At 41.9% G+C, this 142,381-nt stretch overlaps 4 protein-coding genes across 7 annotated transcripts; 3 read left to right on the top strand and 1 right to left on the bottom strand.

The window, feature by feature from the left end:
* The first annotated feature begins 6,666 nt into the window (after positions 1 to 6,666).
* Positions 6,667 to 23,263, top strand: BAG3 (BAG cochaperone 3). Its single transcript, XM_053984315.1, has 4 exons — positions 6,667 to 6,856; positions 17,959 to 18,297; positions 19,990 to 20,370; positions 21,954 to 23,263. The coding sequence occupies exons 1-4, from the start codon at positions 6,686 to 6,688 to the stop codon at positions 22,725 to 22,727; spliced, it is 1,665 nt and encodes a 554-aa protein (XP_053840290.1). The 5' UTR covers positions 6,667 to 6,685; the 3' UTR covers positions 22,728 to 23,263.
* Positions 23,264 to 43,036: 19,773 nt separating this feature from the next.
* Positions 43,037 to 83,955, top strand: INPP5F (inositol polyphosphate-5-phosphatase F). 2 transcript variants are annotated; one of them, XM_053983211.1, is made up of 20 exons: positions 43,037 to 43,221; positions 55,798 to 55,878; positions 62,412 to 62,548; positions 63,229 to 63,357; positions 63,942 to 64,109; positions 64,412 to 64,468; positions 65,725 to 65,923; positions 68,361 to 68,540; positions 68,912 to 68,979; positions 69,422 to 69,546; positions 70,895 to 70,972; positions 71,705 to 71,825; positions 73,751 to 73,879; positions 76,239 to 76,356; positions 76,878 to 77,076; positions 77,945 to 78,016; positions 78,121 to 78,194; positions 79,408 to 79,536; positions 80,272 to 80,359; positions 80,805 to 83,955. In XM_053983211.1, exons 1-20 carry the CDS (start codon positions 43,125 to 43,127, stop codon positions 81,907 to 81,909), a joined length of 3,354 nt encoding a protein of 1,117 aa, XP_053839186.1. In that variant the 5' UTR covers positions 43,037 to 43,124; the 3' UTR covers positions 81,910 to 83,955. The 2 variants fall into 2 exon arrangements, with proteins under 2 accessions (XP_053839186.1, XP_053839187.1); XM_053983212.1 differs by lacking the exons at positions 43,037 to 43,221; positions 55,798 to 55,878; positions 62,412 to 62,548; positions 63,229 to 63,357; positions 63,942 to 64,109 and adding an exon at positions 64,209 to 64,313 and having other exon boundaries at positions 80,805 to 83,954.
* Positions 83,956 to 84,851: 896 nt separating this feature from the next.
* Positions 84,852 to 99,306, bottom strand: MCMBP (minichromosome maintenance complex binding protein). Of its 3 annotated transcripts, none has more exons than XM_053983215.1 (16): positions 99,232 to 99,306; positions 98,241 to 98,326; positions 96,545 to 96,685; positions 96,197 to 96,238; positions 95,633 to 95,734; positions 95,041 to 95,170; positions 94,290 to 94,441; positions 93,457 to 93,557; positions 91,499 to 91,668; positions 90,557 to 90,680; positions 89,334 to 89,451; positions 88,568 to 88,733; positions 86,640 to 86,773; positions 85,960 to 86,124; positions 85,474 to 85,562; positions 84,852 to 85,229 (listed from the first exon to the last, which is right to left on the bottom strand). In XM_053983215.1, the coding sequence occupies exons 3-16, from the start codon at positions 96,617 to 96,619 to the stop codon at positions 85,103 to 85,105; spliced, it is 1,695 nt and encodes a 564-aa protein (XP_053839190.1). In that variant the 5' UTR covers positions 96,620 to 96,685; positions 98,241 to 98,326; positions 99,232 to 99,306; the 3' UTR covers positions 84,852 to 85,102. The 3 variants fall into 3 exon arrangements, with proteins under 3 accessions (XP_053839190.1, XP_053839189.1, XP_053839192.1); XM_053983214.1 differs by lacking the exon at positions 99,232 to 99,306 and adding an exon at positions 98,892 to 99,044; XM_053983217.1 differs by lacking the exon at positions 99,232 to 99,306 and adding an exon at positions 98,755 to 98,834.
* SEC23IP (SEC23 interacting protein) lies at positions 99,161 to 121,208 on the top strand. The gene is made up of 19 exons (XM_053983213.1): positions 99,161 to 99,334; positions 102,843 to 103,366; positions 104,774 to 104,969; positions 105,857 to 106,050; positions 106,809 to 106,898; positions 108,036 to 108,156; positions 108,498 to 108,587; positions 109,216 to 109,357; positions 110,563 to 110,771; positions 111,384 to 111,502; positions 112,059 to 112,229; positions 112,611 to 112,706; positions 112,885 to 113,091; positions 113,246 to 113,401; positions 113,971 to 114,073; positions 114,995 to 115,180; positions 115,622 to 115,784; positions 117,756 to 117,856; positions 120,028 to 121,208. Exons 1-18 carry the CDS (start codon positions 99,193 to 99,195, stop codon positions 117,835 to 117,837), a joined length of 2,991 nt encoding a protein of 996 aa, XP_053839188.1. The 5' UTR covers positions 99,161 to 99,192; the 3' UTR covers positions 117,838 to 117,856; positions 120,028 to 121,208.
* Positions 121,209 to 142,381: the final 21,173 nt, after the last annotated feature.

Genomic DNA, 142,381 nt, shown 5'->3' with positions numbered 1-142,381 from the left:
ATGAAGTGATCTTGTGGTATAGAGCTGAACTAGGCTGCAAGAAATAAAGGTTAAAGGCTTTGATCTGGGTAAGAGCCACAAGACTTGAACCACAATCCAGTGCCTGCCCTAAGCATGGGATTATTCTGGGATGATATTTAAATTTTTCTACACAATGGCAAAAAAAGTAAAGCTTTTTCCTTCTCAGTGAAGATCACTGACAATTAAGAAATCTCCAAAGATTTTTGGATGGAAGAAGAAACCAGGGCAGCACTCTGCTGCTTCTCAAACTGCTCTGGCTCTCTCACCTTGCCAAGGCAGACTATTTTGGCAACTCAGGATGTGCTGAAGAGTGGAAGTGATCTGCTCCATTTAGCTGCCAGGCCACATTCCCAGGGAGCACAAGGAGGGCTGTGCTGTCCCAAAGCTTAGCAAGGATCTTTCCATGCCAGTATAAACCTCTAGAAATCAGATCCACTGTTTTTGTGTTTTGCACCATCTGTATTTTTTTTTTCCTAATAGAGTTGATATTTAAATCACAGCATAGATGATGTTCAGCCAAAAAAAAAAAAAAAGAAGAAAAGAAAAGAAAAAACCACCAAACCAACAAAATATGACACTTTAGAAAGATATGAGAAAATTTGCAATATGCCCTTAGAAACAAAAATCTAGTTTTCCAGTGTCCTGGACTATTTAGAAATATAAAAAGTGGGAAAGGAAAACAGCTTTGTTCTGGGTAAAATCAGCCACAGATTGAAAAATCCTTTTAGGTACTACAGACCAAAATTGCAGTTCTGTAAATGCAGATAAGCATCACCTAATCTTCTGTTTCAGAAAATTGATTCAATTTGGAAATATTTCCCTGCAGCTGCTCTGAACTCCAGGTTTTATGCATTATCCAGGTTTGTCTTGCTCTGAATCTGTGGAGATGCAGTCATGACTCAGCCCCTGGAGCAGCCCCTGGAGCAGAAGTGGAGTCCCCAATTTCCTGCCCCTCTGCTCTATCAGGTGACCCTCGAGCAAGGATGGCAGAAAATAAAATGTGATCAGGAGCTGCAGATTGCAGTTTTCAGTTCTAATTTAAGAAGGGAATTAGTGGCAGTCCAGTTTGACCTGCAGGTTTTCCCTCTGTGGCCCTGCTGCAGGAACCCCTGAGCCATCCAATCCAAAATAAACCATGCCCTGAACACCAGACAGAGCCATTGCTAGAAACGGGATTTTTACTCAACTCTGTTAGCAAGGAAGTTAGAGGAAAATTATTATAATAAGTAGTCTTTTATAAATGCCTCCTCTGGCTGTTGTTTTCTTTTTATCAGGAGTATGCAGAGTAGGATTTTCCACTTGGATTTCTTTGCTGCTGAAGACTGTATTAAAATTCACCATGGCAAAACTCACTTTTGCATGAGGATACCTGCAAGGATGGTTTTGTTTATAACTCCATCTCCTGAAGGTTATTGTGCCAGTGAAGATTTGTGCTGACTTCTTGGCTGGTTCAAATTTCAGCAGAGGCACAGTGATATTCCCCTTAAAGGAATGTGTGGGTTCTGTGCCACCAAAGGGTTTAAATTTTCAGGTTTTAGTTTTAGTTTTTGGTTTTTCTGACTGGTTTGCAGCATTGAGTGGGTGGGTAAATGCCTCCATGGATAAGACAACTGATGCTCTGAAGAGTAACACTGTCCAGAAACCCTCCTCTCCCCTCTGCCCATCCTGCTGATCCAGCTGTCCTGTGTGGTGGAATTCCTAGGTAGGCAAACAGTAATTATGGCACTGCAGCTGTGGGATATCTTTGGAGGGGGCCTGGGGTGAGAGCTCAGCAGGAAAGAGCTCCGGGCGAAAGGAGGGGAGGCACTAATGCTCCTTCCAACCCTTGTCACTGCTCTTATCAGCGAGCCAGCCTTGAGCAGCCAACCACACTCCGAAGAAGTGGAGGGGTTGCATTCCTGGCACGGACCCGAAGAGCTCTTTGTATGGCGAGGAAATGCTAGCACTTCCAAAGCTGAATTCCCAGGCAGACACTGCTCCAAGGAGAGCCAGAAGGAGCAGAGACTAAAGGACATGCATTTGTTTCTTTCTTTTCAGTCTGTTGCCTCCTTTGAGACTCCACTGTGCCAGGGAGAGAGCCAGAGATGCTATCAGCTCTGCATCTGCTTCTTCGATTCAAGGGAATAAAAATATTTGGAAGGGATGGTTAGGGACAGAGCACCAATATAATTAAATCAGCTGCAGTACCCACAGAAACTGGAGAAATACTTTTACATGTGCAACATTCTGCTCATAAAAGGATCGATTTGCTCATGAAAGAGGGTTTTTAAACTCCCTTTTCAGTTGTTTTTTCCAAACTCTGTACTGTGTCTGCTATTGGGCACCCTCAGGTCTGGAAATGATTCTGTTTTGGACCAAGATTTGCCAGTAAACTTTGGAAAAATGACTCAGATGTTCCCAAGCACATTTGGACCGTGGCAGCCCGGAGTACAGCAGGGCAGATTATCCACTAGGTGGGAGCCTCTCAATTCTAATGGGTGCTGGCCACTGTGGCAATTAAAGCACCGGCTCAAGACCGGCTCTCCTTCATCCTCCTGATGTCTAAGGAAGACAAAGTTCTGTTCCCTGGTTAGACACTCCTAAACCAGAGAGCTGCCTCCTTAGGCTTCTGTCTGACTGACAAGGGAATGAGCAGCCAATAATGCCTATTTTGGAAATATTAATTCACCTTACATGTGCCATATCATGACATATTAAGAGAGTTGGTAGCTCTAAACATTCAAGTTGTCTTCTGCTGCCTATACTTGGAATTGAATTTTGCTTTTGCTGCATACAGGTCACAGAAATTAAAGCTGGTTTTGCAGCATTCACAGCCAGATTTGCTCCCTGGTTTATGACAAATTTAATTCCAGGTGGAAATAAAGAGGGAAGAGAAAGTAAAAAAATTGTGCTGGAACTAGCTCCTGCAATCTTTTTCAACAAATCTGAAATTTTGAAATCTGAGTACGTGCTTTGTGAATGCCCAGCTTTAGTGTAGTTGCAGTGTGGTTGCAACACGTACATTTAAAAAGCTTTTCTCCATTTAAACACTACAATTACCACTCTAATTTCTTAATAATACTTTGAATTTTCTATTAAAGTTCATGGGAAATATATTTATCTATCAAATGACTTGCCAGTTACTGTGACTCCAACAAGCAGATGGCATGATCAAGCTCTAAGAGCCAAGCAATGTCTGCACCATGCAGCAGTCAGAGTGAGATCAGACCATTTGTGGATGGCTTCATCCATCTACTTCTGCTCTCCACTTCACCACCAGTTACACTAAATTGTGTACCAAACACTGGAAATCAAGTCTGAAGTGGTCTGTAGCAGAAGTGGCAGATTAGTACAAGATTAACAATCACTTTGCACCTTTAATTTTCTTAAAGGCAGGCACCAATTGTATCAGTGGCCCAACAAACAGCTCCATGAACAAACCATGAAGCCAAACATCTGTACAGCTCTGGTTACAGTAATTCATAGGTGGGACCTTTCTGCTTTTAGCTGAAATCGTTCATACACCGGGAGCAGGATATTCAAAATACAATCAGTGAAGACCTGGGCTACTCAGGGATACTCTGCATGAAACATCAAGTGCTGGAAATCATGCAGGTCAAATTCATCATGTCTCTTGAATCTGGGGATTGAGAAAGTCTGTGTTTGTTGCATTTATTAGGAGTGTTTATATGACTCAAATGCATCCAGCAGAGGACTTGGACTGGAGCCTGCTTCACAACACAGCACTCGACACGTGCCAGGCACGTCACTCACCCAGGCTCATCAATGACAGCTCTCTGCAATACTCATCCAGAACAAACACCTGAACTCCCAGTCCTGGTTAACAGAGCCTTTCCTGCTCAGGGGACCTGTGAAAGTGCTGCAGGTATTCAGGAGGTAGAAAGCTGATTTAGATCTCAGTGCAAGACGTGTTGTTTCCTGACACACCAGCGATATCTGCTTGATCAATGCAGTGAATAACAATTCTATTACAACAGTGCTGCACTGTACAACCTGAGCAAGAGCTGCTGTGCAGCTGGGAGGGAGCTCTCTGCAGCCCATGTTCAAGTCAAATAAACATGGAAGACCCTGTAGAGTAAATAAACTCTGGGTAACTACAATTAAATTGTAGTGGAACACCCTGGAGCAAATGTTTATTTAGTTTGTTACTCCTGGGTGTGTGAAGCACTGTGCAGATAGGAACCTGGACAAGTCAGGAGTGCTGTGCTTGCACTTACATGAAGAACACAAAAAGTAGAAAATGCTTCTTGAGTGTTTTCCCTTCTGAAATAGAGCACATAGACCTTGAGCCTGGAGTCTCATCTGAGATTAGCCAGACACTACAGAGACTCACTTATCTTAATAACAGATTTTCCTGAAGCCAAGATTTCTGCTTGGCAGTATTCCCTACATGGACATTTTCGTAAATCATTCTGATCTGAAGGATGGCTAATGACAATATGAACTAGAAGCCACATCGCCTCGGGGTCACAGCTATGGCCCAGTGACACCCCAGCACCAGAGAGCAAACAGTGAGTCCCTGTGCAGATATCCCGTGTAGCCTGCCTCACTGGCAGTGCTTTCACCTGCACAGGAAACCAGGCTAAATCCTACCTGTCAGGAAAGACAATTTCATTAACAGAAAAAGCATGATGTCTTGCCAACTAAATCCAATCACTAAAAGGCTTTTCCCTGTCAGCCCAGAATGTTCTCTTTCCAGCTGGATGCCTGTTGACCCTGCAGCAGCTCAAATGAATCTTGAATCACTCACTAGCCCATGATAATTTCTGTGAAATGCAGCCCCCTCTGTTTCTTAGCAGGGTATGCCCTCACAAAAGTGTCTAACTTAAGTTAGATATCACTTTGAAATTTCCTTTCATTAATTTTTCACCTACTTGCTAACCTTATTCGTTAGCTCTGCTGAGTATATGGTTGGCTTCCAGCTGCAGCAAAATAAAAGAACCCCCCCCCCCATTCTTCATGCCTTTGTTTACATTCCCTCAGCTACAAACCCCATCTGTATCACTTCCTCAACTTACAAAAGTAATTTTCCTGCAGGACCTTTTAAACATCTGTGTCCCCTGTGTCTGAATCAGCTGCTTTTGTTGATTTGGAAGAGACTCTGGCATATGCTACAGGGAACATATGGTCTAAGTGTGCCTTTCTGTTGCAAAACGGGAGTGAAATTCCTCTGCACATTGGAAGCAGAATAAATCACTGATATTACGCTTTTTGAGGCTACTGCTGATATTGGTGAGGCTGAGCAGAGGTTTTATACCAGAGAGCATGAGAGGCAGCAGAGGTAGGAAACATGGCCAGGGACAGACACCACAGTTCAGGACTTTGAGATCAGCAGAGTCTGGGATTTGTTGCTTAGAAAATAGGTGAGTCAGGAAAGGCGATGGCAATACAGACATTTGCAAGTAAATGCTCTGGGAAAAAATGATCCATTTACAATACTTAGGAATCAAAGGCACACAACAGTGGGGACAGTAAAAATGGGTCTGTGATGGAGCAGTGTGGTTCTGACAGCAAGGGACACGCAGGATGGAAGAGCTGCAGGAGTGAAGGAGCAAGTGTCAGCAATTATTTGGTTTGTCAGTGTGATAAACAAAACCTCCTGTCAAAAGATGAATGACCATCAGTGGCAAGCAGTATCAGGAGATCTTTGATCCTGCCTCGAGCAGGAGGAGATCCAGATCCTATGCTGTGTGAAGAGGCAGGGGTCTTTTTGAAATAAGAGATACTTCAGTAATAAGCATCTACCTCCGAGGGATTCACACTTTGATTTCCTATAAGCAAATAGCTTTGCAGAAGGTAATTTCTGTGTTTGAGGGACACCGTGCATTTACTCTTCTACTTAGAGTAACTATCAACAGGCATCTGTGGCTGCTCCTGTGACTGTCAGATGACTGCGAGTGGTGTAGTTGCGAAGCACACTTACCTCCAACCAAACCCGCTGAGTGCATGACATGCTGATAGAGCACCCATGAGAGAGCCACTGTTTTAAACCTCACAGACACACTCTTTGCCTTCAGGTGTATTTCTAAGTGAAACTGAGAACTGAGACACGCATTTGCAAAGTGCTGAGAAAGTTCAAGCCAGTTGAATCCGAAGAGCAACGCCTTCCCACACCCTCACTTAAGAAGCATTATTTTTGTTGTTTATCTGCCATAACCTCGAATTATCAGTCACGGGGCAGGGCGTTCTGGGGAGGAGCTTTGATCTTTCGCTCAGGGCACGGGGCAGTGGGAGCTGCCTTGCGAGAGTGCCGGAGGGCTGCGGGCTGCCCAAGGACGGGCTCGGGGCGCGGCAGGGACCGGCCGGAGCAGGGGGGCAGCTCGGCTGGTGCATTCACCCCGCGGTGCCGGTGGCGAGCAGCCCTGCCCTCGCTGCACACAGAGCCGGCCACGCCGTCCCGGGGACGCCTGCGGCTCCCGGGGCGTTCCCAGCGAGCCCTTCCCGGTACCCCGGGGGTCTGCCGAGCCGCGCTGGACACAGCCAGAAGTTTCCAGCCGGCGGCTCCTCGGCCGTCCCCCGCCCTCCTCCTCCGCGTCCCGCCTCTCGTCCCTCCCCCGCCGCCGCCTCCCGCGCCGCCGTTTCCAGACAGTTCCAGCCCCGCGCCCCCGCCCCCCGGCCCGCGGCGGATAAAGCGGCCGGCGCGGCCCCCGGGCACTGCCCCGCCATGAGCGCCGCCGCGCAGAGCCCGCCGCCGCCGCAGATGGAGGGCAGCGCCGAGCCGCTGCCCCCCGGCTGGGAGATCAAGATCGACCCGCAGACCGGCTGGCCCTTCTTCGTGGATCACAACAGCCGCACCACGACCTGGAGCGACCCGCGCCTGCGGGCAGCGCCGCAGGTAGGGCGGGGGTGCCCGGGCCGGGTGTCCCGGCGGGGCGAGGGGGGTCGGGGGCCGCGCTCCCCCCGCGCGTGGCGATGCGGTGAGGGCAGGAGCTGCCTTTTGTCTCTGACGCACTGCAGTCCCTTTTTTGTGCATTCAATCATTTGATACCTCGGTCCTGTAATGTTTATTTAAAGTTGGTTAAGTCCGCCCGGCCTGCCAGGGGAGAGGCGGACCTGATTTATTTTTCAGCTGTGAACTGCCCGAATGCTGGATCCTTTAAAAAAGGAGAGATCCGGCTCGGGCTCCAACTTTTTTTCTTTCCCCGTTTTCTTTTCCCTGGTCCTAAACTCTGCCGGCAGCTGCCGCTCCGGTTTTGTTCCGAAGCACGCTCGGGGAAAAGCCGCATCTCAGTCCAAATATGTCCATGGAAGGAGAGGCGCGGAGGGGAGAGCGGCCGGGGCCCTGCGGAATGACCCTTTCGGGTCGGGTTCTCCGGCCTTTGGGGAACACAGCCCGTTCCTTGGGGGAATACAGCGCTCTGACCCGACAGCGCGGCGGCTGTGGGCAGAAAGTGCTGGAAACTTGAGCCAAGCAGGATTTGCCCGGTGGGGAAAGCGATTCCCCGGGGTCTGGGCGCGCTTCTCTGCGCGGAGCATCGCGTAACCCCGGGCGCGCCGCGCTGCCCGGCTCCGCCGCGCTCCGGGGGCGTCCCTCCCGGCCGGGGGCTCGGGCATGTCCCGGGCACGGAGCCCAGCGGGGCTGGACCGGAGCCCGGGACCGGCGGCCGCCGGGGAGGGGCCGCGCCGGGAGCAGCGGCTGCTGCGGGGCGACTCCGGTGTAGCGGGGGGACAGCGGGGTCGGGGCTGCGGGAGCCCCGGTGAGGCGGGGGGACAGCGGGGTCGGGGCTGCGGGAGCCCCGGTGAAGCGGGGGGACAGCGGGGGTCGGGGCTGCGGGAGCCCCGGTGAAGCGGGGGGACAGCGGGGTCGGGGCTGCGGGAGCCCCGGTGAGGCGGGGGGGACAGCGGGGGTCGGGGCTCTGGGTCCCTGCAGCAGCGGGGAAGCGGCCGCGGGATGCGGCTGCACCTCTGTTGAAAGTTTTTCTCCCCTTGCCTCCCGTACAACGTGAGGAGCGACGCGCTCAAGAAGTGTTAATTATTTTATGAATTTACCGTTTCTTAAAATAGTAATTGCCCTGTTTGCGAGCGCAGACCGTGACTGAAAGCTCGGTGTGAGAGCAGCTGGCCTCGGAAAGGAAGGGATGTATTTCTCTATCACAAATTAACCCCCTTTGTAGCTCTCTAAGTGCTAGTTCGTTTGGTCTATAAATAAATTCTAGTAATAATACAGAGAGGTCTTAGAAAAATGCAATTTGAAAATAAGAATATTGAGACTAGCATAGGAAAAAGTGTTTTCTCTCCTTTTTGGAGGCACCTGCTAACACTTGCTGTTATGGTAGTAAAAATAAAAATAGTGTGTTTTTTATAACCACAGAATGTACTTGAAAAGAAAAGTGTGCTGTTTACTGAAAGGGTTTTGTTCCAGGAATACCACTTGAGACTAACCCATTTAACAGAATAGTCAGATTCAAGCTGCTTTCAATAATTGTGTGACGAGAGTTGGAAGCTGTCTGGTGGATCAGCCCTCTGCTTGAGTGGGTGCCTGAAACAAAACAAATTTTCACCCCTATCTCGTGTGAAATCTCTGGTGATGAGAAGTGCCTCTTCTGCCAATTGCAAGGGCTGTCACAGGTACAAAAAGCTGTATTTGCTTTTGAACAGCTTTTGTGGGACACACTCTTTTCCAAACAGGAAAATCTGTTATTCCTCACTGTAAGCAGGAACGTGTGCTTTGGGTTTGTTCACTGGGAGACAGAGAAATGCCTCTAGAGATGAGCTGTTGTTTTTTGGGAGTTTCTAGCTAAAAAAAGTCTTCCAGTTTACGGTGGTAGAAGTTCTGTGTAACTGCTCTCACACAGCCATTTATCAGAGCCTCGAGTTAAATGTGTCTGCTGGAATTCATGGACAGCTGCTGAAATCATCAGTTTGTTGAGTACCAGTGTATTCACAAGGACAGATACTAGTTAGCAAAAGAATCTTAGAATCAGGCCCAAGGGAAATATGTCTTTTTCTAAATGTTCTCTTAGCTGGGCAATGCCAAGGAAGGCAAATTACCCATTGACATTGACTTTCAAATCCAACAAGGATTTTTGAAGACGCCAGACTTTTGTTAATACCTAAACAGGTAGGAAGGACATAACCACAGATGAAAGCAAAAAAACAGATTTGATGGGGAGATCTTTCTGATTTCCTTCATTATTCTCAGCCTAGCTCAAACGAGAACTTGGGGCTTTTAAAAGTGATCTGAGAATCACAAAAGCTGACTGCATGTGTCAGACTTCATGCACCTTTTCAAGAATGATTATACAAAGCTCAAACTTGTGCTGACTCCATCACTGCATTGCTTTCACTGAAATAGGACAGCAAAATTAGAAATTTTTTAACCACCTTTGAGATGGTCTTGCACTAAATCCACCAATATTCTGTCTGCGAATGTTTGTTCCCTTTCTGAAAAGATTAGGCAATGAAATGAGGTTTTGCACTCTAAGTGGACAATGACTGGAGCACAGATCTAGGGCTAACTGAGCTTTTCTAGCTAGGTAAGAATATAGCTGAGACAGTGTCATTACAAAGTCCTGTTGTTCCCAAGTGCTTGATCTTGGCCTTCTCACTTACCCTAGGCTTAACATCAGTGTAGCCATGCTGGCTGCAGGAATCTGTGCCAGATACATAATCGGGTAAAAGTTGAAGTGGCCCTTTTGAAATTGTAACCCATATCAAAGCCATTTGAAAGCAATGAAACCAGATCTTGTTTTTGCATTTAACTCTGTATTTTAGGTGCATTTGTGAATTCAGATGGCTCTTGGTTATTTCCCTATTCAGTCTGACTTTTTTTTTTTTTAACTGGCCTGAAGGATGAGTATTCTTCTGCATGTTTGTTTCTGTTATGTGTAAGAAATCACTGCAGCATAAGGTTGGACTGGGGAGCCCTTCATGAGATAAAGGGAAAAATCTCATGTTGTTTCAGTGAGAAATAAGGGATGACTTTGCAAATGACAGAAAAATATTTGTTAATGAAGCTTCTTGGTAGACTAATGATTTTCTTTCAAGGATCTGATTAATTAACTGTAAGACATTTAAGGAGTAAGGCACAATCAATACTGTGAAGAGGTATATACATCTAGTAAAAAATGTGTTTATTAGCAGTGTCACTCGTCCTTTTTTTTGATAGAATTACTCATTTCCTATGCTTATTTGATGTAGTTATTTTCTGTGCTAACTGAGGGTATCACAGCTCTGCATACTTCCTGCAGGATTGTCTTATGGCATTAAATTGTTAACTTGGTGTTCCCCGAAGTGTCAATAAAAATAGATTGCATTTAAAGAAGAAAACGAAGAAGGTTTGTATAGGTATTTATCAATGCCCCTTCTATGTGTTGTTTCCACATGCAGTAAACCCCCCTGGGAAATAATGCAGCTAAAAATAAACCCAAGGAATTGACTGTGCTGAGCTTCACTGATGGATATTGGAGTGATCAATAGCTCACTGGTGCCTTGGGTTGGAGATAAAAGCTGCAGCAGCCAGGCACGAGTCAGGGAGCAGCCATAAAAGTGATCTACGATAAGTATTGGCTGCAGCAATGACTGCACAGGCTAAACAAAGGAAGAAGAAGCCATCTCACCCTGCTGCTGATGCTTCACTGGGGAACAACTGACTACACCTAAGTTTCCATCCTCCCCCTTCATGGCTGTTGCATCTCTTTTCTCTCTGCTTCCCCAAATAAGTCTGAAGTCACTCAATTCACATCTCTTTAGCAGAGGGCTTATTTTTGAGCACTGACTTCTTGTGGTCAAGTTGACTGAAAAATCCTTGGTAGACCAAATTAGAAATTGCATTGAGAGGTCAGAACAGCCTCTCTGAAGCTGCACCTCTCACAGTGGTTCTCCTCAGGGGGAAGGGAGTGTGAGGTCAGCTTAGTAACATTTAAGGTTTCTTCCACCTGCAGTGTTTTTACATTCCTAATGCTGATGTGCATTCTGTCAGGCTAATAAGTTAGTTACTGGATTAAAAAGGTACTGTACAGAAAAGACTTAATAGGTAGGAGTGGTAAAATTATCAGTAGGGGATTTTTTGGAGGGTTGTGTCCTGGCTTTGCCCAGATTCCCTGCAGCTGCTTGGTGCAGTTATTTAAACTGTCACCTGTCAGAACGTGGTGAGCAGGGAGTTAACTTATGGACATATCAATTAACCTGAAAACAAGGGGTGGGGCTAATCGGAAATAGGAGACAGGAGCACGAGGAAATGATACTGGAGATAATGCAAGAGGAAAAGCAGAGAAGCTGCTGCAGGGTTCTGTGTAACTCCTACACAGAGGCACCGTGTGCCCCTTATCTAAAGGACAAAGAAAGAATACTTGTGCCAGGTGGCAGCATTCTTACCTAGGAACTGTATTTTTAACACTTGTATGCACAGGCAGAACTTTTCCATGACTGCGTGGCAGAAATAGAATTGTTCCCACTTGAACCATGATAGGGCCAGGTAACAATCCATTATACCTCGGGGTGTGCAGACAGTATCACTCTATAGGTGAGCTGTGGTCTCTCTTCATGCCAAGGTAAATGTAAATGAGAAGAAATGGCTTGTTCACAAAGATCACATTACTTAATTACAGGCAAAAAGAAATGCTGTATCTTAAATAAGTTGCAGAAGCTGTTGGTTTGATTATTTTTATTTTTCCTTCTTGGTTTTACCGACAGGAAAATCAGGCATGGGGTGGGGAAGAGACTTGTCTGACATTACCCAGTAGGCTGAGTAGCACAAAAGTGTGTTTTTTATGGCTGATGGCAAAGCCTTATAATTAATAAAAGAGGTGCAATGTACAAGTGCTCTTATAATGTCAGAAAATTGCTCTTTAAGGAAGTGAAGTAAGAAAACTGCTGTGTACAAAATTAAATTTTAGATGAAAATGTGAAGCCTGACTATAAACTGAAATTCACAGTCCACTCTTCAACCATTAACTGCTTATTCTCTTTTTTTTTTTTTTTTATGAGGCATTGTTTTGCTAATTTTTGAGGCTTGTGCTTTCTGATGTATTTCAGATTCCTGGGTCATAACTAAGAGGAAAGCAACAGTTTGGCCACCTGTTTCTTAGGTAATGAGGCAGTGAACAGAAATAACTGAATAAAGTGTCATTCTCATCCCCCTTGGCAAGGATATTTCTTAGCACTCTGAAGGGCTTTTCTCTAACTCCATCCCCTAAAGCTGGCGGGGTGGGTGGTGATCCCAGCTCTCCAAGAGCACTCATTGTTTCTTTCTCAGACATGTTCAGTTTGGCCCATCAGGTGCTTTCAGTGCCAACTTCCACTCATGGGCACACAGGGCAGGTGTTGTCATGTCTGCACCAAAGCATTTCAGCTCAAGAAAGAATTTTCCTAGTGATTAAAAGAGGACAGGTTTTGTTCCTGGAACAAGATTGAGCTGCAAGATAGCCAACATATTTGCTCCATTAAGGCTCTCTGTCCTGAAGAGTTTAGGATTAGTTTTCTCCTTCAGTTTTTAATGGTGCTTATTTATTTCTAATGGCATCGGTTAGAGCAAATGTTAATGTAATGCTTGTATAATACAATTTGATAATTACAAGAGAGAACAAAAGGCCTGTTTGCCTACACATGTGTATGTTGGGAAATAAAACTCAGCATTCAGCAAGTAGAACATCAAAAGCAGCTTGGCCTGTAATTGGGTTACATGATGCGACTGACACAGAGTCCTACTGAGACAGCTCATGCAACTAAGCTTATTCATGGTTCCCTTCAGTCATTAGCTAATGATATCTTGCTCAAATGCCTATGTGCTCAGTCTATATATTTAAGCACAAATTGTGAGTAAAAGGGTGAGAATGCAAATGTCTGCAGCAGCTGAGGCAGGGCTGTAAGAAGTTTGGAGTCAGCACTGTGAGTAAATCACTGGGTACCCTGCAACTCATGTAGTTCTCTGGGCAGTGTTAGTAAAAACCAGCTCATGCTGATGTTGTGCTATCAATGTGTTCAAACACACAGCAGCCATGAGGAGCTTCTGAGAAATACTTGGGATATGTTGATTTCTATTGGTAGCAAAGGTTGTGTAGTACTTCTGTAGTTCATGCAACAAAGAAGGAAAGAAGGTCTGGCCAGAAGTAAAGTACAAGTGGATGTGGAATCTAATTCCAATGGTTAAAGTTTTGCCTTTCTATGACAAAAGCTGTATTTTCTTTAATAAATAGAATAGCTACTTCATTCTTAATTTGAATAATGCGTACCACTGGCTTTTTTTGTTATTCATGGCAGTTTCTGGTAAAATATAGGTTTGAGCAAGTGTGTGAGTGAAACTTGGTTGCTATATCACTCATTTTGGTTATATTGCTGTATTTGATGGTGAAAGAACAGAATAATGCTATTCCCTTCTTCCTAAATAGATGGGATTTGGCCTTAAAGTTATGAAAGGTGTGTTCTCAAGTAAGATTTTGTGAAGTACTGGTAATTTCTCAGTCATTTGAGCAACCAGAATAATTGTTTGTGTGGTACTCTATAGCAGCAGCTTACAAGTTCAGAATGACACTGGAGTCAGTGGACCATCTGCATACAGAGAAGTTGTTTAATCTCTTGGCAGTGTTGGTAAATTTTGTTTTCCCCTTGCTAGATAATATTTACAAAACCAGTGCAATTTAAATACTTGCACTGCTGCTCTGCAAGAGCTGCAGGGGTGCTACAGGTGTGACTAGCATGTGCTTTAGAGACTGATTTGACTGTACTGCAAATAATATCAGTACAGGTTAAGAAAAATGCAGGAGTGCAATGGCAACAAAGGAGGTTTTTAGACTTTATTCTGTAGCCTAGTTCAGTATTGGAGGAATGACAAATGTATTATGTAAGGTGTCTCAAAAGGGAGATTCTGAATTTGATACAACTATTCAAGTCATTGAACGTGAATACAGAATATTTTGACAAATTTAATTTGAACAGTAGAGCTGTCTTGGAAAACTCCAGTGGCAATTTGCTGGCATCAGCAGTGACTGAATTTGCAGGTTTCTGTGTTTGGGTCTGGAATAACACTTGAGCAGACTTGGGGCACACTAGGAGTTAGCCATTATCCACTCTAGATAGTACAGCTCTGCTGGGAACCCTGGTGCAAGGTTGTGCTTTTGCTCTTGCTGTCACTTTTCTTATTCCAGTGGCTCATGGCTTCAAGCCATTTATAAATGGGAGCAAGTTGGAGGATTTTAGTGTCAGTCCTGACAGTGCCCTTCCCACGGGAAGCCAGCAGTAGGATGTGGGGGGATGAAGTGTTTTTTCCAGTTGCACAACTCGTGCTGGCTGCACCTTTATTTATCCTGGCGATGGCCTCACAACAGAAACACTCGTCCCGAGAGCTGTGAGCACTGTCCCTGCTCCTGAGCAGATCTTCAGGCACAGCTCCACTGTCCCTCCTGCAGCTGGGCCAAACCTCTCATTTGCCTGGATGTGATGGCTTACCTCAGCATCTCCTGAAGTGCTGGATCAGGTTTGAGTTCCTGCGTGTATTTGAGACTACCTGAAATGTCAATTGGAACTGTCGTGAAAATTTCCGAGCTGCTCAAGGCAGTTTTTGCTTTTTTGTGCTCCCTCCTTTTGAGGGATTCTCTCTCTTCAAGGTAAATTGAGTGTGTGATCACAGCTGGGATTGCTGATAGTCAGTCCTGGTACTTAGTGAAAATTAGTTGATGCTCTGCTGCTAGTAGCTATTCTCAGTTTTAAGGAACATCTTATTTCCTTAGATGAGGGCAGGAGAAATTTGCTTCAATTTGTTTTAATGGAGAAACCTGAGTTTGGTTCCTGTTTTTGTATACTTAAACCAGGAAGGATGATGGACTAAGACTTGTCATTTGTTGGTCATTCTCTTTGTGCATATTTGAATTAAATGTGAGCTCTGGACTTCTTTCAGGTAACAGGTTTGTTAATGTAATGAGCAAGAACTGTATCTGACAGAAGGCAAATAAAACAAAAAAATGGTTACTTTTTATTGTGCTGGCTGTTCTGTGGAATTAAAGCATTAGGAAGAAATCAGTGAATTTCTTTAATGTAGTGTGAAGGTGACTTTTCCAGAGCTTGATTCCATTCCTCCCTATTGGCACAGTGTTCCCGGGCACACCTGAGCTTTTCCTGAACTCTTCCAGAACCTGTTTGTCCAGGCTGGAAACACAGGCTCTCCTGCACAGAACAGAATGCTTTGGCCAGAAGTTTGGAGACAGGGACATTGGGATCTGCACTCACTCGCTGCTGTGTCAGATTCTCACTAAATACAGACCCAAACCACTGGCAGCATCTCCCCAAACCCAGGGCCTCCTCAGTGGTGTCATTCCCCTGTGATGGGACTTTCAGAATACCTGGATTGTCCCTGTTTGTGATTGTACCACGGTGGGAAGAAAGAATGTTAAAGATGTGGTGATACAAGCAGGCTAATGTAGGCAACTGTTTGCAGAGTTAAGTATTAATTAAGTGTTGAAGGGGACAGTGTAGATGAGGAAGTGCAGTTGTGATGAGAGCACCTTTCCTAAACCTGATCTGTGCCTCGGAGCCACTGATGGTGGGAAAAACAAGGATGCTGCATTTGCTCTTTTAGCAAGAGCTGTTCCAGTATGACTGCACAGTTGAGGCCTCTGTGGTTAGACCTGACTACAGGGGAAAAAAGCCTGCAACAAAGGACCTGTTTGAAATACTAACTTTCCACAGGAGCAGCACAGGTTGTCTGAAGCTGTAAGAATACGTGAGAAATCATGGAAGGACAGTCTATTACAAGAAACACAAAACAACAAAACAAAAACCCCTTAGGTATTGACAGAAGCTTAACTTATAAACTGGATGCTTTGAAAAAGCAGTCCAACCTGATTTATGCCTTGGTTTTGGGCTGCCTCTTTTGTATTTCCTAGCAGGGCTTAAGTTGCAGTGGCAGATTTCTCAGATTGCTGAGAAGGTTCAAAACAAGGGCAGCCCCACGGGTCTGAACATGAAGGCAAGGGAGGGGAAGCCCATGGCTGGACTCTTTGGGGGGTTCATGGAGGGTGGGGGGAGTGGGACACTGTCCATGTTGAATGATTTATCATAGTGGGGCACTCCAGAAAACTGGAGATCTTCTCCCCAAATGAAGCCATCAAAGACAATGCAGACCCCAAAACAGCCCCTCCCTTTGGGCAGTTCTGTTCTCCCCCTCCTCAGGTGGGGCGGAGCAGCTTTGGCTGCCACCACCTTCTCATGCCAGAGCACCTGTAGCTGCTGCAGGCCCACCCAGCTCCTAAACCCTTCCTGCAGAGATGTGGAAGTGAGGGAATCTCCTTTTTATAGCGGCTGTAGGTGGGGTGGCTGCTCGGGTTACTGCAGCGGGGACACTGGCGAGCAGCTGGCGCTCGCAGAATGCCCAGAGTCAGCGCACCAAGGTGCTGCTTCCCGCTGGGAATCGTCGGCTCCCCTCCCAGCCCAGGCTCTGACACACGCTTGGCTCCAGCACGGCCTCACATTGTTGTCAGCTGAGCACACCTCAGGTTTATTTATTTTTTTTTTTATTTTCCGGCAAATGCAGTTTGCTGACGTACCACCGCGTCCCTCTGGATCCCGGCAGAGCTGCGGGGCCAGGGTTGTGCTGGTGGTGGAAGGTGGAAGAGCGAGTGTGTGTTGGTGTGTGGGGTTCTGAAAGCCCCTGCCAGCCTGTGTGCAGCAGGGGAATGTGGTTTCCTGGTAGGGTGAATTTAAAATGACTCATCCGTGGATCCCGGTGCAGACGTTGGCATGAGATCATCCTTGTTCTGCAGCTGGGAAAACCAACTTCAGCCTGCTTCTCTCTGCGAACTTTCTAGGCCTGGCTCTCCTCTGTGCCTCTTCTAGAATTCTTCCTTTGTGGAGGATATTTTTTTTTTTTTTTTAATGAGTAAAAGGAAATGGAACAGTGGGGCTCAGACTTTGAACTTGTTCCTTTCAGTGTTTTTTGTCTTTGTTTACATAAATAACAGCCTCGATTCTCTACGGTTTTATTGCTCAGAGGAAATCTCAGAAATCAGTTTTTAAGGTGATACTATCGTATAGGAAGAACACTGATAATCTGGTTGGTAAAACAGTGAATTCCTGATGAATTAGTATGTTAATGTGTACAGGAGCAACATGAAATATTTTTGCAGCTTAAACACCTCTTTAAAAATAGGGTTTCCAACACTTGCACCATATGTCCCCTTATTAAATTCTCCTCTTACTGAATAATGACATTACCCTCTGAATGACAGAGGTGCTTGTTATATGATCTGACTTAGAGATACATCTGGAACTTGGCCCTCGTGGGGTCTCAAAATAGAATGACCAGTGCAGGAAGAACTTACTAGAGGACTTGTGAGGGCTCTTAGTACGAACCACTTCCACCCTTGCCAGAGCTTTTTGTCCAGTGAGTTTTCTCAGACAACACAGGGATTTTTAAATCTTGATTTTCAGTGTTTTCCTCTTTGTTAAGATATTCTGTCTTCCCTTTCCTTCAATATTTACTGAACCAGATCCTCCTTAGCTGGAAGTCAATACATTTTCAGCGTGCAGTGTCAGTATCTCTTCAAATAGCCAGTGGGGAGAACGATACCAACAAAATCTGTGCTTCTGTTGGGATTAGTCTTCTTTGCAAGTGTCTTTTCAGATGTGTTCTGAGAGGTGCTGAGGAAATGTCTTTGGTCCCGTCCCGTTGGTACTTGTTTGAATTGGATGAGTTCCCTCTGAAGAGGCTGGGCTGGTGGCTAAGTGGTAGTGATGGTAAATAAGAAATCCAGGTGGAATTAAGCAGGTATTTCAAAGAACAAGTGAATGCTTTTGAGAAGCCCCACACATAAGCAGACTTTTTAGCTTCCTCCCCTTTCCTGCAGTGTTGGCACCTGCTGTTGGCTGCCCTGCACAGGCTTGAGAGGCTCTGAGCTCCTCATACGCATCTGATGCTGCTTTTTGCACAGACCTTTAGGGCAGCTTTCTCTTGCCACGCTTACTGAGCTACCAACAAGCTGTTTTCTGTGCTGTTCTCCCTTGCAGGAAGGCCAGTCCTCAGCAAATGGCCCATCTCGCGACAGCCCCAAGCAGCCGGCGGCCCGAGAAGGACACGTGGGCTACCCCAAGCTGCGGGCGGGCTACATCCCCATCCCCGTCATCCACGAGGGCATCGACGGCCGGCAGCAGCACCCCTGCTTCTCCTCCCCGCAGCCAGGCCTGCAGAGGTACAAGACAGAGGCCGTGCCCGCCCCGGGGCAGGCTCAGGCACCCCTCAGGGGGGGCTATGGTGGCCCCGAGTCGCCGGCGGAGGCCACGGCGGCCGATAAACAATGTGGACAGACACCGGCAGCTGCGGCGGCGCCGGCCACGCACGGACCCGAGGTGAGCGTCAGCGGCGCTGGGCTCTGCTTGCAGCGCTCTTTGCAGCATTTACGGCCTGAATGTCACACGGGGAGCTTAAAACGCCCGGCTCGCCCCGCAGGATTGTGTTTTCCCCAACACTTGCAGGGTACTGAAAGTGCACAGTCATGGCAGCGTGAATATGTATGGGGTTTTTTTCCTAGCGTCACCCGCTTCTGTTCTGGAATGATTCTGCAGAGATAAATGCAGAGCTGAGCAGGCCCTGTGGCAGGGCAGGGCTTTTTTTAGGGTTTGCACAGGTTCCCCCACAAGTGGAGAATGCAGACAGGCCTCTTGTGTTCTGCACCGTGAGTCAAACTGAGTGAACAAAGTGGGAGAGACAAGTGTCCAGTCAGCTAACAACCCAGGCCACTTCAGAGGATCTTTGCTTCCTAATTGCAAATTTCAGTTGTGTGAAATGGATTTACATATATGGAGCTTTAGCAGTGAGTTGTAAAGTATTTTTGTCCTTCAGTGGCATGTGAAAATATTTTCAGACTATGAAATTCTTTGAAAAAATGTCACCCTGCTTGTTTTGTGTTTCAGAAGGTGGGATTTTTGGCCTGCTCTCTGTAGAGAATTAGCAAATTGGTATTCTTGTAATATATGGAAATATAAACCTCATTTTTATTCAAAGTAAGATGAGCAGGAAACACAGCCTTCACCAAGCTGAAAACATATCAAGTCTGTAATTCAACAGTGGTGGCATCTTCTCTGCAACCCATTTGGAGTTTGAAGAATGTAATTAAAATCCTGTTGGCAGGTTTCTCAGCTGTCTTGACTAACCATGCCTGTCTTAAGACAACAAGCTCAGCTTTTCCTTCTCCCAGCTGTGTACAGCTTTGCCCTGTCTGCAGAGTGGCTTTAGAAATGTGTCTTCTGTGCCATTTAATGGAGATAATCAGGGAGAGAGGGCCTCAGAACTTGCTGTTACACGCTCAGGCAGTGCAGTGTGGGTGCCAAGTGACCAGAGCCTGTGTTGGGGACCCTCCACTGCACATCAGCAGTGCCACCAGTAGTGCCACTGATGGGTGCTGTAATGCAAACCATCATTTATTTATCCAGGGTTCCTGCTGTTCTGTGGGCAGCTGAGCAGTTGATCAGCACCAGAAGAGGGGTCTTGTTCCCCTTCTCTCCTGCCTTGCCTGCACTCTCCTCTTGCAGCTCCAGTCTGGCCTTTTCCAGGAGAGGGGGCAAAGGGGAATTAGCCATATCTGCATCACCAAATTAATGACGTGCTCTAAAAAAACCCCAACAAAACATACAAAATCTGTTTGTGTGGCCAGGATCAGAAGTCAGTGCTGTGTGCTCTTAGGGGTTTGGGCTTGTCTCCAGCACGTAATTTGTTTGCTTAGTTTACCTCAAATTTAACAGGTTTAGACAGGAACAGCCATGCAAAAGCAGCAAACATTCTGACTGAGCATCCACTCCCTGCTCATTTCAGGGCTGGGAATGCTGTAACTCAGGTTCCTGCTTGTTATAATGATGCTCTCACAACTTATGTGGTTTGTCTAGTGAGGCTCTTGGCCAGAAAACCAGGGAAATGGAGTCCTTGCATGCCGGAAACACGAGTTCAGTTTCTATGATGCTTGCCCCCTTTTCTCTTTAGAAATGAAAAGTATTGTGAACACACGATGGTTAACATTTAATAATGGCTTTTTGTTTTCATGGCAGCCTCAACCTCCTGGAGCATCTGACCCTCCAACAGTTTCCCCTCAGACCTCTGGCAGACCCAACGCGGGGAGCCATCCGCTTCCTCGCGGTTATATTCCAATCCCCGTGATCCATGAAAATATGCCACGTCAGCCAGCACAAGCCTACCACCAGGCACAGAAGACCCACTACCCTGCCCAGCAGAGCGAGTTCCAAGCCCACCAGCCGGTGTTCCACAAAATCCAGCCGGAGGAGCGGGAGCCCAAGGCGGCGCGAGCGCAGTCTCCGTTCCGAGTGGCTCAGAGAGGCTCCTCCAGTCGGGAGAGCTCCCCGGCCAGAGTGAGCACCCAGATGCAGCCCCCAGCTCCCATCCGAGTGCAGACAGTAGTAGACAGACCCCAGGTATGTAGAATGGGGAAGTGATTCACCTGCCAGGGACCTGAGCGTGGCTAGAGCTGAAAAATGAGCTTGTACTAACACATACATGAGAGCACCTAAAGCAGTCTTCACTGCTAGATTTAAACAGACTGGGAGATCCTGAGATAAGCAACAAGTTGCCTTTCTACCTGTCAGGACTGTGGTGGATCACTGAAATATGATTTAACACACGATTTAATCTTCTCTTGTCAGAGTATAATTTGGTGTAATTACACTGAGGTCACTGATGTTGCATTATGTTTATGAGACGAAAACCAGGTCTGTGGGATTTGTGACATCTATGTAAATATACTTCACTGATGTCTCAGAACCATTTAGGGGATAGCATCAGATACACAAAGTAATTTTTGCTATGAAGAAAGAGGATAAGCAAAATCCAGAGCTTTTTATTCTTGTGACTTGAAGCATGTTCTTGGTCATAGAACCTGCTGCTCATTGAACATTTTTTCCATGTTAGAATTCTTACTAAAACTACAATTAAAAGGCTACTGGGAATTAGGCAACTGTGAGTGTGTGGAAGGGGGTATGTACAGAAAGAAGCCTTGATTTCCTCTCTGGAGATTTTTTCACATTAAAAATGACAGGAGCAGAATTAGGTTAATAGTTTTGAAAGGCCAGGTTAGGACAAAACAAGGAAGACTCAAGATTTAATGGCATAATCTAGGTCAGTGCTAATTTATTTTTGTAGGTGAGAGTTTGCGCTCCCTAATCAAATTTTATGTTTAACAGGTAAAGCAGTAACAGATTCTCAGTGTGGGCCATTTACGTGCTTGTTTTAAATAAAATACAGGTATTTTACTCCAGCCATTTAAATCCATGACAGCTGGATTTAGTATCTTTCAAAATCACTGTTTTTATGCCCAAGCAACTAAGGGGAGTAGCAGGGGGAGGAAAATGCAGATCTCATAAATTCCAGTTTTCTGCTAAGATTTCAAAACTAATCTCAATTTCAAGAGATTTCTGATTTGATGATTGAAAAGTGGAGTAATCCCGAGGATGGTCTCTAATCACTACAGTGTAATAAGATTGACACAGTAACCTCTGCATGTAAATAGGTTAAAGGTTAAAAATAAGCACTAACCAAAACAGGAATGTCCTGAAAACAAGAATAGGATGAGAATAATCCAAAGTGTGATTAAAACTCAAAGTAGTTGGCTTTTCAAGAAAGATGAGCCCTTAATTGGTGAAAGGGGATGAAATCTTTCTTCAGCAAGAAATCTCGCTGAATTAAGCTAGGTGAGGGCTTTGCTCAAAGGTCCTGTCTTTTAAACCTGCTTTTGGGGCTGATTTTACTGAGCATGGGCAGGATTTGGTGGGTTGAAATTTAATGTTTGAGAGAGTTGATTGGTGACTGTAATAACTGTTCAGCACAGTGCTATTTTTCAGTTTAAAACAGTAAAATTCAGCAATGCTCAGGGAAGATTAAACATCTCGTGTGTGTGAAATTGCACTGGTAGGAGTACAAAAAATTAGATGTTAGATTACTTGTTCTTTAGAGGGAAATAAGGAGCGTTGTGTCTCAACACAAAACTTGCCTTGCTCACCAGGTTTCTCAGCAACAAGTCCCAGCTCAGGAGCCACCAAGACCAGCCCCTCCTCCTGAAGTCAAGCCTGACAACAAGGCAGCCCCCCCGCCCGAAACAGAGGCCCCCTCCACATATATCCCAATCCAGGTCACCCACCAAGAACCAGATCCTAAACCACAACCCCAGAAGCCTCCAGCCATGGCAGAGAAAGCTGATAAAAAGGCTCCTTCCCCTGCTAAGGCTGCTCCTCCCCAGGAAAGGCCTCCTCCCGAAGAAGCGGCGCCGCCAAAGACGATGGAAACAGGAGAACCTCAAAAGCATCCTGGTGTTTTGAAAGTGGAAGCAATTCTGGAGAAAGTACAAATGCTTGAGCAGGCAGTCAACTCCTTTGAAGGCAAGAAAACTGACAAAAAGTACTTGATGATTGAAGAGTATTTGACCAAAGAGTTGCTAGCCCTAGACTCAGTGGACCCTGAGGGTCGCGCGGATGTGCGCCAGGCCAGGAGAGATGGTGTAAGGAAGGTCCAGACCATTTTGGAAAAACTTGAACAGAAAGCAGAAGATGTCCCAGAACCTGTTCAAGTTGATGGACTTCAGCCAAATTTGCCAGAGCTTAAGCCACCACAGGAAATCATGGAGATTGAACCTGTGGAAGTCAAGAGCAAGGGAGATACCACTAATAAAAATGCTAAAGAGGAAACCAAAATGGAAAGACATCAACCTGAAACCAAGGAAGAAGTGTTTACCAATCTCGCCACCACAACAAACACATCCAATAACCCAACTGAACCGTAGCCATGTGCTGAAATCAAAATCTCTCAGACTTTATAACTTAAAGTGTGTTTAAGTGAATTTTAAGTTGCATGCATTTCCGGAGCTCTTTTCAACTGGTTTTAATCAACATAGCAGCTTGGGACACAGTGAACACTTTGTGGGGAAAGGAGGGAGCTAGAAAGAAAGTGATGCATTTATCCTTTATTCTTACACTATGTAAAAGACATGTTTCAAAAATAAACCCTGTACATTAATTGCTTTTAGATAAGCTGAATGGAAAAGAAAAATGACTTCAGGGTTAATATTGATGCGTGTTGTTTAAGGTGTATTCTTTTGCAGGTGATTTTTGTAAAATCAGTGGCCTGCATTGTCAGAATACCAGTCCTCCTGCAAGTATAGCCACTCTTAACAGTAATGTTTTTACTTTTAATGTTCACAGTTGGGCACTTTAAGTAATGATGGATAGAAAGTGTGCAAGAAACTGTAGGGATATTTATATGTGTGCAGGACTTCAATGCTATATTTTAAGAGGGAAATAAAATAATATGGAAGCCTAATTTAGTCTTGTGATTTTATAAGCTGGAACTGTAAAGGCAGTAATTAGTTTTAAATACACTCTTGTGAACACAGAGATTTGTTAGTGCAGCATTATAGTTGAAGTCTGACAGCTGTTTTCTCATCAAGGCAAAACATGCCTTTCTCTATTCATGTCCTCCCTTCTGATGTTGTTGCTGTGTCACATCTATGGATTGAGAAAGGAATTTGGCTGAGCATTTCTGCCCCCTCACCCTGGAAGTCACCATTTGACAGAAATGTTCATAACATTGAGATCTGTGGTTGTCTTACAGAAATTTTCAGATCTTAACTTCTTCTGCAAAGTCACTATTGTTTTATTAACAAGTACAGGAATTTTGTATGCAGAAGTACACTTTTTTGTGTTTAGAAATACATTTTGTATTCATAGAGTCAGTAGGATTCCTCTCACTTTGTGAACAGTTTTAAGCAATGCTTTGTTCAAAGGATTAACAATTTGCACTTAAGCAAGAGAGATAAACCATTTTTCAGCTATACCCATGTGAAATGAAAGCAGCAGAGTCAATGCAGGGGAGGAAGGGGTCCTAAATGAAATACAGAAGTTACACTTGACTTGTTAATTTTACAAATGCAAATTTTCTTTCACCTGATAGCATGTTTGCAGCATAGAACCCCAAATTTATGAATGCTGAAACAAATCTGCTCGAGGCAATTGATCAATTACTGAACTACACTTAGAATCATAAGAGTGCATTTGAAAAAAGGTCTAAGCCCATCTGAAAATCTCTTCTTTTTAATAGGCATGTTGAGAGTGGTCATTGGAAACTGTCACTCTTTGTTTTAAGGTAACAATATAGCATGTAAATTATGCTGCAATATGTGTAGCATTTTGGCTGTGAACTGTCTACTTAGTTGCAGGTGGAAGGTTGATGCTTCTTTTTGTTTCATTTTCATAGTGAACAGCACCGTGTGAGAATACACAATGTCTTGTAACCTTTTGGCTGCTCCAGCTTTGGGAGCAGCATTTGAGGCATTCTAGAAGAAGAGGTGTGAAAGTTCAGCTGCCTGCATAATTCCTGCATGAACTCACTTCAGTGGCACATTGCTCGTGCAGGGTTACATTTCAGCTGAGGACAGAAATCTGACATCATGTAACAAAAATACTTAAATTGCGGAAAATCAGCTGCGGATTTCTAGAACTGAGCTCTCTGAGCAAAGTCTATGGGAGGTATAAGGCCCTGTCTTTTAATGGTTTCTCTTAGTAGACCACTAAAATAATCCAGATCAAAACTACCTCATTGACTGAGGTGGCACAGTGGAAATTAGGATTATGGTTTTAAAAACGTAGTTTTTACAGGGAGCTAAACAGGTGCTAGATTTCTAACATGTCATCTGCTGCTAATGGAGCCTGATTCATGTTATATTATTCAGTGTTGGTCAGAGTAGGTGGAGTCAAATTGAATTACAACTGAAGGGGTTCTTTTAAGAAGCAAAGCTGGAGGTAGAGCTGTGCTCTGCCAAGTGCTGCTTCTTAAAGTCAGTGGTACTACTGCAGAATTAGGTACAACTCAAAACAGTGAGGTTTCATGATGTGGCCTAATAAGGGAAAGTACATTTGGCTGCCCTGGAGCTGCCTAGCTGGAGACTGGTGCTCTGAGTCATAGTCTCTCTTTGTTTCCTCTCTTGCTCAAGACTAAACTGCGCCCAGTCCAGCTTATATGTCTGGACACATCAGCATAGCTACAAATCCTGCATACGGGCTGGGAGGAGGGAGTGGCCAAGGAGGAAGCAGCTGAAGATTCCCACTCATTCCCTGTGAGCTCCTGACCTACTCTGTGCAGAGCCTGTTTGCTGCCTTGACTTGGTACCAATGATGTGTGGAGCTGGCAGAGGAGAGGAAGAGGATTCCTCCTTCTCTTGCCTTTCTGCAGGATGGTGGTACCTGCTCTGTGCTTTGACCCTGGGTGACAGCTGGAGACTTGGCTTTGAAACTCAGGTAGAAAGCACTTAGGAGTTTAAAACCATCAGAATCATGTTACATTGCTTCTCAAATACAGCTGTGCACAACAGCAGCTGTGCTGTTGAATGCGAGGTTTTCAAATACATGGTGCATTTGCAGTAGCCATTTCAAAAAATTGAACAAATGTCAAGCAATGCAATTTATTCAAAAGCAAACGATCCCCTGTCAGTGAAAGGCACTGATTCAGCTCATTTGAAAGTAGCAGGAGGGATATGAAAAACCTGTACATGGAACCACAGTAAAAGCTTAGGCTATTTTCTGATTGCACTATCTTGTCCAGCTAGTGCTATTTTAAATGCCAGTAGTGGCCTGTTCTCTATATTTAAACCCTCACAGCAGCAAGGCATTGTGTTTCCTGTAATTATAGCACTTTGACTATTTATTTACAGACTGCCAAACCATGCCAGCCCTGAGGAAGGGGCAGCAGTTACATTGCCCCCAGGAGCAGGGTGAGACAGGAATTGGTGTCCAATTCCTCTCCACAGTGGGGAACAAACCCTTTATCTGGGATTTGTTTTGCTTTCAGCTTGATGTTGGCTCAGCTGTGTTTGCAGGCAAGGTGGGGAAGGGAAGGGGTACAAATCACACTCCACCCAGGAGGGTAAAGCAGCACAGTAATTTGTAGAGGCAGATTCTGCCCCTGCACCTCAGGTCAAGGTAAGTCGAAGAGAGCCTTGATCCAGTGTCCTCAGTGAGGGTCTCTCTTTTAAAAATAATTATAATAAAAAAACAGCTTCTGATGGCTGACACACAGCTGCTGAAGAAGACAAATCTCAGTCAAGGTATGCTTATGAGAAGGTTTTAATTTGCTACATTTTCAGTTTCCCTCCTTAAATGTGCATGTTTTGATCTTTTTAAATACTCAGGTAATAAAATAGAAGGCACTATATCATGAATTTAAAATGCACACAAACATGGGGGAAAATTGGCTTAGACTGAAGGTCTAGTAATGGGCAATAATTTCTGTGCTTTTGGTCCTGTTGTGTCCAAGAAATAAAATACAGATGTCTTAGAAACAAACCTTAGTGCTGTAAAAGTTGAATATCATAAAATTTTGGGTTTGTTACAAAAGACAGCAGTAAAACAGTTTTTCTGACAGAAACAAATCCAGCCCTTCTGGGCCACTTGGGTAAAGGAGGCCTTCAGGAAAAACTAATTTGAGCTCAGCACTCGCTGTGGAATACAGATTGAAGCCAGAAGTTAACCATACAAAATACCATTTCCTGGAGCCTTACTGTAAATATTAAAACTCCAAAGCCAAACTTCTGTGGATAGATACAGTACTGCCATTAATGAAATATGAACACAATCATTTTAGCATTTAGCAAGCAGTGGTTTTATTGGCACTTTCACCTATTTATGTGCAATGGTCCAGGAGAGCCAAATGAACAAGTGTGTTTAAACTATTTTTTTTCTTAAGATAAATCTTTTGCTTAAAGATAAATGGGTGGCACTGAGATCCATTGGCCTGGTTGCACAAAGAAGCAGCCTTTAAGACTGGATAATTTGGGTTCCTGAGCTCTGTCAAAGAACACATCCATAGGATTGTGCAGGGGATCAGTCCCTGAGCCTGTGAACCACCAAGGGACCCTGGATGGTCTGTGACACTAGAGACCAATGTAACTCAATGCCAGCCTCTGTAATCCAGAGAGGAGTTATTTTAAGATGGGCAAGAGGCTGCTTACAAAGCAGGGGAACTCACCAATTCTCAGTCAAACACCTTTCCAGGATCTATAAATAAGCAACTTAAAAAGAATAAAGAGGCTAGTTCACTTGTTCCTGCTGGAATTTCCACTCCAGAAGCTGGAAATCTGCACGAAAGGAAGGAACAGGTCCAGCCAGCCTTTAGCTTCTATATGTCCCTCCACAAGCAAATTGCAGGGCAAGCAGAAGTGGAGGATCTTACATTAAATTTCAGACTGTAAGAAGAAAAACTCACTTGCCACACATATTTCAGAAAATAATTCCAAAGGGCATTGATCTGTAAGGACCCACTTCATGTTTCAGAATTAAAAATGTAATCTGGTTTTCTTCATCCCTGGTTCTTTAGATTTGACATCTATTCAAGGACTGTGCGATGTTCTCTGACGTGTGCCACAACAAACACAGAAATCACCGATAGGGTTTGCACTAAAGGATAACCTTGTTGGAAGTCTTGGTAAAAAGGCTGGAGATACAACAGAGATGAAAATAATTAACTCATTCTAATGAAATATGGTGCCTATGTTAGGAATGAGGTGAGCAGGCAAGAAAATGTAACAAACTTTGAAATATTACTGCTTATATCTATTCAGTGGATCGATGATCTGTCTGCTGTTCATCTGACTTCACAAATATAATTTTTAAAAATGGGGGGGTTACCTGAGTTTTAAAACAGTAAAAGAAATACACTGAATTTAGCAACAATATGGAATTTAGCCTATTTTTTACTGCATTTTTGCAGCCCCTGACAGTGAACAGATGAGATTTGCAAAACCATCCACATGGGTTACTTGAAGCCCTGATTTATTGCTTTTCATCATTTTGTGAACTTTGTGTTCTCATCCATTTCTGTCTTGTCAGGAGAGCTCCGCTCCTTCCATTTGCAGAAATGAGCAGTGTCTGGAATAATTCCCTTGCGCGTTTCCCACAGGGTTGGCAGGCAGATAATGTGGTTTTTTCCTGCAGCCCATACTGATCTGTGGCAAAGAATAGGAGTTGTCAGCACTCTGTCTTGCCACTCCAAGTGCACTGCTCAGATTGTAAAATCTGTTAGTAAGAGCCATAATGTTTAACCCAGTGTGAGCTTTCCTATTTTATTTAAATCAGGATGAGATGAAAGCAAGGAAAACCTGAAGCAGTTTTGCCCGGCAGCCACACATGCAGAAATTTTTACTTCCAAAGGACTGATGAAATGATAACACACATCCCTAGCTGGGCATTTCAGTAGGTGTTGGTGAGTACTTGGTCCCCAGGACTTTCCCTCGTGTCACAATTGATGATGAGCTCCTGTCTCATCTCCATTCCTGCTCTCCCCAGCTGCCTTTCCACAACCATGAAATGTTTCTTTCCCTTGACCTATTGCCACCTAGAAAAAAGAGCAAGATAGAGCATGTAAAGATTTCTCTTAAAAATTTAAAGAGTTTGGTCAAAAAAATTGCTGAGAGTTCAACGCTAACCTCTCTCATCAATTAAAGGTCATCTTGACCTTGAGCCAATAATCTCAAAGGTTTATCAGAGTTTCTGCATGACTACATAGCCAGTATAAAGCCAGCTTTTTAGAAGGAACATGCCTGGAAGAATGAAAACAAGGATCAAGGTAACTGTAAATCAATCCAAATTGGGCTTCTCTCCACCCAAGAGTGAAATCATCCAATTTGCTTTAAAACTTTGGAAATTTGCACTGTGGCAGATGGAAGCATCTGCTGGTGCTGAAAGTGCACTGAAGCACTACCAAATTTTAAATGGCCTTGTTTGTTTCACGTAGTTCCTAAGATTGTTGAGTAGCACCCTGACAAAGATTAAATCTTGTACATCATAAATATCTTTTCATTCTAAAGAGTAGTTACTTCAGTATGCTACTCTGTGAGAAATAAAAGTATCAGGACTGAAGTTTAACTGTATGGATGTATTAGATTACACTGAATAAAGGATATAAGGTAGGCTTGGATAACAATATCATAAACAAATATTGCTGCCTAGAAACAGCAGGCATAGACACATTAAAATATTTAAGGTACCTTTAATATTAACTACCTAGCAACAAATCCCTGATTACTTCAAGGAAAATAGGCACTACTGGAGAAGGCAGGAATCATAGCAATTATTATTGTTATACCTTTTTTTCCCCTCTCAGTAACAATTAGACACGTAACTCTTGTTATACAATTACCTGCGTAGGGAATCCCTGCCTTAAATAGTTGGTGCTTGACTATGCTAAGAAACTGACATGGTTGTGAAATTAGAGGATGTGGATTTGATAGAGCTGAGAAACTGCATGGCTGAGTTCTGGTTCCTCCTGTGCCTGGGATTTAGGGTGTGATCCCAGCAGCCCCTCTGTGTGCTCATCCCTGTTTTGGGATTGCAGTCAGAATTGAATATATCCAGCTGTGGCACAGTGCAGCACAGGAACCTGAGGCACCTCATAGGTGTCATTTGACGAGAGAACAGGGCAGGGTGCGGGTCTTGATGCCTCAGGTTTTGGCTTTTCTATTTTTCAGATTCTGTGTTGCTTTAGTGTGAGGGTCTGGGCTTCATCTCAGGGGATGGTGAGCTCTGTGCACAGAGCAGAGAGACAAAACAATTCCTGCTCCAGCTGGGAACCAAAGACAAATGATCCAAATCTCAGGCCCAGGAGCACAAACACTGTGGGCTGAAGAGAGAAAAACAAGCAGGATGGGACTGCATGGGCTAAAGCTGGAATGGGACAATGAACTGCAAGGTGCAAATGGAGCAGAGCTGATCCCAGTGAGAGCCCCCGGGAGCGCTCGTGCATTTTGGGACCATTTTGGTTCATCTTGGGTGTGGCCCTGGCTGGGCTCTTGTGCTGCCCAAGGTGTGTCCATTGAGGCCTCCTAATAAATCCCTGCTTTATTCTGTAACTCTGTCCAGCCTCTGTTCTAGGTCAGCCTTCACAAGGCATCAGTCTCGCCTCCCGGGATGCTGCTGATGTCACCAAACCCTCCTGAGTGTCCCCACGAGGGGTCCCAGGGCGGCACTGCTGCCCCCCTGCACCAGAATTTCCTCCTGCCATGCTGGGAAAGCAGAAGGACTGCGATGGAAAATGGTTTCCTGTAATAGTGAAGAGAACTTTCTCACCTTGCATGTGCCCACCGTGCTGGCAGGATGGTCCCCAGCGGTGTGGGCAGGCTCTGGGGGATGCCTGCATTCTTAGGGTTTCTTTTCAAAGCTTATAAAAGGTGCCAGGTTTGCATTGGAGGCCTTGGGGCCCTGCAGTTCCAGTTTTAACAAACAACATTGACATATCCAGCATTTTAACAGGGGATACTTTGAGATTTGGCTTCCAAGCTGGGTTCTGTAGAACACTGCTTGCACGTGACACTCTTGATCTTCACAGAAAACCAATAAATATTTCCAGTCTGGGATCTACATGAAGATAATTACCCCAACACAGGCATTAGAGTTGCTTTCAGCTTATGAACCCAAAAGAAAGCCATTGGCTCATTTCTTCACCTCTTTATTCCATAACCACAACTCTAATCCTCATTCCAAATCTCAACATCACCAACAATCTGAATCCATCAGTCTCAAAAGAAATACAAGCCTGCAGATTCAGAAAGAACAAACCTGGAGTTTTCCCAGCAGCTCTTCTGGAGTGAACACAAGCAGCAGGTCTTAATTTCCTGAAGGCTTGAAACTGAGCACAACCTAACTGAGGGAAAGGATGTTAAACTGAAGTGGAAAAAACCCTGAGGAAGGTGTGGTTTCAAATACCTTGCTCTCACTGACACCTGCTTTTGAGATTAGTGGGCAGTCAGCATTGGGGTGACAGGCCTGGCTTTTCTGTAGGAGAGAATGAATCAGCCAGCTGCAAAACCAGGCCCTGTATCAATGCTCACCCAGAAAAAAGTTTGCTAATTTTACTTACTCACTTGAATTTGTGGTTTTTATCAAATGAGGAATGTAGAATTGAGACATACCTTTATTATTTGTGAGTGTGGATTGTACTTTCCTCTGATCAATCTGATAGAAGTTATTTCTTTACCATAAGTGATGCTTTCTTGGTTTAATTACATTAAAATCACACATATGTTCTCAGATTTTTACAGAGAGGCTGAAAGCACTTATAATTTAGTCACATTTTGTACCATCCAAGCTACATCACCAAGAGGGTGAAATTCTCTCAGTGTCACATGGTGATACTTTAATTATTGTCCCTCAGTTTTCCATTGGGAAGTCTGCATGAGTCTCTAGTTGTTGCTGGTGCAGCCTGATCCATCAGAGTAATCCCCTCCTGCTGCTTCTTTCCCTGTAACTCTCCTCTCAGGGGCAGGAGATTTAAGGAGCTTTTTGTGCTTACAATTTCCCCTGTCCTCCCTGGTGGATTTTCTGTCTCAAGGACTGGACAGCCAAAGCTTTTTTTGCTTCCAGAAGCTGGAACAGAGCCTGAATATATTTATGTAAATGACAGAGCAAGAAAAGACTCAATTTTTGTATTAGCTCAAATGGACATTTCCCGTGTGACTCAAGCAGGTCATCTGCAGAAGGCACATCTTGGCAAAACAAAACCCCAGGAGTCTGTCAAATTTAAAATCTAAGCTCAAGGAACTGAAGTTCCTTGGGCTTAATCTGAGACACTTGTTCCTAACGAATGTGTTTTGTTACATGATGCTCTGATAAAGGCAAAATCCACTCAGTGGAAGAACCCAACAGCGCCAGTGAGTGGTAATTAAACATTCATCACACAGATTTTGAGATGGGGACATTAAGGTTAGATACTAGGAGAAAATTTTTTCACTCTCTGGGTTCTCAGGCATTGGGAATTGGTTGCCCACGGAGATGGTGGAGCCACCATCCCTGGAGGTGTTCAAGAGGAGCTGGTGAAGCGATACGTGGAATAAATAAATAGACTCCACACCCTGGGGTAGTTATGAAGTGGGTCTGTATGTCAGCGCCCGGCACAGGTGAGAGAGCTCTCCAAAACTTGTGCCCCCAGCCTCAGTCTGACCCACACCTTTATTCCCAAAGGTGTTCCATATGCAATACATTGCACAACTTTTTCGTGCATATTCAACCCCTGGCCCCGCCTGTCCTCGCCTCTCATGCTAAATCAGTCCACGCCCTTCTGGGCATGCGTGGTTTGCTGTGGTGGTCGCTCGGGGGTCTCTCGGTGGTCCTGAGGCTGAAGATTGTGGTCTTCCTCATGGCTGAACTTTTGAACTTTTCCTCTCTGCGCGTGCGCTTTCGGTCCTTTGGTGCTTATCTGAGTAGGTCTGTCAGTCCTGATAGGCTTGGAGACAGAGGAGCTTCTTTATCTGGGTTCTTTGCCTCTTCTGGTATTGTTCTTTATGCAAGAAGCTTCAGAAATTTGCATTTTCCTATGCCCTTTGTACCAGGCAGAGGTTCCTTAAGTAAAAGGTTAAAATTCAATACATAACTCTACAAGCTAAAATATAAATGCTTAATTCATTTCGTTAACTTAAGTGAACTCCAAAAATCTCTGTTTCACTGGGTGATGCGGTCTGGGCTGTAGGGGTGGACAATGACGACCTCTGGAAGGTCTCTCCCGACCTTGACAATTCAGCGATTCCGTGGCTCCACGCAGGCGCACCAAGAAAATGGCCCGTTGGAGCTACAGCAGCACTGAACCCAGGAGGTGACAGTGACAAAGGCTTCCCCAGGGCCACCCCAGGCAGCGGCGCGGGGCCGGGGCCGCTCCCAGCCCGGCCACCGCGGCTATGACGTCAGAGCCCCGTGACGCAGCGCGGGCGGCGGCCGGCAGGGGGCAGCAGCGCCCCGCGGCAGAGCCGGGCCCGGCGGATTCACGGGAAAACGGGGATGACGTCAGAACCCCGCACCGGGCAGGCAGCGGCGCGGATGCGCGGAGAAGGAGGGCAACGCCCGTGTCCGTCTTACGGCACATAAACGTCATTGTTTGGATCAGCACATAAGCATCATTTTGGCTCGGGTGTGGCTCTCAGAGGTGCCTGAACGCTTCAAAACCTCAAATCCGCAAATTAAGAGTGGGGTTTAAGTGGTTCCAGTGTTTTGTATCAGTTGTTTTTCCTTATACAGACTTGGAAGATGTACTGTGAGGAGCAGCAAGAGATAAAATTGCAGCCCTGCTTTTAAATAAAGTGCTGCCTGAAGTGAAAGGTTAGGCTAACAATCTCCAGAGGTCTCTTCTGACCAGCATTGGTATTTTGAACTTTGATTTCTGAAAAACCCGTATTGAAAGGGCAAAATATTAAAATCACAATCAATCTATTCAGTAAATATTTCTTTTGTTGAGGGTGCTCTTGGTCAAAGCCAGGCTGGGTCAGAATTCATATAAGCCACTTTTTCCCTGAGAGGAGGTGATTGCATATCCTTCCAGAGTGACTTACGTCACCAATAAAAGCTGCCAAGGAGCCACAAACCTCTGACTCTAAGGATTGCTCCAGTTTTTATGATTTGATAGCTGAGACAGCCTTCCCTTGAACAAATTGGACTGTAAGAAGAGGACATGTAAAGCACAGAGCAAAAATTGGTCTTTGCATGATGGAGTAGTGTCAACATAAATGAATCCTATTATCACATTGTTGGGGATTATTTTTCACCTGATTTCCATCTCAGGGAACTTTGCATGCTCTTGTGTGTGCACTTATGCAGTCTTCTAATTACCTGATTCCAAAGTGCTTTCCAGTCATGAAATACTCCATGGGCATAGGTCATGTGCCCATTATTCCAGTTTACAAGTAGCACAGGGAATTATTTGAGTGTCAGTTATGTAACCCAGTGCTCCCAAATCCTTTCCCCATAGGCATTATAAAACTGTGGCAGGGCATATATTTTTCATTTTATCTTTCTTAAACTGAATCAAATATATTAAACAAAACTGATATTTAAAATTATATACTCTAAGCAAGAATCAATCCTATGACCACAGTTGGTTTTGTTAGTATTAAACTGCATTTGCTTTTGGATGCTGTATTTGATTAAGAGTAGGACAGGAGCTCCTATTTTTAGGATTGTTAGCAAATTTAACTGGAGTTTGTGTTTATTTTTTTTCACGGTAATTAACATTGCAGCTTGAGGCAAATCAAATCAGCCAGACAGAACAATTGCTTGTGTGATGCACCAGCTGGTCTCAGAAACCTCATTTCAAACTGGTTTAGTTGAGCAGGAAAGTTATTTGGGGACTTGCTCATGTTTGCTTTCTCATTTTTGGGGGTGTTTTTTTTTTTTTGCCCATTCAGGCTGCTTTTTCTGTAAAGAGGTAAGTATGTCTGAGGGGGGAGAAATGGAATGTCAGCCTTTTTTCTCTTTTTTTCCCTTTTTCCTTCCACAGCTTACAACAGCTGCCTAGGAAAAAATAAAAAAGCACTGATAAATGTCACAGAAAGAAACAAAACTCTTATGAAGCAGGCTTTCTTTTCTTAATTAAAACAATAAATTGAGAAGCTGTGGCCCAAATCTTCTGGTGAAGTATCTACAGCCTTAGGGGAAGTGCTGGAATCCATTGGCCTGAAATGTGACAATTTCTCAGGTGGCTCTGGATGCCCAAACTCAATTTGCACAATATTTATAACGAGGCAGTGACCTCACAAGAGCTGCACACAGGACATGACATGAAGCCCATTGTTCAGAAGGTTCAGAACCGAGCTGGAAGAGGCTCAGAAAGTAAAGAGGGTTGAGTTGAGGATGGATGTTGCAATTTCTTGCAGCTGGCAAGTATTCGCAGTTCTGTGGGATTGCTACAGAAACTTCTGCTGCTGCTTGACAGATTGGCAGAAACTTCTACTGCTGCTTGACAGATACATGCATAAGACAAGAAAGACAGGGAATGGGTGAAAAAAAGGTTGAAGAAATGCGGAAATGGGCAAAGAGACTGAGATTCATAAAAATTAAGGGTGCAGCAAAACCTTGTAGGTTGTGAATAGGAAGAGATCACATTACCTTGTTCCTGTCTTGCCTAACCTGTTCTTAAACAACACCAGTGGTGCATAGTGCCCAGATAATGTCACTGAGCAGACTATTCCCAGGCCTCTTTAGCCAAATGCTTTGTTTCTAACTCATTCTTTGTTTGTCTAACTCATTCTTCCTGTGGTTATGCTCAGTACTTGTATTTTCTGGAATAAGACTTGGGATTGTTTAGCCTCAAAATGAAAAGACTCAGGGTGGAACCTTTTCAATGTGTGTAAATGCCTGAAGGGAGGAAGAAAAGAAGTTGGGGCTAGACCCTTCTCATGGATATCCTGTGAAGGGACAGGAGGAAATGGCTGCAAACTGAAATACAGGAAATGTCACTTAGAGTTAAGAATTTTTATTTTGCTGTGAGGGTGGTCAAACAGTGGCACAGATTGCCCAGGATGGGGGTGGAGTCACTGTCTTTGGAGATACCCAAACCCCTCTGGACATGAATCTGGACAACCTTCCCTAGCTGATCCTGCTGTGAGCAGAGGGCTTGAACCACAGGTACCTTTCAGCCTCCACCATTCTATGGTTCAGTGACACTGGGCAAAGAAACCAGTTATTCTTGTGCTCTTTCCAGCAATTCTTGTGTGTTTCAAGACTGTTTTCCTGTTTCCAATGAGAAGCCGGTCCAAAAAGCCCCTGTTCTTCAAATAATAAATCACAGCTTTTAAAGTTCAGATTACCCTTGATTTCCTTTGGCCTGTTTTCTATAGATAATTCTTAAAATGGTTGTATCAAACTGAATATAGAATTCCCACTGAGGTCTGACTCAGGGCAGAGTAAAAGGATTGCTGCACAGGTCTTATGCATAATGCTCCTGTGTATTCATTGCAGTATAAATGGATTTCTTTTTCACTTTTTTGTTACTGGTTCCTGCATCAATTTATGATCTAGGATTACTCCTGATTAACCAACTGTTCCTGAGTTCCTGAGCTTGTATTTATACAGATGATTATTACTCATGAAATTTTTTCCTCTTGCCAGGCATTTAATTCATTTCAGGTGATTTATTCAGCTTGCCACAATAACCTCACAATGGAGCCCTGATACACAGCAGGCTTTCTGACCCTTCTAGCCTGATGAGTTCCCTAAGTACGTTATTTGGGCCATTGGCAAAGGTACAGGATAGTACCAAACTAGAATGTGAACCGTTAGTAACCACGCTCCAGGAGAAAATTCCCAAATGTTAGGACTGTGGAGGTGCCAGAAGTGGACCATATTTCCTTAGGTAGTTACAGGGAAATCACAAGGAACAGGATCAAAAGTCGTATTAAGACATAACTATTGCCCAGGACTGCTGGCTGTTATAAGAAAAAAGGATGTTGATTCAATCTCATGTTTATTATTTCAACTGTTCACACTTTGTTGTCTTGCAGGTACTTGAAAGTACATACTTTGGGGTTTTTTAATGTTCTTTCTTTTCATTTAAGAAAAGATTTAAAATTCTGTGACTCTTCCTTCTTTCTCTTTATTAAGGTCAAAATGGTGGCACAGATTCCTCAATATATAGAAAGTTATAACTGCCCAGTGGTTTCACAGACATTGGAAAACAACAGGAAATTAGAAACCTGAATACTTTCCTACTTTCTGGGGCCTCATCCTCTGTCAGTTTTCAAAGGTCAGCTCTTACTTCTCCAAGCTGATGGTGTTTCCACCTGGCCCTACCGGACTGATGACCTAGTGTAACTCCTGCAACAACAACACATGCTTGTCATTTTCCCTTCAGTAATCACTCGGGGATAGTTCTACTTCCTCCTACATCCTCTGTGGTGTAATGGTGTAGATGGCCTTAATAAATGAAAGGGTGCCTTGCAATTCCTCATGTGTCTCTTACTCCAAAGAGGCAATTGGCCATTTATATGCAGTTTCTAGGACATTTAAACATTTTGTTTAGGAATGCCTTTGACCATATCTCAGAAACATCAGGTGAAGCTGAGTCATTTGTGTAGCTCCATACCTGTCAAAGTGTTACAGCCCTCTGATTTATCACACATAGCCATTGAGCCAGGGTAAAAACCTATTACAGAAATACAGTATATAAATTGTTCAGATAGATAGATGTTGTAATATAATTAAAATATCAAAATGAAAAACACATTGCCAAGCGTTTCACGTAGCTCTTATTGCACTTTGCTCCACACCAATCTTGCTTCTCACTGGCAGTCCCCCCTGTAAATGAAGAACCCAACTCCAACAAAAATATAAAACTTCCCTGATTTGTTTGAGGTGTGACCATACATAAATTCTATTTTATTATTATCACCATAAAAGATAGACCCTGCTTTCATTTATCTGCATATAAATATGAATGTGACCTGTCACTACGACAATTTAAAACATTTTACACATATCAATATAGTCAGACTATAAGACTTTTGCATAGTAGGGAACAAAAGTTACCTTTAGTCATAAATGTAAAAGTGTGATGCAAAGAACCTGCTATGTGTTCAAGGACAAGGACTCACACTTTCTGATTTTCAGTCCTCTTTTTCAGTCTCATGTCTGTCTTCTTTCCCTCAGTTTGACAATGACCTACATAGCATTGCACAAGAAAAGCAAAGCCAGCAATAAACACTTTTAGCCTGTATATAGCAATGATCATCTCTCCCAGACACTCAAGTATAGAACATATAATCTCACAGGAAAATAAAGTTTTTTTAATCTTCTGGTTTCGTCCTTTGAGAGTCATAAGAATTCTAATTACCGGCACAGCACTTAACTGAGCATCAAGAGCTTGAGGATTGCAAGATCTACACAGGACTTTTTTATCCACATGCCACAGATGAAGGAAAAGCTGATAAGTATTTTTTGACCTAAATTGTTGCCTGGCAGCTAGAGATTCTGCTCTTGGGAGGAGACGGTTGAGCGTCACTTTCCGAACTTCACACATCCCTACTCCTCCTAAACACTGAGGTGTATCTGCAGTGTAAATACAGCATTATGTTGAGGCTGAGGTTCTCTAAATATGAATTCTCTTGGAGACCCATGGTGTCTCAGCGAGGTTTTTGATGGCTCCAAATTTCTGCCAGAGTAATTTTACTTACAGTGTTAAAAACAATCACCACCTCTCTCACCAGTGTTGGTGAATTTGTCTGAGATACAGCAAGGCTTCCAGAAGACCACTCTCACTGTTCCACCTCATGACATTTGGGAAAGGTGATGGTCCCTGAAAAAGCTCCTTTGGATGACATTCTCTGAGGCTCATCCCAGGGTTCTGCTTTCCATCCGTGAGCACATGAATTGAGTTCCTTAAGAGTTGCAACAGAAAACAGGAGAGGTAGAACTGCAGAGCTGCCTCTGACAGGCTCCAGCTGCTGAGGGGTCTGTAGGACAAAACTAGATCTAATCTTAAATGAAGCCCCTGGAGTGTGCATAGTTCAGAAGCTGGATCCTCAGCAGCAGCTGTTTAGGTCTCCAAATCCTTTCCAATTCTATGGCACTGCTTCCTAACGTAGGCACGGTTGGCGTTAACGTATCCATCCCACAGACACGATCTGATTCAGTTCAGTGGGACACTGGCACTGGCTGAGTGACACTAAGGTAAGTCCTGGCCGCACAAAATCAGGCTCCTTCTGCTCAGTAAGGCCAGGTAAGTGTGTTCTAACCCCAGTTACTGGGATATCCAGTTTCATAAATAGTATTTAATAGGTTATTGTGCATCTGCAAATCCAGCTGACAATATGCTGCACAAATGCTTGTGGCTATCCAGCGCAGGCATGGGACAGGAATAGAAACACACAGCTGGGAAGGAGGAAAGGATTATTGAAGCTGGCTTTAGCAGCATTCACTATTGCTGCTGAATGTCACAGTGTGTCAGACCTTACTCTGCAAAGTTCCCTCTGGAACAACTTCTGGGGTGAGGAAAGGAGAGTTTGACCCCAAGTTAATTTGTTGCATAGGCTTTTGCTGTGCTGTACAAATACATGTGCTATTTTGAAAGCATGTTATTCTCAATATAGAGAATGGAGTCCACTAGAGTGATATAAATATTTAGTGTTAAAACTTTATTAATTGAATGGAGTAATAAAGTAATTTTCCATCACAACTCGGTAATGCTTGAATCCTGGAATGCTGAGACCACTGCCTTCCAAGCCGATGAAAAATGCCTCATCACCTTATGTTCATCCCTTAAACATCTCGTTCTGTTATTGACCTTGCCTTTTGTAATGGCTCTGAATCCCTGGAATCTGAGCAGACGTTGCTGGCTCTGCACAGCACCTCGCACAGTGGGGATCCTCATCAGAACTGGAGCTCCTGGGCATGACACGAATGTAAACAACGCATAATAATTCATAAATATTGTATAAATACTGAGTGCCAGGAGAACAGGGAGCAAGAGGAACGTGAGTCAACCCCCCTCCCACTTTTCCTGCATTTATTTCCATCACATATGACTGACAGATTTTTTGCACTGAATAGCTAATACATTTCCTTTTCCTAGGGCAGCCAAACCCAGGGAAAAGTGACAAAAAGACATGTATAACACTTCAGCAGTTGGCAACTACTGTGTTCTTCAGGTGTCATTTGATGCTTGGCCTCCACAGTATTCACAGTCACGCAAAAATAAAAGTAATGCAAAAATATAGTTATGCAAAAATGGAATATATATATATATATTCAATTGAATATATATATATTCCATTAAAAATATATAGTTATGTTTGCTGTTTTACTGTCTAATCTACTGATACATCTTGTGGAAGAAGCTAGATTCAGTAGACACCAGTAACATTACAAAGATGAGGATTTTTTTTGTTCCTATAATATTAAAATAGAAAAAAAACCCTAGGGAAATGAAAGCAACTTCCAAGAAAGCTAATTGCAAAATTAATTCAAATTGGCTAAATGGTATCAGAAAAAAAAAAAACCCTTTTAAAAATCTTTTTTTTTTTAAAGACAAATTCTGAAATTTTACTTTGTACCCTTTCTAAAGGCAGAATTTTTGTAACGTGAGCTATTTTGCTCTTTAGAAAAACCCCTGCCCAAATTAAAAGTAAAGAAAGGCAGATAAGTTCTTCCAAAGGGTAGTAAAACCATAAACTTCTTCAGACTGAGGAAAAGCAGGTAGAATCTGTTTTAAATGAGATGCAAATTTGATTGCAATGGGCATGAAGGACAGCCTGCTGTTTACTTTGGAGAAATTATGAATTAAATGTGGCCTTGGTCTAATATAAACCGTATTTTAACTGAGGAAGGCAGCCCAACAACACAGTAAGGAATCTTTTCATGTGCACCAGCTTGGTAGTTGGCAAAGTGCAATTTGCAATTCCAGAATAAAAGAATCGTAGGCAAACAAAACATTCCCATTTATTTTTGAAAATGGTCCCATTGATTTGCTCTTAAGAGCCAGTGCAACAGAGGGAAATCAATGCACTGTCCATAAGCCATAGAGTATATTGCAGATATTAACCACACACACATTGCTTTGAAGGGAGAAGGTTGTTCTCTTCCTAGTGCTCACTGAAATAGAAATATTCCCATTGCAAGTAAGAGATTTTCATGGCGAAGGAGGAAATACCAGAGTTCCTCTTCCTTTAGAGATAACTACAGCTGCCACAAAAAGCTTCTTTGGTGAAAAGAAAGCTAAAAATAAATTCAGGCAAAAATTCTTATGCAGAACTGCTTTCCCTGGGTTTTGAGAGTTTTCATTTTCTTGCCAAAAAGCTAATGTTCATGCCAGTGGTTTTGTATTTTTCTGTTATAAAATAAAACACACAACTACTTTTCAGTAGCACATTTACAGGCACTGTAGAAAATGTTCTAGTCCCAAACAAATCTCTTTTATCCACTATATTGCCTGCCAGGAGACCCTCTCGTGTTACTCTTGTTCTGAGGAGGTTCCTTCTCAAAGCAGACTCTTCAGTCTGTTTAATGCATAGCAGACCCTCTCTAAAAAACACATAAAAGCCTTCTCAAAAACATATTTCAGAGGAGGAAAGAAACCTCACTAAGAGAACCTCCCTAAGCTCCAAAGGAAAACAGAAGCACATGGAAGTGGGCAGGGAATGCCAGGGAGGAATATAGAGGTGTTGCCTTGGACACACAGGGATGAAAATAGGAAAGACAAAGAACAGTTGGATTAAAAACTAGCAAGGAGCATGAAGGGTAACAAGAAAGGCTTCTGTAGTTACCTTGGCATCAAAAAAAGGTGGCCCAAGATTTTTCTAATGTTTCTCTGGAAGCTGCCAGGAGCATTGAGGCCAAACAAACAAACAAACAAACAAATTTCACAACTTTTTAATGACTGACATTTAGAAATAAAGTTCCTCCCACTGTCTACAGTGCCATTTCCAAATCTGGTACCCTTCAGCTCAGGAAGAGTGATATATTTGTCCAATCTATCCAGCCAATTGTACTTCCAAGTGTGGAGTATTACTAAATCACATCCCTTTCCTTTAACCAACATTTAAACTTGAACTCAAGCTGCTGGCAATCAGGTAATACTGAGAGAGTGCATGACTAATTGTCAGCCTACGCATTTCCTTACCGTCAGCTAGTGACAATGAATTGCAAAAATGCAAAATTAATCTTTCAGTTTTTTCCCCCCATGCTAACTAAAGCTGAAAGGCTCATAAAAACAGCACCCAGCTGTGAATCTATGGAAAACCACTGAATGCAAACAGAAAACTACCCACGGGGAAATAAAAAGCTCTGATCAAAGTGTGAAAAAGGGCAAAACAAGTGTCCTTGAAATCCCTGCAAGCATTTTAATGGTGACCCTATGCACTGTGCTACAACACTGAACTATTTGGGAAACGCAAGCAGAATAGAGATGATATTGCAAGAGAGAAATATTGAGTGAATGATAGTGCAGACTAAAGACATGGGAGCAAACTAATGTTTTGACCCACTGAGAAGCTCAGTTCCTAGTCCCAAAGCAGAAAAGTTCTGAAGTGCACGCTTATCTTACAAGATGTTAATGTTCAATTAAACCTATTTAAATTATACATCTAAAGTCATGCCTGCACTTAAATGCATTTTTAGACTGGCTGCTCAGTGTGTCCCAAAAGCAAGCTCTTCCCTGGCTCTTGAATGTTCACATTTAATAATGAGATTTCTCCTTTCTTAATGTCCTTTAGTCGCTTAGTGTTTTGTAGCATCACTAATGTAGATCAATGGAGAAAAATAGTATGAGAGAAACCGATCTTTTCAAAGAGTGGTTTGAAAGTAGTGTTTTTCTCCTACTGTAGGTGGTTTAAGAATAATTGGTAAATCTCTTAATTTGTGAATTGAAGCAGCCAGCAGCCCTTCACTGGCTCCAGAGCTGCTCCATCACTCCCCTGGCTGCATGCAGGACAGGATGCTTTCTGTCTGAGTCCATCTCTTCCTCAATTTCACAGGGAGTGGGACTTCAGCTTCTGTAGTCAAACAAAAGCTCTGGAAGCTTGTGAACAAGCCCTCGGTAAGGCTGGGATTGGTCTGTAGCAGTGACAAGTTTGCAGGTACATTTTCCAGTGTTGCTTGCAGAGGAGACAGAGGGAATGATTTGCCCTTTCATCAGGAGGTGCCGCCTTCTGGATCAATATCTAGAATAAAGATGATCCCTGTGCTGAGCCTGAGCCTCCTTCCACCACGAGTTATACCGTGTATCACCTTCTGAGGGCTTAGCGGAGCTGAACTGAGGGGAGAGGGGATGAGAAGATCCGGACTGAGGGGAGCGGGGCTGAGGGGAAAGGGCTCAGGCGAGCCGATCTGAGGGAAGCCGGGCTGAGGGGAAGGGGCTAAGGGGAAAGGGCTGAGGGGAAAGGGCTGAGGGGAGCCGATGGGAGGGAAGCCGGGCTGAGGGGAAGGGGCTAAGGGGAAAGGGCTGAGGGGAGCCGATCTGAGGGAAGCCGGGCTGAGGAGAGGGGGCTGAGGGGAAGCGGCCTCACGACCTCCGGGGGCCGCCGGGCAGGGTCGGGGCTCAGCCCCGCCCCTCACAGGCCCCGCCTCCACCACAGACCCCGCCCCCCGGGCCCCGCCCCCTGCTCTGCCCCTTTAAGCGCGCGCGGGGCGGGGCCGCGCGCTGTCACGTGCGGCGGCGGGAGCGGAACCCGAGCTCGCGCCCGCTCGCGCTCCGGCTCCGGGGCAGCGCCCGCGCGCGCGCGCGCCCGCGCGCGGCCGCTCGGGAGCGCGCGCCCCCGTGCCGGCCATTCCCCCTTCCGCCCCGGGGCCGCGCGCGGCGGCGGGAGCGGCGGGAGCGCCCCTTCCTCCCCTTCCTCCCCTGCCGCCCTCCGTCCCTCGCTCCCGGCGGCTCCCGGCGTGCGAGCATGGAGCTGTTCCAAGCCAAGGACCACTACATCCTGCAGAGCGGGGAGCGGGCGCTGTGGTGCAGCCGGAGGGACGGCAGCCTGCAGCTGCGAGCCGGTGAGACCCCCCGCGGCCGCGCCCGCCGCCTTGCGCGGGGAAGGGGCGGGCCGGGGCCCGCCCGAGCGCCGGGGCCGGGCGGGGGGCGGCGGGGCCGGCGCGGTGTCCCCGGCCGTGCCGCGGAGGTTCGGTAGCGCTGCCCATCGCCCCGCCGCTCGCAGGAGCTGCCCCGGGCCGCGGGAGGTCACGCGTGTCCCGGTGTCCCGGCTGGCGCTGCCGTGCCTCTCCGTGCGGCTGCTTCCCCGCAAATAAAGCAGCGGGGAGAGGCTCCGCGCCCGCTGTGACCCCGGTAGGTGCCGGCGGCCAAAGGCAGCCGGTCATCCCCGGGGAGCACCGCTGCGCTGAGGGGCCGTGTGGGGCTGGTGTCAGCCTTATGTAAGGGATGCTCCCGGTGCGCGGGCATCGCGTCTTGGGGCAGATGCGTCCCGGGGTCGCCTCGTCCAGGAGAAATTGAACAGGTGGCTGCACTGGGTAGGGACTGGGTGATCTGTAGGGTCCATTCCAACCCTTTGACGTTCTGTGATTCTGTGGCTTCTGAAGTGCTTCTGAATTCTTCAGTGCAAGTGGCAGTCGCACAGAGCGCCGCTGTGTATTAATGTAAGACTGAAGGGAAGGCAGCGTGAACAAAAATTGAGCTGGAGTTGTGTAAAAGCGAATTTTGAAAGAATGGTAATTATCCTGTCCTACCTAGGAGTAAAGGTGTCTCTAAAATAAAACGCCACCCTTGCTTTGTGTGTAATGTGTGCTCCCTGCCCGTGGCAGGAGGTTGGAACGAGATGGTCTCTAAGCTCCCTTTCAAGCCAGACCATTCTAAGAGTTTTCGTCGTCCTCTGTGATTCTAATATGTAGCTTTGATGTAAAGGATCACGCTGACCCTGCTTGTATGAGAAAGAAACTCTGAGTAGCTGGGTGTTTCACCGAATGTGTGGTAGGCTGCACAGATGTTACAGCTTTCTAAAACTGGGATCTGTCTTATGCCAAAAACGGTGGCTAAATGTGTGTATGACCAGGTTGGCTATCTGAGCACAGCAGACTTTATGAGCTTCTGTGAAAGGCTGGACAAGCTTTAAACATAAACATCAAATACCGTTGTTATCTGTGTTTTTTTCAAATAACTGTTTTTCATACTGCACTTTCTTGTTATGTTTTCATCCTTGAGTTGTGTCTTCCCAGCACAATCTGTTTGTGTCTCTTAGATAAAATTGCAATCTGTGTCAAGTTAGCGTGACTAATTCTTGTCCATCAACTTCACAGCAATACTTTGATTTGCAAGTGACCTTACAAAATAATTGGTGTTAAGCTAGCAGACAGTACTGCTAGTCAGTGAAAAGTGTGCTTTCACAGGGGAGAAAACCTCTCAGGTCTAGGTTTGTGATGGTTATAGCCATCTGCCTGGGCTGAAAGCTCTTCCTTGACCCACAGTAATTAAAACACCAACTAGTGACCTGTAGTTCTGGAGATTAGTGTTTGATAACTTTAAGTTTTAAAAGCATCAATGCCTTGCTTTCATGCAGCCATTGCTGTGTTTTTTCTTGGTGTCCCTTAACCTCCTGGAGGCTTTGCCAGTGCCCAGCAGTTTGTCTGCCTGCTGTTCCAGCAGCATTTTGTCCTTTGCCTGCCTCTGCATTTTCAGGCAGTTTCCGTGTGATCCCTATTGTGTGTGACCTGCAGATTAATGAAAGGTAATGTGATATTGAAATCCCCTGGCCTGCTTGAAACTTTCAATTGTTAGCAGTGCTTTCCCATTTCCATGTGTTTGCAGCTTTGTTTTTCCAGCCCTTTCTGTGGATCATCTTCTTGACAGTGGACTCCAGGTCTGTGAAATGAAATACCTTAGCAGGTTGAAAGTAAGCCCAAGAAAGAAACAGTTCTCTCACAGGAAGTGTTTCTTGGATCAATAGCTCTTTCTTGTATTAAGACAAAACTGCATATGCTCAAGTTTGCAATTTTATTACATTTGACCATTTATTATTGAGGCCAATTTCATTCCCGGAAATGAGTAAATGGATTTCTGTGTGATGAGTCACTGCCGTGTTAAAAAAAAACAACAAAGTCATAACTTGTGTTCATTGACATGTTTAATAAGCTGTCAAAAGGCTGTGATCTGGCTGTGTGTCTCTGCTTGGTTTTGGAGGCCTTGGTTTTAAAAATTCTGTCTCACAGAGGCTGCTCTGAATTAATCTTTGCTCATTCATGGGTTGAAATAGATAATACTGGTAAATGTTGCAAATCATTACTTGAGAGGGTAGGTCTGAATCTAAAGAACTGATGCTAAGCTTTAAAGTACTGTCCTCCCTCAACTATAAAGGCATTGTTCAGAAATATGCCAATATTGAGAGCTGTATTTCTGACCTCTTTGAATCATGGAGATAACAGCTTGAATAAAAAAAAAAAAGGCAAATAATCTTGGTAAATATTTGCCATAAGCAAAGGCTGAGGTTGGCCCTCGTTTGAAGGATGTCAGCCTGTGTTTACAAGATGTTTCTGTTTTTTTTATTCTCTAAAGTGAAAGCACTAATGAGTCACCTGCAGGAAATCCATGAATCATTTTGGCATCACAGACTTTTTTTTTAATAATTTGGCTATTGAGAATGTACATTTTTCAGTGTAGTGAAAAAACATGTGCTGTTCAACCACGCCTTAAATGCCTTACATCAGGTCTTGGTCAGGATTTCACTCTTGGAATACTTTGTTTATGCTTTGTGTGGCTGCTCCTGACTAGTAACTATACACAGATTAGAAATATTCCTTTATTAATGGTGTTTGTATAAATTGTGTTTATATTTGCGTATGTATACACATATATGTGTGTGTAAAGGATAAAAAGTGTTGAAGACCCTGAATTCTTCTCACCATTTTTTAAAAGCAGTAGAAGGAGTGAGACTGTTATGGTGTAAACCTTCTATTATCATTGTGCTGGCCTTGATAATACTCCAGGCAGTAATGTCAAATAAGATTGGGAACAGTTGCTACTAAAACTATTTCTTGTAATTGTGCTGATTCCCATTGCTCTAGAGAAAAAAAAAACAAAAAACCTACAAAATCTTTTGAGGGATACACAGATTGGGATTAATCTAACCCAGTTTTTGGGGATGTCATGCTCAAAGACTCCATTGCCTCTGCAAGAGTAAGATGGGTTAAGCTGTGTTTTACCTCTGGAACTGTAAACTAGAGGCAGATGAGCATTTGTTTGTTTCAAACAAACATTTTAGGAATTTATTGTTACAGTGTTCATTTTCATCTGTTGAAAATGATTGTGAGTCAGCGACTGAAGCAATGCACTTTAAATACTTTCAGTGAGGGATGTGTTACCAAACAGTATTTTCAGAGTAGCAGGGGACACATTTCAGGTTAGGTGTCTTAGTCTGATAGTGTGACATCATCTCTGAATCACAAATCATAAGGCCATCTAATATTCCAAGTGCTTGCCTTACTCCTCAAAGGCATTGCAGGAGTCATGTAGAAATGACTTGTCAGAATTCCTGAGCTGCTCTTCATGGCTCTAGACTGGAGGAGGAAGAGCAGTTCCTTTGTGGAAGCCTGGAAGTGCTCAAGTGGAGGCTTTGAGCTAATGAATGGTGTAAGGAGTGATGCCACTGCCACCAAAACCTGTATTGCTAAGTTGAAGTCTGCAGAGCAGTCCTAGACATGGCTCTGAGGGGTGACAGCCTGAGTGTGAAGTCATGCTGCTGAGTTATTTCATACAAAACTGCCTTCCTGAACTTCAGTAGTATGTCTTGGAAACTGCCTATCTATTCTGGGAAATGAATTCCACAGGAGGCTGGAGCTTTAGGATTTCAAGTTACTTCAGAAGGAACCTCAAGCTGTTTTTTGACACCTTTTGAGCTGCAGTGGGTACTGCACTGTTTCTCACCCTTGCTTGCTCATTCTGTTCCTCTGTTCCCTCCTCTCTCTTGGTTGTCAGCACCACGTACTTGTGACAAACCAGATGTCAGACCTGATCTGCATTAGCTGCAACCCAGCGAGGATGTAGGCTGAAAAAATCTGCAGCACTTGGGTCCCTGTGGCTGCTTTTGTCTTCTTGTGAAAGAGAACAGAGGGGACCAGGGGAGTGGGCTGGGCTGCTCTATGTCCTTCCTCTGATTAAACATTGCATACATTAGTCACTGTTTTAGCTCCTGACTCTGAGGTGAGATCTTCCTATATATTTATCAGAGAGAAATTATTTTCTACCTTTTATAAGTAAAATCTACTTTGTAATTCCATCCATGGTTCTTTTTATAAGACATAGTAAACCTAAAACTGAGGCTTAAGTGGGTTGATAGTGTGTTAAAGCCTAGCCTGGTGAGAATTAAATACATCTTGAGGTGAGGTGTTTCTTTATTTTCCTGTTGAGTCTTAGCAGGTGATTAGTTGAATATGACAAGGGTGTTCCCCTCTCTTTTTTTTTTTTTTTTTTTTTCCTCCTTTTCGTTCTGTGAAGAGTTCTAAAAATGCCAAACTTGTCCTAACTTAGATGTGTATATTTCTTGGAATTCCTGTCCATGCTGAAATGACCTGAGGTTTTAAATACAGGAAAAACTCCTAATGTTTTTATCTTGATATTTTGGTGTTGCTGGTTCTTTTTTTTTTTTTTTTTTTTTCCTGGAATTAAAATAAATCTAATTCAAGTGGATTTCTGTGGCTTGTAGTTTGCTGGCAGAGGTGACTCATCTTTGATCTCATGAGTTAGTATTAACTAAATATTGAATAGGAAATTGCAGACTAACTGTAGCTAAAATATTTAGAACAGATTTCAATTTTTCAATATTTAGATACTGATAATTTCAATATTTAGAACTGATTTCAATTAAGAAAGATCTGCATCTGTACCAAGGGCTTGTGGTTTTTTCATGAGAACACTGTTCTTCTTGTTAGGTTGTTTTACAGTTTAATGGTGTGGGTGATATTTCAGCTCTATGTGTAAGGAAACATGAAAACTTTTGTGATTTTAAGTTTTAAACTCTGAACTGCAGGACAAGGCAGCCACTTGTTTGATGTGCTGCTTGTGTTCTTTCAAAACAACTGTTGCAGATTGGAATGGGATAGAAAATAAAGTAATGGGAGTGGAGTATCAAGAAGAGGAGAAATTATTGGTTGTGTATCTAGAGGAAGAATTTGGAAATAGTGCAGAAACTGTTTTTTATTAAAGCTTGGCTTTGGTAAACAGGAATATTAATACTTAATCATCAGTTGTATTTTCTTGCTCCACACATCTTCCCCAATAAAAACTGGGAGAGGACTTTTTTCCTGAAAAGCTGAACCCAAATGAATGAAATAGCACTTGAACACTGAGGTTTTCCTTTTAAGGCAGAAATCTTACTTGAATAGAGCCCTGGAGCTGTATTTGCTGAGTCTCTGAAACACTGAGAACAAGGCCCTTGAACATGCTTTGAACTGGAAAACAGAATTCTAAGCCAAATTTAAAAGTAAATGACCTTGCCCAAGATGTAAATGGCAGATATGCTGGTCTGTCATTAATTGCTATATTTTAGGTTTTTTTCTTGTCTGTTTCTCAGTTAAGGGAAAACAGCAACTTTTGCACATATGGATGATGGTTAAGAGTTTCCCTATATTTGCATGCCTTCCAGTAACATTTAAATAATATGTTGCTGCTTGTTGTCTGAGTAGTCAAATTGTCCCCAGCGGTTTAAAAAAAAAAAAAAAGGGAGTAATATTGGAGGGAGAGGTAATGTAATGGCTGGAAATCCTGTCTGTTCCTGAAACACATGCCAAATTTTTGAGTATAAGCCCCCATATTTAGTGTTAGAAATGGTTGTTTCCAATCCATAACTCTTCTTGTGCTTTGAGACTGATTATTGGACACTCAGAGAGGAAGGTTAATTATGGCATCAGAAGAACAGGTGACAGTGAGGGAAAACTTTACCTTGCTTCAACTTGGCTCACACTGTAATTCTCTCATGGCTCTTAAGGAGCATTAGCATAAGTCAGCTCAGTGATTAGTAAAACAAACTGATTTCCATAATTGTGAAATCCTTTTGCTCAGTAAATGTTTATATTTTAATTTTTTGAGCGTAGAATAGCTTTCTTGTGCTCTTCTTTCTGTATAGCTGTAGCTGAGCAAACTTTTAATAGACAGTCTTCAGAATGAGTGAACATAGTGTTTAAGCTGTCAGTTTTGTAAGTAGGTTTGAATAAAATCTTTCTCCTGCCTGATTGATAGTTTCCTTCTTGCAGAGTAAATAGGATTTAAAAAATGCAGACAACCTACTGCTTTCTTAGCTTTAAGGATATATCCTCAAACAACTTGAGCTTTGTTGAAATACCAGCTAAAAATGGGGATAAATGTGTGTTGGTGTGGAATAATATTAATTAGTGCAGAGTTGTTGCTTTTGGAAGGATAAAAGAGATTTTTTCCTTTTCTGTTTTACTTCTGAGAAAATATGTTTGCTAACAGAGTTCAGCAATGTGAAGAATAAAAGGAAGATCTAAAGTTAAAAAGAAAAAAAAAAAAAAAGCCAAACCAACCAAGCAAAAAACCAGCCCTCTGAGCTCCAGTGGCTTGGCACTTATTTGCATTTTAAGAGTCCCTGCTGGGTGGTTTTCTGAGTGGTATTTACAGGTTTGTGGAAGGGATGTGAGGAGCTGATTCTTATCTCCAGGGGTTGAGATGAACATCACAGCTTGTTGCAGATATTTAGCCATCAGTGGTCTCTGCAGTGGGGTGCACACAGCTTGTGGGTGCTCAAGGCAGTCCACTGGGGGTGCAGGAAGAAAATACTTTGTACCATTAATAAAAATAAACACTGTTTTAAAATAACGTGTATTTCGCCCATTAAAAACCTCTTATAATTTGTATGTTTTATTATACATGCAATAAAAATTATTTACTGTTCTGCTGGACAAATAAATATACATATTTGGGATATGTGCTAATTTTGTTTTTCTTGGTGTGGCATTTGATAAAAAAGTTTGCAGGCCCCTGATGCACAGGGTCAGACTCTGTTTGGAGCAAACACTGGTGACAGCAGTTTGTTTCCACTTCCAGCACAGGGGTTCCTTGTGCAATTCCATGTAACACTGGACGCTCTCCAGACAACTGAACATTTTCCATATGTTTTCCAGTTTCCCAAGCAATGCCTGGTGACTCAAGGGATTTTCTGACTGCACCAGAATACAAAGAAGTATTTCTTTATCAAGATGAGTAGTAGGGATTCATTTTTGTTAGTTGCTTTCTCTGGGACTTGCATCCTGCTTTGGCAGCAGCACTATAAATGTCTATTATTGTGTGCTGCCATCCCCACTGCTTTAAATCTGTCACTAAATTGTACTTGACCCATTTGTGTTCATCTCTTTTAATGCTGAGATACTGAAGGGAAGTGTCCCAATGAAACAGGTGATTACCTGAAGGGATAACTTATTTAAAATTTGGAGGAGAACATATAAGTAAATTAACACTTCACAACAATTAAGAGCTTGTAATACTCAATGTCTTAATGCTTCATCTTTCTGCAAGTAGCTTAAATACAGTTTTAGAAATCAGTGTTGAAAAGAAAACTCAATTAGCCTAAGTTTTATTTGTGTAAGTAGTACTTTATTTCCTCCAAGAGAAAGAAGTTCAACTTTATATTCTTAAGTCTTCCCAGTTAATTTGTAATCTCTTAATCCTGACTAAAATTCCAGAACACTATTCAAAGATGAACTGGAACTTGGAAGCAGACTTCTTTTGAAAAGCCACAGGAGGTCATAAAGGTCAAATAATGCTAATAATAAAGTCTTGCAGTTGTTTTTGATCTAAAGCAGATGCAATTTAAAGGGAAAAAAACCCCTGAAATCTATTTTAAAATATTGAAGCTTCTTCCTGAAAATTAACACCTCTGGTGTTAAAATTTACATTAGCAGAGCTGCATGATTTATTTTGGCTGTACATAGTGAGTCATTCTGCTTTTATTTTTTCTATATAAATATCTATGGCTTGTGTTGAGTGGTGAAAATGAGAATTAGTGCTCTGTCAGACTCCAGGAAGATTTTTTGAGAATTGACACATGCATGTCCATGCTGGTACACTTAGGTGTAACCTGAAGGCAATCCAGTGAGGATGTGTATGTTTTGTATTGAGTACACTGTCAGGAAACTCTTCCTAGCTGAGGTTCACTCCCAAATGCCAGCAGCGAGGGAGATGAGAGGTGTGTGTCTGCCCTCTGAACTGCAGCAGGGTTGGAAGAGAAACAATTACAGCTACTCAATGGATTGAACCAGGCAGTAGGGGCTGGCTTCAGGTGATAACAAATTAAATCTTCTTTTCTTCCTGCCTTCTCCAGAGGAAGCTGCCAGCCTGCCTCCCCAGCCTTGCCTCCAGCCGTTCTGTGTTGAGCAAGTGGTTTATCCCAAAGCAATGGTTTGTTTTCTTACCAGAGTTTGTGCCTGACCTTGGATCAGTTCAGCTGGTGGTAGACTGCAGGAAGAGCCAGAAAGCAGTTTTGGGTTTTGATGCTCTTCCAAGTTGTTTTTGTATCACCTTTATCAGGGTTGTGTTTGTGTAAACATAAAGAATTAAAGAGACTTTATCTGGTGCTGCATGGCTCTGCATCACTGCTGGTGAGCTCTGAGGGTGGTGCTGGTGGTGGTGGTGGTGGAAGTCACATCAAAGCTGGTTTTGTTCTGAAATTGTGACAGAACTTCTGCTGCAACTGAATGCTGATACAATCACTGTGAATGGTAAATGCAATGCAGTGGTCATTTATCTCTGACAGGAATCAGCAAAAAAACCCAACATTTGTTTCAATAGCTTGAATTTATTTAGTAGGGTAAGGGAAGGAATGAGCAATTTTGTACTTCAGGATGGAAACTTGGTGAGCAAGTGTATACATCAGAGTGTTAAGGCCTGTCAAACACTGGCAGTTCTCTCAAATTTAAACACACTGAGGACAGCAGAGAATTCCTCAAGTCAGGGAAGATCTTCCATGGGACTCATCTCATGCTCACAGTGATTCTTTCTGGACACAGCTTCTGACTTTCTACTTTCAGGGACAATGACTGTTTTGACACTGCTTTTTTATCATCAGCACAATGCTGTAAGAAGTTTGTTTCAACATCACTGTGTTGCAGTTTAAAGCTGATAAGTCTTTATTCCTGGCTCTGTGAGGTTTAAAGGAGGATTAGTATGACATTTATAGGAAGTGAAGTTTGTGTGGGGAAACAAGTGACTATTGATAAGTTGTATTTCACATTATATCTCAAAACATTGTCTGTTTTGTCTGTAAGGAAAGTTCACAGTTTCCTTTGACGGAGCCTTGTGGTGGCTAATTCTTACTGATAGGCATTTCTTTAAAAAATAAAAAAGAATCAAGTTTGTCATGAGTCCTTTCAGCATTCAGCAGTCAAATGTGGCCAGGTCTCATGTATGCTACCTGTAAAACTTCGAATGGAACATTTTCACTTTTGTTTTGTATGGTTATTGTTATGACTTCAAAAGGATGTGGATAACTTCTGTAGCATGTAGCACTGTCTACCATCTTAGACTACCTCATAAATTATGTAAAATATAATACAGTTAAATACTTATATCTGCAGGCTTGCAGTTATCATTCTTGGATCTCTGAATCTTTGCTTATGTAATGATTTTAAATATAGAGTGGTTATAATTTTCAAGATAGTGACTGGAGATTGCTGCTGCCAGTTTTCCCAAATGGCTGCAAGGAAACAATCTTGATCAATTTTAGTGTTAGACAAAAGTTGGAGGCAACAGCATGAAAGCCCATCTTTAGGGATGGGGGGGGGAAATGATATTTAAACCTTTATTTTGTTTGGTTCATCCATTTCTTACTTCCAGAGTGCAGTTAGCAGGAGCAAGAGATTCATATTGGTGTTTACTGTAATGATATTTATTCAGCATGATTGGGTGTTGGCTCTGAGCTATGGTTGTCACACAGGAAACTGAATTTTAACCAATAACAAAGTTCCAATCAGGTTGGAACCAGATATGCTTTATTTAGTTTAAAAAAACTGCCTTGCCTCTGTGCTGTCACACATACTTTCCTATAGAATATTCTCTAGAAATAGTGTAAGAAACCCAAATTTAGTGATGCTGTCACCAAAAGGAAGTCAGTGTGATTCCACCACTGATGTTTTTTCACAGTCTACAAGCATTTCTCCTGTAAGGCTTCTTTGCATCACTGAAAAAAACATGGTAATCCCCTCATATATTGCTAAATATGTCTTTTTTTCCCACATGCCCTGCCTTCCCCATGGAAAATTTTCTTCAAGCAGTCAGCCTTTTACCATGGGTAGCTTGATAATCACACTGACAGTGCTGCCCAGCTGATGGATCTGTATTTGCTGCCTTTAAATTCTGAAAGTGCAATATGCATTTGATTCCAAATGCATTCTCTTCTTTTCCAAAGCTTGTCTGTACTTAAAGTTTAGAGCCATTTCTCATTGTGTCTCTGCTGCTGGGGTAGTAGGATTCCTGTAGAAGGCTTGGATTTTTTTGGTGCTGCCTCTCTCAGAGGAACCCACAAGAGTAATAAAACATCTGTGTAAGATGTTCTGTTTTCTTATGTCCTTTTACAGGCAGGTCTAAAATGTTGTTTCCTTATTCCTCTAATTAAAACAAAATCTTGTTTACTCATTTTTTTCATCTCTTGTAAACTCCTAGAGGAAGGCTCTGGATAGCAAGTGAGGTTTTCTTGCTAATACTTTATCAGAGCAGGAAATCAGAGTTTTAGAAAGACATAGAATATCTTCTAGATTACTAGGCTTATGGTTTGGTTCATTGATTTGGTTCTTTAAATTCCTCCTGTGTCTGGATTTGTTTGCTACTTGATATCACTGGCTGGTGGAAATAGGAATTTAAGGCTAAATTCAAATTTCAAATTCAAAGATAAATTCAAAGATGGCAATAAGTAGATGAAGTGTGAGACAATGCAGCTGTAGAAGGGTCCCAGGGTTTAGACAAAACTGGGAAAGAAGGTGGAAGGTTTGGGAGTGAGGGAGGCTGCCTACACTGCTCTTTGCTGCTAGTGCAGATTTCCCACTCGGCACTGAGATTCTCCTGTGCATTATTTGAAGTGAAACTGAGCTCAGGCTGTTCTAGAACTTGTTTTGTATGAGCACAAATGTGCCAGAGGATCCAAGATGTGTTCAGGTGCTTCAGCAGGGATTGAGGGCACATCAAACCTCTCATACCCACTGTCACTGATTTCCTGGTGCTCAGCTGTGTTAGTCTCCCAGGGAAGTTCATTTGATTCTGCCATGATTCACATGAGGTTCTGTGCAGCTCAAGTCACTGTCCAGAGGAAGGAAGAAACAGGAATTTGGTCCAGCATGGTTACACACATTAATTGCAGCCCTGCATGCTGCTGCAAACATTGCTTTAAATTCTGCTACTGTGGGCTTTTAGTTCTTGCTTATCAGTGTCCAGGCATGTGTGATCTATCCCATTTAATGAGTTTATTCCAGATCTACCCTGACTGCAACCGTTTCTATTGTAGCTCATGGAAATGCTTGTATTTAATGAGGAAAATAGCTGAATCTAGTACTTTTAATATGTGTGTTCTTGGAATATCAAGGCCTCAATTACAAATGTTTCAAGGAGGATTCGGTGTTTTAAAACAAGGGTGTAAAAAAAAAATCATACTATTAGTTGTCACCTGCAGATCTCAGTTTTACAAGAAGAAATGAAGGTATTGTAGATAAAGTTTGTTTATTTAGATGATTTATACTCTTTTGTGAGTTTGTTCTTTCAAATGTTCATCTACTTACACCAATAGCTAAGATATTAAATTTGTTTGGATGTTAAAAGTGGAGAAGCTCTTTTTACCTTGGAACAAGTGTGTTTTGGTAAATAATAACAAATAATAACAAATAGAAAAACCTCTTCTCCTCTGAGATTTTTCTCTCCTACACAGATATTTGCTTTTAAGTATTTGTTTTCACTATAAATATTTGAATTAGGAATTTCTTTCTTTCCCCCACTCTCAAATCCTTGAACAGGTACTGCACCACAGTTAGAAACTAATTTTCTTCTTGATTTCTCTTCTGCTTCCTATGTGGTTCACTGGAATTTGTTAAGAGTAGGAGAACTAGAAACCTAAACCTTAATTTTGTGTGCTTTGATATTCCATGTACTTGTGGAGAGTGTTTTAACAGAAGAGGAAGTGTCTGTGTGTGTGTGTTTATAGAAAGAGGATGTGAAAGTAATAGTAATTGGATACAAATGGGAGGGAGCTGGGGATGAAAGTCAACATCTGCTGGGTTTTGAAGCTGTGCTGCTAACTCAGTGACCTCTATTCAGTTTCACTACAGCCATGTAAAATTTTGCTTACGTGAAAAATTCTAGTGGATATGAGAAGAATTAAGCCTCCATTAAATTTAATTACTGCCCCTCAGAAATGTGGAAAATATCTGTGGTAGGGCTTTATGTTGGAAACTTAGTCATTTTTTCATATCTGCTTGGTAGCAAGCAAAATTGGATGTGTACATCATCTTATTATTGCTGGAATTGTTTTATATTTTCTACCCTCTAAGGTGGGGAAAGTGGAAAGGGTGACTGTTCAGTTTAATTGTCCTGTTTGGTTTACTGTTTAAAAACAGGAGCTTTGTTCTTTTTTGCAGCCACTGATCTTCTTCTGGCTTGGAATCCCATTTGTCTGGGCCTGGTAGAGGGAGTCATTGGGAAAGTCCAGCTTCACACAGGTATGTGCTTTGCTCTCTACTGCTGGGGGTTTTATTTGTTTACTGCTGAAGTTCTGTGACATTACAAATGATACTGCACAGCTCCAGTGGAACGATGTAGTGTTCTTTGCTGTGGAGGAGCACTCCCCAAAAGGACTTGTCAAAGTCATTCTATTATAGCTGCACATGCAAATTCACTCTGCTCTCCAGTGAATGTATTGTGATTTGGCACTGTCTTATAAAAATAGAGACCTGCATTCACAAATAGTAAAAACTTGTATTTGAAGTTCTATTTGAACCTCCATGTGAGATTTATAAAATTCTTAAATCTTTTGGAATAATCCTTCCAAGGAGATTCCTGTTGTTCTCCTATGGTACAGTGCAAAAACTAATAAAGGAAGCTTTCACAGAAGTATAAGGCCTGAATTCTCAATGCTATATAAAAACCTGAATAATAATTGCTGCCTTGGTAGAGGAATATTTGAAAGTAAGAGAAACACTTAAACTTGCTTGCAGTCAAATGGCAGAACTATGAAACTCAAGCAGGTGTAGAATTCATTGTTTTAATGATAAGCTTGGCTCTAACTGATAGTAGTAATGTGTTCCTGTAAAATAAACTCAGTACTCCTGCAGCTTTATCAGCTTCAAATTCCTGAAGCCATAATAAGTATTTATTTTGATATATACCAGCTTTGCCCAGCAAGATACCTCTGCCAGTAGAGCTCTGGCTGTCTATTTACCTGCAGGTGGAAAGGTGGCCATAAAGCCTTGCTGTGTGGCATTGTTTTTGTGAGTCCCTGCATTTAAAGTAGTGCCTGGCAATATGATCAATACAGGTAAAGTTTCAAGTGTGTTCCAGGAGGGCAGGATGGATTAAATGCTGAGATGGATCAGATATTTGTAGTCCCTTGAATAGAGACAGATTGCTCAGGGTGGCAATAATGGGATGGAGGACAGGGACTGGGACACCCTGGCATGAGTGTAGGGCAGATAAATCCTAGGAATTACTGTGGCTCCACAGGTACTGTGACCCCTGGTCCTGTTTCTGGGAGTAATAGTTCAGAGCCCACCTCTCCATGAAGTTCATGGTCATGTCCTCCTCCTAGTCACATCACTTCATCTTCTTTGAATTCACCTGATATTTTTGTCTGTGCTCATTCTCCAGATTTATTCCCACCCTTTTTCAGATCTGGTCATATGAACTGGTTCAGATTGTGCAGTCTCACTTTTTCTCTTCATCCAGGTTGTCTGTGCTGGTCAGCATGTGCTGTCCATGAAGAATGATGGCTAAACTCCAGTAATGAGCTTTTTCTGCTGTGGGAAAGTGCTCAGTGATGGGTTTTGACACATGTTTTTTGTGTTTGTGGGGGGTGTGGTGTTTTAAAACCAGGCCCTTGGGTACACAAAAGCCTTCTCCCCCCCTTCTCTCTAGGGAGCCTAGTTATAAAAGCCTTTGAAAAGGGAGACCTCAAATGCTTTCTGGAAGGTTTTTAGTATGTTGTGGCAACTGGAGATCTTTGCATGTGTGTTTATTGTGAGCTGCTTCCTCTGCTTATGAAATCTGAGTTGAAACTTTCCCAGAGTGTGATACTTCAACAGGTGTCATCTTGCTGTTGTCAGGTAAATTAAGATTATCAGGTAATAAGACTGATATCTCTTCTTTCCATGTGTCCTATAGAGCTACTGAATCAATTAAGCTCATCCAGGCATTCCACTCAGCTTCTCCTTAGGTCAGTGGAAGTGTTTCCTTTTGTCTCTGCCTTGTTCAGATGACACCATCACAGACTGTTCATCTTTCTTTTTTGTTGTAGGTATTCTGCTATTTAGTGATGCAACTGTCCTATAAATGGTGTCTTGTTTTCTACTATTAAATATCTGAAAAAAACCAGCCTCCAGCTATTTATCGTTACTTTTCTTTTGAGAGCTCCTGGAATTTGGTGCCATTTCCTGATGAGTGTCATCCATCAGGCTGCAGTGACAAGGAGAGGGCTGACTGAGGTGTCTCACACAGCTCTCCTCAAACCTGCTATTTTCAGTGAACTCCTACTTGATCATATTCAAGTGTGGCTTGTTGTTATCCTCAGGCTGAATCATCTAGCAGTCTGTAACAGTAACCTGTCTTCATTACTTATTCTTGTATCAATCTTTGTCACCTGGAAACTTTATCAGCAGAAGTTGTATAAATATTTTACATTGCTGGATGGCAATTCTGTCCAGGCTCAGCAGGAGAACTGTGCTGCAGGAGCTGGGTGAAATGCCTGACCTGCAAAAGGACTTGCTGCTCTGATTTCTTCTTCCCTGCCCCCAGGTTATCAGGATCAGAAAAATTAGTTTGAAGCTCATTTGGTGAATTTGGGCTTGTCCTGCTCAGAGCCTTGTTACCAGCTGTTGTTGAAAAGAGGTCTTAAAAATCCTTGGCACACACAAACACTGAGAACTTCAAATGCCTTTTTAAGTATTGGAGTAGCTACCAGTGCACTCTAGGGCTGTGACAAAGCCTGTATGCACTTGAATGTCTTGGTCATAGATCCTCATGTGTTTCTGAAAGATTTGTTTATTGCAGGAATGCTGGAATTGTCTAAGATGACCTTGAAATGTCCCTGTAATCAGTCATGGGCTGTCTGTAATTTAGCATTGGAATACCCTTGCCAATGAGCTGTAACTAGGGATGGGTTTTAATTTACTCCTAATCTTGCTGGTTTTATTGCTTGCCTCATACAGGAGAATTTGTAGGAAAGCTGCTGTGACAGGGAAGCTGTCTCATAGAAACCAGCTAGCCAATATTATATGCTTTACTTTTTAATTCTTCAAAGAATTTTTGACATGAGGGAGCCAGTTGTACCTCTGAACATAATTGTACACTTATATTTGAGATTCAAATTTATTTAAAGCAATATTTTGTTCTTCCCCAAAGTGAATTTTCTTAAAACATTCAGATACTTTATTTTTGTGTGTGTGTGTGGGGAACTCAAACCTGAACAATAAAACATTGGTTGAATATCAGAATGTAAGAATTTAATTGCTTACTCTTTTCTGGCCCATTCCAAAAGAACTTGTAAGAAAATGCAGAGTAACAATGGGAATAAAAGGAAAATGGTTTTAGGATGTATTGTGGAGATGTTACTGCAACATTTTCTTGGTAAGATGCACAATTAAAATTGTCTTTGTTTAATCTTCCCATATAGAGGGAAACACATCTCTTGCATAAAGTATCTCCTTTATATAATTTAATTTTGTTGTCCAATATATCTGACTATAACCAAAGCTGGATTTCCTAACCAGTTCCAGCAATTGCCACTTAACACAGTCATTTCTCCCTCAGGTTCTTCTGTTTCTTGATCAAAGCACCCCCCTGTGCACTGCAGAGTCTGTACTTGGATTCATTTGGGGTGTCCCAGTGCTGGTTAATTAAGGCCCAGGTTAAATGCTACTGGCAAAACTCCTCAGACTCTGTAAACAGGAGGGAAATGGAGTTCTTCCTTCCTTATCCCCAGCTTTTTTTTGTTAGCATGCCTCTGAATCTTGGTAGAAACTACAGGCTGTTCTGAAATCTCTTCACTGAGATATAACTGAATTTCATACAGTCAACAACCCAAAGCATTCCTTTTGCATGCAGCCAATTTTTAAGTTGTTCAAGTAACAAAATGTATGAAATTGGTAGCGTAGAATTTCTTGGCTAAAATCAAAATCCATGCAGAAAGCAGCATTTGTAATAAACTCATGTACAGTTTATGAAAAGTTACTGCAAAAGCATTTGGGGGAAAGTGCATGCTAGATTCTTGGGGAAGTGTTAGAGAAAAACAGCAGCGTTGTGCTGACAGTGTTGAAACAACAGAGGAGTAAATTTCCATTTTAGTGATGAATGAGAGGTAATAGCTTCCTTTGGATGCAATACTTCAAGCTAGTTGTCACCATCTGCTCTGCCCTAGTTCATAAAACACTGAAAATGAACATTATATCCTGAGAGATGCCTTGAAACGTGCACTTTTCTGGAGTGGCATACAGCTGTCCTGTTCTGCAGTGCACACCATAGCTCACACATGGAGCAGGCAGTCACTGATCTGTGGAACTGCTTTTTTCCTCCTGACTGCAGAAGCACATTCTCTGTATTTAGGGATTCAGTTATTTAGATATTGCTGGCTATTATAATGTGCTGCTTTTATGGCTATTGTTGAAGCTTTACTTCAGGGCATACTTTATCTGCATAATCACTTCCTGACTGTTTACTTTTGATCTGCTGGGGAATTCCTGTTTTCTTTCAATGTTCTGTGGCTCTGGCTATAATACAAAGAGTTTTGCAATGTACACCAAGATGACATTTCAGTGCCTTTTTGAAAATGACAAAGGATACTCAACTCTCTTGTCAGTTTTGAGCTCTTAAGTTCTTTTTTACAGCTACCAGGGTTTGTTAATATAGGTAGGGGGAAGATTGGGCAGAGAGATTTTTCCTTTTCCAGTTTTTTACTGTGGTGTATCTGCTTTACCTTACACTAATCTCCAGCAGAACCCTACTGATTAATTCACTGGAGCTCTGGATGGTCACCTTTGTTAGAAGAGTGTCTGTTTTGTTTGTTGACATACACTGGTGATCTCCTAGGAGTAAATTGTGTGGCCAACCTTCTGCAGATGGGAATAGATGAGATGATAGGACTGCCCAGCAGGAATACCTGCCTGGACACCCTGTTGTAAAAGCTTGGATTGCCCTGGCTTTTCAGAGACTGCTGGGTTTGCCTACTAGAAATCAGCATAGAAAGGGTAGATCTTTTCAGATGAACTGATAGGCATCTTTATGTGTTGCTGGTGGGTTTGGCAGCATTTCAATTTCTCCTTTGCAAAAGGATTTTTTTTAACCTGTTCGTTGGTCTTCTCGCTGTTGCATAAAATCTGTCATTTTCCTCAGCCTGCTTTTCCCCATGGCTGCTGGGTGGGATGTGGGGGCAAAGGCAGGTGTTCTCCAAGGCATGTTCCCTACAGCTGCACAGAGGAGCTGCTCCAGCACCTGTGGCCAGTGAGGATCACTGAGTGCCATTTGCTGTCACTCTCCTCTCCTGATCTGGTATCCTTTGACCAGTTTTAGGAGATTGTGCTTGTGTGACAGCTTGGATTGTTCTTGTGACAGCCCTGCTCCAGCCTCAGGGCTGACTCTGCTCCATCAGAGTGACACCCTGAGATCCCCCCTGACCTGAGGTGTCTGATCCTGCAGAGATGAGGGTTCTGCTGCAGTGTTCAGGAGCAGCACAGGGCTCCCTTTACAGGACCATGCATATTAAAGAAGTGGTGCCTGTCTTCATTCCCCTTCCCCTCCTGCCTTTTTGAGAGGCACCCTCTGACTCTCACAGCATGTCTGTAGTTAGGAGAATCTGAAATCTTTAAAGGCTTCTTAATACCTACCATAAACATATCTCTTTTTTTAAAGGCAGTAATGCAAGAATTCAAGGGAGGAATGCAGTGTCACAGCACACAGTTGTCTGTTGGCAGTGACTATTCCTGTTCTTTAGATAAAAGAAACTGCTGGGGTTTTCTGTGTTTTTCTTAAACATTCAGAGGACAAAATACTGTTTAGAATTTACTGAGCAAGGGGAACAGGGTTTGTATTTGCTATAGAGCTGCTAAATAGACTTTTCAAAGGCTGTGGATCGTATTCAGAGGCACAATACATGACACATTCTGCCATCACAAGTGTGGGAGCATATTTAAGTCTATCACAGCAGGCTTTTTATGTCTTTGTCACCTTTTCAGCTGAACTCAGTTGGCTGCTTCTCAGCTGGGAGAAGCAGTGAATGTGCATGTTTGTCTCTAGGACTTTCTCTGCCTTTTCCATCTCCCTTAACAGAACTTTTGCTTTTGACTCCTAAATGCCCTGCACAAAACTCCTGCTCTAGCCAAAGGATTGAAATCTGGGAATGTCCAGGCACTCCTCAGCAGTCAGTGGGAATGTTTGCTGTGTTCCCCTGTCTCATTAAAGTGTGGGTGCTGTAGCCGCAAGTGCTGTAGCCTGGATGTGTCTGGAATGCTCCTGTCACCAATATCTTCATTAATTTTTATCTCACTAATTTCTCCACCACTTTATGCTCTTCAGGAATGCTGTCACGAGCCGTTGAACACGTGTAAACTGCTTTATGTGGTGCAGTCCATGTTTGCTCATCAGATTTCTTTCACTCATGAATCTTGCAGTCAGGTGTTACCTGTGTCTGTCTTGCTGTTTGATACATGACAGGAGGTACAAAGGGAAATTCTTAACTTGCTGTCTGAGCTCCAGCTGTTCTCAAATTGTGCTGCCATCAGTGGGAATGTGCCTCATCCTAGAGATTGTTAATTGCTGTAGGTGAAGCAGGGGTTACTTTGATGTAAGTCTGTGGAATAGTTAATCTCCTTATATTAGAGACTGAATAAATATTTTTAAGTCTTTGTTTATTTTATTGCAATGCATAATAACAAAACACAACAATAACAAATCATCATTCACTGGATTCTTCTAGTCAAATGGTTTATGGCACACTAATCAAAATATATTCCTGACAAAACAAAGCATCTACTCATCTCTTTTTTCCCAGATTTACCATGGTGGCTGCTTTTAATTCGTCAGAAAGCATTGATTGGCAAACTTCCAGGAGATCACGAGGTTTGCAAAATAACCAAGATTGCAGTGATTCCACTTTCTGAGACAGAACCTCAGGATCTGGAACTGGAGGTATGGCCATCCCCAAGGAACTCTGACTGTCCCCCTCCTGCTTCAGTGAAATAAAAGTCAAATGCCTCTTGTCTCTTCTTCCTGGTATAAGGAAACATCTTGAGTATTTTGTGCTTTTTTAAATACTATTTTTTTGATAAAAAGTATTTTTTAAAACAGAAGTCACATGTTCTGTTGGGGAGGGAAATTGCAACAAAATAATACCTAAATTTCATAAAGATCATTGGGAATACCACACAAGAATAAGATTTACTGAACCAGGAGAAAGTGTATTTTTTTTATGGATTCTCTTGCTTTCATCCCATTTTGGAATCTTAATTCTATAACTTGGCTTGAAGGGAAATCCTTACTTAAAATGTTGCAATTTTTTTTCCCCAAAAGAGAATGGATTAAGGAACAAAAATAAAACTGAGCAGTGCTAATTTAATTTGGGTGGGAAGTTGGAGTCTGAGTACTCAAGTCATGTCAAATTGAGGCAGAGTCTCACATCACAGGAGAAAATGCCTTTTATAGAAGAGTGAGAATTAGGCTATAGATGGACACCTGCAGGTTCCCCCTCAATTTCAGTGTCTCCCCTAGGTTTGTGGACATCAAAATCTTGCTTTTGTAGACTTTCAGTTTTCTTTGAACTTTTTAAAGAGTATTTAAATGTTGGCTTTAATTCAATGTCATTATTTTAGCTTTGTAAAAAGCACCATTTCGGGATAAACAAGCCAGAGAAGATAACACAGTCCCCAGATGACACAAAATTCCTGCTGAAGACTCTTACTCAAATTAAATCTAATGTGTCTGCTCCAAATAAAAAGAAGGTAAAGTTTTCTACTGTTTCCTTCTTTGTTCCAAAATGTTGAGTTCATAATTCAAAGCTTTTGATGGATTATCAAATGGAATACAAAGACATTAAAAAAACTGCAGAATGTGGAGCTACTGTCTTGATGCCCAGTTTAATTTTTTTGATTACTTAACTGTGGCTCTTCCATGATTTTTATTTTTTTTTCATTTTGTAATTACATAATTTTGGCAGAATTGCTAATAGAGTTCTTTTTTACTAGGATTAACTTCTAGTGAGGTTCTAAACTTCTATAAATTTCTTTGCATAAGTATCTCTTATAATAGAGAATTGGACACAATTTGGTGCCTGGTTCCTCAGAGAATGCCATGCAATCTCATCTAACTGCTTTTAACCAATAATGACTTGGATTAGGAAGTCAAAACAGTAGTTATTAAAACTAGAATTATGTTTCTCAGACTGCTGTCTCCTATGTTTATCTTTGCTGGGAGTTTTTCCCTGCTCATCACTGGGAAAGTGTTTGTCCCCCAAGGTTAGAAATGGAAAATATGACTGGAGTCTCACTCGCAGAGAAAGACATGAGAGCCATTTTTGTTCTTTCAGATTAGAGAAAGCAAAGAGAAAGAGAGACTGGAGAAGAGATTATTGGAGGAGTTGTTCAAAATGTTCATGGATTCAGACTCCTTTTACTACAGCCTGAGCTATGACCTGACAAATTCTGTGCAGAGGCAGAGCGCCTGTGAGAAAACCAACCTACCCCTGTGGCGAAAAGTGAGTGCTTGTGTGTGTTTGTTTGTGTTTGTTTCTTCACCTGGGGGATGAGCTGTCCAATAATGGTCGTGGTCCAAACCTGGCTGGTCACATTTTACAGCAGCTGAACACCTTGTCCTGTAACCAGCTCAGCTGCAAGGAAACAAAAGTCTGCAGCAGCATGACCTGAAGTGTTTTATTTAAAGCACTGACTTGTCTGTACAGGTGTGTGAATAAACTGATGGACACTGGTGTCCTTCCCTCAGATATTGCCAAACCTAACTTGTGATACTGCAAAACCTGCCCTTTTGTCTTCTGAACAGGTGGATGACAGATTCTTTTGGAACAAGCACATGATTGAAGATCTCATCAGCATTGATGTGAGTCCTAGTTCTAATGTGTATTATGAGAACAATTCTTTAGTTCTTTTTAGTTGAGATGTTTGCTTAAGGCCTTGTAGGGGTTTGGTTACAAACCTGCTTGGCAGACAGGTCAGGATCAGGGCTGTGCCTTCTGTAGCTGAGCAGCTGGCACTGCCTTCTTCCTCCAGCCAGCCTGTGATCATTGCTAAGGAGTGAACTTCGGCTGAAATAAAACATGTAATGCAATAAAGCAGTGTAGAATAACTTGGTGTGATATGTTTGTGCTGATTTCTTAAGGTAAAGTTGAGTTGTGTTTTTATGTGAAATGGATTATCCCTGAACAGAGCTGAACTTGATAATGAGGAGGAGCCAGGAAAGAAACAACCTCTGTATTTCAAAGTTTCCCTGAGATAAGATTTTGGTTCTCCATAGTGGAGGATAGTGTTTTGTCTCTGAGCACAGTAGCTGATCAGTGTAAAACCAGTGTAGAGCAAGTTGTTCTGAACATCTGTTCAGAGTAAATAAAACATTTTCCTGGCAAGTGAGCACATAAAGAAGCAGCAATCCACCTCTCTTTCTTCAATAAATGACCTTCCATCATTTTAAATTAACCTTGTGGACCAAGGACTAAGTTGCTAACTTCTGGATGCCAGTTTAGGCCAAGTCTAATTTTCTTTAGGGGTGACAGCATCTTGCCTTATGCCCTACTCCTCTTTCATGGATAATTATAAATAAACAAATGGTTATGGAGTCACAGCAGGGTTAACCTGTGTCCACTGTGAAAAGTTGTGTGTAATGCAGGAGTTTAATGAGTTGTATTTTTCATGTTATAAGATATAAATGGATAACCTTCAGTTAGTGGGGAATTTGGATCTTGATTCTGTTTAAGAAATCAGTGTTTTAGGGTGCAGAGCCATGAACCAGTTGTCTTGAGGACTAAATTAGCCCATATGAAGCTCTATACTGTTATGTGTTGCTGAAAACAGGCTAACATCTACCTTCCTGTAGAAATGTGATACAGTATGTGTCCACACAGAGGTTTTAAAACTGCCTTAAATCAGAAACAAAAAATTGCTTTCTTTCTTCCTCCTGATTTAAAAGCCCTGTGACTGATGGAGGAAAAATGCTGCTATCTCTTACATAAATAAGGATATGGCAAAAATTAAAGTATGAAAAGTATGTGAAGGAAATGTTTTATAAACATAAGAAATGGCAGAGGTAATTGTAGGTAATGTTGGACCGAGAGGACAGTAAATGTTTTTTGTACCCTTCAGAATGCTGAAGTGGACTTCTGGATTATCCCCATCATTCAAGGATTTGTGCAAATTGAAGAACTTGTAGTAAACTATAATGAATCTTCTGATGATGATAAGAGCAGTCCTGAAACTCCTCCTCAGGAATCATCTTGTGTAGATGACATCCACCCAACGTTTCTGGTGGCGCTTATCTCCCGCCGGAGCCGGCACAGAGCGGGTAGGCAGACACAGCTCAGGCTGCTGGGGTGTTTCTGAGCACTGCAGAGGGATGCAGCTGGTAAAAGTGGACAGTGCTGAGTTGTTGAATCTTTGCTTCTTTTTTTTTTGCCAGGGTTGGGATTAAATGTGTGAGATGGTATTTCTTGTTGGGACTCAGATGTTTGTTATTTCTTATCTATATTAGTCTCACAAGCTGTGAGTTCTGCAGCACTTCACTCCAACAAACTAAAAATGAAGCCCCATCTCTCTCCCTACAGGGTCTTTTAAGGATAAACTCTCCAGTTAAGAAATGACACCTAAACTATTTTCACTTTTAACCCAATAACCAACCACCTGTGCCCCGCAATGTGGACTTTATCCAATTACACAAAACCACCCAAACCCATGGAGAAGAAGGTGAAGAAGGACCAGCCTCTGCCCTAAAACCTCTATCTTGCTTTATATATATTGCTATATTCTAAAACCTTAAACTCTAAGTTTCCCACCCTGTGATGTTACACACTTCTATTCAAACTCCACACCCACAATCCCAGTTCTACCATTCCATTTGGAAGCTTCTCCATGGCCCCAGGTCAAATGCAGAGTTCTCCTGGGGGTCAGTGCCTGACAGCACAGAAAGTCTGGAATTCTCAGCATCCAGGGTTCCAGCACTGCGTGTTCAGCAGATGGCCAGCCCTTGTCTGCACTGCAGCCTTCCCTGCTGGGAGGAGAGAGAGGAGAGGCTGCAGTGCCTGCAGCGCTGTACAGCTGTCACTTGGGCTGGCTGCTGAGTGAGCTTCACTGGTCTGCTCAGGAGCACTGAGTGCATCCTTGGAGGTCACATTGCTGAGGTGGAGTTCCATTTTTGCAGAGATCCCCCTATTAGGACTTTGCTCATAACTCTGTGCTGATATATTTTGGTAGGCTTGGATGGGAGTTAAATTTTCAAAGGTCTTTGAGGGCTTTGGCAGCAACTGAAGAGGCTTGAAAAGCCACATGTGTGCATGCCTGTGTCCCAGGAGATGTTTATTAGGGGCAAGGTGTGAAATGTGGCTGTGCTTTGGTCTTGTACCTTATTAGGCTTAGAGTAGCAAGGCAAACAGAAATTATTCCCTGACCTTAGGATCTCAAAGAGAAAGATTGAATCACTTTACAGCTTCATAAATCCTGTTCAACTCCACACTTTTCAGTCTAACTGGTTTTTATGAAGACACTCTCCAATGTCTCCAACTCCTTTCTTACACAGTTGGGTTTTTAACATGTCAAAAAACCCAGAAAAAAACCTGTTGAGCTTACCCTGCTATAGGACAGTAGCTTTGTACCACAGCTCACTTGGATGCATTTAATTCAGTTCCAAGGGAAATGGTTTGTCAGAACAACTTGGAGTAAATAGTTGAGGGTTTCAGAGTAGTACCTAGTTTACAGTCTGGCCTTTTCATACTAAATTGTTACACAGATACAGCAACTAAATTCTAGAAGGAAAATTTCTTATTGATTCCTTCTTACTATGAATGTTACTATGCTCATCTGATTTCTAGTCCAGAGCATAAACTGTGTAGAATTTTCTCATATTTGCTTATCTGATTTCTATTCCAAAGCATAAACTGTGTAGAATTTTCTCCCTGATTAAAGCCTGTAATGCTGCTCTGACAATATCTCTATAGAGATCCCTATTATAGGTATTTTACATTCCTTTCCCTTTCCTACTTTTAACCTCTTCCTGTCTGTACTGTCAAGGTTCAGCTCAAAAATTTGGTTCAATGTTACTTCCAGACACGGAACGGAATTTCCATGACCTTGAATATTTTTCCAGCTCTCTTACTCCTTCCCTGTCCCTTGTTACCCCCTGCATCATTTGTGAAATAATGATGTGCTCCCCTTTGAGTCAAGGATATGCAAACACATTTCTGTTTAATGAGCAGTTCAGAACTGGGTAGGCATAAAACTGTAGTCAGAGGAGCTTTATCTCTTCTTAATGGGCAGAATTAGTTACACAAGTTAAAAGGGAAATTAGTTACACAAGGAGGGGAAGGCTTCTGTTTTGTGAAACCTGTAAATCCTCTTGGGCTGCTTCTGGGATCTCTGTGAGAAGTGGAGCCTCTGCCAGTAAAAGTGGCCTTTAGGTTTATGGAAAATACTGAGCACTGAAGTAAAACTTTGTGCTAAATGTGACAGAACAGGAAGAAATGTGTCTTTTAAGATGGACCAGATATATTTGTGACTTTAATCTGCCCTGTCTTTACGTTCTGCTGCTCATAGTGTATCATTAAATAAACTTTTTCCATGTAGTCAAAATAACTTTTGAGGAATAAACTAGGGTAGGACTGACTTCTGCTGTTGATCATGGATTTGGGCTAGAACTCTTGGTTTTGGTTAGCATTGTCAAAACCAGCAATATAAATTACTAATGTTTAAGCAAATTCTTTAATGTGACTTGACCATTCTCATTTCCCCAGGAATGCGGTATAAGCGGAGAGGTGTTGATAAAAATGGAAACGTGGCAAATTATGTTGAGACAGAGCAACTGATCCATGTCCATAATCACACCCTTTCCTATATCCAAACACGAGGCTCTGTGCCTGTTTTCTGGAGCCAAGTTGGATACAGATATAACCCACGGCCCCGGCTGGACAAGAGTAAGTATTTGGGAGAAAAACCTAAAAATCAGAGCCCCCTGGAACTGTCCTTTTTGGAAGAGATGTTTATGTGGGTGTGGTGCATATATAGAAGGATGAAGCAGGCTTATTAAAAGTTAATTTTTTGTCCCATCTCCTCTGCCCAAAAAGCAAAATGCAGCAAAATCCAAGAACGTGTTTGCTTATAACAGCAATGTTGAGACTGAGCAAATTAATGCAAGACCTTTAAAAGTAATTTTGTACAATGAGTTATTATCTTTAAGCTAAGGTATCTTGGTTTTTTGGAGTACAAATTTGGGCATGATTTAATACATCAAGCAGGACTTAGTGCTGAACAGGCTGTTTCTGTCTAACACTGCTCTGCCTTGTAGGTGAAAATGAAACCGTGTCCTGTTTTCGTGCGCACTTTGAAGAACAGCTGAAAAATTACAAAAAGCAGGTGAGTGCTACATGACAGAATAGTAATCTCATGAAAATGCAGGGGCTGAAAGTTAATGTTTTTAGGTTGTTTTTCTTAGTGATGTGTTGTGGGTTTTTTTAGAAGCTTGTTGACAATTAGAAGGTTGGTATGTAAAGAGAATTTTACTTAGGTTTTTCAAATATCCTTGTAAATAACCAGTAAAACCCAGGAATAACTTATGGCAATGTTCAAACCCTATTTCTGTGTACCTGTCCTATGCATTCAGAGCTTCTCTGTATTTAAATTTGTGTAGGCAGGGAGCTGTTGGAGTTTATTTGTCTTAGGTACAGTCTGTCAAAGGTTGTAACTTCAGCAAGATTGCTATGAATCTTTAACTCTGGAGCTATTTGTTATTGCCTGGTGTAAATGTAAGCAAGTTTTGTAGCAGATGATGAGTGTTAAATAATTAAACTTTGAACAGGTTATTATTAACTTGGTGGATCAGACAGGCAGAGAGAAGATTATTGGAGATGCTTACCTTAAACAAGTTCTTCTCTACAACAATGCAAATCTGACTTATGTTTCATTTGACTTCCATGAGCACTGGTAAGAAACCTTTTAGAAATATCACTTTGCATCTTTTTTATTGGCATGAAAAGCAAGTATGACTGAGGAGAAAACTCATTATTATTTCTACTTCTGCATGAAACACTGTTCTTTTAAACAAGAATACAGTTTTTAAACTAAAGCACTATAAAACTTAAAGCTTGGGTAACCAAACACTGCTGTTTGTGATGTTGTGTCCCTGACCTGTTAAATATGCAGTTACTTATCGGGCAGAGCTTAATTGTCACACATTTTAAGAGTTTCCTTAAACATGCCATGAGTGTAAAGCTGGCTGACCTGCTTTTTCAAGCTATGTAGCATTTTACTTTTAATTCTCTATTTCTGTTTCTCTTGCTTGTTTCTATAAAAGCACGATGGGTTCTTTCAGGACCCTGATGTTGTTATTTCAGTATAAAATACACGGATTTTATCTTAATCCAGTGTGAGTAGTTGCTGTTTTCATGACTGCCCTCTGATGCTGCTGTGCTCTAGAGCAGTGCTCACATGCCCAAGCATGTCATCTGTCACAGGCATGTATTTCTCCTGCTCCCCTCAAGCAGGCTGCATTTGTGTGGGGTCTAAACTGGTTTAATCTTCACTTCCAAACTTAATCTAGGGATTGCAGCTGGCCTGGGAGAGCATTACTGGCTGACTGAGTATGGCATTAATAGATACTGTCAGAGAGGGGGGTGGGAAGGGAAACCCCTCTCAGAACAGTATTGGCCTTTGAGAGTTCTGTAGGACTGTTGGCACCCTGGATTGATTTGATGATTAATCTTTTGTTTAGAGGAATTTTCATTTTCCTTCGTTTACTTTTTTCCTACAAACAGCTGTAGTGACCAGGACTGTTTCTGCACTGTGTGAGCAGGAGTGAATTGAGAGCAATCCTGAAAAATAACCAACTGGGGTAGGGGGAGGAGGGGGGTGATGTGTCTGTAGGTGGTTTTCTCTGTACAATCACTGGCAAAGCAGGACTCACCATCCCAGTTCCAAATCTACAGTAGTTACTTTTCTTGAGACTAAAATGAGAACAGAATGTTGCACATGCCTGAATAGCTGCACACTTACTCTTCCTAATGGAAGCAGCATTAAAAAATGCTAAGTTTTGGGAATTGAATGATCTTTTAACCTCTTGCTTTGGATTTGGACGTTGAACTGTACTGCAAAATAGTTCTGGATGTTGGCTCATTGTCAATTGGCTCCTGTTTAAAGCTCATTGCAGGAGGGAATGCTTGTCTCTCTCATTTAGCCAAAGCACCATATTTGTTAACAGTACAAATAAGATAAAGTTGTTAAGTAAAGTCACTGCTCTAGTTCAAACTAACTTTTGTGAAATTCTCTGTTTCAGCCGAGGAATGAAGTTTGAAAATGTTCAAACACTGACTGATGCCATTCATGATATTATTCTTGACATGAAGTGGTGCTGGTAGGTACTTAACTGTTTCTAGACAAGTAGGGAACATTTGTAGAGGAAAATACCGACAATGAGTAGATATTCAGAGGCCTTAATTTTCTCCAAACCAATATGTTTCATATTTCTCTTCTGGTGTCCAGCTTGTTTGTCAGAGTTTTTGTCTTCTGGAGTGTTGGTGTTCTACCCATGTGACAGCAGAAATTCTCAGGTGCTGTTTACTGCATTTCTGCTTTTCACATTTTAGGGTCACTCACCTTTAATGTGAAACACTCTGTATTTGACCCACAAACCCTAGGATGGCAGCCTTACTGTTGGCAGCAAGCAGACATGTTTGACCTTACTTTGAACTGATTAAAGTTCATACATTTGGGTAACGTGTGGCTGCAACCTCAATCAATTGCTCTCTAATGTTCTGTATTGCTGTCATTATCATTGGCTTCTCTGTTTTTGAAATTAAATGCCTTTGCTCTTGAAAGCTTGTATTATGTATGCATGAGTTGAATTCAGCATCTGATTGCATCTCAAGTTTGTGGCCTCAGTAGGATTTATGTCTGATGTCCAGCCTAGATTAAAGAGGAGGTTAAGTTGGAACAAGAGGAGTTAATTCAGTGTGGGGTGTGGCTGGAGTGTGAGTGCAATCATAAATAGTGCTCCACGTGTGAAATGTTCTACTGTTTATGCAGCTGACGGATTACACTGGATTTTCAGTGTCTCAGTGTGCTTTTGTTCTCTTCCTGTTGACAGGGTTGACCAAGCTGGAGTGATCTGTAAGCAGGAGGGAATTTTCCGGGTTAACTGCATGGACTGCCTGGATCGGACCAACGTTGTGCAGGCTGCTATTGCCAGAGTGGTCATGGAGCAGCAGGCACGTAAAACTGAGGGGCTCTGCCGAGTACTGAGTGCCTCACACCTCAGCTGTTGCTCACAGAGAAATCAGTGTGTTTGAAAAATGCTGAACTGACCTCTGTGAAAAAATCTTTGCAAAATACTTGAAGTGCCATGAAGCTGAGAGGAGTAATATATACAAATGCAAAACTTGAAATAATTACAGAGCAGTGATGCCTCCTTCTGTCTTCCTTCAGAGAGGACTGATTGTCCACAACTTGGAGAGGATTGTCTTGTTTGGATTTAGTAATTTCAGTTTAAATTATGTAGGAATACAGAGTTTAGAAGCAAGACACCTTCTCCCCCAAGTGCCTCACTGAAATGATGTTAAAAGACTAAAATCTAACAAGTTGGGTGCTATTTTAGGAGCTTTGAAGTGAAATACTGTGATGCAGCAAGTAAGGAGATGAGTTGTCCCTTCTGTGTGTAGAGGAGCAATTAATTCATGATGTAAATAGCCCTGATGGCTGTGGCTGTTGAGCTGTGGAATAGTTCTCCCTGTACAGAGGAGGGATTTTCAAGCAGATTGAGAGTTCTTTCCTTTAGTTTTCCTCTTTGCTCTGGCCCTCACTTGCTTTCTATAAGCTCAGTGGTGACTCTGTTCCCATGTGAGGACTTCACTGACACAGTACTGCTACAGACCTAATGCAGACTTAATGTCCTGTAACTGGAACATCAAAGCCCCAGTCACAGCCCAAAGTGAGCAAACCTGATTATGGTTAAAGTGAAGGAGAAAGGATGAAGTGGGTCCTTCATTAGGCTGAAAAGTGAATGGATCTGGCTGTTGTACCTGGCAGTTTCTCTTTATGATCTGCTATTGTGAGCTCCTGACATAGGAGTACTGAGGACCAGGGGAGGGATCAGCCATCCCCCAATCATTATTTTAGAATAGGGTTTCTATCCAGGGTAACTCTCAAGGTCCAAGGCAATTCTTTCAAAAACAAGAGTGTTACAGATTGTTGTGAAGAGTCAATCATTGCTGAAGTGTGAGCTTGAGATGTGCTGCATCATTCTCATCCCGGAGCTGAAGTACTTGGGAATCAATTAATGACTGAGAAATGCCCTGAGCATTGCAGGGTCAGTGGCATGGAGTGAAGGACTGAGGGTTACATGTACCTCACACTTCTTCCTTGGAACCTCTGGACCTGCTTTCTCTCATCTGGGAACTTGATAGGGCTTTCAGAGTTAATGAGCAGCTCTGTGTTAATTTTCATTTAACTTGCAAAGAGTGCTTGAGCATTTAGTTTCAGTTGTAAATGGAAGTTTTCCTATGATTTGTTCCAAGTTATCCCTGTCATTTAGTGACTGCATTGCAGTTGTGTATGTGCTGCTCTACCCACTCAGTGTGTGTACAAAGCCTGACACTGGTATTGTACCCAAGGCTTATCTGGGGAAGACTGAAGGACTGGGTGTTCTAAGAGGGAGAGATCTTACCCTAGTATCAGTGACAAACAGTAACTGTCCAAAATGTGCAAGCACTAATAATAAACCAACATAAGAAGTTATTTTTATTTGTTTTCAGACCCTTGAGGTCATGAATGCCTTTGCAATAGAAGACAAATTAACTTGTTTATTTTAAAATTGTGATGCCTGTTTTTTGATGATTCTCTATTGAAAATTTTCCTGTATCTTGAGAATCTACAGTAACTTGTTTTCCTTCAGCTAATTTTTTTAATTATTGACTTAATATCCATAATTAATGTTACTGCTGCCTCCAGTGATGTGATGTTTAGCAATAAACCACCAATTCATTAATTTAATCTGACAAATCAGCACAATGGCTTCCTCCTCCCCACATACAACATCTGACAATTAAACACTTGGCAAGCGTTTCCTTCACCAAGCTCTGATACTGAGAATGACTTTTACTTTGGGCACTGAATTAATACATATGTCAAATTCCAGCTCAAAAAACTGGGTGTGATGCCACCAGAGCAGCCTCTGCCAGTGAAATGCAACAGGATCTACCAGATCATGTGGGCCAACAACGGCGATGCCATAAGCCGGCAGTACGCGGGCACGGCAGCCTTGAAGGTAAGCGGGGAGCCTCACCTGCCCCCAGGAATGTCTTGGGTTACAGGGCTCATGTGCACTGGAAAACCCTGGGATATTGCCTTGGTTTGAAAAGCCAGGTGTCTGCTAAGGAAGACATTTTTCATTCCCTTGAAATGGAAAATGTAAACCCCCCTCCCTCCGAATTGTTATGATTTTGAAATTAAGGGGCTCTCGGGCAAAGATATGGGAAAAGGAATAACAGTTCTTTGCTAGGAAAATTAAAAATATAAGTGCAAGAGTACAAAAAACCCATTGACAGAGTCAGAACAGGCCCTGGCAGCCTGTGGGGCAGGGTGCTGGCAGCAGTCCTTCCATGGTGGCTCAGCCCTCCTGCAGTGCCAGCTGTGCTTCTGCTGGAGCGGGATCCTGGACAAGGCTGGAGTTTTCCTCTGGAGCTCCAGGGCTGCTGGAGATGGGCCTGGGCTTCCTCTGGGAATGCAGGGGAGAAGAAAGCTGCTCCTCTGGGAATGCAGTGGGGCAGAAAGCTGCTCCTCTGGGAATGCAGTGGGGCAGAAAGCTGCTCCTCTGGGAATGCAGTGGGGAAGAAAGCTGCTCCTCTGGGAATGCAGTGGGGCAGAAAGCTGCTCCTCTGGGAATGCAGTGGGCAAAGGCTGCTGTGGTGTCCCAGGATCTCAGATTGTATCCAGGTAGGAATGCTTGGCTCCTCCCCTGGGCGGAACATCTCCCCATGGGATGATGGAATTTTCTCAGCCATGCAGGGACACTCACTGGCCATGAACAGAAGATAATTAATAATTAATGGCCTATTAACAGCAGATATCTCCTGGAGGGAGGATTGGTTGTGGGAGAGATAAAGAAAAAACTGCCCAATGAATAGAGATAACTGCCCCACCTCTGACAGCTGGCAATGGAATCCACACCCCCGGCCACATCTTGCATTTTCCAGCCTAAGACAGATATTAAAAGTTCACCAAGTACTCTGTGTGGTTTTGTTCTGGAGAGATGAGGCTTTGCAATGGAACAATGTTTTGTGTTGTGCTTGGTGTGAGTCAGAGAAAAGCTGAGTGCTCCCTGCACTTTCCCTGCATTCTGTTCTCTTCAACAAAAAGCAGAGCAGAGAGAAGAGTTCAAGAGATATTTTAATTATTACATCCATTTATATTTTATCATGGTTATAGTACTTCTAAGCAGTTAAAATACTTAAAGAATACTCTAAGGTTCTGGAGATCAGGCTATGTAGGTAGAAGGGAGATATTAATTAGCTGTATTTTCTAAAGATTCTTCTTAATTGGCTGTAATGCACTCTGTCTACCAAGATCAAGCATGAAACTCCTTGCTCTGTACTTCTGTTGCTTTGAAAAGTCATGGAATTTGAGGTATTTGCTGTGTGTAACTGGTGGAACAAATTCTAGTAGTATTTGCATTTGGCATAAGAAAAATCATTATGGTGGAAACTCTTAACACTTAAATCTGTCTTTAAATAACTCTGCTGAGCTTTGATTAGTTGATTGCACTAATATTAAAAAAAAATAAATTAAAGAACCTAACATGCTTGTTTTCATTGAGTATATTAAACTTTAAATCTGAAGTGCAGACCTCAATTTATAGATCTAAATTTTCAGGCCTTCTGCTGGAAGATTTCTCCACTCATTGTTGAGGTTCATGGATTAAATTAATTAATTTTAATTGTGGTATTTCTTTCAATTTGAAAGTGAAACACACTTGAAATATTCTTCATAGGAGTTGATGTGACTTTTAGAAATGCTCTGTGCCAGTGTGTCTCTGAAAATAGAATCCTCTAATGAAGTGTAACTACCAAAACAACTTTTCATTCAAATTCTAAGCCTTCTGTGGCCTAGAAACTTTCTTTTGTTTCTGAGATCGGGAGGATATGTGCTGCTTTCCTCCAGTATGTTATGTTTGTCTTGGTTTGGTAACAAAAGCAGTGAGATGAAAACCATTTTTCAGTAAGCTTCAGTCTTCTCTACTGTTCCAGTAGTGTTCCTTTTACATTAATGGCTAAAAAATAAAGGGATTTTTTTTTTCTTTTGGAGGTATTGAAGCATCACAGTGATTGATGTGTTGAAAGTCCTGCTTCAGTGTTAGCTGGCTTATATGTCCAGATTTGTTTTCTATTGGAATTTCCTACTGAAATTGTAAGTCTGTCAAAACCACAGGGTTCTGTGCAGAGTCAATGCCAGAAGATGTTCTTTAAAAAAAAAAAAAAAAAAAATTTCAACTTCTATATGAAATAGTTACTTGATGATAATTCCTGGATTTCCATCTATTCAATTCTGAGTTTCAGAGTGTCAAATCCTTTGAGCTGAGCCTGCTGCTCCAAATTTTGATGTAAAGATTTGCACGTTGTGTGTGACAGGGTGACTTCACAAGGACTGGTGAAAGAAAGCTGGCAGGGGTGATGAAGGATGGAGTGAACTCTGCAAACAGATACTACCTGAATCGTTTCAGGGATGCTTACAGGCAAGCAGTCATAGGTAAGAGCACAGTTTCAGCCCAGCTGAGCTGTGGTATTTAGAAGAGGTTATTAAATCATATTGGTTTCGTCTTTCTGACTGATTTTTTTTTTTTCCCCTGTTGCTTAAAAGCATTGTGAGTGGGGTACATGTCTGTACTGGACACTACAAAGAACAGTCTCACTCACTCTGGAATTTAAGCAACACTCAATTCAGAGGGATTGCATGCACTGAGACTCATTGGAGACCTTGCCCCAGCTTCATTTTAGCATTAAATGTCTTGTAGTATCTCTTTTTTTTTTTTTTTTTTTTTTAAGACAAACTTAAATTTATGAGCAAGTATCTCTTAAAATTGTGAGGAACTCTTTGTTTTTCACTGAAAGTAGAGTTATACCTTCTGAGTTTTCAGTTACAGGCAACATTCTTTTCAGAAAGACGACGAAGAGCATCATTAAAATGCAGCATTTAGAAGGAATTTACAAACTCTTGCCATATATCACTGTTAACTGTTTCTTGCTTGATATTTCCTGGGGTTTATTTAGATTTGATGCAGGGTATCCCTGTGACAGAGGACCTGTACTCCATATTTACAAAAGAGAAGGAGCACGAAGCGCTGCACAAGGAGAACCTGAGGAGCCACCAGGAACTGATCAGCCAGCTGCTGCAGAGCTACATGAAACTGCTCTTGCCAGATGATGAAAAATTCCATGGAGGGTGGGCACTCATTGACTGTGATCCAAGGTTTGTTGAACAAAGTTAAAACTGATCAGCTGCCACCTCTGTTAATTACTTCTGGTGTTAAAAGGTTTTGATAGCTGATGTGTGAACAGTTCTGTAGAAGGACAAGAGTGCTTGAAGGGTTTGAGTACTTGTAGTTGTAAATGGAAAAGGCATCTAAACATGTGCTTTTCCCAAAGTGCCATAAAAATGGTGCATGCTGGAATGACCCTTGAGACATCATCTGGAAATGGATGGATTTGGTTAATATTGCCAAAATGTGGCAGGTACCATGAAGAGAACTTGTAGAACTAAGGGTGGTTAAAAGGGAGTGCTTGAGGAGCTGTTGCTCCTTATTGCTTTATAGGGAAAGAGTAACTTAACTGATCAGATTGACTCCTTGGGCAATGAGTCAGCACTTGGACAGTCTAGATTTCTGTTCATGGAAAATAATGGGCCTAAACTCTGAACTTCACTCCATAGCAAGTTCAGAGTTCAGGAGCTTGCAAGAGAAAAATAGTGGTTAGATCTCCTGCAGGTTAAACTTCAGCATCTAAAAGTAGCAGAGCAGGTTGGTATGACAGCTATTCAGGGCACAGACTCATCACCCTCACTGAGTCTGAGGTATTTTTCCATTTCTCTGGTAGCATTTTTAATAGCTTGTGGGCTTTTTATTTATTTTTGGACCTTCTGCTGACATAATTGAGCTTTTAGGTAACTTCAGGTTTGAGAGAGAGTGTTGCTTACATGGATCCATTTGATAACACACCGTGATTAAAACTTCTTGTAACTTGTGCTCAGCTCTTAAAGAGCGTCCCCAGAACACGCTGGGCATGGGTTACAGCCCTGCAAATAAAACTTTCTACCCTGTATTTATTTTTCTTCCCTTCAGTCTCATCGATGCCACTCATAAGGATGTGGATGTGCTGCTTTTACTTTCAAATTGTGCCTATTATGTGGCCTAGTAAGTTACCCCACTTTCCCTTACTATGTGTAGTTTATTTTAGTAGCTTTGCTTTAGATTAAGATTTGATTTAGGAAGCACTAAATTCTGTTTCTTTTTTCTAGTTACGATGATGAAATCGACAAAGTGAATCAGTACCAAAGGTTAAGTCTTGAAGCTCTGGAAAAAATAGAAATAGGTAAGAAAACAGTCACTCTGTCCTTTTTTGAATGCTCTTAACAATGGCTTGAGCACTTATCAAAGCATCCCACAAATGTATTGAAGCAGCAGTCCTTGAAGTGTGGCACAAACCCTGGGCACCCCACCTAGAAATGGCCCTTCTGGCTGGTAACAGATGCCAGGCTCTTCCTACTGCTGGAAATGGAAGCTTTGATCATTGGAAGGGTTCTGAAATTTTCCCTCTTTCAAACTCCTAAAAGAGCCACGGAGTCATCCAAACAGATTTCATTATTTATCAAATGGAAGTAACAATTTTGCCAACTTCTGTAATGAGTCACAGATTTGTGCATTCAGGGCACTCTTCCTTTGATCCAAACACAGCAACTGGCTCAGAATTGTACTTCAGATCTGTTTCATAGCTTTGTAAAGCTTCTTTCTCAAGGGCTGATAACAAACATGCTGTTACAAAAGTACCTTGTTATGCTGATTTAATATATTTGCTATAGAATGTAACATCTGCAGGCTAAATCCAGCATTTTCTACTGGAAGCATTAAAGATGTGATGTCTTTGAATCATGAAAAAGGTGATCCAGTTGGGGAGAAGGGAGTGTGTGGCCTCCTGACAGAGTTTAATCCTCCATTACACAACACACAGTGATTTCATCATCTCCTGGCTGACTTTCACTGTGTCTGTGCAATTTCTGACTGTTCAGGTGAAAGGTCTCCCTCACTTGTGTATTGTGGAGATTTGTATCCTGAGGTACAGAACAGAGTGAAACATCATCATCCACACCTCATTTAATGCTGTAGATTATGCAGTGCACCGAAGAGTTGAAGTACTGGTCTAAATCTTGACATTTCGATTGCATTCCCTTGATAAAAATATTAGCTTTCTCTTTAATCCTTGCAGGAGCATTCCCTAAAGAACCCACAGGATGTAAAAAGTGTAAAATTTTTTTTTCCTTCTATTTGAAAGGGTGATCTGCAATAAATAATCAGGCTGGATTGTAACAGACATACAGAGAGTCTAGTTGCTTTTTGTAAGTTACTGATTGTTCAGTTATTGTGCAAATCTTTCACTTAAAGAGTCTGTCCTGCTCTTATGAAAACTTGAAGCATTTTAGGCTGAAAAAGACTGTCAGCACTTACATACCCTTAGGTGCAGGCCCTGCAGTGTCACTTTCAGTGTTTGGTTAAAGATTTCTAAAGATTTCTCCTGGTTTCTCTCTCAGGGCCTGAGCCTACTCTCTTTGGCAAACCCAAGTTCTCCTGCATGAGGCTGCATTACAAATACAAAGAAATGAGTGGATATTTTCATACACTCAGGGCTGTGGCTCGCAGCCCAGAAGAAGATGGAAAAGGTTTGTATCCTATGTAGAAGTTTTAAACACAGAAGTGTATTCAGTGTATTGGTGTTTCTCTAAAAAACACTTGTTCCATTGCTCTTAAAATTTCTCCTTCTTCAGAAATCACTCCAATAAAATCCTGTTGTGTGAAGTAGGAAAGCAATTGAAAAAAAACCACTCAGATGTTACTGTTTTAATAGAAAGAAAAATAAGTTTCAGATACAGCTATGAAGTAAAACATCTCTCTAGAACTAGAGTAATCTCCCTGTCCAGGTCTTTACTGCTCCAAAAACTTAGAAAATGAAGTTAAAATTAACTCCTAAAGAGGTAAAGAAATCGATTTCTTTAGTGAAATCAGTGTCTGGAAATGCCCTTGCTTGTTGTTTAACTAGATTAAAGGAACACTAACAAGGAAAAAATAACACTTCATACCTGGAGCACTGAGTTTTGTCAGCAAGGATTAGAATAAATAAAATTGCTTCTCTTCCTTCCCCAAATGAAGCAGTGTGGCAGTGATTCACTTAATGCTGAGCATTTAGGGCTGAAGGAGAGATTATTCTTTAGGTTTGTTTTGTAAGCTTTAAATCAGAATTGCAACTTGAAGGCCTGCTCTGCAGGGTGAAAGAAAAAAAAAAGGCAATAAAACCAAACAAAATTATGTTAAAATTAGACCTGTTTCTTTGTAGATTGTGGAATATAGGCTTCTAAGGGTGTTTTTAAGGGTCTGACAGGCTGCTGCTTGGATTTCAGACACTCTTCAGTGCATTGCAGAAATGCTGAGAATCACAAAGCAAGCGATGGGAATGGATGTGCCCATTATTGAGAAGAAGCTGGAGAGGTGAGTACTTAAATGATGTGACCCTTCTGTATTCCGCCTTTGCTCTCTGCTCAGCTGCTTCTCCCAGCTGAGGAGAAAGCGTGGTGAAAAGAAACTTGTTCTTTTTACAGGTATTGCAGATTGAATATTTGCTAAATGTGGCTACTGAGTATACACAAAGTCAGGGTTAAAAAAATGGAGAATTCAAATCCTTTTTCATCAGAAACTAAAGTGCCTGCAGAAACTGCCTGTTCCCCTTGTTTGGCTACTGTTCTTTGTTAGTTTGAGCTTGCTTAGCTTATATGGCTACAATATTATTATGTAAAAAATAGGATTAAATTTATTATTTATGCAAGGAAAGGACAATTTAGGAACTAAAATGTCCCCTTCTATTAAAGAAATAAGACTGGAAACAGTGTATACTTGGTGCTTTGATTGTACATTAAAGATCTTCTTCCTCTTCTAGGAGGAGCAGCAAACCTCATGAAGACATCATTGGCATTCGGTCTCAGAACAGAGGGTCCCTGGCCCAAGGCAAGAATTATTTACTGAGCAAGTTCTCCTCCCTCAATCAAAAGGTGAAACAAACCAAATCCAACGTGAACATCAGCAACCTTCGGAAGCTGGGCAGCTTTGCCAAACCTGAAGTGAAAGTCAATTTTTTAAAGCCAAATTTGAAAGTGAATCTTTGGAAGTCAGACAGCAGCCTTGAAACTCTGGAGAATCCAGGGGTAGATCCCAAAGCCCCTAGTGAATCTGACACAGAAGCCTCAGACAATGACTCGTTCCACTCCGATGACTTCCTGAGCAACTCCAAGTCAGATGAGGAGGCGCAGCTGGCGGATTCCCTGGAGAACATTGGCCCCACGGACTACGTGCTGCCCAGCTGCGGCATCATCGCCTCGGCGCCGCGCCTGGGCAGCCGCTCGCAGTCCCTCAGCAGCACCGACATGAGCATCAGCATTCCCGTGCCGGCCGAGGGCCAGGACGTTGCCATGCCTTCTGCTGACAGTGCAGAGCTGGAGTTTGCTAAGCCCATGGATGTGTACTGCCAGAGGTTCGTGCAGGACGCCCAGAGCAAGGGGTGTGATGTGCTGGAGCCTGAGGCTGGTTCTCAAGAGCCCCGTCACACACCGACCCAAACCAGCAGGAGCGCGGCCAAGAAGGCAGAACCCAAGGCTGAAGCTGTTGCAGACATTCCTTCCAGGCCATCAAAGCTGGATGTTCAGTCTTCAGAGCCAAATCCTCAGCTCTTGGCTGTCGGTGGGCCCGACTTGAGTAAATCCCACAGGAGCCCAGGATCTGTGTCTGGGAACCACGAGCCAGGACTCCACACCACTCCTTCCCCTGCTGACGGCAGCAGCAGCCGGGCCGTGTCTCCCTTCGCTAAAATCCGCAGCTCCATGGTCCAGGTTGCCAACATCACCCAGGCAGGATTGACTCAAGGGATTAATTTTGCTGTGGCAAAGGTCCAAAAGAGCCCTGCGGAACCAGAAGCTTTAAATGAAATCAAACAAAAAGAACTGAGAGAAATGTTTACGCAATGCCAGACACGAATAATTCAGATCTAGTTGCTCATTTGGGAAGTGTTCTTCTAGCTGTGGCTTCTAATAAAATAACACAATGACATCAGGACTATTGTGGCATGAACTGCTACTGGATACTGGGATTGATAACAGGTAATTTGTTTACAAGCAGTGAGAGATGCAAATGAATTTGGTTCTGACCAAGCTTCAGAATTCCCTCAGGCAGGTGAGACAGAACCTGTATAAACCATATTTAAACAGGTAGTTTAGACACTGGGATTCAATAAGCATGCTGTCTTAGATGTGTTGCACAGTTATTTTTTTGAGACTAATTTTGTAGCTCTTCTGAATTATGTAGAAAGTATTTATACTCAAAGGATGATACTGCACTTCTCTGACCTTACTTACCTTGCACTACACCAGCAAAACAAAGTACCGGTAAATTACATTTTATTTATTTTTGGACTAGTATTTTTACTTGTTTTCAATGAAGTTCTAGATGCAGCTGTCTATGAATTGTGCCTCTACAATGGGAACCGATGTGTTTTTGTTGAATTTAAGTATGTTAACCAGAAAGTAAGATTTCTTTGCTATCCTTTTCTTTCCAGACATCCTGGGACACTTTCATTATAGATAAAACTCAGAGATGCAATCTGAAATACCCACAGTCCTGCAGTGCAAATTTCTTCTGTAGAATGGTTTTTTTCCTCACTTGTTTTGAGGTGAGGGGAAATGAAGCAAATGTCTTTGAATTGTCTTGCCCATATTGAAGCAATTCCTTTTTTTTTTTTTAATTCCAAACTGCCCATTTGCTCTAATTTTTTCTCTGTGTAAAGCAAGATGAGCCAGATACCTGCCTATCAGGCACTGTGTCCCTCTGTGCTAGGATTCTCTTCAAGGATGAAAAATGATGCAAAATCCCAACTAACATCTAAAGCAGAAGGCCAGTGCACTGCTTTGTAAGATCAGGGTTGCATTAGAGCATAGCTGTCAGCATCTATTCAAGACCAAATTCCTGACCAGCTCCAGCTTTGCACCTCGCAGGGTAAAGCATCTGCTCATGCTGGGAACTGGATAAAAAATCCCCTTCGCTCTGTGTGTCAAAGGACTACATCTGTTAAATCCTCCTTCCCAGGAATGCCTTGCCATGCCATTCCAGGCTAGGACATTGTCCAGAAGCTGCTGTGAAGCAGGACCTTCCTGTGCTGTGGTTTGTGACTGTAAGCACCCTGCCAGACCCAGTGCCTCTGTCCTGTCCCTGTACTGTAGATAGGCTGCACGTGGTGTCCCCACAACGTCGTGTCCTGGGCTAGGCTAGCTCTGTGTCTTAGGACCTGTACTGTGTCTGAAATCATTTATCACCTGAAACTTTGATAAACAAATTTGGTTTATTTATTTTATTAAAGTGATGTGGGTTTGGGTTTTTGTTCTTTTTTTTGAGTGTCTATACTTGTGGCTATATTTAAAATTAAACTACTGCTGTATTTTAATGTGAGCAATATACATGAGATATTTTAATAAAAAAGTGGAATCAAAAGATGGGTTTGGTATGTGACGTTAAGGGATGTGGGACTGCAGGGCTTTGGGGTTTTTTTTCAAAATTACAGACACAATCCTCTGGTAGTCAAGGGACACAGCCATGACTTCAGTTCTTTATCCTCTTAGAATGCTGCTGCTTTTCTAGGCAACTTGTGCCAGGGCCTAACCACCCTCACAGGGAAGAGTTTATTCATATTTTATCTAAATCTATCTGTTAGTTTGAAGTCATCACCCCTTGTCCTGTCCCTCTCCAGCTGAATGTCCTTCCAGCTTGGGAACTGTCCCATCCCTGGCTATGAAATACTGGAAATGGCAATGGGCACAAAACCATCCCCTGAGGCAATCTTAGAACCCAACCCTGCATTCCAGCCCAGCTGCCTTTTGAAGAGACCTAATTTCCTTCCTCATTTGTTCAGTTGCTTCACTTCACAGTAATGCAGCACAAGTCAGATGAACCATGAATATTCATTTTTAGTGTTCAAAAAAAAAAAAAAAAAAAGCTCTAAGTGATTTGAAACAGCACCAAACTTGGCTCAAGTTTAGGATACACAAAAAATGTTTCTCATAATAATAAGTATTATTAGTGTGAAGAGACAAAATATCCAGATTGGCTATACAGCAAAACCCCTCATGTTTAGAACAGGAAAATGCCATAAAAAAGGGGGTTCCTGTCCCTGTGATTTCAATCTGCAGAAAGTACTAAGTAAAGGGGATCTGAGCTTAATGAAAGCTCAGCCAGAATCTTTTATCTTGTTCTGAACAGGATTAATTAAAGCAAAATGTGAAAGTGGCTCCATCACAGGTTTCTGGAGCCTCCCTGGATTACTCCCAGCCTTTCACTCTAAAGTAAACCTTGGTAAACGAGTTCTGCAAGTCCCTTTAGGGCCAGCATGCCCTCTGAGGACTAGCTCAAACTGCACAGCAGGGATCAGGGATGGAGAGACCATTCTTAATGCTTCAATGACATTTTCCAAACCATTTAAACACCCTGCAGTACTGCCAGGTAGAAAGTAAAGATATATTTTGTGCGAGCACAGGAGTATCATCCATTGTCCAGTCAATGTGGGGTTTTTTAAGAAGCTGTACCAGGATAAAGCTCATTTGAGAAATTTGAGCAGTCATGGTCTGCTCTAAGCACAAGGCAAATATATTTCATACCTGAGCTGGTCATGGGTAAAGCTCAAATCACTGCTTGGTACCACACTCTGATATCACCACAATGCTGCTGCTGCTGAGTGTGCCTTGCCTCAGCTCACAGAAGAGCACAGAGAGTGAAGTCAGCACCTCCTCCAGCTGCAGCTGCTGGCCAGCTGAGAGTTCTGATCCTCACAATTCAGCCAAGCAGAAAGTAAAGCACAAATGTACTCCAGAACAGAGCCTACTACTGCTATGTAGGAAGGCTCTGGCTTACATTCTCTTATTATTAAAGGTAGTAAGTTTACACAACCTCAGTATTAAAGTTTAATATCAAACAATTTGCTCAATGTTACCAATTTTCAATTACAAAACAGGGTCCAAAAAAATTCCATAAAATATGTTTAGGTGGCTGAACAGAGTTAAGTGTGTTCAGACCGCAAGGGTAAATATCCATAACTTTTTGGTATAAATTATCTACAAAAACTGGTATAAACAATATTCCAATCTTAGTATGGGTTCCACCTAGGATTAGAGAAATTTTCAGGGTGAGATCCAGCAGGTGTTAGAGTTCATTGCCATTGACACATTGCTGCTGCTGCAGCCTGGCCTTGCGCAGTGCCTCCAGTTGCTTTGCTCTCAGCCACCTCTCCCTCGACAGCGTCGTCTGCCCCGCACTGAGCGACAGGAACCTGGGGGAGCACAAAGAGCCATCAGGAACAGCTCCTTCAGCTGCTGTAACCCTGCCCAGCTCACACCCAGCTGTCTTCCAGCAGTAAGAAAGCATGGGATGAAAGTAGGGAGGGAATACTTTGCCTAACTGAGAGGAACAAGGCAGAGGAGAGTCTGTCTGGCTTGGTCAGCTGCAGACCAAGTGCTGGCTCAGTCTGCAGCTTGCGGGGAAGCCCCGAGTGGTGACAAGAGCACCACACCCACCTGGCCACGAGCAGCATTTTGTGCAGGTCATCGGCCGTGACGCTCTCGGGGTTGTTCTTGCGCATTTCCACAAAGTCTTCTTCTACTGCCTGGGAAAACACAGTGTGGAATTATGGAGCAAACCAGATCTCCACGAGGAGATAAGCTTTTGAGGAGCTGAACGCTGTAACAACCTTTAGATTTCAACGTTTCAATTCACAGCTGTCCAGAAGTGAGCCTGAGTAAAACCAGGCTACTTCTCATCTTTGAAAAAAGCCCATTTTCAAAATGAGTGTTAGAAAGCAGGTTACATGCACTGTTCCTTATCTGTAATAAATTCAGTATATACTTTACAAACCCTAGAAGGCACAGTCAGGATGTGAAAACGCTTCTGTTTGGGTTTTGTAAAACTTAAAGGAGAATCACTGACAGGGCAAGTACAGTAACTGTCTAAGGTGCTTTCCATCCAAATACACTGCTGAAAACATACTGGGGAAGTGTCCCTACCTTGGTCACCTCATCAGATATACTGTAGTCCAGCAGCCTCAATAAACTCAGGTAAATTCGGAATTTGTTCAGCACGGAGGGCAGCACTGCAGTCAGGAGGCTGCTCATGTACTCTTCCATGTTCGGGGGAATTATCTGTGGCTGTAAGTGGACTTGGCAATCTGACTGAAAGAGAAAAATCACATTTCATCTCTTTCCACATCCCACTATTTTATATTCCAAGACTAATTTACTCTCAAAAGCAGCAGAAGTCACTATTTCCCAGAACTAAACATTCCCCAGCTCACATTTTGAACAGCTCCTGATTCAAGCAGGAGAGCAAAGGCTCAGCAGACAAAGCAGATGTTTGATAGCTCAGGCTACTGCAGGGGCAATGCCACATCTGTGCCCATCACCTCAGAACCCACCATGCCAGAGGGAGGCTTGGAGAGCAGCACATCTCTGCAGCTTTACCCATCCCTGGGTCCTTCTCCACCTCACCATCCCTGTTCAGAACGGAGGAGGGAAGCTCCATCTCTGTGTTTTCCAGCCACGAGGGAGAAGGCAGCAGCTACTGCCAGTGTCACACCCTCCCTGGTCACAAGACACGTTTCCTGTCCCCACTTGTCCCTGGCAGGGCCTGCTCTGGCAGCAGCTGCCAGCTGCAGTTCCCCAGCAGAACCTGGAAGCCCCTCCCATACCGGCAGGAGCGAGCGGCCCTCGGAAGTGATGAGAACATTAATGTTGCATGGGAATTCCATCCGGTGGTAATTGAAGTCATAATCCACCTTCTGCCAAGTGATCAGGTTACCCAGGGCTGTCACATTATGGACACCTGCAAGAGCAAGAGCAAATTCCCTGAGCACTGGACCAAAACAAATGTCAGCCCTGATTTTTGTTTCCCATCTGTCTTTAAGGAGCAGCCAGCAGAATGACTCCTGCAATCATCCTGTTCCTTCTTGTGTCTGAGGTGTCTTCCAGACAGAGACAACCACTTCTTAATGTGAGTCACAATTAAGAATTCTTGATTTCAGGCCTAAACTTTGTCTGGCTTGGTACATGAGTTTATAGCTTGTGTCCTCATTGGCCCTACAAAGCCAGGTATCTATTTAGAGAGAAAAACCAAAAAAGAAATCTCTCCTCAAAAGCAGAAAAACACTACCAATTTAATTTTGCCAAATTTTTTAATAGTACTCACTCGCCTTACCTGGAATTAAGTTATTTAAAATCTAAAAAGTTAAAATTGACAAATTAACTGGTTGGCTCTTGGAATTCTCTCTTTGAAATACCAACATGTACCTGACTAACTGAATTTCTCTTCAGCAGTTACTGCATCAAATGACAAAACTACTGTTATGGTTTTGCCTTTAAATATTTGGTATATTGTAAATAAAGGCAAAGTTAGCAAATAAAGGCAAATTTAATATTAGGGTTGACTTCTGGGACATTTTTCCATTTGAAATTTCTAAGCTGTAGCTTCCAAGAGTTCCAAACTAGCTACTGCATCTGAAGACACTATTCTGTAGGACTAAATTTTGTTCCCAACGCTGCTGTAAGAAATGAAAAATTTTTATTTCTTTACTCTAAATTCCGTAGCAAACAATATCACATCAGCAAAAAATAAAATTAGCAAGCCTTTTTTATCTGCAACTTTTAATACCTAAAGTATTATTTTTTCACTAAATGCTGAGTATTTTTGAACATCAGAGACAAACATTTTAGAAAACCTATAAACCAGCACAGCAAGAATTCTCTCTAAATGGGAGTTTATAATATTTTAATTTTTTTTATGGAAACAGACAATGCAGAGCTTGTTACTCATTTTACTATTTTCTTTAGCAAAATTTTCTAGCTTTACTAAAGCTAAGTAGCAAAAACTACTGAAAACTCAAAAGCAATTGAATAATTTCAATTAGCAACTTTTAAGACCAGTAATTAAAAAAAAAAACAAAGCAGCTTTCTCCAGATAGCATTTTTATTTTACAATAAGTTACTTGCAGTGATTTTCTGTTGTTTCATAGAATCTCCTGAGTTGGAAGGGACCCACAAGGATCACTGGGCTCCAACAGCTGGCCCTGCATGGGACAGCCCCAGGACTCACCAAAGACACCTGTACTGTGCATTCCCCAGGTAGTGAGCTTTTAATATGCAACTCAGCTCTTTTATGTGACTTATAATTAAATTAATTTCTAAAGCTCTGCTGAAAGCATGCTACACAGTGCTACATCAGCTTGTAGCATAGAATCCCCACTATTTTTAACACCGTAATAGCAATTTTTTTCCTCCAGTTTTTAGCTGTGTTCTCAGGGATGGTTTCCAGATATACAGTAAAAATACAGAGCATAAGGCATCAGCATATGCTTTGCCCACTTCATGCACTATCACAGGAAGCTGAAAGGCCACTCTAATGAATCAGAGTTATTTTGGTAATAAAGAGTTCTCCCAATTTATTTTAAGTTGGCTGAGAAGGCTGCAGGAAGCCGCTTGAAAGCAATGCAATAGGATGTAGAAACCACACACAGTTTTGCAACAGACTCCTTTATCAGCGGGACACGATTATCACCAATGTCTTAAAACACAGCAGCTTTTAACCTCCCAAATGAGACTGCAGACACCAAACACTGTGTACCTGCTGTGTCCAGCTGTCCCTGCTCGAGCTGGGTCTCATCGATGACCAGGGAGGTGTTGCTGGCCAGCTGCAGCAGCCCACTGACCAGGCGATTGGCCGTGTAGTCCTTGTGGGGGATGAAGCGCGACTGGTTCATGCTCTCGATGCTCATCCGGAGGTGGTAGGACTGCAAGGAGAAACAAACCATCAGCACCCGTGCTGTGCTCCAGCTTCCCCAGGGAGTGCTGGGAGTCCTGCAGCTACAGCTGGGCTGGGAACCTGCACAGCAAAGCAAAACTTGTCACTGCAATGCTTTATCATCCCAAATATCCAAATGCTGTATACTTCAGAATTTCCCAAAGGAAACTATTGCTGTTAGGAATTCCTATCACCTGTTCTGCACATCTAGGATGAGCTCAATTATAAATGATTTATTGCAGCAATACTGTTGATGTGACCCCAAATTGAATTACTGTGGCTTTTCTGCAGAGCAGTATCCACAAACCTAATGACATCATAATTAAATAACCCAAATGTCTAAACATATCAATCCAGAAAGACCAAATAAAGCATGCAGCATCTGCCTGTCAGTTCAATACCTCTGAGGAGAGGATTTCATTCCACATTCATCCTAGATGATGAGGCACACAGACTTCAACACACAGGCCAGCCACATCTCTATCATTACCTGCTCTCTAAGTGGGGAGCAGGAGAGCATTTCACCAGCCTGCCTTGACAGCTGAACCAGTGAGAGCACGTCCCCCAGCCCTGCCCAGGCAATGCTTACTGCTGGCACCAGCTGCTGGATGAGGCGGTACAGGTGCTCCGCGAAGGCGCTGTTCCGGGGACAGCCGCTCAGGTTCACGGTGAATTTTCCCAGAGGAAGCACATCCCGTCTGGCATAGCTGCACCAAAACCAGCACAGGTTAGGCAAACACCTGGCTAACACTGGGGGACAGGTGTCATTCAGCTGCAGCATTGAGTGGTGTCTCTGACAGCCAGCAGGATTTCAGAACACACACACCAAAATCAGCCAGCTCCTCTGCCTTCCTTGTGCAGCGCCCAAGGAGCTGAGGCAGGGTGAAGCTGCTCCTCACAGCACCACACAAAAGCAGTAATTTACAGAGCTTGGCACCCTGCAATGGCCTCCCAGACGTTCTGTTCTCCTTGTACTCTATTGTGACTCAGTGAACAGACTTAATTCTTTTCCTTTCTGCTGCCCAATCTCAACTTCCCTCCTTATCACACTTGTCCATCTCTTTTACCTGCCCTCAGCTTTCCGCTCCCTCTTCTCACTGTGTATCTTCTCCCCATTCTTGACACCTCTCAACCTTTTTATGATACTAGCTAAGAGAGAAAATACACTCTAGGCTAAGTGTTGGAACATTCACAGTCCAACTAAAAAGAATGAAAACTCATTTTGATTTTGAAGCCTAAAATGACTACCATTAAATTTGGGCCTGACAATGGATGCTGCTCTTTCACCCAGAAATAGGTTAAAACCAACATAGAAATTTATTCTTATCACATGCTAAATAGGTCACTTGAACTTACAATTAAACAGGTTTACATTTAATTACAAACAAATTTCCAGAATGTACCTTTCAGTACCTTGTAGTACCTAAGCAATAATTCCTGCAGTCAGGAGATGCTGTCTTTGGGAAGTCAGTGGCTTGCCGTACTCATGAGAAGAAGGCAGAGTACAAAAGATTTTTCCATACCTCTGTTTAAAAGTGTCTCGGAGATTTTGTCAGCTCTCAAAGCAGCACTGAAGAGACAGACTACCATAAAGCTGTTTTTTTAATCAATACTTACTGTTATTTCAGGCTCTGAAATCTGCCTTTGTGTGCATTGTGACAGGACAAGTCTACCTGGACAAAGTACTACTGAAATAAGTATTATTTAAGCTATTTCTGCCATTTATTTGCAGACTGCTTCAAGAACCTCATAGAAGGAGATTTCTTTTAAATGATAAATATACAAATTCTCAGCACACATATAAATACTTACACTGTAGAAATGAGATGCAGTATCAGGTATTCAGCAGCCAAACTGTCTCCCAGGAGGGCATGGGTGAGGAAGCCCAGCAACTCTGCTCTCACTGGTGACAGCTCAGACATGAAATTAGAAACAACTGGCAAAAGAGCAGAGGACAAATGTCAGAAAATGTTCTTGTTTCTCACCCTCTTCTCTCTATATAAATTTGACTTTCTGTCACAGTTTGGTAAAGAAAAATGTTTATTCCAAAGCAGTCTAGGAAAAAAAAAAACAAATGCTCATTGGTTTTTTTCATCTGGCTTTGGATAACCTGAATCACTCAACACTTCCTTGGAAATTATTTTTTTAGAAGTTTAGATATTGTGTAATGCATTTGCAGCAGGGTATAAAGTGTAGAGCCAAATTTATAAAATCTGTAGCTGCTCCATTTTATATTAAAGGCAGAAAAAACCTCTTACATATTGCTCAGAACAAGCAATACAAGGCACTCAAGGAAGAAAGTTATAAATACCAGAGGTCTGCATGCAATAATTCAATGAAAAAAATAACAGTCAAACAAGGAATAGCATAGTTGCTTAAAAGCAAATTGCCTTATTTTGTGCATAGTATTATGAGTCTCTATATTATCAGTATGTTTCTTATTTCCAGTATCACACTAAATTGGAAATCTAATTTTCCAGCAATTCACAACTCCATTTGAAAACAAATCTTATGGCTGAAAAACTTGGTAAAACCCTTGGGTACGTAGAATACAAAACCAAAGTCCACATAAATCACATTTATTTCAGCCAAATAAAAATGTAAACATTACATAAACACAAACATCTGCATCCTGTGCATGGCTCTTCCATATAACAAGATTTAAATTCACACCCTGCTGTTGAGGCATTTGCCTCTCAGCAAAGCAGTATTTGTTCAGATGTTCTGGAAAATGCCCAGAGTCCAGACACTCACAGGATTTGCTCTCCTCTTCGTTAAGGCAGGCAGGCAGCAAGGGGTTAATGTGTTGCAATTTCTGTGCCAAAATCACGTGGATCCTGGGCACTAAGGAGGCCGGGGGGCTGTGCACTCTCTGCTCCTCTGCCGTGTCCATGCACTCCATGGGATCCAGGGTTGAGCTGTCCCTGGGGAGAGGGCACAGCACAGCTGGACTCAGAAACATCCCACAGGAATTTCTCCCCCTCTGAGCCAGAGCAGCTGGAACCAGGCCAAGAACAGAGGAACAAACAACACCCGCTCCCAGCTCCTGGTGACTCCTCCCACATTCAAACCACCTTCTTTGGGATCTTTATAAACACCACAGATACTGAATCACAATTACATAATGACATATTAACACCAAAGCAGGCTTGACCCAAAATATCTGGATTCTATTATTTTCAGAAAATAACCAAGCCATATTTTTCTGAAGAAAAAAACAACCCAACAAAAAACCCTCAAAACCAAACCCCTCAAACAAAATCACATTTATTATTTGCTGCACCATTTAATAGGCTGTAGCTTCAAGTAAAATATTACACACTGTTCTGTCCAGGCTGTACTGAATGAAGTGCACCAGGTTTAAAAAAATAAGGTCATTTAGTACATTTGTCTCTGTAAGCACATGTGGGACTTTCTAATCCCACCAGGTTCTGGAGCCTGACAAGATCTTCTAGACAGTCACATCACATCTCCATCACTGGCTGAGTAAAAGAACTGTGAATAAATAAATCCTAATGTACCTCTGCTGGAACCTGGAGGTATTACCTCTTAATTTAAGAGTTCAGATACATCTTCAGGGAGAGCAAAGCTTGTGTCTTAAATTTCTTCCAGGTGGTTTTCATTTTTCATTTTCCTTTTTAGAAAGTAAATTCCCTAAAGTGACTGTATCCAATGACAGTAAAGTTTAGCACAAATTTCATTTTCTTGTACTGGTTTTAAAGGCTGTCAGGCTTTGTAACTTCAAAGCCACTTCAGCAGTTCACCCACACACTATCCACTCTTTCCATTAAAAGACATTTCTTTTGTTTGCATTCAAAATGTTGCTAAATGCCACCATTTTGGCTTCTTGTTATAGAATGACACAGGAAAAAACCCACAAGCACCTGTGACAGAAAACTGAGCTGTCAGTCTGGCATTAGCTGTCACACAGATGATAACAAAAAGCAGCTGACCAGGCTGAGGTAATTTTTAAGAAGTTGGCACTATAAAGGATTCACATTGCACTCTGGGTATTGTACTTGCCAGACATGAACTGACTCACCAACAGAAATAATTCAGACTGCACTGATTCAAGACATCAGCAGTATTTATGTTAGATTTTGGTCAGGAGTTTTATTTTCAAAATATACTTCCTGCATCCTAAATGATTTTGTATTTTGTTAGGCAAGGAATTGCAGAACAGCAGGTGAAATGGGAAGTTTCTATCACTGGATTAAGAAGATGTGATACCTTAATTAATGAAAAATCAACCCATTTTTTACTCATTTTGGTCACTATCGCTCTACATGCAGACATGCAAGACATTTTTTTTATATTCTTCAGAAGTGTTTACTTTTCTGGTAACAGCCTTCATGGACTTTGAAATTACTTCAAAAGGACATTTATAATTTTAAAGCTTCCTTGATAGCTTTGGTCACTATTCACTCATTCACTGAAAGTTTTGTACACATGAAAGAGTACAAAACATTTAGTTATAGAAGCATTTTCTGCTTTACAGACTGTACAACAACCTAAAAAAAGCACTGGGTATCCAAGGATATGGATGTACCAGAGCACATTGGACTTCAGTTTCCAGGATGCTGGATATAACACTTTCCTCATCAAGCTATTTTAAAGCAACAAAATTCACTTCTTAAACATAATTATCATGTACTTACACATTTCCTTGTCTGCTCACTGCAATAAAAACCTGCATTCCAGGGCAGCCTTACCTCTCTTCACTGTTCACTATGCTCAGCACTGGGTCCACAGACAGAACACCAAACACCTCCAGCACATCATTGACTTTGAAGCTCTCCCAGCTTTCATAGACCTGCCCCAAACAGAAAATAAAACACTGAGGCAGATGGGCCAGATGCAGGACAGCAGAAAAACTGTCAAAGGAAACTCAGAAGACTCAACTCTGGACTGAGAACAGTCTGAGGGAAGAGGTCTCCCCTTGCCCTCAGTGTCAGTAAGCTTACACTGGAAAAGGGAGTTTTATGATTCCACACTTTTTCTATTGGCATTCTTTGCCACACAGGTGTCAACAATTGTATTCTACTCTGATTCATCAAGATTTGCTGAATAAGAGAGAAGTCAATACAGCAATAGCAGAGAAATTTTGTGTAAAGTCTCACAGTAATATAACACAGCAGTGAATCAAGGACTATTTTAAATCCAATACATAAATGTGTAGTTTATTGGTTTTTCAGCTTGGTTTTTCACAGCTGTTTTTCCATTAGAGGAGATATCCTAAAAGAAAAATACCAGGGCTAAATACCAGCTATACCCTCAAGCATCTAATACTGGAATCTTTTTTTTTTTTTTAACTAAGTGGGGTGAAAAGGTGCAAGCTCTAATAAATGCTGCTGAAGGATTCTAGCAAGTCAAATACAGCACTCACGAAGAGAAACACTGTGTTAGTGAAGAGAAACAATGTAATTATCTCTGGAAACAAAATTCTGGACTCCAGACACATTTCTGTGCCTACAAACCAGTGCAAGGCTGATTCTGCCTGCCTCACAGAGAGCACAGCCCTGCTCATCACCTCTCCATCTCTCACCTTTACAAGACACGCTGGTCCCTTCTCTCCTGGCAAGGGAAAATTTAGGTCAAGTGGAGGGGAGCAGTTGGGAGAAATGACATGATGACCTGCAGAAGCTTCTGTTTCTAATCTCTTTGGCTCCACACATCCATGGTTATCACCTCCACTGCCTGAAAAACACAGGATTTGCAGGCTTTTTAAACAGAAATGCAGAGCTGAACAACTTTCTTCAGTGAGCAACACAGAATAAAACTAATTTAACAAGACATCTGAGACAAGAATATTTAATAATACTTGACAAAATATACTCTTAATATGAGAAGTCTCACAAGTGCATATTTTATGTAATCAAGCATGAGAGAGAGTACTGGCAAAGATCTACGTGTCTTGGAAACCCAAATATGGCAACAAATCTGATTTTCAAAATGCAATGTTTAAACCAGGGGAATGATTTTTTTTTCCTACAATTCACAGGACTGCAAAGGTAATATTTTTCTGCACTTCATGTTTAAAAAGATAGGTCAGAATATGCATAAAACCCAGTTTATATTAAAAATTTCTGTAGATTGTCGCACAACACACATATAACACTAAAGGCTCTCCCACACTCCTTCAAATCAAACCACTGACTTCAACAAAGCCTCCAAATCCTAAAGGCTGCAACAACAATAACAATGAAAACAGCTGCCAATATTTCAGTTTTTAGCAATGAGTTTTTGCCAAATCCTGGAAAATATCAAAACAGCTATTCACCAACAGCAACTCTCACCCATGTGTTGCTCCTTCTGTTTGGAGGGATGCAGATCCATGTCCTCATCCTCCTCATAGCTCCTCTTGTGGCGACTGGGGGTGTAGGAGGTGGAGGGGCTCACTCGGGCCTGGCTGGCACTGATGTAGGCGTGGGATCAAGGGTTAAGGAAGCCACGGACTGAGCAGGGAAAACTCAACCACACTAAGGTTTAGTTGTTGGTTTTTTAACAAAATCCTAATCTTAACATGCTCAGCTACAGGTGTTTTATAGACTTACTGTGTAACAGTGTCCTGCTGTAGAAAGTGCCAATGGCTCAACTGAATTTTCCCTTTTCCTAAGCATTTGCAACTAGAAATGAACAGAAATTTTCAAGACTCTCCCAAGCAAAAACGTCTATGAAATCAAAATAAATGCTCCTAAATTCAGTTGCATCCTCTTTGTGCATATTACATGCCATCAACTTTCTTTTTTTCTCTTTCTACACCTATCACCTCTCCAGATTCACTAAGAGAAAAAAAGAAATTTTAAATAAAGTTATCTCCTAAATCTAATGAATTAGTTGGTGACCACTGATTGTATAACAAAACACTGGCTCAGTCAAAAAAGATATTTCTTTCACCCATGCTGATTCACCAGGCACTGGAACACAGTAGAAAGTCTGTCTCTCTGAGGTGACTGTTTGTGAGGAGTTCAAATCAATTTCCTGCTGAGGCTGGAATCCCAAGAGAAATTTTGTTAAAAATCTGATTACAGTTTGTTTTCTTTTTTTTAACTAACCCCACAGATTCAGTTAATCAGCCAGAAGTTACAATTAACATACAAGACTATATAACTCAGGAAAAAGTGAATATATAATGTTTTGATTCAAATTGTACTGCACTACCAAAAGTAACCGTTTTCCATAGCAGGCAGTTTCAAGGTCATGGGCACTCCCCCTTCCACTCAACCAAAACAAATTTTAAATACAACAGAAACAGCTGGAAGCCTGCTGAAATTAGAATGCCAGTGAGCAGTTATGAATACTCTGCTTTCCAAACCAAAGATTAACTTTGCATTTAGAGCAGTATCGTCAGGAATCCATTGCCAAGTACCAAGGAAGCTCTGTCACACTTATAAAACTACAACTTTCCATCCAATATTTCTTCTCTAAGTCCATATAATTTCTATAACTTACCCCACATTCTGCCACATCTCTGTATTTACCAAAATGCAAAACCTGTCAAGAGGGAAAAGGCAATGCAATCATTCTGTTTCTGACAGCATCCTGAACATGAATCACACCAAAATCACTGAAGCTCAAAGTCCCTCACAGACATCCTGCCAAACCTTTCATCACTTTAACATTTTCTATTCCTCAACAGAAATGTAACAGGCTGTGTTTTACTGATGCCACTGGAGCTGAACACAGTTACTATCAGTGTCCACCCTCCATAGGTTTAACTCACAAACTAGAGAAATACAAGGACCAGAATGAGTAAAACGACAAACATTTGCTAAAATAGTAACTCAGTATTTCACTTACACGTGCATTTGTGTTTGGGTCAACTGTTTCATACACTCCCATGTAAAACTCAGGATCAAACATATCTTGAATCATGCAGCGAAATTTCACTAAGCTGTTGGGTTTTAGGTAATGTACAGGAACATCATTCAGTGATGGGACCTGTGAAAAAAGACATTGTTATATACAACTGGGATATATTGAGCCAAAAAAAGTGAGCCAAAACCAGCACAAAAACTTAATTCTTTCACCATCCATACCTCCTCCTCAAAACCCTATATATACACACACACACATATATATATATTTTATATATGTATCTCACACTTAATATTTTCTGAGTGCATCTCCCATCCTAATCTTAGCAGCAACAAAGTGTTTCTATCCCAACACCTTCCTGCAATGGCTGTTACAGATAATTGTTACAATTATCAGGCACTTAACAGTTCCCAAATACTGAAAGAATACTTCTTTCTATAAAAGAAGTGGTTATAGGTCACTGGAATTGTATGAAAACTGTACAGCATTTGAAACCAACTTTTAAATTTAGAATTATTGCAGCTGCAGGATTAAACAGAATTTTTCACTTATCTTATTTCTACTTAACAGCACTTCCACCACATGCTATGTACCAGCAGTACTAGAGCAATTTGCATGCACAATTTCTTATAACAAAAGGTCCTGGAAAACCTGTATATTAATTTCCAAGTCAACATTGAGGAAGTCTTTTTCACACAGTTTTACATGACAATGGGAAAATAGAAAGAAAAAAAATCAATGCCTAAGCACGTGGTACAACTTCAAAGAACAAGACTTTTTTTCTTTGCTGAAAAAGCCCACATCCAACATTACAATGCAACAAAACCCAAAAGTGGCCCTATAGGAAGTGGCATTTTAACAAAAGTATATTCCCTCATAATTTTTTGAGTAAGAAAATATGATTTCAATTCCTTCTGATGTTGTAAATTTTACTCAATTTTGCCATTTATTAATGGTAGCTTTGATTTAAGCTACCATTTAATACTAAGTACAGAATATTTTCACTGACAGAGAAAGAAAACAAATAATTTTCACCTGTTTTTAATCATAGGTAGAACAGATTGGATATGAAAGTTTTTAATCCCCTTATCAGTCCCATTTCTGCTACAGCCTTTTAGAAAAGTATCAGCTTTTGAACTCTACTGTGCACACTTTATTTTTAAAACCTAAAGCACAGCTTCCCTGCTAAACTGCACAAACCAGGCCTGACTCAGCCCAATAAAGCACAGTTTTAGTAGGAAAAGCATTTTTTCCTTAAAACCTGAAGGTCCAGGCAACTATTTATTCAACCCACACAATTGTGATAAAAGCTCCTGAGAGAAGACGTTTATAACCAGCGGCTCGTGGGGACTCACACTTCCCCAAAAATGACAATATTTGTCATCTCCTGCCATCTACTGACTGTGCTACAGAGTGGCAGCACCCAGCAGCGATGGCCCGGGGGAAGGAGGGTGCTGAAGGCAAGGGCATGGGTGGGCTGAGATTTCACATCCTGGCTTTGCACTCAGGTTAAGGCAGCCGAGGTGCAAATTCCACATCCCAAAGCCTGGGCCTGAAATTCAGCTGCACGCTCATCATTAAAAGGCAGGACTTACCAAAAGCAAGCCGCTGCAATAAAGTGGAAAAAATAACGAAGCTTAAGAAAAAGTGTAACTTGAAAAGAATAAAACACTCTTACCCAGTTAGTAGCATTATTTTCTTTTAACTTCTCCTTGAAGTATTCGGTTACCTTCTTCTCCCAGTCAGAGTTTGGAGCATTTTGGGCTACAAAAAACAACATATTGATGTGCCCATTACGGCCACATAGGAGACTTCTACCCAGCATTCTCCCAGCATATCAAACAAACCCAACTTTCACTTCTGTCTTAGGGAAGTGCATCTTAGACTAATTTATTCCCCTTGCAATTCACTGACTTCCCATTTCAAACCCTTTCAGGCCAGTCAAGAAGCACAGAGCCATTCCTGGAAGGAAGGGAAAGCTCCGCAACACCCCAGTGAGGAAGGGCAGGAGCCGAGGCACCGGCTGCGGGAATTTTTATGTCGGTATTCTTTTAGTTAAGATCAAGCCCAGCACGGAAACAGCCGCGGCTGATAGCGCTGGTAACATCAGCGGCGCTCGGCAGCGCGGGCAGACAGCGCGCGTTGCTGCCAGAACCCAGAGATACACGGGACACACAAAACACGCTGCATACAAGATACATAAGGTATAAGACAGATACAGAAGACACCGAGCCGGCCTCGCCGCTCCCCCGCCACCACCCCACGAGGGGAAGCGCCGTCCGGTTCCGGGCGCTCCCGCTGCCGCCCGGGGACGCGGGCCCCGCCTCACCGAAGATGCCCTGCACGATGCTCAGGGGGCTGTTCAGCCAGTCGCCCACGCACGGCATGGCGGGGTCGCGCCTCGCCGCGGGGCTGCCGGCACCCTACGGCCGCCGAGTCCCGCTCGCCAGCCCAGCGCGGGGATCACCGCCGCTTCCTCCTCCTCCTCCTCCTCTTTGCCCTCCTCCTCCTCTTCCTGCGGGAATGGCGGCCGGGCCCGCCTCCCGCCCCTCACGGCTGCGCGCGGCCGCCGCCGCCATCTTGGGTGAGGGCGGAAGGGGCCGGGGCAGGGACGTGGCCGGGGCGCGGCTATGGCGGCGGCGAAGCCCGGGGGAGGCACCGGCACCAACCTGCTCTTCTCCTCCTCCGCCACCGAGTTCAGCTTCAACGTGCCCTTCATCCCCGTCAGCCAAGCGCCGGCCGCGCCGCCCGGCCCCGCGCTGCTGCCCGCCGGTACGGAGAGAGGGAGACAGGGAGGGAGGGCAGCCGGGAGCTCAGGGGATGTGCGGGGTCCCGCCCGGTCCCGCCACCGTCGGGAAGGGGCGATGGGGCCGGGAGAATCCCCAGAGCCGAACCCGGGCTCTAAGGGGGGCTGCGGGCCTGGGGGGCCCGGTCCGTGTGGGCTCGACCCGGCGCTGGGGCTCCCCGAGCCGGGTGGTGCCTCAGGAGAGACGCTGCTCGGGATTACATTTTCCGCTTTCCGGCACTTAATTTCTTCTACTTCCCCCTGCTTTATGCCTGTGTGTGTGGTTTTAGCGCTGATCATCGCGCTTCCAACTCACCGACCCGTCAGTGCTTCCATTCAGCGCGTACTGAATGTTTTCGCGTTTTTTAAGTCCCTCTCTCATATAATCTTCTGGTTTCCCGGTCTGAAAATAGCACGTTAAGCAACCACCTTAAATATCCTTGCTAACTTAATCCTTTTCTCCTAAAGCTTTAATGGTGTTCCCAATTCATGCGCGTGTAACTTAAAATCTGGTGTTCAGGCAGTTTCAGATAAAGGAATGGATTTTTTTGGGAATGTGTTCAGTCAGAGATTAAAGCTCGAAACATTAGAAATGCATCTAGAAACCAGGTGTTTCAAATTTTACTGTGTTGTACATGTTGGGATTGGACTAATGACCTTTGAAGGTCCCTTTTAACCCAAACCGTTTTATGCTGAGTCTTCAAGACTTCATTTCAGCACTGTTGTATCTTAACTAAAATAAGTATTAATACAGCTGGATACCAGTGTAGTACTTCTCTGTAGATTTAATAAAATGTTTGCCAAGTATGGCTTTGGAATATTTTTTTAGATCAACTACATTTTTTGGATAGGAGGGATAAAAGCATTACAATATTGCTTCTACTTACTTGAGGTATCTAGGTAGTTGATAAATTTACTAATTCCTTTGTGCAAGCCTCATAGTTTTTCTTTCATGCAAATACACATTTTTTCATTAAGAAAATAAAACAATTTTCAAGTGCTGATCTGGCTAGTAGCTTTACACAAATGGCTGTCCTGGCAATTTCCTGAACATTTTGAAGCCAGCTGAGGATAAAATCTGATGGGATTTGATTAATGTGGTGAAACTTATTCTCTCTGTGTGACTTAAAATTTGATCAGGTGAGGATTCATGGTCTTGTAGGTGGAGTGAATTTCAGTGTCAGAGGTTGTGCCCCATTCTGTGTCAGTCCAAGTAAGGCCCATGTCCTGTTAAATGTTCTGTTTCCACAGTCAAGTGTACTCACCATCTGTCCAACGAGGTGTTGTTGGGATCTCCCTGCCGAGTGGAATATTTTGTATTTGTAATCATAATTTTTAATTGTGTAAATGTAGTAAGAATCAATCCAGGGATTTGACACCTGTCAGCCAACATTAGGGAGCTGTGTGCAGTCCTTCATTTGTTTATCTGTCTCCAAGCGTGATTAGGTGGTGGTTTGAGCTATGCAGTTTGACAGAAAGATGCATTCTCTGTCTCAGGTGTGGGTGATGTAACCCATATATTTACTGTAAGATGGGAGGAGTCTTCCTAGAGACAACGTGGACTGATGCCACTTGTGGTTGTCTGGTGGCAGTCTGTGAATGACAAAGTTCTGCCTCGTGTGGGGAGGGATCTACAGGAGGCTGGCACAGTCACAGGTGAAGAAAGGCTGTTCTGTGCATGGGGAGAACACACATCAAAGCTGTACGCTCATTTTTTAACCTTTGTACGACGTGCTTGTTTTTACAACATAGTTTTTGCAAAATTAGAAGAAGTCCAGATAAACAGTAGCATTTTGTGTTGGAAAACTGCGCGTGCGTGCATATATACCTATAGGGTTTTTTTTAGGCAGAACTTTTGCCACCCTTATTTTGCAAGGAAAGCTGCACTTAGGCTTAAATCTCCAAAACCTATTTGAAACTGGAGAATAGTGGGTGCTTTGTGAAGGCTAAAAGCCCTGAGAGCTCTTGGGCACACTGCTGCATGTTTATGGTGGCCTGACACGGTGAGGTGAAGGGCCTGCTCTGCTGCCAGTTGTTTGGGAAAGCTGAGAGTTGACAGTGTGGTTTGCAGTGTGCTTCTCTCTGTCCCACTGTGTTTATGAAATGTGAAAGACCTTTCTTTAGTATGCTGAGACCTTTTATTTAGTATAAATGGCTTATGCTTGCAGCTGGGAGATGATTCCCAGGCGTGACTTCAGAGTGGTCACTGGGTATAAGTGGTTTCAGCATTCTCCACACAGAGATTTTGGCTTTGTTCCTCAAAGTGGGATCAAGTGCTGTAAGGGAAAGCAAGAGGAATTTGAGGCAGGTGATGCCTCAAATTGACACAGTCTGCACAGACTAAATAAAAGAGGGTTAAAATAGTTATTTTTAATCTTGGCAGCTGCCTCTTTTATGATTAATTAATTAGAACAGCAGCTTCCTAGGGAAACTTCTCTGTGGATTCCCCTGTACTCCCTTGATGCTCCCTATTACAGTTGTGTTGGCTGTGGATAAAGGCATTTGCTGTTGGCTGCTCGCAGCTGCAGGGACTCTTGGTCTCTGCCTGGGGACTGAGCAGCAGAGATGCTCTGTGGTGTCTTCCCCACAGCCTGGCATCATTTGATTGCCAGGCAGGTGAAACACTGCTGGTTTCTGCAGATGGCACTGACTCCTTGCAAGGTGCTGTTCCCTCAGGAGGCAGTGCTGCTTGGGCCATCACAGCCTGAGGTAAGCTTGCTGTGAGACCTCAAATCATGACAAACCTCCTTTGTTCCCACTTGTTCCTAGATCACTGCCAAATAGAAAACTGGGATTGATCAGGACTTTGATTTATTTTCCCCATGTGAAGGGGCATTCATGGCCTTGCGTATTTTTAAATCCTCTCTTGCAATTATGCAGAATGATTTTTCTGCATGAGAGATGTGGCTTTTATGCAAGTCTAGAGTAGGATTTTTAGAGAGAACTGGACTAAGTCCTGCTCATTAAGTGGCTTGGGATCATGAATTATGGCCACTTTGCAAACAGATGAGAAACCTTGAGAGGGCTCTGCTGAAGGTGCAGGCAAGAATGGATGGTTTAACCTGTAAGTTTGGCCTATTATGAATGTTTTTAAGCTCTATCCTAAAAATAGGAGCATAAAGTCCTATGCATAGTAGCTGTTTTCATGGTGAAAGGATATGAACCAAGGTTGTTGCATTTGAGGGATAAGTGAAGTTGGGATTTTAGTGCCTGCCAAATTGCCCTGGGAAAGTCCTGACTCCAGTTATATTTTGGTTTCTTATTTAATATTTGTTGCTTTTTCTGTGCACACTGAGTGACTTTGATGGTCCACTTTAAATGTTCTTGAAGACTTGGTATTTTTTGTTTCATTTTATGATGTGCTGAATCAAGGATGTGTAAACTTTATGGGGGCCAACAGTTTTGGCCATAGCTGATGGTGTTACAGAACATTTTGACCCCATACAGTGATTTGAAGGTCTCACAAGGTCTCTGGTGATCCTTTTGTTTTTGCAGATGATTCTGCAGACGTTGGGGAAGAGGACAGCTTCTTGGGTCAGACATCAGCCAGCCCCAACCCTCCACAGACTTTCAGCTACTTCTCTCAAGTTCCCAGCAGCAGTGATCCCTTTGGGAGTATTGGACAGCCACCCTTAACAACTGTTTCAACACCTGTTGGAGCACCAGCCTTCTCCAGACCTCCCACTTCACTTCCACTCGTGTCTGGGTCCCAGGATGGGCAAAATGCCTTTTCACCACATATTCCCAAATCCCAGTCTTACAGTGCACCACCCACTTCCCAGGTGGGAATGGTGCCGTACCAGCCCCCTCAGCAGAGCTGTCCCCCACCTGCCAGCACTGCCCTGCCCACGGGGACCCCACAGCAGCAGGGCTACAACCCCTACAGACACACCACGCTGAGCAGCAGGGCCAACCCCTACCTCACCCCACCCCAGCTGCAGCAGAGCCACCCCCCTGCCACAGCGTCCCCTGTGCCACCCGTGCAGATGTACCAGACACCCCCAGGGCCACTGACACAGGTACGTGACTCCTTCTGGCTACCACAGCAAAACAAGTCACTTTCCTCTTTCAGCTGTGTATTTAATCTTTTGAAGATTTTTCTTCTCTGCAAAAAACCCCAGAAGAAGTCTTGAACCATTTGCAACAGCAAAAGCTTTTCACTAGAAGTAGCTTGGAACTGTTGTTGCAGGAAAACTTCCTGATCTTTGAAGTGAGTGTACCCTGAGGCTGTAGCTCTGTGAGCCTCTGGGCATCAGAAACAAAGCCAGGCTGTGAAGTTCTGTTGCTCTTTTCTGTGGATTTCTGAGTTTGCTGAGTTTCAGCTGTGCTGCTGTATTTTTCGTGCCCCAGCTTTAAATCAGGTCATTCAGCCATTTCAAAGATATGGGCTAAAATCTCTTTTTAAGCTGGTTTTGTTGGTGAAGCCAGAATTTTTTGAAGCTAAGTCACATAAAATTGTCAACAAATTCTTTGAAACACATTGGTTGAGGATTTAGTGTGATATAAAGCAATAATCTTCATTGTTTTCTACCTGCACAAAAGCATTATTAAAGTAATGCCAATGGGTTAATAAAACCTAGCACGTTTGCCTTGAAAATAGCAAAAACTGTTTTTATTTTTGCCTGAGCTATTGTTATATTTCTGTTATCATGAATAAAGAATGTGAAGGTTATATAATGACAAAACATAGCAAAGACAGTAGAACCTCAACAGTGCAATTTTAGATTGTATAATTTCAGAACTTCTATATATTGGATTTTATATATTATACAATATTTTGCTGCCCTTTTTTTTCCCGTTTTAATGTATCATCAACCAGTGCAGTTGCTACTGCTGACATCACTTGCTTTTAGTTGTACTGACTGGGATTTTTCTACAATTTGTATGAAATCAACTTTATGTAGGCTGCAGACTTTTCAAAATCAGTTACTTTTGTTGTGCCACTGATGCTACATTTGAGTTTGGAATCTGCCTGTTCTGGTCACTTTGCAGGAAGAGAGCTATTGCTGAAGTGGCCACTTGTTAAAATTGGGAGTCTTTATGCAAAAGCATAATTATGTGTAAATTAACAATGTGAAGAATGTTTTTATTTTCATGTCAAATTTTGTGGTTGTAACAAATAAGTTCAGCTCTTTTGAAAATTTAAGAGAATATTGGAAATCTCACTGGTTTTAGATAATCATGATGCTAAACCATGGCAGTTTTTAACAGTGTTTGTGGAAATGAAATACACATTCTTTCTCAGTTTGAGAAGGTGTAATTTCTCAAACACATGATAAAGTGGACAATATTTTTAGAATGGAAGGTAATGTTCTTGGGAGGAAAGCATGTTAGAAATAAAGGTTCAGAGTATTCCCTGTGGCAAAATATAGAAGAGCTCTGTAAAAACCCTGTGAGACTGAGGTGCTGAGCTCATCTCTTTTCAGTTTCCACCATCCCAGTCCCAGCTCCAGCCTGCCAGGCCTGCAGGGCCCCTGGTCCCAGCCCCTCCTGTGCTGCTGCAGAACCAATACGAGCCAGTTCAGCCCCACTGGTTCTACTGTAAGGAGGTGGAGGACAAGCAAATATGGATGCCATTCAGCATTCTGGATTCTGCAAAACTAGAGGAGGTCTATAATTCTGGTAAGTCCTGCCTTATCCAGAGGTGAGCAGAGGGACTAAAGGAAAATATTGGGATAATGGCACTCATGTGTGTGGCAGTAATAAGTAATGTTTTGAAGATGTGTTTTGTGCCACTTAATTTATTTCACTGACATCATCACTGCTTGATATTGTGGTCTCAGTGTTGAGATGTACCATCCCAAATAGGTATCAGATTTTCATATAGAACACCTCGCTGTGTCTTGGGTTGCCTTTTTGTTAAATTGTCAGTTCTGGAATAAATGTTTGTATTTGGGAGTTTTTCCAAGCTTTTTGTTGTGTACAGAGCATATGGAAGCATTCTAGAAGCATCACAGTGTTACAAAGCTTCTCTGCCATGGTGTGACTGTCAGTCCTAATGGCCTAATATTGATCACAGCAGTGGCTGGGGCTGGGCTGGGAGAGCAGAGATGTGTTAGTGTGGTAAATATGTGTGGCTGTGTGTCCCAGTCCAGCCTGACCCACCCTGAGAGCATGGTGCTGAGCACAAGGCAGAGATGTGTTAGTGTGGTAAGCACATCTGGCTGTGTGTCCCAGTCCAGCCTGACCCTGAGAGCGTGGTGCTGAGCACAGAGCAGAGATGTGTTAGTGTGGTAAGCACATGTGGCTGTGTGTCCCAGTCCAGCCTGACCCTGAGAGCGTGGTGCTGAGCAGAGAACAGAGATGTGTTAGTGTGGTAAGCACGTGTGGCTGTGTGTCCCAGTCCAGCCTGACCCTGAGAGCGTGGTGCTGAGCAGAGAACAGAGATGTGTTAGTGTGGTAAGCACGTGTGGCTGTGTGTCCCAGTCCAGCCTGACCCTGAGAGCGTGGTGCTGAGCAGAGAACAGAGATGTGTTAGTGTGGTAAGCACGTGTGGCTGTGTGTCCCAGTCCAGCCTGACCCTGAGAGCGTGGTGCTGAGCACGGACGGCGGTCGCTACGACGTCTTCCTGTACGAGCGCGTGAGGAAAGCCGTGTACTGGGACGAGGAGCCCTCAGAAGTGAGGCGCTGCCTGTGGTTCTACAAGGGAGACAAGGACAGCCGCTTCATCCCTTACACTGAGGACTTCAGTGACAAGTTGGAGGTTAGTAAGTCGCAGAGACCTTGTGAGTTCATTGTGTTAATCACCTTAGAAACAGTTCTTTCTGTTTCATGAAGATGATTTTCAGAGTGCACTTTCTGGAACATAAGAGGAGTGTCTAGAAGGCCACATTGCTCCTGCATCAGTCCTGCACTGCTGTGATCTAAAATCTATTGAAGCCGTGCGACCCCCTACACTGGGAATAACGTGCTCTGACTCCATGTTGCAGAAGGCTGAATAAATTGCTTTTATTAAGCTAAATTATATTACATTAATACTATACTATACTAGAACTACGTGATACTAAAAAGATACTCAAGAAAAACCCATGACTGTCTGGAGACAGTCAAGACACAGCTTTGACCCAATTGGCCAATCAATCCAAACAACCATCACTGGTATCCAATTAACAAATCACACTTCAGTAAACAATCTCCATAACACATTCCACATGTGCTAAACAGGAGCAGTGAATAGAGATAAGAATGGTTTTCTCTTTCTCTGAGCTTTCTCACTGCATCTTACAGCTTCCCTGGAAAAATCCTGGGAGAGAGAATCATGTTTCTCTCTGTTCAGAGAATGTGAATACCACAAAAATCTGCTTGAGTAGTTTTATGTGTTTATGTAGTAGTAGTAGTTTGAGTAGTTGTACATTTTTATATGAAGAAAGTTATGTGAATTTTAACTGTAGTATTACATGAGGCCACAAAATGCTGAGAAGGTTGCCATGCTGATTTTGTGTACCTTGTTTTCTGTTTCAGGCAGAATATAAAAGGGCTGTAACTACAAATCAATGGCATCGGCGACTTGAATTTCCAAATGGGGAGACAATTGTCATGCATAATCCTAAGGTAATGGATTTTGGCTATTGTGTCTTGCAGATTCATTAAGGGGGAGCGGGCAAATGGATGGAAACATAAATTGAATGTGGTCTTAATCTTGCATAAAACATACCAGTTGTTTGTTCTAGGTGTGTGTGCATTAAAGATGATCAAGTTTACAGAGCACTGAACTTGTGCTTGCTTCAGTGTGCTGTCATGTGGTTAAAAGACAGTGCTTTCTGAAACCTAAAGAGAATAAGGGTTTGCATAGTAAATATTTTGGCTAAGGATAACTGGCAGCAAATGGTAAGCAATTTGAATTTGTTTAACCTCAGTCTGTACCAAATGAAATTAAAACAAAGAGCTTTCATGTGGAGAAGAGCATTAATCTAGCTATAAGGTAAATAGTTTCCTTAGGGCCTGAGAAGGTTTCTGCTTATTTTCAGGCCATGAGAAAGTATAGCAAGACAAGTTTTAAAAGTGAACAGTCTCATGTGATTAAAACATGGACTTCAGCCTTATTGTTCAATACTATTAACTGTTCACAGATACAGTAATTAATACACAGAACTCTCCAAGGGACAGAAAGGATCATGGTTGCTCCTACTTAAAGTGTTTAATAATCCTGGTTAGGGAATTCTGTCCAGTAAAAATCTAGAGAAGGAGCATTTAAAGCACTTGATGTCATAAATATGAGTTGAGACTATAAACAACTGTACTACTGAATTACTCACTTTTTAGTGTTTTTGGACTACTTCAGATGCTGTTCTTTCCTTAAAAGCACTGCACTTATTTTTTTTCCATTTTCTCCTTGTGATAGGAGAAAATACCTATAAATCAGGTAGTATTTAATTTCCTCACATTAGCAGTAATCTGCTAAGGAAGAGTGGATACTGGAGACTAGGAAGGAGGAGCTTGAATAATGCTTGGCTGAGGAGTTAAAATGGTTCAGAATCACTGAGCAGGCCCAGCTTCTTCACCTAGTAGTTACTTTGAGTCATCTGTTTGCTTTTCACACTAATGAGGATTTTGTGGAAGAAAACATGTGATTTTCAGATGCAAGGTAAAGCAATCAAAAAGTATGTTCAACCATGCAGTGCTTTCAGACTAACATTATGAGTCATGAGGTTTTTCTGTGGTTGGAATTGGACACTCTATTTGTTGCAGGTCATAGTTCAGTTCCAGCCTTCTGCCTCACCAGATGAATGGGGCACCACTCAAGATGGGCAGGCAAGGCCAAGGGTGGTGAAACGTGGAATTGATGATGACCATGATGAGATTCCTGATGGTAGGTGATGAGATTCCTGGTGTACTTGGCTCTGCACTGGGAGCAGTCAGTTTGGATCTGTGCAGAAGCTGGACAATAGTGGGTGGAGTGGCTGTGTGCTGTTCGTGCCTGGAGTCTAAAGGTTAAATTTAGTCCTTCATCTCAGCTGTTTGCTGAGGTTATCTGGTTTTGGGGTATTTTAATCAAAGGAGTCCTGTGGGCTCTGTTATGTTCTGGACCATGTCATGTAATAGGTTTTATTAAACAAGTGTGTATTACACTTGCTAGACACTGAACTTGACTCCTGCTGTACATATTGGTACTCTGAATGTTTTCCTTTTTTTTTTTTTTTTTTTCTACAGGAGAAATGTCCCAAATTGACCATCTGGTATTTATGGTTCATGGCATAGGTCCTGTATGTGACTTGAGGTTTAGAAGCATTGTTGAATGTGGTAAGTTTGGGCTTGCATAATGAGCAGTTGTATTCTTGCTGTTCAAATGTGGCTTTCTCTAGCTCATATTCAGATAAGCACATCTTTATATTTTTTTTTAAAGAAAAGTCTCTAATGTTAACAAATTCAATTTTTTTCATTATTATTTTCCAAAGGCAGAATCTGTGTTCTGTCAAACTTGAAGCTTTAGCTGTTATTACTAGTACTCAATATCACACTTGTGTGGTGATTTGGGTTTTGGGATATGTGATGAGGGGTTTTTTTGGTTGATTGGATTTTTTGCTTTTTCTTTCTGTGGTGTGAGTGGATGTATTTGCTTTGTGTGGCTTGTGTGTGTGGCGTGGTTCTGTGTTTGCTTTATTTTTTTTAATATACTCTGTTACAACTGAGTAAGTAAAGCAAGCCCTGTCTGGTTATGGAGTGAACAGGCAGTTGTCGTGAGATAAATAGAAGCTTGCTAAAAAATCCACTCTAACAAAAATGTGTACTTTGTTAGAATAGTAATACTTGGAAAGATTTTTCCACTTTCCATCATTTATATTCTGTGAAATTAAGGGGAAGGAGGGATTATTTATGTGTTACTTGAGTACTGCAGCTATCAAATTTTCATTATTCTTTTTCTTCACAGTTGATGATTTTAGGACTGTTTCTCTGAAGTTGTTGCAGACTCACTTCAAGAAGTATTTGGAGGAACGCAAAGTGAGCAGGGTGGAATTCCTTCCAGTTCACTGGCACAGTTCTCTGCATGGAGATGCAACAGGTGTAGACAGGTGAGGTGAGGGTGTTGTTTAATGTTGAAAACATCTTAAAAGCTGCTGTTTAACGGGTTATGGAAAGTGGAGAAAAAGAGCAGTTCATATGCATATGACTGGATTAGAGAGATCTGCAGATTTTTTTAAAATTAACATTTTGATGAGGAGCATTTGGAAAGCTGGAAGGGTGTGAGGAATATCTCTCTTGTTTATTTTCATGCACACAATTTTTCAATACTGGATTTGCATGAGAGTGGCCAATGCATGATACTTGATGATGAGTGAGTGTGTAGAAATTGTGATCACAAGGATGAGGTGTGCACAATTTAGAGTGGAGAGGTTTCTAATCTTTACTTTCCTGCAGTCTGATTGAGTTTGACCCTAGCAGTTATTTCTGAGGAAGGCATTGAGCCCTCTGTCCAGTCCCAGATGAGTGCCTGAATTATGATTAGGCACTTGAGCTAAGGAGTTCTTTATTTGAAGCAAAGTATCTATATTTGGGTAGGAGTGTTACAGCATTTAAAAATCTGTTTTAAATCCCTTCTCTGTGCCTAACCCTTTGCTGTGACTTCACATTTCAAGCTGTTTCCCTTGCTTAAAGCTGGGGAAGTAAAAATTGTGAGGGTGGTGACCTGTGCCACTTAAAGCGATGCTGATGTTCTCCAGACTGTTGTAGCTCAGTCAAATCTCACCATTTGCTTTCCTCCAGCCTTGGTGTTTTATTTGCATTTGTGCACTGCATGAGGAGGGATCTTTACTCTGTTAATCAAACCAGGCAGTCTCAAGTCTGTAGCAATTCCAGTGCAGCTGTCTTGACTCCAGGCAGGCAGATGGTGATGCCAAGCTTTTTCTTCAAAAAGAGAATATTACCATTCTGTGATTCTAATTTTATATGCGAGTTCCTTTTCCTCTTCCACTTCAGTCTGCTCACCAAACTTCCCTGGTACTTTATGAGAACAGTGTTGGAATAGAAAAGAGGTTATTTCAGGCATCCCTTCAGCCTGGAGAGAAAAAAAAAGAGCTGTATCTTTCTCAAATATTACAATCAGCAGGTAGCATTAATGTGTGAATATGCAACGAGGACTGAAGGCTGTATGGTTTTTAAAAATCTCTTTAGAGACCGTTTTTGTAGCATTTACATTGCATTAATTTAAAAAGCTAACAAAGTTCTCACGAGCATTTCTTAAAAGCCTTTCATGCTTTTAACGATTCTCTGTTACCAGGAACATAAAGAAAATCACTTTGCCGAGCATTGGTCGCCTGAGGCACTTCACCAACGAAACGCTGCTCGACATCCTGTTCTACAACAGCCCCACCTACTGCCAGACCATCGTGGATAAAGTGGGCATGGAAATGAACCGCCTGTACGCGCTCTTCATGAGCCGCAACCCCGACTTCAAAGGGGGAGTCTCTGTGGCTGGGCACAGCTTAGGTGATTGTCTGAGGAATGCTGCTTTTAGCCCAAATCAGTTCCTCTTAAAAGGAAAATGCCCCCTTTGTTATGCATAAAACTCAAATTAGCTGTTAGGGCATGGCTGTCTTTCAGAAAACAGCTGACAAACTCCTCTCAACAGCTGAGTTTATCAGGCTTTGAGAGAAAGTTACTTCCCTTCATGAAAACTTAGTGTCTAATCTGTGTTTAAAAGTTAACAGGTTATCGGGTGTCTTGTTAGGTGGGTGTCTATGTCTCAGAACCCCCACTTAGTAAAAGTACAATCAGTTTTTGGAAGGTAGAATAAGTGTTAGAGCAGAATATTGGCATACTGGTTTGGACTGGAACTTTTCCTCCAGCACATCAAACAGTCTCAGGAGTTTAAGGAAAAATAGTTTAGTCATGGCAACTACATAAAGCATGAACAGGGAAGAAAAGGGGTTGCTTTTAGCTGAGAGTGATTATATTCAAGTTAATATATGGGTATTTTAATTCAGCCATCTCTTAGTCAAACTATACTGTGACATTACTATTGCATATAAATCTTGCTCAAGATTGAGGGATAAGAAAACCTGATACTTTTCCCAAATCAACTCTAATTCCTGTTTGCAGGTTCCTTAATTCTATTTGACATACTGTCTAACCAGAAGGACTTGGCTTCATCAGTAAATTCTGGACCATTCTCTGGTGTTAATGGGAGTGTGAAGGACGTGGCTGTTCATGATAAACAGGTAATTTGCATGCTGGTCTTTCCAGGCCTATAGATCTGAAATTTTCAGTCATTTTTTTCTTAACTTTTCAGAATTTATTAACTGATCCCAGTTTGTGGGTTTTGATAGTACATTTAAACATGTTAATGGAAATATTGTCATTTCTCAGGACAAATTGATTAGATTTCTCAAGTTTCATGTAGGCCAGTAATGAGATTTGGTGGTGAACATCAGCTTTGACCCTTGTGAACATGTAACTTGGTCTAACAGTAAGTGATGGGGCAGATGTATAAAAGGGAAAGAATCTGGGTTTAGACTAGAAATGGTGACCAGTTGTTTGAGGAATAAAAGGGAGCATTTTTGAGTGTGTTGTCTCTCATAGTAAATTTTAAATATTTATTTTGCAGGTCTATTTTAGTGGAAAGTCTGTATCCTGCTTCACTGAAAATGGATATATATTTACAGAGCTTGCTTGATAATGTTTTTAAGAGAAAATAGTTAAATTTGGTTTTACTTGCTGCTTACTGGTTTTCCACGGTTAGAGGGTGTGATTCTGTTTGTGTGCTGTTTTGTTGAGATGACTGAAGATACCAGTTCCTTGGGCTCCTCCATTGCTACTTCTGCTGATGACCTTTGTGAGGCTGAAGCAGAGGAGGATGTTCCCACTCTGCAGAAGACTCTGGAAATGCTCAGTTTGTCAGAGTATGCCAGCACCTTCGAAAAGGAGCGGATTGACATGGAGTCTCTGGTACAGAAACGTTCACTTGACTTCTAGGGGCTACCCAGGGAATGGAGGTTTATGTTAGGGTTTCCTTCTTGTTGTTTTGTTTTTCCTTTCACTTCTGTGGCCATGACAGCAGTTGCAAGATAATCAATGCATGACTTGAAGACTGAGTGTTCTGCAGCTCTTACTGTTTCTTCTTGATGTGGTGCATCCATCCAGTTATGTTAAGGCACTTTGTGTGATGTCTTCTTAAGTTTTTGTATTTTCTGTAGCTTTATAAACTGACTTAACAAATTCATAAATCATTGTCAGTATGAAATTATTCATTTTACTAGAAAAGTTATAAGTACTTTTTCTACTAGAAAAATATATTTTGATGTGTGTGTTCGGTGTTTGTTTCTTTAGCTCATGTGTACAGTCGATGACCTGAAGGAGATGGGGATACCTCTTGGACCTAGAAAGAAAATAGCTAATTTTGTAAAAGACAGAGCAGCCAAGCAGGTAAATACATATTTCAGGATGGAAATTAAAAGTTGTTAAGCAAATGTAACTGACTTCCTTGCTGTGGAGTAGCTTCTATTCTTGAACACTCTTGTTAACATCCTGAATATATTAAAGGAATTTTGACAGCTGTGAAATTAACCTTTTTTCTCCCTAACTTTAAAACTTTTCTCAAAAGGAACAGAAGAAAGCAGTAGCAGAAAGGAAAGCAGTGCTGGCTGCCACACTCCAGACTCAAGAAGACACCCAGAAATCAAAAGAGGCAATTTCTTCTGTCTCACCTTCAGAGTCTGGTCAGATGCACTCAAAGAGGAAGCTCCCAGTTGGTGCATCTGTGTCTTCTGTGAACATTGACTATGAGTATTTTGAAGTTGGAACTGGCCAGGTGAGACTGTGTAGATCTAAATGATTTGAACAATTTAAAGGATTTGATCAATCCTCTCTTTTCACTATAATTTTTTTTAATGTTGATGACCTTTTGCTAGTTCCTTTGAAGCTGACAGTTCTGAGAGATGATGTGTCTGATTTCTGTCTGTTAGGTTTCTGTGGTTTACAGTGCACTGGACTTTGAACCAGATATTTTCTTTGCTCTTGGTTCCCCTATTGGTGTGTTCCTTACTGTGAGGGGTGTGGAGAAGATTGATGAAAACTACAGACTCCCTACCTGCAAGGGGTTCTTCAATATCTATCACCCAGTGAGTAGCACTGCTTTTGACATTTGATTTCAGTTGAGGTAGATGGCAAGAAAGGCAGAATACTGAGTTCTACCTTCTGAGCATTACGCCTCTTGTTCCCCTATGTACATTTCCTAAAACACTTCCAAGCATGGGTTGTTTTCATAATATTTGCCTCGTTTCTTTTCAGAATTAAGGAAGTTTTTTTTGGTGGGAGTTGTTAGGGTTTTTTTTCATTAGTTTGAGGCCACTCTTGTAGATTTTTATGGAATATTTGTATATTTACATGCAGTGTTTGTTCTTCTCTGTCTCATTTTGTTTAACAATTTAAGGTTGATAAGAGATTGAGTGCAAGGAAATCTTGTTGTTGTGTTTCCTCATTAGAATCTCTTTCTGTAGGAGAACAAGACCAAAGTAGTTCATGAACCTGCTTAATATGTCATGAACTGAATTTCTGTAAATTCAAATCGTGCAGAATTCAAAAATGGTTGTTTATAATCTATAAATAAATAGGGATTTTTTTTCACTGAGATGTGAGAATTAGAATAATTTTAAAGATAATTAAATGACAATGTGTTGTCTCTTAACAGCTTGATCCAGTAGCTTACAGGTTAGAACCAATGATCATTGAAGACATGGATTTAAAACCAGTTCTCATTCCACATCATAAAGGCAGAAAAAGACTTCATCTGGGTAAAAAGAAAACTTACTTCATATGGATCCTATTCATTAGTTCTTATTTTATGCATTAGAATATTGTAAGACTTTAAGAGATTAATTAATATCCCTGGATATCTGACTCCATATTTTTCCTAAACATCACAGGTGATTTTACCCAGCCCCATAAGTTGGGCATTCACAATTCCATTCAAAAGTAATAATCATTTTTCCTCCAGATTTAACTTTCTCATTACCAAAGTTCCATTAAAACACTGCTGTACGTTGCTTGATCACCTTCATTTCTAAGAAGCTGTGAAGCAGAAACTAAATTTATTGGTGTCCCTAATCTAATGACCACCATGATGTGTTTAACCAGAACCTGTTCAGTGTTGGAAACCCTGAGGGAAAAGGAGGTTCTGGAGCCATTGGAGGGCAGGGACTGATTTTGTTGCTCATGGATGCACATCAGACATTCAGCTCTACTTAAATTTTGCACATCTAATAAGGAAAGTCAGTTTTTCTGTTGTGCAAGTTCAATGACCCCTCCTGAAATCCTCTGTTCAGGCACTTGGAGAGATTCTGCAGCATCTGTCCTTTGGAATTGTCCATTACAGTGGGTCTGCTTTGCTAGACTACACTGATACTTATTTCAGGTTACAACTCTCCAAAAGTGTGTATAGTAAAGGAGAAGAATATGATCTATTGCTCCCTATTGTTTTGACTTTGATCTAGGTGGATTCACTGACCCATTCAGTAAGAAGTCAATTGCATATTAATTGCATTTCACCTAATCTTTTAAAATGGAATAGAGAAGCAGGAAACACACATTATGACATAGCAGGCTTGTTTCCCCTGGTAATTGGGATGTTTATTGAACAGAACTTTTTAATTCTGCTTTTAGTTGGTAATTTGAAATCTTCTGAAGTACATTTTTGTGTGTTTTTTCTTTCTCAGAGCTGAAAGACTCTCTGTCTCGGATGGGATCTGATCTGAAGCAGGGCTTTATTAGCTCTTTGAAGAGTGCGTGGCAGACCCTTAATGAATTTGCACGTGCTCATACATCTTCAACCCAGCTGCAAGCAGAGCTGGAGAAAGTAGCTAACCAAATTCAAGAGGAGGAAGAAAAGCAGGTGGTGGAAGGTACATGGACACATTATTGGTTTTTCTGTAACTTACTTGTCTCAAGTTGACACTTGAGTATCCCAATGACTGTTTGCTATTGATTTTTCTGACCCTGTAAAGGAGATCGCTGCTGAACACCAGGTTCCCACCAAAGCTGCTCTGTCACTCTCCTCCTCAGCTGGGTGGGGGAGAGGAATTACAATGAAAGCTTTGTGGGTTGGAGTGAGTTCAGGGAGAGATCACTCAGCAGTTACTTCTTAAGCAAACTGTTTAAACTGTTAGGAAAGAAATAAGCCTCGAGTTTAGTAACCTTTCTGAACCATGCTGGGCAGTTCAGGTTCTTATTGTCTTATCACAAACACTTGGAAATTACAGCAGAAAAAATGGGTAATATTTCTTAATTACAGTCAAGCAGGCTGTGCTTGAAAATACTTTCAATGTGAAACTCTTTGATTTTAGTTGAGAAGATCAATGAAAGTCCAGACCCTCCAAAAGATGAAGATGTTTCGGTGAAGGTTGGGATGCTGAATGGAGGGCGTCGCATTGATTATGTTCTACAAGAGAAACCAATAGAAAGCTTTAATGAGTACCTGTTTGCTTTGCAGAGTCACCTGTGCTACTGGTAAGGGGAGATATCTGTGATTCCAGAAATACTGCTTAAGGGACACAGTATATGTGATTGTCCAGGAGTGTCAGGCTCAGGGTGTTGTGCTTGAATGTCACTATTTGTTAATCCCATTTCAAAGTAAAATTCTGTGTTAGCAAATAGTGAACAAATCTGTTTGCAATAAAGACATTGCACGCTGTTCTCTTGACCTTTGACACTCCAAACAAACATTTTTAGTAACTGTCATTTTCAAAACAAGGAGAATTCTGGAAGCGTTTTCACAACTGTAGCTTTCAAATAAAACTGTTCATGCAGGATTTTTATTAGACTACAATAAGTGGTAAAACTTTATTGCTTCTTCTGGCAGAGCAAAGGATGTGTGAACTATATTTAACAACACATCTTGGTATGTAATAGCCAACCTTGGGTGTCAGCTGTGAGCTGTGCAAAGGGGGTGTTGGTGAGGGAGGAGTGACTGGTCTCTCTGAATTCAGCAGGTGCTGGACAAAGAGTGCTCTACCTTCTTCCTGAAGGTTTTGATTTTCAGTAGGTAATTTTAGCAGCAGGCGTTTTTTTCCCAGATGTTAAAACACAGCTCTGAAGGTGTTACCTGAAGGTTCTCATTAGAGCCATCATCGGTGGAAGCTCAACACGTGCCAGAGGAGGGGTTCCCGGGCCGCTGTGAGCCCTGGGCTCTGTCGGGGTGACCCGGTGGTGGCAGTGCCGTTCCACCGGCAGAGCTGAAGGGACTGGAATTCCTTCCACAGGGTGGCAGCCGATCACTGCCAGCATTTTAAAAGCTTGGTACCCGTGGCTGTTTTTGTCATTCGAGCAAGGAAGATAAGCACAGTGATTAATGACCCAAATAGGAGAGCATTTTTTTCCTAAGGAATGGTGGGAAAAGCTTTAAATGAAATGCTCTGAGTGTTGGAGAGATTGGAGCTTCTGTGTTGAACCTTCTACTTGCTTGTTTGCTGCTCATTTAATGCAGAGACCATCAAGAAATGTCTGTGCTGAATTGTGGAAAATACATGTATTCCCTTAGCTTGCATCTTTAATTCTGTACTGGTGTTCTGCAAATTATGTTCCTCATGTTTGGAGGATCACAGTTCTGACCATCTCAATCTCCTTCACTGGCTCCCTATATAATTTATTTTGAAAAGCACAGGAAGCTGCCCTCATCTAACAACTCCTGCAGCTCTGTAACTTTGTTAAAATTTGCCTGTTTAACATTGTTATTTTTTATGTTGGTATTGTTAATGTGTGTTTAAATAGCATTTTATAGATGAAGAAGAAAATTAAGTCTCTTCATGTTAACTTTAGATTCAGACAGCCGGAAGCTCTGATTTTGGAAAAGAGGAGGGAAAACAGCCACTTGGAAACATGGCACTTGAATGATACTAATCTTTAAATTATTGGAGAGCTATCTAACATTTCAGTGGCAAGCAAGAGAGGAAGACTGTGGGTGTTTAACATAGTCTGTTTACAATTAGGGGCCTGCCAGTTAGAGAAGAATTAGAATATTGCTGTTAGAACTGGGCTAATTAGTGGAGTGGGACAAAATGAGTAGAATGAAATGTGGACTATATTCAGGAGAAAAAGTGATACATTATTTGAGGAGATTAAGAGGAGGAAGTAACATCAAAGAAGAGGATAGAGGAGGGGATTTAGAGTTGCAGCATAGGAAGTCAGGGAGGACAGGAGGAGGAAATGCCCTAGAAAAAAGGTAAATGCATAGGCTAGGATTGATAGCAGAACTAATTCAAAACTTGGGTAGAATTACAGCTTGAAGGAAGCTGGTAGAGGTAAGGCTATGTTCATAAAAATAAATACTAGGCCAAGAGGTTGTGCAAACTTTTTGGAGATCTGAAATAGGATGGAATGTGACTTAGGAGAATTAGAAAATGGACCATATTGAGCTAACCTTTCCCTCTTTTTTTTCCCTTCCCTTTTTTCCTTTTGTTTTATTTATTTCATTCTTCGTAGGGGATCTGAAGACACTGCCTTGCTGTTTCTCAAAGAGATATACAGAACCATGAATATCAATCCTGAGCAGCCACAGCACTGATGTATAAAAATATGAATTTGTAAGTTTGCTCTAATGTAACTTCTGTGCTCTATCAAATTCAGTTACAGCTTAGATGTCTTTACTTTCCCTTTCTCCTCTGAAGTTTAAATTATGAAGCAGACAGCCGTTAAATGTCATTTTGATTGCAAAAACAATTTCTAAACTTGAATGCAGAGGAAGCCTTTTTCTTCTTCCTTTCATTTCCAGAAGATATCTGATGTTATTGCTTTTGGTACTGGGTAATAATTGCCACTACAAATACAAGCAAAGTATGATCTCTTTCTTATGCTTCTCCCTCAGTTCTGTTGTTCAGGAATAGGAAAATTTGGATATGATGAAACTTTATTTACAGTGCAGTAGATTAAAGAACCCCAAAAGTGTTTCACTGGTGTAATGTAAATACTGGATTGGTTGACCAGTGGTGCACATTTGTCAGCAAAAAGCTGTTTGTCTCCTAAGAAGGTGTCAAACATTGCTATTGATAAAATAATGAGACCCTTATATAGGGCAGTATTTTATTATTTTGTATAGATTAAGAATTTCAGTAGAACGACTGAAATAACACAGCATGGAAATTTGCTTTGAAAAGAAACTAAGCACATGTTACAATTGGGTATCTTAGATCTGAAATATTCTTGCAGGTATTTTTATTTTACGATGTAGGTTTCCAAACTAAGGATCTGTATTGTACCAGTTTGCATCACTGAATGTTACAGAAAAGAAAATACTTTCTTTTGAGAGGCAGGGAAGAAATAATATGCACCTTGCCTTTTTGGAATCATACAAGATAGTTTCTGATGTATTTCTCCATTTTCAGAAGAGCTGATAATGTCAAGGTACATAAATACCCAGCATGAAGAGAAATGCTTGACATTTCAGAGGAATATTTTAGGTATCTTTCATTGCTACCATACAGTTTTAGTACTCTTTTGTAACAGAATGATTCTAATGGTCAGTTGATAGCAGCTTTTTTTTTTTTAAATAAAATGTCAAGGCTGATCAAATGCATTTCTTTAAAGCATGGAGAAGTAAAAGGAAAAAGGCACCAGATGGCTGCACAGCTCTGACAGTGGTGTATCAGTCATCACAATGGCTTATGCAGTCTCAAGTCACAGTTGCAGAATTTTTTCTCTACTTCTATTTCTTTATGATGGCTCTGGTTGAAATCATAGGAATCTCACTGCAAAGGAAATGCCTTTAAGCCTCATTGTAGGGGGGAATGGGGTGTGATGATTTATCAGTGCAGAGCTCAGAGGAGTTTGTTGCTCAGCTGCAACAAACTGGGATAATTGTGTTTTTTTCATTGAGAACTACACTGTTGGGGGACAGTTTAGCAGGGTGTCACACAGCAAAGCACAGTCAGGGAAGTCTAAATCCATCAGGAAGTGCTCAGAATGTCCCCCAGCACTGGCTTGACTGGACAGGGTTTGAGACTGGGATTCAGATACCAGAGGCTTAAATGGGAGGGCAGAATGCACTGAAGTGGTCTCTTGGGAAGGCTGCACACCACAAGACCAGGATCTTTTCCACATGACAAGAAATGTCTTTACATGTGCTGTGGTAAATATTATCTCATCAGAAGGAATCTGGAATTACTGAAGTGGAAAATTCTCCCTCAGTGTTAGCAGTCATGTGGGTTTTTCTCTTTTTTCCTGTTCTTTTCAGACCTTCAAATATGAAGGGTGACAGTGTCAAGGTAATTATTATCAGTGGTGCCTCTGACAGCAACATCCATTTTTATTTTGTATGAGTGACTTGATTTAGATCTTCTAGGAGCTGCTCTTTGTGAAACAGTAGTGTAAGGTTCCATATAAACAATGGAAAGAAGTGTACCAGCAGATTAAACCTTGGACATACAAACTGTCACCATCCTCACTAGGATAATTTATTACCAAAAGCTAAAGAATCTAACAGCTGGTTAAAATGTATAATAAATGACACCCTATTAGCAGTTGTTGTGAGCTTTTTCTGTTTGCAGTTGTAATTGCCAATTTGTGTCCCCAGAAAGTACATTTCAGAGGCTTACTGTATGAAAAGTTTGATTAAAAACATGTATGGATTTTTAGATCTTTTTGAGCCCTCTGGAAATTGAATGGTGGCATATTTAATTTGATTAGTACTACTGCAGGAATAGAAAACCTGATAGATTTCCTATTTCCAATATGTCCATGTTCTGTTCTCTCTGCACAGCCATTCCTGTTGCTCCAGCAGACCTGGTGAAAAACCCTCTGAAGAACATCTGGTATTTTCATAGTTGCATATGAGAGGATAAACATCAGAGGTTTTTTTCCTGCCAGTCCAGAACTTGCTTGGATTCTACCTTCTTGTGTCACTTCAAGCAAACTTAAGTTATGAGATGATCAGGACTGTCATTCAGGAGATGGATGGAATGACACAGTTTTGATCTTAAATCAGCTCAATTGTACCATTGCCAAATGTAAGGTGATTGATGAAGGTTTTTTTGGCATGCAGATCATAACTTCTCTCCTTCAGCTCTCCTGTCTCAGCTGGCTGGCAGACATGCTTTGCCTACCAAGGCAGCATGTCCTTAGTAAAAAGGACTTGATGAGAAACGGCAATAATCTACTTTTCTTGACACATTTGTTCATGCCCCTTTAAGAAATGAAATGTGAACTGAAGTTATAACCATCTTTAATACAGATTACACGAACCAGTTCATATTTACTAAAAACTAGCAACCAGAATAATTTTCTTACTATTGTAAGTGTGATGGAGATTATTTTATAAAGACCTTTTTAAGCCTCTGTTAAGAGTTTTATTGTGGCTTTTTTTTAAGTAAAAATGAACTTTTGCCTTTGAAAATATTAGAAGTTTGTTACAGCTAGTTCAGTGTTCACATATCCTGAAATAAGGAACAATTTGAAATGACATTTTGATCTGGTAATTATAGAATCACAGACTATTGTAAGTTAATTAAGGCAATTTTAGTGAAAGTAGGCTGCAGTTATGAGAACTAAAACACTTACCTTGACCTTGCAGTTTGACATCTCAAAACTGTTACTGTAAATAGGAATGTGAAGCTTATGGGTGCTAGATAATAATCTAGGTCCAGCCCTGCAATCCAGACTCCATTTTCATGAGGTTGGGGTGAGTTAGGTATTGTGAAACTCTTGGAATTAATGTCTCTGAGTACTGAGCTTCTGTAGCTTTCCTCTGGCTTCAATTTACACACACATTGTGGCTTTCCTTAATATTAGTGGCTTAACCTTATTCCTGACTATTTGCCTCTGTTATTGCAGTAAACAAATTTTGAAATGCAATATGTTTTTTTTTTCTTGATATATGTAAAATACACATTATTGTGTATACAAATTGATGGCTGTAATTAAAATTACCTTACTTCCAGTGGGTCTTTTCAACAAGGTTTTGTATTTAATCACAGAAGATAGCTTGGAGGGTTGCTTAGTCCAACTTCCCTGCTTAGGGCTTTGTTCAAAGCTGGAGATCTTTGCCTCTCTGGCGCTGTTGTAATGTTTGACTACTAGGCTTGCAGGTTTTTTTCTGATACACAGTTGAAATTTTCTGGTTGGGGCTCATATCTGTGGCCTTTTGTCCTTTCTCTGCATCTTCAAGAATAACATCTCTGTCTTCTCTTGTACTCTCACATTTGATAATTGAGGACAACAATGAGATTTTCCTGTTTGGCTTCTCAAGACCCAACACTTCCCTTGGCATCTCTTGCCTGCCATGGGCTGTGACCCTCTAGTGAGTCTTGGGGCTTCCCACTGAACTGGCTTTCCGAAACCCTTCTTGCTCTGGGGAGAAAGTTTGCAAGTTTGGGTAAAAAGGAAACTTTTTATCCAAAACAGACAAATAAATATATTTGTATCTTTATAAATTAACCTGTCAGACAGAATTTTTTAAGCTTTACAATGTCCTTTGTCAGATTTTATGGGTGTGTGAGAGGAGTTGCTGCAGGGGGACCCTGGCAGGCAAGGAGCTGCCTTTGCAATGGAAGGGGGAACAGGAGGATGCTGCAGGAATGAGGAGCATCTGGAGTGCAGAAATTGGTTTGGGAATATGGCATAAAAATTAGTTCTACTTCTAGAAACAAAAAATGTGCTGCAACTACAGTCACAAGCCATTCTTACATCTTAAAAGCAAATGGAAGTTTGGACATGAAGGAAAAATGAGTGTAACCCATGGTTATATAAAACAAAGAAAAATAAAATAGAGTTCATAGAGTGATTTTAAATCTGCTGCAAATGAATACTTTGCTTCTTCAGCAGAAATCTTCCTTGTGTGCTGCAACACACACCATACACAGCCCAGCTTCCAGTATATCCAGTACATTTTGGTGTATTTTTGTATGTATTATAATGCATATTTAAACAGGTAAGGTTGATTACACTTTAATTAGTCAATCCACATACAAAAATTTAAAGTTTTCCCTGCTATATTTTCATCTGCACTGAAGTGATTGTGAGCATTAAAAAAAAAAAAAAAAGATTGTCTAGAAGATAGAATCAAAATATCTATGGAACAGGGCATAGAAAGGAGGTGGAAATTTTTATTAATTCATTCCAATTTGCATTCCAAGCAAAAATAATCAGAGCCTCTGTAAGAAATCCATTACCTTCCCAAAAAATTCTCATTTGGACAGACGTGAATTTTTCATTGAAAACTTTTTCTTTTGGAAAACGTTTTAGGCACTGCTTCTCTCCCTCTGTTCCAGGACTCCCTGCTTCTGCCAGTAGGAATGTTCCTGTCCCTGGGGAACACCTCTCACAGCTGTTTGTAAAAGCAGCATAGTCAAACAATTCCTCCTTGTGCTGGGAGATATGGCACTGAAAATTTCCAGTAACTGTGCTGAAGTTGTCCTGGTCCTTTCCCAATGAATGTTAAATTAATATTTATAACTTTGTGTCTGCAGTATGACAAATGTTTTACAAACTCTGTCTAAAATGCTATTTCCATAATAATCTCCCTGATTCTTCCCTACATGTGATTATTTTTTTTAACATATGATGAATAATAAAATCTAGCATTTCATATTTCCTACAAAATGATCAGTGCCAGGGTACTGCTGGTGGAGACTGGATGTCCAAATAGGAGCAGGGATTGGGGCAGAGCTGTATTAATGGACTATTATTTTTAATCATCCCTTTGAATTAGGCTGTGTTCCCCAGAGCTGAAATAAAAAATCCCATTAATTTCTGTTTAATAATGGGAAATATTATTTCACATGCCTGTTCTCATTTCACTGCTCTTGGCAAACCTATGCTTAATCCAAATGGTGGAATCACTGGCAACTGCTTGGATTTAATAGGAGCAGTCTGGGGCTTTTTTCATGCTCTTCTAACAGCAACTCTTGACCTCTGAGCTTGGCTCTAGACTTGATTTTCATAACTGTAAATCAGGATTAAGTTCCCAAAGGCTGATGGAACCACTCCAGTGTAAATATGATTACAGGCAGCCTGCAGGGCATTTGCACAGCCACTGAGGGGGTGTTTATTTGCTTCAGGTGCAGATTTACCAGGGATGTCCTCTAAAGAGTTCCCATTTTCCCTTGGGGGCAGGAATGGGGTGAAGGGAAGCAGAAGATGGGCTCTGGGTACCACACAGCTCCTGGGACCTGCCAGGAGGGAGGCTGAGGGAAAAATGGGCATTGCAGCAGTGAGCTGGGATCTGCTGCATCACACGGGCTCCTTGGGCATCCTTGGCCCTGCATGTGGGGTGTGACCAGAAAACATGGGAATATGGGAACCTTGTGTTTCTAGCTGTGTGATGCAAACAGGGGGAAGAAAAGCAGGAATGTAGGTGTTACCCACAGTCACCAGCACCAAGGGCTGTCCCTGCAGAGCTGCTTTCCTGCTGGACAGCCCCCATTTCTCCAGCCTGCTGAGGTCCCCCTGACCAGTGTGACAGCACAACCATCACCCAGCACTTCCTTTTAGGGTTTATTCTTAACTGCAAAGCAGCCTATGGACTGCAAACCAGAAACTGCTCTGCCCTCTGTTGCAGATCCCAAAGATCAAAGTATTGGTCTTTTTTCCACAGTGGAAATTTTCAGTGACCTGAGCAGAGGTGGCCACGAGTACAGGGTTTGTTCCTGGCACTCAGCTGAGCTGTTTGGAGAGCAGAGAACCCCACCTAATGCACCCCCTTGAAGGGAAAATGCAGTTCCCCAAAGTGCAGGAGGAGTGCTGCTTTCATTTCGATGGCTCTTAAATGCAGGACTCCCAGGCTTCCTTTACATATGGAGGCTGTAAAAGAACCATCTTTTGTATGTCTATAAACCAGCTTCAGATCCATATAAAGCCAGGCAATCAAAAGTGAAATGTGTCTATTTAAGAGATGGTTATAGAGAACAAAGGCCTGAGAGGAGAACAATCAAGCAGTTGACCTTGCAGCTCACTTTCTGCCAAAAATAAGTTCAAATAACTTTTAATATAATCTTGTTAAAATGGCCCCATTAATACAACCAAAGCAATGTTTATGCTCGAGACTGCTCTGAGTGCATGAGTAGGACAGGGTTTATTCAGAAACCAGGACCTCACTTGAGTTTAGTGAGAAGCCAAGATTTCCTAAGCTGAGGTTTGTTGTAGGTGTTGTGGAACTTTTGGTTATTCACCTGTTGGTAGCTTAGGGGATTCATGGTGTTCTCTGCATTCCAGGATGTTCAGATATGATTGTTCTGTCCCCACTTTTCTGTCTGCACAAAGGACTAAGAAAATACAGCTCTAAATATTTAAATAATCAGCTCTAGCAGCCACCAGGGAGGGTCTAAAGTGGTGTAGAAGGGATCTGAGGGACAATCAGGTGTCAGATTTCTGCCCATATAAAGTAGCCAGGAAAAGGGGAGCTCAGCTTTGTCATGGCAAATACTTCCTCTGGTTTTCTCACTTCACTTCTCAGTGGAAGCTCCATGTGGAGAAAATACTGACAGTGAAAAACAGGAGTTGTAGCTGGAGAGCAGAAATAAACCACCTCCCAAAGTCCTTCAGGAAGGTGGCAGCATCTCTGCAAATATCTTGGCTAAATGATTTGTTAAGGGACTATTCTTCCTCAGAGCTGAGCTCTGTCAATGAACAAGATTAGTTTTGCTTTTCAGGCCATCCTTTGTACAAATATATGTGGTTTCAGCCACTGGAAGCCTCTTTGTTAATAGGGTCATGGTACAAGTTTATTGATTGAGATGTGGTGACATGTCATATTGAGTGATTTGTGAAATCCTCTCAGGAGATAACACTTAGAACACAGTGGTGCCTGACAACAGCATCAAAAGAGCTATTAGCAAAAACTGCAAACTGAGATAGAATTAACAATTGGGTATAAATGCATATGTATATATTATGTGTTTATGTAATGAGGCACCTGTTTGAAAAGCCCTGAGGGCAGAAGAGGGATTTCTCCTGTATCATCAATGCTTGATTTGCAAAGGGGCTGAGAGCCTCTGTCCTGTAACCTCTGAAGCAGGAGCTCACTGCAGCCTCAGTGCCTGGGCACAGAGAGCTGCCTGAGCAGGAGCTGCAATAAACTGGGTTTGGCTCCCAAGTCCTCCTGAGCTCAGCCATCTGTGCAAAACTGCTCTGTGCACCCAGATGTTTTATTACTCATAAACTGGAAGAGGAAATAAAGAAGTGCCAAATACATGTGCAGAATATGGGCAGCTTCTTCAGCCTTTTGTCCTTTGTTTTGATAATAGAACCCAAGCTTAACCCTTCCTCCAGGAGAAATTATACAAGTTATAAACCCTCAAAGATGTATTGAACTGAAATACACTTGAGTGATTTTATCATGTCCCAAATTTATTTTTAATATGACCTTGATGTGATGCCTTTCTTTTAAATGGCATTAAGTTCAAAATGCCAGCTGCAGCAGACCCCTGACACAGCAGATTCAAGGCAGGGGTGGAAATGCCTCTGTGGTACATTCAAAGGGCTTGTGTCAGGCTCCTTTTACTCTAATGTGAACTCAGTAATTAATTCTGCAATCACTCAGGTGGTGTTTTGACATATTTGGAGTAGTAACATTACCCTACAAGGATCTTTCCCTGTTTGGGTCACTCAGCTGCCTGCTTGGATGTGTCTGTGCAGCTGGGGGGCTGCTTGGTGTCCTGGACTCAGGTTAAAAGTAGTTCAGAAGGGAAAAAAAACTTTTTCCTCTGCATCAGCTCCTGGTTCAGGTGAGCCAAAGAACTTCTCAGCCACAGCAGAGGCGACAGCTTGGGGCTGTGGAACTTAGGCCAGCAGCACTGCTGGAAGCAAATGCTTGTCAAGCTGTTCCTTGGGAGGTTTATGTGGCAACAACGATTTTTTTTTTATTATTTGAGGTTGAAAACATATAACAGCCTTACTGTCTGCAACAGCAGCTCCTCGGGTGCCATTTGGTATCTGTGCAGACTGGACTACTTAACAAATATCTTTGCATTCTTTAATCTGAGTCATTGTTATAATGTAGAAAGGATTTTTGTTCACTAATGTCCATGGGAAATTTTTAGCCAGGCAGTCTCCTGTTGACTACAAGCTAAAAATCTAATGTACCATTAGCACAGGAGTAAAAACCCTTTGGACAGTCTGTGTGTGCTGAACTCACAGTGTGCCTAATTTGCTGATAAATGGACCTTGTTAGGTATGATTTTCTCCAGATATGCATTGACCTTTCCTTGGATTTCAGCAGGAGGTTCATAGTTAAAGTACAAGATAATTAATGGCCTAGCTAATCATATCAGATGTTGTACTGGAAGCACTGAGGGTAAAGCAATTAGGGATTAGTTCAGCAGAAGTTAATATAATCTGTAGGCTAAAAACATTGGGCTTGGCCAGCAGTGAAACTTTGGAAGTCTGTAGGAAGGACAAACTCTTTCAAAACAGGCATAAAGTCAATGAGCTTAACCCTGGTCCTTTATCAGCCACAGCCCTAAGGAAAGCTTGAGGCATCCTGTGCTTTCACTAGCAGGGGTCAGGATTTTGAAGTTCACCAAGTTTATTTAAAATTGAAGCTGATGGTAGGACGGTGAAGGAAAGGGAAAGTTTTTGCAACCTCAATTGCTGGAAATTGTTAAGAAAAACAGTGTGAAGAACTGATTTGGGAGCAAAGTAGAAAAATCTTTTGCAGAGAACTTGTCTGTGCTGGCAGCTGGACCCTCCTGTGGCTGAGTAGCTCCTGCTCTTTGCCTGGCACAGTACCTGGGATGCCCCTGATGGGAGCACGATTGGGCCTCTGCTGTGCTTCTTATACCCTTATCCTGCCCAAGAAAAATGCCTCATTCCAAAAACCCTTCCTTGCCTGGTGCCTCAAGTCCAAGCTCATTTTTTCTGGTCACAGAGTCAGCTGTGAGGGCTCAGAGCCTGCAGGAGGGCTCAGCTCTGCCCACACAATGTGTCTGTAGAGAAATGAAATAATATTTTCCTTTTACTTCTCTTCATTCCAGGTGTCCGTGTATGTAACTCTCCAATGCACCCTTGCTATTCAAAGCAATATTCCGCAACATGTTTTTTTACACTGCCCACATTTATTATAATAGAATATCCACTGGGAGAGAGCAGCCAGTGCAGCAGAATGGTACCTGTAAATAATCCTGGATCTGGGTGAAACAAGCAGGAGTCCAGAATGTGGACTTGGTGATGTGATAATATACCATAATAAATGCAAATAACAGAGCAGTGATCTGCAAGACGTCAGTGCTAGAAGAAGAAACTCTTACCAGCAAAGGGCAACGTAAAAAATATTCACTGCTTGGCTTCATCTAGATTTGATTTGATCATTACAAACCTACAATTTACAGCCCAAATTAGGCTTTTGAGTTGGAAACATTATTTCTGCCTTAACTTATGGCTATGGTAGCAGAGAAAACACCAGAAGTAGGGACAGATGGCTTGTCATCTTTGTAAGCAGTTCCCTTAGGAATGTACCAACTTTCAAATCCAGTGAATATGCGCCACTTGCCAAGATTTGTTACAGAGCTCCACGATCCCTTGACTCCAGAGCTGCACAGAAAAGGTCTATGTGAAGAGCACAGAGCTCTGGATAAATTGTCTTTTTAGGTACCCAAGAGAGTGATCAGAAAATCCCACTGGAATATAGAGGGGAAGGAGTCTGTTCTAGACGCCTGCCAAACCACAGTCATGCACAGCACGTCTGAGGACAAACAAGAATAGTGCCATTCCTTTTGTGTCCCCTGCAGTTTTTTGGTCGTGTGTCTGACCCTGTCTGGCTCCAAAATATGCTGCGAATATTTTAACAAGGGCTTGCTATGGATACAAAGTGTTCCTGTCCAACCTTGCCCATTATCCCATGGTAAACTTCATGTGCCAGTGGCAACCTGCAATGCAAAGGGAATAAATGTCTCATTTCTTGCTCTCTTGAGGGCACTTTAAAATAACAATGCACTCCACAATCTTTACCTTTCCATGCTGAGTTTCAAGAAAGAATTCCTTCAGGAGGGAAAGGAATTTATTAAATTCTCTTTAGTAAGGGAATTTCAGCACAGATTATTAAGGTTTTCACCTTCAGCACAATGAGTTAAGGTCTTGGGGCTGAGCTTTGTGCTGATATATTTTGCAGAATTCCAGCTCTAACAAAGGAGCTCCTGCAATGCCTGGCAGCAATAAAAGCAAACCTTGAGTTTATCTTGGCAACACTCTCACTTGCATTCTATCCAAAACTATAAAATACTACTATCAGCCCCAAATCCATTGCTTCTGAGCAATGAGCTTCAGGATTCAATTAGTGTATCATTATTAATATACACCAGAGAATGACTCTAAGTACCTTTCTCAGAGATAATGACAATGCCTTTACTCAGGCAGGGATGGTGCCCATGAGATAACCTGTACTGTAAACCAGAGATCTTGATACTCTATGTCCATGGTGTGTGTTCATGTCCTGCAAAAATAGCAGCTGCTTTAAATGTGTATTCTGCTCAAAACCAGACCAGGTTCTGCCCTGCACTGTGGCAGAGAAGCCCTGATATTTCCTTCTGAAGGGGAATTACAGCTTTTAGGAGCTCTGTTAGTATTGGCCATTATATATATATACACACACTGCAGAACTTGTTTTAATTTTACCTTTTTGAGGCTGCTTGAGCAGAACTTAATTAGCTATTTTCATGCCCAGTATGGAATGTGGGAAGTACTATATAAAATGAGGATTAATCATATCAGAAATGGAAAGCCAGTTGAAAGAGAATGGGAGTTTGTTAGTGCTTCACTGGGATTTAGATCTGGCTTGGCATGTTTTTGGAGAGCAAGCCCTGCTGACAATCTCCTGCCCTTCCCTGCATGGCCAGTTCAGTCCACACCTCTGCAAAGGCAGGTCACAAAAATGTGCAGCAAAACCAAAAGTCCTATTTGAATGTAAAACTAGCCATGATGGGTCCTTCCTTTTAAGATCCAAGATGTAAAGGGGAATATAAGTGTTTATTTGCATTAAATAGTCAGATACAGGAGTAAAGGAGGTCAAATAAAATGTTAATACCTTTATCTTGCTCTGAGACAATAATTTGTCTTGCAGCATAAATTGGTGATGCTCACATAGACTTTTCCTGAGAAGGCATGTTTCAGAGGGGGTCTTCATTCATATTTTTATTCAGGAACAGGGAAACAAAACCATGGAAATGAATTAAAATTTCTTCTTTGACATGGGAAGGAAAGACCAGTAGCAAGAATTTTTCTAGAGAAAAATGGATAGGTGTGAGAGACTCCTGTTTGTGCCAGTCCCCCACAGCCAGCAGCACCCTCCTGTCCAGAAAGATTCCTTCACAGGGAAATTTCACCTGGCCCAAGTTGTTTTTGGGAAGCAAAACCTCCCAATGGATCTATCCTGCTTTTCCTGCACTGGCAATAGATCTTTTGTTTCCCAAGAAGCAGAGAAATAAGAGAAGTAAAGGAAGGAGCCATGTGGAAATTCAATCCATTCATCCTTCTTGTCATCCCTGTGCAATCAAGTTGTCTCATATTTCTTGAGGAGACTCAAGGGCCATTTAATCTCCTGGAAGGAAGAGCTGATGAGCCAGAAAATGAATGAATTATCAGCAAGTGCAGACAATCCATGGGACAACAATACACGCAATGTTGACCTTGTGTAAGTGAATTTCTGTGCAAGACATGAAACCAAACGCTGATGATTTTTTTCTCCCTTTAGTTTTAACTCTAAGCACTAAGGAAAGAATTACAGGTTGAAATTCTCCCAACCTAGATGGCCTGGGTTAGTTATTCTGTCATGTTGGTCTAGAATACCAAATTTCAGAAGCTTCTCTAAGGCACTTCAGTTGTATCTATTAATGTTGTCAGATAGCTTATGTTTTGTGAGAAGGCAAAATTCATTCTGTAGGATCAAATATTGATTAAATTATTTTCTTGTATTTTCATTTTGTTGAAATGAAAGGAATGGTTTTACCTACAAACCTCTCTGAGCATTTCACATGTTAAAAACCCCAGTTAAAATGTGACAATCCAGAAAGCAAAATAATGACAGATGTTTTTATTGCCCAAGACATTTAATATGTGAGTGGTAAATTACCAAAGAGAAAATCAAATTTCAAAAAGTTCTTTCGGATTTAATAATATGGAATACTATCAGCAGCACAGGTTGGGCTCGGTTTTAATAAGATTTTTCAGCTGTCAATTTAAAAAATCCCCCAAATCAATACTTTATAGGCAGGACAGCTGCCACAAAATATGATGCCAAGAAAAACAAAGCCCTGTTTAACATGAGAATGGTTTTCAATTTTCTTCATTTCTGTGCTTAGCAGCATTTAATTCCTGGAACTATTCTGGTCCTGATTACAATTTACAACTAATCACAAAATCACTCCCTTTGGAAGCTCTGTCTTTTGGCATGTTGTGTAACTAACATTATTCATGGGGATCCTAGCTCACATCAGCCCATCAATCACAGCTTTGTTTGGATTTTTTAGTGGTTTTTTTACCTTCTTTTTTCTCTTGGTTTATTGGTTTTATGTCAGAAATGGAATATTGCATGACAGCTCCATTTATATCTAATACAGAACATGAAATTATGACATTTCTGTTATCTCATAGGAAGTAATGGTTGCAATGTGTTCTTGCAGAAAGTATAAAACTACAACCAAAACATTTGTATAAAATAGATGGAAGTGACCTAATTAACAGAGCAAACTCAACATGCATTAAAATTGAACTTCATTCAAAATGCCTCATTAAAATGTAACAAAATAATTAGAAGAAAATCCTTAAAGTGTTTAGAAAAAGAAAAAAATACATTTACACTGATGAGACAAGTACAGCTTCTACTATTACCAGTCAGCATAAGATGATGTTTTCTCTCCAGTCCAGCTGAATCATAAAACTATAAACTCATCTATACACGTGTCAGAACTGACAGTCTAAACTTTTAAAGGCAATCTTTGTACATAAGAAAAGATAAAGTTGTTTTACAGCACCTTCAGGATCGTTCATAAACAAAGCTCTGAAAAGAAGTTCAGCCCAAACTCATTTTTGAGCTTCACTGGTTCTACAGGAGCAACAGCTCTGCTTTCAAACCACAACGTGGCACTTCCAGCCAAGGGCAGCATGAGCCCAGGTACTCTTGGTGACCTGATCTGCTGGGGGAGTTTTCTGTACAAGCACCTGTGTCTGTACAAAAGGGGATGGACTTGTTCCAACAACCACCATCCTCTTTCTCGACTTACTCTGCTAAAATTTGAGCTATTCTAGTGTAGAATAGGATCAATTTTCCTGCAAGCTCACTAGCCAAACATGACAGTAAATAAAATTGCTGTGGGTGGTCTTTGCAAAATCATTAACTATGACTTTGCTACCAGCAGCCATTGGGGTTTTTAAAAATTTTCTTTGCTGTTAACACCATGAAGAGGCAATGGGCAGAAAATGATGCCCAGGAAGTTCCACCTGAAGATGAGGAAGAACTTCCCTGAGCAGTGACTGAGCACTGGAATAGAGACCAGAGGCATGTGAAGTCTCCCTCACTGGTGATGTTCCAGAACCCTCTGGACACAATCCTGTGCCTGTGCTTTGGGATGGCCCTGCTTGAGCAGGGAGGTGGGACCAGGTGAGACACTGTGCTCCCTAAAATCCTCTGATTCTGTGAAAAGCATGCAGCACTGTACTGTATTTCATCATGCTATGAAAGTTTTAGAGCTAACAATGAATTTTTTTAACCAATCTTAAGAGGTGAGAAAGCAATTTCCATTTTCCTTTTCCTGGCACTGTTTATCAGCATTTCCCATATCATGAACCATTAGCAAAGCTACCATGGGGCTTCAGGGGGACTGCATCTTATCTGGGACCTTTATAAGCTGCAGCTGCAACTCACTGACATGAAAGCAGAAAGATCCAAAAATATAACCTAGATGAGCTTCACTTCTCTCTTTTGATTGCTCTTACCCTTTCTGTAACACGTGAGTGCATTCCTGGTGCTCTCTGACACCTGCAGACACTTTGCTGGGGACATGCAGAGCCTGTCTCAGCCCCTTCTCCCTTCTCTCTGCCTTTTGCCTCCTGCAAAGAGCAGATCGAGGCAATGCAGCGTAATTTAAAATGCCTGCATCACTTCTAAACACTGCTGGAGCTGCTTTGCACCACCCAAGGGCCTGGCACAGCTCTGTCACCATTCTGAAGGCACTAAAAAGCCTTAGTGACACCAAACAGCCTGACCTGAGACCTCTGCCCCAGCCCTGGGCTCAGGGATTCTATTTAAGCTCAGACTAGGTGGAAGCAATGAGGTTACTGTGAATGAAACAGGAGAATTCCTCAGGCAGGACCAATTTGGGGCAGCTCTCTTATCCCACTGAGCTGTGACTTTCAGTTAAATTTTAAGTACTGAAGAGAGCACTGTATTGCCCCAAAACATCAGAAAGTGGGACCCTGCCCCAGAGCCCAGACAACACCATAGAAAATATTCAAATGAAGCAGTGGCAGCACAGTATCCTGGATAATTAAGCTGACATACCCCCCCGTGTCTTTAGAGCCTGGGGGGAGACTTTTAGGGAGCTGGTGGATTGCTGTAATGAATGTTTGTGACACTCAGAGCAATGCACTTGCCATTTGTGATAGCTCATTTTAGTTCACTCTCCAAAATCCTCTCTAAACTCATCATGCACTGCATGTTCTGCTGCTGACATCCCAAGCAGAGCAGCATACCAATGAACCCAGGGTGGGGAGCAGTTTGCAGCAGTGCATCCACAGGTGCACTGGATTTAGGACATGGAATGAATGCCCTGCTGCTTCCCCAGCCTGCACTCACAGGTGACTTTTGCACTTTGCAGGGCAGCAGCCAGGGCTTGGGGTTCAGCTGGAGAATTATGGAATGGGGGCTCCTTTCCAAATCCATTTTGTGTTGCTTTTTTTCTGCTGCCTGATTTGTTGGAATTGCAGGGGTTATTACAGGAGCAGCACTTGATTAAAGCAGGCAGGGTCAGTGTCCCACCAGGAATCTGCAGCAAAGTGACCACACACCAGCTCCTCTTTCTTAAAAAAAGAAAAATGAACTCAAAAATCTGTCTAATTAGTCTTAGCATGATTCAGGTAAAAATATATTCTAGAAGACTGGTTTAATACATTTTTTTTTAAATCTAGGCTCAACCTGTTGTGTAATATTTCCCAGGGTTCGGTGTCTTTTGTTAACATCAGTAGAACTCCACTGTGCTAAATACTGATTTGTTTGTTGTGTGTCTTTGGTCTCAGTCTGATGTAGCTCAGTGGGAATGATTGCCTTCCTCTTGATGTACTTTGGAATGAAGCAAAGGGATCACTCTCCCCTTTTTTGTTCTAAATAGATACCATATCAGTATAACTTTTGCAAATTCTGTCTTCTGAATGTACACAGAGAAAAAATTCCTCCAGGAAAAGAACTTGATGAATAGTTCCTGTAAGGCTTAGTAGAAATTAAAAATAACACCAAATACAGGGATTAGAGCCCTGTCACTCGCTTTATTTATTTTTTTAATGTTTTGCTTGAACACCGTTTTCCTTGTACCAGCTAATGATAATAAATGGGCTGCCAGTAGCAATCCCACCACCTGTTGAGTTTCATTTCTCAACCCCTCCCAAGAACAGATCCACAGAGCAACAGCAAGCAGCTGAGGGCAGGGAGAAAGGGAAGCAAGGCTGCCTGTGTGCTGTGACTGAAAGCAGAGCAGAGGAATGCAGGAGCTCCAGGGAGCTCTGCACCTCATCTAACCACAGAAGTGACCTTGAAATGCAACTTAGGTGAACATTTCCAAGCAGAGCAGGTATATGGGACAACACTCAGCTGCTTGATGGCAGCTTTTCATTGCAAACATCAGCACTTCCCTGCAAGCCACCAGGAAAGCAGAGAATCCACTTCACCAAAGCATCAGTGTTCACCAGGCTACTGGAGCTGGCTTTACATGCTACCCAGGAATAATGGTTCTCACAGTGGAAAATGCCCATCTGGAGCATTTAGCTGTTAAAAGGAGGAATTGTTATTATCTGAAGCCAGCTACTAAAATTTGCTTTATTTTTAAATGGAAGGTACATTTTGTTCACAGGAATTCCTGCTCATTGCTTTTCTAGGACAGATGATTAAGGGCCAAAAAATACAAATACGTGTAAGTTCACTTTCCTATATCCCTATATAAAAAATACAGTCTCTAAGATGGTGCAGTATACATAGCTTATGGAAAAAAGAGATAAAAATCAGTGGAACAAACTGAATCTTTGATATACATCACTGTGGCATCACTATAGCAAGAAAGGTTAAATGTTCAATTCCTAAATACTGCCTTTAATGAGTTCACCTTGAAAAATATAGTATTTTCTTTTCTGTTTCCCTGTAAAGGATAAAAAGCCTTATTTTGTGCAGTTATATAAATGCATAGTTACAAAGCTGTATACTTTTATATTTCCAAGCAATCAAGATTTTTTCTTTTAGGGAAATAAGTCAAAAATCCAATTTCTTTTGTTATTTTCAAATCGCACATGAAGAACTGCAGCTTTATTATTGCTGCCTGTCACTGCTATGATATGAGACTCTTTTAAGGCCAGAAAATGAACACATTGAAGTATAGGAGTTACTGTAGGCACTGGGAGGTGGTGGTGAGTGTCTGGATCTGATCACTGCAATCATCTTTTTGTAAGTCAATGTCTTCATCCAAAACCTGCTCCCATTTCTCTATCAAGACAATGAACCAATATGAACAAATAATCTGCTTTTAGAGTAAGTTTAGATGGAATATTAGGAAGGAATTCCTCCCTGTGAGGGTGCTGAGCCCTGGCACAGGGTGCCCAGAGCAGCTGTGGCTGCCCCTGGATCCCTGGAAATGCCAAGGCCAGGCTGGATGGGGCTTGGAGCAGCCTGGGACAGTGGGAGGTGTCCCTGCCATGGCAGGGGGTGGGATTGGGTGGGCTTTAAGGTCCCTTCTTTTTGGTTCTTTGATTTGAACCTTTTCAGTTTCTGGCCACATCCAGAAACTGCAAAGTTGTTTGGTATTGAGAACTTCATTAAGGTCTATGGGATTTGAAGGGAAGAGAGAGGTTGTTATAGCACTTAATTCAGAGCCCAGTAAAGAATTCAGGAGTAAAAAAGTTCACCTGAGGGAACACAGACAGTGATTAAACTTAAACAGAACTTTCCTGCTAAGTTAATAGATAATACAGGGATTAAATTCAGAGGATCATTACTGTAGCTCATCAGTGTAATGTGTACTTATTAAGGAAAACCAGAATCAAACTGAAACTCCTTTTTCTGAACCTGGTTGTTTCTTCTGGGATTTTTTCCATCACATGGATGAGATTCAGAGCCCAGTAAAAGATCCTGGAATTAAGGATTTGTACTTTGGGTAGAGTCTGCTTCAAATTCCTACATCTGACACTGACTTTCAAAACCAGAGTGAATTCTGTCCTTCTGGTGGATACTGGCCTCTATAAATGTTTGAGCACTGGGACAGGAGGACATGTATGGCCTCTGTATGGAAAAAGCTGAAAGTTCCAATTACAGGAAAACACTTCTTTAGCTCTTCTCCTCATACTTGCCTTTCCCCAGGTTAGAAACAAGCATACAGGCTTGTCCATTTGGGAAAGATGGTCTGGCCTTAAACTGTGTCCTCTTGGGGTTCCTGGTTAGAATTGGATGACTGATAATGAATGGTTCCAAGCTGCCTATTAACTGTGAAAACCATCTGTTCTTTGATGTACTTTAAACAGAGACCTAATTAAAGTTCTGAAAGAGAGTGATGCTCACAGAGGCTTTGTTTCCTTTAAAAAAGCCTTTGCAGAGCCTGGGCTTTTGTCATTCCTGTTTTTTGAACCCTTCTTGTTTGCTTGCATCCTTTAAGACACTGATTAAAGTGTCCTGGGAGTTATTTTGAAAACTTTAAGATAATCTTTCATACTTCTGAGTGAAGAAAACATTTAGCACTGCTAAATGAGGGGGAAGAAAAGAATCAAGTTCCTTCCAATCTGCTCATGGACTGATTTATGTTGTACCTTTTTGCATTGGCAACTTGCAATACAAATACTTAGTGCACTAGCTGGCCAAAAGTTAGAACTAATTTATACCAAATATAGCACTAATCACAGAACAGTGCAGCCCTGAATAAATAACAAAGAGTAAAATTCCAACAATTCTTTCTGGAATGGAAACCACTCCTTTTTTTATTTGCATCTAACTGTAATTTTTATTCCATTCTTCTCTCATTGGTTATATCACTACCTTCTAACTTTTGCCCTGCTACTGGACTAAGAGGAACAAGAAAGAAAAAACTCACAGACTGGCAAAAAAAAGAAAAAAAAAAAAAAAAAAAAAAAAAAAAGAAAAAAAAAAAAAAAAAAAGCAGCCCTGAAGGCAGGTGAAGCATCAGCTCACTGTGGTAGAGCCCAGGAATGGTCAGCTGGAGCAAGAAAGAGGAAAGAGGAAAAACCTTTTGAAAGAGGAAAAGACTCTGCTCATTGCAGCCTTCTGCAGCCACTGGCCTTTCATGGTTGAGGATGACCCAGAACTAGGGGCAGCCTGTGTAAAAGTGGTTTATATTCTGTATTCCATGGTAATATTTCACTTTTTTCCACCCTTACTGAGAGGCTGTGAATATTACTTTAGGATTTTAAGGAGTGATGCTCCCTTTACAGCAACAGCAGCTCTGAACTACCTGCTTGGGTAAGATAGAGAAATGGGATCATCAATTTTCAGTTTTCTGTGACAGCAATTTCTTTGAAGTCAAACAGTTCCTAAAAGCTGATGTTATCTTTTTGAGCCTCCTCAGAGCTTTAGAGGCCACTGCTATGATCAAAAACTTTTTCCTCAACTCATTTTATCTTCTGCTGAGCTAGTGTTGGCCTCCTCTTCTGGGTTAGAAATTCCAGAGTGAAGTTGCTTGGTATTTATGGCATGGATGAGCTTAAATTATTAAAGCTTATTTCACTGTCAAACTTTGAAAAAGCACTTCCATATTCTTGTGTCACTTTTCTTCCAAAATTATCAGAAATGAGTCTTTTGAGCTCCACAGAAATCATTTGACACACCCTGTCAAACCCTGCTAACTCCGTGTCAGGTTTTTAGAAGCCATCCAGTGCTATCACACCAGCTTCAAATTCACTTTAGTGACCTTCTGCACACAAAAGAAAACCAGAATTTTCGTTCAGCTTCTCAAGACATCAAGCTTTTAATTGCTTCTGCAGTACCTGTCACTAAACTCAGCAAGCAGTGCCCCATTGGGATTGTTCTCAAGCCTTTTGGGTCTGCAAAAACATGCAAGTAAGAAATCTTTTTGATACTAAAGGAGTTGAAAGTCATACTTAAATTTTTAAAACACAGGATTTCAAGGGATCATTTTTATCCCATTAAAATGAATGGCAATCCACCCAAAGGGTTTGATGAATATCTGGTGTCTCCCAGGCACAGTAAACAAAAACTAATGAGCTGTAATTAAAATCACATTGTTTACTATGGATTACTTGGCAAAGGTAATTTTTGCTTTCAAGTTAAAGTATGGTTCTGTTCTGGAAAGTCACTCTGAGAGTGGCAGGGGGAAATGGCACATTTATTTGTCACTTTAATCTTCCCAGGTGAGTTTGCTCAGTTCATAAGCAAAAAAAAAAGAAGCATTTCTTCTGCCTTGTTGCTTGCCCTGTAAATGACATTTTGAAAGGGAATTTCAGCCATGTCCTTCACTGCTTATGATTCATCATCACTGAGCATGATAAAGCCCAGAGAGATGAGAGCTGAGATAAAAAATGCAAATGAAAGATACCTGTTGTAACCCTGAATTAAAGATATATCAGTGATTTGGAATACAGATTTCTACATTGACTCCAATTACTTTTCCATCTGGTGTTTGGAAGCTAATTCTGAAAGTATTTATACATCTACTTAATCCTCATGGTGAAAAAAAAATCACTGTCAGCAAGTGGAAGCCCCATCTAGTCTGACTATGCCAACTTTTGCTTTTTCATTTTCCATTGACTGTAAACTTTAGCTGTAGAACTGGTGTTGTGGGGGGAAAAATAAGAAAGAAAAAATAAGAAAACATAAAATAAAATAAAAAATTCTTTTTATTCTGAAATTGTCTGTGTCTCAGGCCCAGGTCCTGAAGCTGCTGTGTGCACAAGCACCCTCACGAACTGTCAGAGCTCCAGCCTCAGAGATTATGCTAAAATCTGACAAAAAGGTCACAAAGCATGACCAGGAGCAAGGGCGTGTCACCAAAATGCATTTACATTGTGTCCTGCAGGGTTTTAATCACTAGAAATGAAAACAAAGCCAGCAGTGCCTGGCCCAGGGGCTGTGCAGGGTTAGGGATTCACACAGAACCTCTGCTGCGGTGCTGGGGCTGGGACAGTGACCAAAGGGGTGGCAGTGGTGGAACTCAAATTGTTAATGGGAAATTTGAACCAGCTGGCTAAAAGTTAGAACTAATTAATACCAAATATAGCACTAATCATAGAAACAGCACAGCCCTGAATAAATAACAAAGATTCCAGGGTCAGGGAGTTTGTGGGTGCTCAGGGTGTGCTGGGTGCCTGACTGCTGCTCTCCCTGGCTCCTCCATCACCCTGCTTCTCCTGTGACCTGCAGACACACAGCAAAACTGGGGAGGCACTGAGGAGTGAAAAATGGATTAATTACTGTGAAATAAGTTGTGCTTCGATCACATCCGTTCCCAGCCAGCCTCAGGGCTTCCCTGCACTGCTGGGTGTGCTGCTGTGCCTCAGTGTCCTGCCAGGCAAAGGGGGGGACAAGGAAAGAGCTGGAAATGAAGAAACAAATGGCTGGTTTGTGAGAAATTCCTGAGCTACAACCACCTGTGTGTCTGTTTTGTGAATGATTACTCTGCAGCAGAAATCTTCCTGGTGGATGTGGACATGTTATACTGATGGCTCTGGGGAAAGCACATTTTTTTGGGCATAAATCGGATTTTTCTTCAAGTTCTGTCCCAACCAGATTTTATTTGTGCTGTGAAATGCTGCACTCCCTTTTGCAGGGAGCAGGTGTTTTACCTCTTTAAAACTTCCATTTTCCTTCTCTGAGATAGGAAAGCAAAGCAACCCCTTGGAATGGCAGCAGAGTGCTTGGGGAAGAGCTGGAGATATCTGCGAGGCATCATCTGTTCACTGGCAACGGAAATAGGAAAAAGTGCACGAGGAAAAGCAACTCTTCAGTCGTATTTCCTAATCTGGAGGGACAAGTGGGTGTGGGAAGTAATGACAGCCTGTAATAGCCTTGGCTGGCCATCTGCTAGGGGCTTTATTTGCTCTGTAAAATAGAGTGAATTGAATACTCAGTTTAGGAAAAAAATTCTGCTGTCTGAAAATTCAGTCAGCAAAACAGGAGGAGAGAGAATTTCTCTCATGCCAAAAACACTTGTCAGCGTGGAGGTTCTGTAAATACACACATATATGTATATATATTTTTTACATGGACACACAGAGATATCTATATAAATTCTTCAGAAAATTATCAGAGATCTCTAGAATATGTTGGGCTTTAGTGGGTTAAAGAACTAGTCACAGAAAAATAGGAAAAGTTTGAATTTTACACGCTGAATAAATTGAAAGACATCGGCAGGAGCTTAAACACAGTCTTCAGTCAACAGCTTTAGAATAACACTTGAAGAGCTGTGAAATCAAACATTCAACGTTTCAGAGATGGTGAAGTAACAAAATTGGCATTTCTAGCACAGCCAAAGTTGGTTCATCTGAAGCTTTGGATGTGTTTTCTTGGAGGCTGAGCTGCAGGAGGTTCATTCCTCCAGCACTACTTATTTGTTGAGGTCTCCACTAACCTGCAGCTGTCATTTCAGCTCAAAGCTAGAATTAACTTCTTTAGGGAATCTTCATGGAGCTGCTTTCACTGGGAAGTGAAATATCCAGCATGTTGTGATCCTGTGGTTTGTTGTGCAAAGCAATAACCCAAGGCCTGCCAGGTCTCTCATCGTATTTCTTGATGCAATCTTTGAACCAGGACTGAAAAACAGATTTTGGTGTGTCAGATAGTTAATTTATAGGGTGAGACATAATTCACAGAGTGAGATAGTTAATTCATTATTGTTGAATGATTTGGCTTGGAAAGGACCTTAAAGATCATCTCATTCCAAGCCCCTGCTGTGGGCACAGGTCAGTCTTGTCCTCAAAGCTTGAGCAAAACCTCTGGTAGCAGTCACGTCTTTAAAAGTGAAACATAAAAAACAAACAAACAAAAAAAAACACCCAACAAAACTAAAAAAAAAACAACCCCCCAAAAAAACCCATCCCAAAGATTAAGGCAGTGCTCAGGTTTCACAGCAATTCAGTATTTACTGTCCTGATTGCAAAGCTAACCTCTGACTGTAGGGAATTTATTATTTGAAAGAAAAAAATCCTCATGTGAAGAGCAGGCAGCAAAATTTCCACATGCACTGCAAATCATCTTGGCATGGTGACTGAACTAAAATGTGAACTTGAGCTCAATGAGAATCCTGGGTGTTGACATTAGCTTTTGGTACTGACTGCCTCCAGAAATATGAAATACTCAAGGATACAGAGACAGGATTCATTTAGCCTGCAGGAAACACCCACATTCCTTAATTCAGGGTTCTCATATCTCAGTGTAAATAGTTTGCTAAAATATTTTCTCATTGTATTTGGGGTTTTAAACCCATTTCTGTCAGTAATTGCTAGAAACTCAAGCAACTTTTTATTTGTTATTGTACTGTCTAAACAGTTTTCTTTATCCAAATGGAAGAGGACTAGAAAAAACATTTCTGTTTGATCTCCTTTGAATAAAAGCCAGCAGCTGACCACTCCAAATGCAGCAAAATTACTTACAAATTTGACTTTTATATCAAAGCAGTTCTCAGTGTGTTCAGACCACAAGGAGCATCCAAGTTGCTTAATAGGAGATACAATTTTCAAGACATTTTTTAATCATTTAAAACATCAATGCTAATGTTGGTCCATTTTTTTTTTTTTTTTGTTCTGGTAACATGGGTATTATACCAGAATCCATCTTTCTGCTCATTAACACTCCAAGGGAGTAAATAAAAACATGCATCAAACAGCAAATCTGCTTTCTAAATTTTAATGTCTATGGCACAGAACCTCATAAACTCAGCCTTAAAGTGTTTTGTCAGTGTTAGACACTATAAAGATTTGGCTTTTCTACTTTATTTCACAGCCTATCATTTGCCCATTACAGGCTTGTTTTTACTGAATTCCCACTGCATTTCATTTCTTTTTAAAAACATTTTCTTATATACTCATCTGCAATGTCTTTATGTCTGCATGCTGGGAACATCCCTATCTCAGCTCTCTTTGATGATGTTCTCTCTGCTTAATTCGGGTGCTTTTCATATTTGGTGCACTAATTGGCTTTTCACAGTCTGGCTTTTCAACTCTGCATGATAGATCTTTGTGCATTAAACCCATTTTTACCTTTTTGTTTCCTCTCCCATTCTCTAGCTTTCCCCCCCTCCCTTTTTATTAGTTCTGTGCCACTGTCTTTCCTGTCAGCAATGTGTAATCACATAGATCAAAATTGCTTCAAATTAACTTTTTGCCCAACTCTTTCCTTACTCTATGAAAGCTTATTTAAGGCAGACTGACTGAAGCTATGGGATAAAATCTGGAGTCTGGACAGGAGGTGTGGAGTCAAACAATAAATATATATATTTTAAAAACTATTTGTGCCAAATAAAAACAGCCTTCCTGCATGACATTTGCTTGCAAAGGGAGAATTCCCTTGCCTCTGTTTCGCTCTTTCCATCAAACATCTTACTTGAAATAAAAGCTTTAAAAAAACAAAAAAACAAACCCACTAAAACACACCCTAAAACTAGATCACATTTACATTAACTTTTTATCAGCATTAAGGTTGATATCTGCTAAGGAAGAATCTCGCATGTAAGTTCAGGGAATTGAAAATGAGATGGTGGAAAACTGAAAAATGAAATAAATCCTTCCAGCCATGCCCAAAGGAGTGGCAGTGGAGTGTCACCCATTCCCTGAGGGGTGTCAAAACCAAACAACTTCAGTATTTTTCCTCACTTTTAAAAACTGTTCCAGCTTATGATGGTGGCTGACAGCAAAGCAGGGACTCCTTAGGGATTGTGGATGAGACAAGAAAAAGGAAATCCCCTTGTCCATAGCTC

This window comes from Vidua macroura, chromosome 8 (genome assembly GCF_024509145.1).
Source record: "Vidua macroura isolate BioBank_ID:100142 chromosome 8, ASM2450914v1, whole genome shotgun sequence".
In the NCBI taxonomy this organism is placed as follows: domain Eukaryota; kingdom Metazoa; phylum Chordata; class Aves; order Passeriformes; family Viduidae; genus Vidua; species Vidua macroura.
Note: the sequence above shows the minus strand (reverse complement) of the source record. Positions and strands in the feature narration are given on the sequence as shown.

What these genes read in the sequence shown, in the direction of transcription:
- BAG3 (XM_053984315.1), top strand. Translation starts at nt 6,686, where the DNA reads ATGAGCGCCGCCGCGCAGAGCCCGCCGCCGCCGCAGATGGAGGGCAGC. An exon ending in GCCTGCGGGCAGCGCCGCAG is followed by an intron (nt 6,857 to 17,958) that starts GTAGGGCGGGGG and finishes TCTCCCTTGCAG; the next exon opens with GAAGGCCAGTCCTCAGCAAA. An exon ending in CAGTAGTAGACAGACCCCAG is followed by an intron (nt 20,371 to 21,953) that starts GTATGTAGAATG and finishes CTTGCTCACCAG; the next exon opens with GTTTCTCAGCAACAAGTCCC.
- INPP5F (XM_053983211.1), top strand. Translation starts at nt 43,125, where the DNA reads ATGGAGCTGTTCCAAGCCAAGGACCACTACATCCTGCAGAGCGGGGAG. An exon ending in CGGGCACGGCAGCCTTGAAG is followed by an intron (nt 73,880 to 76,238) that starts GTAAGCGGGGAG and finishes TGTGTGTGACAG; the next exon opens with GGTGACTTCACAAGGACTGG. An exon ending in CCCAGAAGAAGATGGAAAAG is followed by an intron (nt 79,537 to 80,271) that starts GTTTGTATCCTA and finishes CTTGGATTTCAG; the next exon opens with ACACTCTTCAGTGCATTGCA.
- MCMBP (XM_053983214.1), bottom strand. Translation starts at nt 98,949, where the DNA reads ATGCCGTGCGTGGGCGACTGGCTGAACAGCCCCCTGAGCATCGTGCAG. An exon ending in CTGCATCTCATTTCTACAGT is followed by an intron (nt 89,452 to 90,556) that starts GTAAGTATTTAT and finishes GTTTTGGTGCAG; the next exon opens with CTATGCCAGACGGGATGTGC. An exon ending in TATCTGATGAGGTGACCAAG is followed by an intron (nt 85,563 to 85,959) that starts GTAGGGACACTT and finishes GTGTTTTCCCAG; the next exon opens with GCAGTAGAAGAAGACTTTGT.
- SEC23IP (XM_053983213.1), top strand. Translation starts at nt 99,193, where the DNA reads ATGGCGGCGGCGAAGCCCGGGGGAGGCACCGGCACCAACCTGCTCTTC. An exon ending in CCCCAGGGCCACTGACACAG is followed by an intron (nt 103,367 to 104,773) that starts GTACGTGACTCC and finishes ATCTCTTTTCAG; the next exon opens with TTTCCACCATCCCAGTCCCA. An exon ending in TAGAAGCATTGTTGAATGTG is followed by an intron (nt 108,588 to 109,215) that starts GTAAGTTTGGGC and finishes TTTTCTTCACAG; the next exon opens with TTGATGATTTTAGGACTGTT.